This window comes from Strongylocentrotus purpuratus, unplaced genomic scaffold (genome assembly GCF_000002235.5).
Source record: "Strongylocentrotus purpuratus isolate Spur 01 unplaced genomic scaffold, Spur_5.0 spur5_scaffold_11, whole genome shotgun sequence".
Taxonomy (NCBI): domain Eukaryota; kingdom Metazoa; phylum Echinodermata; class Echinoidea; order Camarodonta; family Strongylocentrotidae; genus Strongylocentrotus; species Strongylocentrotus purpuratus.
Window position 1 is genome coordinate 29,032,408 of NW_022145596.1, and position 135,345 is coordinate 29,167,752.

The 135,345-nt window shown below is 37.2% G+C and overlaps 1 protein-coding gene across 1 annotated transcript; it reads left to right on the top strand.

Moving 5' to 3' along the window:
* Positions 1-74,713: 74,713 nt before the first annotated feature.
* Positions 74,714-116,634, top strand: LOC100887864. Its single transcript, XM_030981118.1, has 12 exons — positions 74,714-74,866; positions 75,441-75,625; positions 77,182-77,331; positions 79,265-79,363; positions 90,728-90,864; positions 93,872-93,977; positions 96,257-96,392; positions 96,742-96,958; positions 101,485-101,681; positions 104,509-104,838; positions 111,295-111,385; positions 112,166-116,634. Exons 1-12 carry the CDS (start codon positions 74,746-74,748, stop codon positions 112,713-112,715), a joined length of 2,319 nt encoding a protein of 772 aa, XP_030836978.1. The 5' UTR covers positions 74,714-74,745; the 3' UTR covers positions 112,716-116,634.
* The last annotated feature ends 18,711 nt before the right edge of the window (positions 116,635-135,345 follow it).

The window sequence follows — 135,345 nt, forward strand, 5'->3', positions numbered from 1 at the left end:
CAATTATGTATCCCATATGGGGCCAATATTTAGTAGCCCATATGGGATCTACACTGTCGCTCATATAGTTGGAATATTTTTTTTTTACCCCAATTTACGGAATTATTTGACAACGATTTACTCCTAATAGATCTAGATAATAGTAAACATTCTCAGTTTTTATTGAATAATAATTTGCCAGTGTTTGTTTTGCGTGACTGCTAAAGCATGTGTATGATACTATGCTTATCAACTAGGGGACATACGCCCTTAAGTCATCAATGACAGTAATGAGGATTAATGCCCCACAAAAGGGCACTAATATAGCACATCGACACGGTTTTGAAACTGGGGCCTCACCGTTACGAGGCCATTGCTTGGCCACTAAACCATGACTGTACGCAACGGGGCCAGGGTAGGGGGCAGTTCCCACAAATAAAAAATAAAATAAAATACAATAAATTTTCAATAATTCATTGCATTTTAACCCGGTCCCCAACATACGAAAATCCTCTGTACGACCATGTTTTATGGCTCAAGGCATGGGCACACAGAAGATTTTTTCCTGTTGGGGACCGAGGGGAAATGCAATGTATTATTAACAATTTATTGCATTTTCTTTTTCTTTTTTATTTGTGGGAACTGCCCCCTACCCTAGCCCCCGCTGCGTACATTCATGGTTCAGTGACCAAGCAATGGCCTCGTAACTGTGAGGCCCCAGGATCAAAACCGTGTCGATTTGCTATATTAGTGCCCTTTTGTGGGGCTTTAATCCTCATTACTGTCATATATGGCTTAAGGGCGTAGGTTCCCTAGTTGATAAGCATAGTAACATACACATAGTAGCAAAACAAACACTGGCAAATTATTATTCAATGAAATCTGAAAATATATTCTATTATCTAGTTTTATTAGGAATAAATCATTTTCAAAAAAAATTCCATAAATTGGGGTAAAAAAAAAAATCCAACTATATGAGCGACAGTGTATCTGGGCCAGCGCTTATGGGTCCCAAGTGGAAATGAGCTGGGCGTACACATATGGGTAGAATACGAATATGCCCATATGGGTAACACATGGGGAAATCTGGGTTAACCCACATGGGATATATCTGGGTTAACAATATGGGTACCAGATGAGATTTAGCTGGGCATACCCATTGGGGCCCAGTGGGTCCCATCTGGGTCCCATCTGTTTTAGATGGGTCCCATATGCTTCTTGGGTGCAGATGCCTTAGGGCCCCAGATGGATTTCCATATGAAGCCGTATGAGCGAGAATTCAATTTATTCTTGTCTCATATACGGTTGTCTCATTCCTTTTCTATTTATATATGTTTGTGTTATGAAAATGAGATAGCAAAATGTGTATATTGATGGTCATCTTGCGATTATAATAACCATTAACTACTCTCATCGGGCTCTCATCATTTATTTTTCTCTTCATTTTTTTTATGGTGAATTATTGGGGGGATGATTGTACAGGCCACCCCCCCCCCCCCTCGGATCGACACTCATGGACTGCAATGTCTGTTACCATTCCTTTTGCACAAGATGGTGAACACGTTCCTCGAATACTTTCCTGTGGCAATACTCTCTATACGTATATTATATATATATATATATATATATATATATATATATATACATATATATATATCGTAGAGTTTTACAAAGTCATTGCAAAGTCATGCACATTTCATTTTGGAGATTTCAGGCTCTTTACTTGCTCTCCTCCCTATTTGCAACTCATCTGCCCTGACAATGAAGAAGAAACAAATTAAAAAGTCTTTAGTCTATCGGTAAGATAAATTGAATCTGGTGTCGCCAAAACCATTCACTGGCCCGTTTCCGTGAGCCTAGTGTTCTAAACTAGGTTTGATTCCAGGTGGATACATTTGTCTGTCTATCTGTCTCTCTCTCTTCATCTTTCTCTCTTCCTTTTCTTGTCTCTTTCTGTACATGAGTTTATTGTGGCTGTTACACATGTACAAACAATGTTGGATATATGGTGTACTATTCTCATTGCATATGTCTCTGAAAGGAATTCAATTATAAGTAGGCCTACATTTTGTATTTCTTTTTTCAATTGTTTTAAGTTATTAAAGTAGCCTATATATATTTCTCTTTTTAAAGGATTTTAAGAGCAGATATCTCCGTTTCAAACAAATCAAATAGTTAAATGTACATCTTTATATTTTCCAATTTAATTTTGCATGTTTGAGTAATCTGGTTGGCAAATTCTCGGGAAGTAGAATCCGTTGTTCAACTTGCAAAACATATACACGTACTGCAATTCCAGGACGTATCAACAATGTTCAGAAGCTGGCAAAAAAATGCTTTCTTTGACAAATTGGAAAGTTTAGATGAAGTGCTCCGTGGCTCATCTTTAGCCACAAATCAGGTCAGTTACTACTCATATAAAACAACAAAATTGTTTTCTCTTTTTTAACTAAGCCAGATTAATTACGGTCTCCTTATAACCCTAAAAATTAAGGCCGGGCTATTTGAGGTCTTAGTACGGCCGGGGGGGGCGTATTTTTTATTTACACGGCAGCGAGGGGAATTTCTCGATTAATTCCAATGAAACCGCTCGCGAAGTGTTTAGACTAGACCGAAAATACGCACAAAACGGTCAAATGATTTTATGTTGACAGCCTGTCTGGAATCTCCGCAAAAATGCGAAAATTGGAACAGCGTCGATTTTTTTTCCCTCCTTTTTTCTGCTTCCATTTAAAATTATTAAAAACTTTGAATTCGGCGTGAATATTCATATTTGAATGACACACGCCCTTAAGACTAAAACAACAACAACAACAAAAACAACGGAGTACGAGTACCAATAGCAGTGTAGTGCAGTGTATTATAAAGGGAATTGTACTTAACATGTAGATCTAGAGAAGGAAACGATGAAAGACATCTAAAGGCAAACAAGAAAACAAAATAGATGTCTTATGCAATAAACAGTGACGGCAGTATGATATTAAATGCGACACCGTGGCACAGAGAGCGTGAACATGATACACATGCCCTCGGCCACGTTCTAACAACACAGAGTACATCGACAACACATGTACAAGTCATAATAGGCACTACAGACTAGACTCTACGCGAGCGGTTTCATTGGAATTAATCGAGCTTTTCCCCTCGCTGCCGTGTAAATAAAAAATACGCGGCCGGGGGGGGGGGGGCGGCATTATGGCCCCCCCCCCCCTTAAGATGTCGGCCGCAAAGCGGCCGAACGCCGCAAAAATTTGCACGCATGTCAAGTGAAGTGTATAGAATAATATTATAATTTAGGGTAATTTATGCAAATAAAGTCATAAAAATAACATTTTTACCCATAAATCATATATTATTCATATTTAAGCATTCTTTTTCACTACATATTTTCATTAGACCATTCTGAACAATAATATGACAAAAGAATTGGAAGAGCCAGTTTATTCCATATGTTATCCTTTGTTTTGATAATTTCCTATGTATTTCATTGTTTGTTTAACTTTTGTATTTCATTGTTTTTGTTGTTTTATTTCATTTTTTACTACAATTCAACTATTTTTTACTCCCAAAACAACCACATAAACTTTAAACAAGACCCGGTAACTCATGTTTGATCTGTTTTTAGGAAAAAATTACTTTTCCATATGTTTTGTACACAAATCACGAAAATGAGCGATTTTCGGGCTGACATGCAAAAACAAAAAGTCAAGTGACCTTGTAACCGTAGGTCTGATTTTCAAAAAAAATGCTTTTAAAAGTAGCGCAAATGACTCAAAAGAAAAAAAATCAGCGAGCGGCGGGGCGCCATCCATATGCGTTCCCGAGCAATCAGGAAAATCGTGGAGGGGGGCATAATGCCCCCCGGCCTTATTAGGGTTAAACTGGGCCCGAAAGCCTAAAATCAGTTGGGCTCCGGTGCCCCATCATAACTTTCAACATGTGGGACAACAGCAGAGATTTTGTTCCGATTTTGTATATACCTAACACTTGGCTCGTGCAAGTAAAACAAATTTCTAGAAATTTATCTTGTATACTAGCATTTTGCAATGAAAGGCATTTGAATTATTTCACTTCCCACTAACATTTCTATTTGGATTCTTGTTTTTAAAAGTCTAATTCTTGACTTCGAAAATAGTGAATTTCTCTGAGTTTGTTGGCTCTTAAACCTTTATTACCTGGAGCACCTCAAGCACTTTGGTGAAAATTAGTATCAGTATATTAGGCCAATGTTATTATATTACTGTTGTTGATACAGTTCATGTTATCATTTATTGTTATTATATCATCATGATAAATGAATAAACATAAAAGGTCTCATTATTATTTAATTGTTATAATAATCTCTCTATATATGTTTACGATTATTATGCATAAGTATTTATAGGTATCATGATTGAAAAAAATCTGGCCTCAGGCTGCAATATCTAACAAAGAAACCATTATCTTCTCGGTTAAGCAGGCCTTTTTATTTCAGATATTCAAAAGCATACTCGGACTCAATGAAACCTCCCAAATTCGGATTGTATACGCCATCTACGAATGAATCGATGTATGCCAAAGCGCTTAAAGTATGAGGCGCATTTCAGACCCCCGCGGAACGTTTTTCAAAAAGGGGGAGGGGGGGGGGGTTAAAGTATTGACGATCAGGTACAGCAAAGCTCTGGTGTTTTAGGCACTTGATTACGTAAAAGACGTAAAACATGGTATGAAGCAATATTTATTCATAATGAGTCACTTGCGACATATTTAACTTCTTTGACCCATTGTTTGTATATATAGGTGATAATAAAATTCTGTTTAAGATATACTAATAATAATAATAATAGCTCTATACAAAGCGAATTTATTTTCCATTTCTTTTTCACATATTATAAACAATAACAAACAATAATAAACGTAATGGTATAACAGAAATAAGCATGAAATATCTTTGACATTGTTTTTTAGTCATTTCTAAAGTTTTTGGCAGAATTATTTTGTAGAGCAATATGATATATAGGCAAGGTTCGCGCTCAATTGCGTTTTTGCGTCCCGGACGCGACTTAAAAAAAACTTAGACCAGCCATTCTAGCACTGCATTTGATTTGAGTTTAAAACAGGTAATGTCACTATATGAAGACTTTTTAATAGGCACTTTAGATAATAATTATGAATTCACACCATCGACTATATGCGCATTGATATTAGTGCCTTAAACACGAGGTTTAGGTGTAGAGCAAACTGTATTATTTTGTATTTAACAATTACACAGACAATCTCTTAATTCAAAACCAACAAACTAATAAAATTTAATGCTAATCATGTCTGACTTGTTCACATTTTGCCCTTGCAGTAAATCCCTTACGCCTAGTCTTTTTAACTTTCAGAAGCTTAATTCAATTTATATACTCTGTACATCAAGTCAGTTCACTAAAGCATATCGGTCTTCACCCGGACCACATTTATGGGCATGCATATGATTTGCTCTGAATATGGCCTATGGCCTACTTACCATTTCTTTGGTATGTTTTCAGTTTCCATTATTTTTACAATTTAACCATTACATATATAGCGTCTTTCTTTCTTTCTATCTATTTCTCTTTAACATACTTTTTCCAAAGGGGGGGGGGGCATATGGAAACGTTTGCTTATATTTGTCTCATAAAAGAGGTTGATCACAAACTGACTCCCACTCGGTGTTGAGTGCTCAGGGCTCACAGGCCACTGGCTTTATCAGGCAGGTAGTTCCATTATGTGAATGGGTAAATTAACTATTACAAAATGAGGAGACACATTACATTGTACAATAGGGACACACATTGTTTTTATTGTGCATAACATACTCTTGTGTTGACTTATTGCATGAAACTATAAAACCAAAATGCATTTTGTATTCTAACAATTGGAGTACAAAGAATAATAACAGGTGAATGAAATGCATAAACACCACAAACATCTGGGGAGGAAGCATTCATAAATTTGAATACATATAGTTGATAAACGACTCCGATGAAACTATAAAACCAAAAAGAAATTTGTGTTCTGGCAATTGGAGTACAAAGAATGATAGCGGGTGAATAAAATGCTTCAACAGCAACACAAACACCTGGGAAGCTAGGAAGCATCCATAAATTTGAATAATTTAGTTGATAAACGACTCCGCATGTGGACGTTTGTTGGAGCAGAAAGCAATGGATTCTTAACAACAAGAACCCATTTAACAGAATGTCCGAACGTAAATTAAATTTGGCGCGGTTGGAAAATGCATCTTTTTACCCTGCGACTTTTATGGTACGATCCAGTAAATTAAAACAGTAACATGGCTCTTTTAAAATTACTCATTAAATAAAACCCAAAACTTCAGTGATATCAGAAAAAACATGTTATATCTTACTAATAGTTAAAAAAAAAGATGTATAAACATTGTAAAAGTGTCGCATTTTACGATAACAGACGCCGAGTTAGCGAAGATGACGTCATTAGTGCGCTTGCATCAGGGAATTCAAGGTTAAAAGGTCAATTCAGACACTGATAAGTTATTGGTCGAGCCTTTTTGTTTCCTTTATTCCGACAAAATTATACAATCAATCAAAACAAGTTTAATACCAGAAGAAAGCTAACGATTAGTATTTTCATTAACCACTTGCCCCAAAGTCGCTTGACCACAGTGAAACGAGTGACAGCTTGTGAGAGCGGCCAAAGTGTGATTGAAACTCGCTATTTGCTCTTCTCCAATGCAAAAAGAGACGACATTGTGCTGGATAAATGTATTTTTTCCGACAAAAGTACAGAAAATTTGCATATGGTCTTTTTATATTATACTTTATGAAATGTTACCCGAGTGACTTCTGGGCGCCCCAATGCTGGAAATAAACGCACATTTTTAGAAAACTTCACTATTTCATGGATAAATGCTTATTTGTTCTATGCACGCAAGTCAGACTGAGCGGATGATACAACGTTTCCATATGGGGGTTCGAGCCCCAAGCCCCTGAATTGTATACATTCGCGCGCACGATTGTACGCCATTGTACTTCGCTCCTATACTTATGATTAGCTTGTTTCATTCTCAGAGCACTTTCACAATTTCGGAGGAGCTTCCGCATGGTGAATAATGAAAGACGGGTTGTATATCTGAATTTTACATCATCTTCATTATAACCCTGACTGTGAATCACGTACATCAGATCTGAGAATCATGGCTAATATCTCATTTCGTTTGTTTTTAGGCCTATTGCTTGGGATCCAGTCTTTGTTGTATGCAGAAGGACAAGGCAGAATGATCGAAAAAAGTGCGTTGATTGGCCAGCAAGTAAATCTGACGTGTAATTTAAACTCGACTGAAGATGTTACTTGGTTGTATGATATTGGAGAACACAATTTCGTTAAAATTTATACCTGTACGAATGATCGATGTGAACTTATCGGTGCTGAAACTATTACAAGCATTGTTTCTGGCCATTTTGATCATATTGGAGCTACACAAAGTAATGATATTTCAATTCTTTCACTTACACCATCCAATGAAAAGAAATATGCTTTTAAGTGTGAGCTGGTGAATGACATTCTGCAGGAATATTCGGTACAATCAATTGACCCAATAAATATCGTACCCAACTGCAGTGTTATATTGCCGAGTAGTAATGCAAATGGAGTCGGCAGTATGACTTTATCATGTGAAGTAAACTCGGGTGATCTCGACGTCAGTTTGACATTAGAAGGAATTGGACTAAATTTTCCTGTTGATTCCGCCGGGTCATCTCAAAGTGTCAAAGCTAAAACTCTCTCCTTTGACGATTTCAACAACGATTATAATGCTTCCTGCATGGCACATTTTTCGGATATTGATGTAATGCGACTTTGCACCTACCCTAATATCCTAAAAGCGCAATACATTGTTGAAGGAAATGACATCATTATCGAATGCGACGATGAATCAAATGTCGATCACTGGCGTTTCTACAGTTCAGATGGAAGAGAAGATGATTTTGAGGATCGTGCATGGATTCGAGACGGAGGGCGATCACTGCTGATACTCGATATATCCGAAAAAGATGTCGGGAAGGTCGTGGTGTGTCGAATTGAAGGAGATGACAACCAGACCAACAAAGGTATCATTAGATTCCATGTAATCTCAAAAATTCCCGGAGACAACAATAAACCAAATTCTGAAGATCCAACACTTGTTCCTAGTGCTCAAAATGCTTACTTTGTTTCATCATTGTTTTTTCTCACCCTGTGGTTAATCACGCTAATAGTGTTTGGAGTCTTGTTAGGGTGCACACCAAAAAGGAATAATGCTAGTATTGCATCGGCCTCAGGGAATGCATCAGTATCAAACGGGGGTTCTGGTGAACGTGAGACACCCTTGGTTATTGTTAGGACGAGATCTAGAGGGGATCTAAACACAAACAACAGCGCCCATATCCCTGTCCTTGAGTCCGAGGTAAACAGTAGCCATGAAAACAAACAGAATCGCAAAAGCAACAATGACAGTCATCTGTACTTCACCCTCGAAAAGTCATCACCGTCACCAATGAATTCCTTACCGAGGGCTTCGGCAGCAAGATGGGAACAGCCTGATGCCAATCCAGCATCGGTGAACCATCCCCAGAGCAGTCATTCGCAATGCTATGAAACCGTCGGGGAACCCAACAAGGGCGCTACATGCTCTTATGACCTTGGTGAATATGCCGAGGTTGGCATGCACTTCCAAGGAGAGGGACCTCCTGATATTGGTGAATATACCGAGGTTGGTAAGCACTTCCATGTGAAGGGCTCCCCTGCTCTATCAGGTCGTCCTTCAATCCGTGAAAAGCCTAAAAGAGAAAAGGTGAAGGGTGACATTTCTAGACTTTATAGCAAGGTGAATAAATAGGTACATGACATAGATCCTAAACAAAATGGGATTTCTGGACATCTGTTTACAATTTGTTAATTTATTCATGGATCGACTGAGTGTGCTAAAAGGGAAAAAACAGTATTGGCAGGAATTGCCACTCGAAGGAAATATACCAATTTAGATTTTTTTTTTTTTTGGGGGGGGCGGGGGGGGGGGGTCACATTGGTGTTTGGATTTTGCAGATCGGCTACTTGTTTTTCTTCATGTTTGCCCCTTTCAGCATGCAATGTCTAACTATTAAATGCAAATCCAGAAGCCAAATCTTGCCTATTTTTTCTTCAAAAGTAGTAATTTGAAATAGCTCTTTAGTAAGTGCTTTACGACTGTCTTTTTACCACTTTGACTGAGGCTTAATGGTTTAGAAAGAATATGTGTATCTTTGATAATACAGACAGCTTTTTATGAGCCTTTTAAAACAAATATCCTCAATGGCATTTTCTCTAATGTCTCTACGAAATGTACATAAAAGAGCCTTTTTATTGTCTTTCATTATGACAGTGGAGAGACTAGCAATGTTGTCGTAAGAAAGCCAACGTAAAATAGATATTGATGATGTTGATTATGTTTGTTAATTTCTTCATATGATTAAATATTTCTTTTTGCAGACTATATACACAAAATATAGGAGATTAAAGTAAAATGTACCATTTATAAAAGCAACTGCACGATTAGTATATCGTTGCACCATCATATATAGGAGAACAAGTCTAAATAAATGAATGATTTTGCACTATATAGTCAAACCTATGGTCACCAGTATTGCTTCCCTCTTTGAGAGGAAACCTGTCCAGAAGGCCATACAGTGACAACTGTTTATGCCCATCTTCAGTTGGGTAGCATTTATCATGGAGTTACTAGTAACTCCATGCATTAATGTACAGGTTTGACTACATGTATATAGGCATATGAAAATTAATAATTGCTGTTGTACTTTATTGCTTACATACAAGAACTGTTTGTATTAGTGTCGTGTATCACAGCGTCAATGTTGTGAAATGTTGGATATGGTCTATGTAATAAGGTAATTTGTGTTAAAAGGTACCTTAGCCATTTGTTGCAAACTGTACATTAGTAAAACTACAAGCGCGGGACTATACCTTTTATACATATTTTATACATGCTTTTCCTCTTGACTATTTAACACACACTGAAAGGGCGAATAGAGAATATCTATAACAATGTATATAACTCATTGATGGGGCATATACAAGACAGGGCAGAACACAGCCTAGTAAAGAGTGTTATAATCCTATGCACTTAAAAGCAACGTCAACTTTTGTTTGTGCTTCTTGGGTACAAAGAAGTTCCAATATGATCAGCCATGCACAAAGAAGACGTAAGACTTGATGCATGGCTGATCGTCAACGAAACGGAGTTAAGTCTTTGTCAACTCTGTTTGTTGCTAATGCTATGGTCACATAACCCAAAAGTAGCCTGCTCGGCGGCCGAGCGGCGAGTTTTTAGCCAATTTTGCCCGGCCACCGAGCGGCGGCCGCCCAGGCACCGCTTTAAGGCATCGCTCGGTCGCTGCATAAGTTTTAGCGCGGAGTTAAAATTCGAGCTGCGCCTGCTCATTTTCACTCGCCGCCCAGCCTACGCTCGGTGGCCGGGCGGTCGCCGCCCGGGCGCATCGAGCGTTCACCGTCGAGCGAGTTAGGTTAAAAATCGTCGCCGCTGGGAGATCAGTCGGTCACTGGGCGGCGAAATAGGTCGGCAGGCAGCCTTTGAACTAGCGGCTTCGATTTTTGACCTAAATCGCTAGGCGGCGAACGCTCGATTAGTGAGGTGCCCTGGCGGCGACCGGCCAGCCACCGAGCGTATTTTGGAGCCCCGCCGATCACTGGCCGGTCGCCGTGCAATATCTTTAAAATCAGCCTGTGACGGTGATGGGAGACTGCTCGGGAATCGGTGGGACGCCGGTCGGTCACTGCCGGGACACCGCGCGAAAAAGCTCCGCGATTTCGCCCAGTTTTGACCTAAAGTCGACCGGCGACCGACGGGAAATCGACAGGGCATCGCCCAGGCTCCGCTCCGCCTCTACAGCCTGCTCGACTTCTCCAAAAATGGCTGGGCGGTGCCTAAATTCCAGCAGCGACCAAGCAGGTTACTAATCGGTCGGTCGCCGCACTAATTTGTGACCATACCTTTAGGCAGGCAGCCAGTGAAAACGAATTCATTTAATCAAATTATGGAAATGCAAGCATTAGTTTACACAAACATAACTTTGTTATTCCCGGCTCATTTTTCCTAATTGAGGTGTCATATGAAAGGGCAGAAAATAAATTTTATCGAAATCTTTTTCTTTGAAATTTAGATACCGCCTGCTAAATGAATTTTTGGTACCCTGTCTTTAAATGGTTTCCATTCACTCATGCGTGAAATATCCATCATAGGAGTTACATCAAACGAAAGAGGGGGATCTAAGCTTTACAAATATGTGACATTTAACAAAGCCAAATCTTGGATGCATGGCCCTACATGTTGTATGGTGTAATATTGAAGCCCTAACCAAATTGCGATTCAAAATGATCACGAAGTGTTTCAAAAAGGTAAAAATCATCGAGTGAATGGTTTTACCATACTCATTTTCACCAATTAACTGTAGGTCTAGTATTAAATTTCGAATTCCAATCTAAATTTCTTGATAATCAAACATGCGATTTGCTCGTAAAAGTCATGGGATTCTTTTCTGACATAAAGGTTGATAATTATGATTGCAGCATGAGCTAAATCCAGGATTATGTTTAGAATCAAAGGCAAAGTCACCCAATACCTTTAAGAAAATCACTCGTTTTTCTCTCTATCCTTCTCTCTTATGTTTAATGTGCAATATTCAGACTGTTTTGTATTTTGATATTATTGTCATTATTGTTGTCAACTCAAATGTTAATTATTTGATTATTAATATATCAAAGGATAATATAATACACTCTTTTCATATAAACCAAAAAATAATGTTAGACCCTTCTGTGTATGCACGTTTAAAGGTACTATGCCCCATTTGCAGGCCCAAAAAATGAAAAAGTTAAATTCCAACTGCATTTGAAAGATAACTTATTATACTTATTTAGAACTTCCCTAACAAAGGTGGGGCTTGAAAATGTCTTCAAGTGGAAAATAATGACTATTAGTTGTCAAATCGACTTTAAGGCTATAGAGCCCAAAAGTAATATTCTTGATTTTCAGACAATTGTACCGAATGGTCATACGTTTTATGCTGCGCAAAGATTCAATCAGTTTAATCTTGGCCATCACAACTCTTTTCATGTATGTTATTACCAAAGAAGGAAAAAAGCCAGTCAGTCACTCAATAGTGTCTGACAGTGAAGTCTAGCAAGTAAACGGGTTTCCTTGCATAATTTGAATATGAGGACACTGCTAACGTTTAAATTTCACAGATAGGACATACATGACATATTCATAATTCCTGCAAAGTTCTACAAAATTTGAGGTTGGATGCAAAAGGGACATAGTACCTTTAAAGAAACTTTTGTCAAAAAGGTTTGCAAAATGTGTATCGTGCTAATGAGATTATGATTGTATGAATAATGTATTTAATGTGGAATGTGGTTGATAAAGAAGATATCAGGAGATAAAAAATGTATAATGTCATAATCCGAATATCATCATTCCCTTAAGCAATGTATGCAGACATAGTTTCGTCTTTACAAAGTAGAAATTAGAAATTAATACTCATAAAACACGGTAAGCGTTGCACACAATGGAGTCAGTCGAGATGAATTTGCAACGGCAAGAAAAAGAATGAATGAATGATTAACAGAATAAATACATGAATAAATAAAGAAATTGATTAATAATTAAAAATACGTTAATGATAAAAATTAAAGTTCACTAAAATCAGGAATGAATTATACATATCTAGATAAACCAAGCGTAGTATTTTGTAACATACGTTAAACTATACAGGGTACATAACATTTAATATGTGCAGATGGTTGTAAAGTTGGAAGAAAAAAAGAAGATTTATCTTGTCCACCGTGCATTACCAGACACCCCTCTATTCTTGTATATATTATAACGGCCCACAATGCATCAAGTTCGGGTTTATCTTGGAGTTTAAGTTTATCAAAGCTAGCTTTAAAAAGAACTTTGCATCCTTCAACACTATAATTTTGTGTCAATCAGAGTCTTTGATACGAGTATAAGTTTTGTTTTAATGTCAATTATTAAAACCAAATGTCTCTTATTCTACACCTCGTAATCTTTACCATGTACTTGGGATAAATTGTGCACATCGTGTCATTAGATTTTGGTAATATTGCAATATTTTTGTTTTCGGTGCTAAAAGAATGGTTACATTTCTTCTATTATTATGATTATCACTATTACAATATAAGAATAAAATAATAATGTATATTTTAGTTTTAAAAAATTATTGCGTATATTTTATAAAAATTAATCGCTAGTCATTGTCAATTTCATTTTGGAGATAGCAGGCTCTTCAGTTAAGGCCTCTATTACTTTTTATAACTGTTATTACTTTTGTATTACTTTTGTTATACTTTGTCACTCATCTGCCTCGCAACAAGGGAATGATACAGGGAAGACTGAAGACATCTTCAGTCTATCGGTTGAAGATGAAGATGGCAGTGCCGCATCTAAGCACCGGCCCGTATATGTGGCCTGGTGGTTAAGGCGATGGCGTTCGAAACCAGGTTCGATTCTCGGCGGAGATATTTTTTTTAATTTTTGCAAAATATTTCAAACAGGCACAACATTAGTGGGAAACCGTCAGGGGCGGATCTAGCTTTTAGCTAAGGGGGGGGGGGGTTAACCCAATAACAATAGTGGAGCATCGTCCATGAGCCGCGTGGCGGCGAGGCGATTTTAGGGGTGTGGCTATTTTGAACCCCCGTAAAAGATGCTTTCCTGGCATCTATACTAACATCTACTAATACTGTGTGGGTCTGGACACATGATGGTGTTTTTCTATGCACATCACATTTCCGCTTGGCAGCCCAAAGAGGGGGGGGGGTTAAACCCCTAACCCCCCCCCCCCCCCCATAGATCCGCCCCTGACCGTGATTAAAGCTACGCAACCACTTTTTCTCATTTCCTTTTGAATTTTAGGCCTATTTATTTCAACAAGAACAAGACTGGTTGCCAAAACTTGTGTTTATTTTATATCATATGAAAGTATTGAGTTCTGCTTGGAGTTCAAAAACTTAACGCAAAGAATTTTAAAGCTCCGTAAAAGAAAGATTCATTTAATATTTCTACCTGAATTAGAAGATATGAACTTTATATTTTAATAAATGACTTGCTTGACCTGTTTTGAAATAAATAATTAATTTTTTTTTTTTCTTCGAAATTACGACATGCGGAATAATTAATCCTATTCACCATCGGAATAAAAAAAAAGAGGCTTTATAAACGGTGTGCTTTAGGTTTAACATTTAATTATTTTGTTTAAAAAATAAAAAAAATTAAAAAATTAAAAAAAAAAAAAAAATCTATTTTACTTTGGATAATAAAATAAACACATGACACCGCCCTTAATACAGTAATTGTGTTATCTATCTGCTTTGTTTGCCTCTTTTGATGTCTGATGAACTCAAAATAGTGGAGCATGAGAGAGAGAGAGAGAGAGAGGGAGAGAGAGAGAGGGAGAGAGGGAGAGGGGGAGAGAGAGAGAGAGAGAGAGAGAGAGAGAGGGGGTTGGGGTGTAGGTCTATAGAACATGATGCGGTCGTGTTAAACAGATGATCGAGAAAAAAAGTAGGCCTGAATTGAATACACAGATATACTATGCAGTGCGAGTCAGAAAAATTACAGGCACTCTTTAAATTGAGACTGTTATGAATATTAAATAGGCCTATTGTGACATATAGCATAAGCAGTTGAATCTTTCCTTCCATGTTTTTTTTGTCTTCGTTTTTTCGTGTTTTTTTTTAAAATTAAACTTTCTATTCACGGTTGACTGAACATGGGTTTCAGGGGCTAGGAATGGGGCTTGAGGGTTGTCGCATTCATTTTTTTTTAATTTTAAGAACATACATAATATGCCTCTCTTAAACTCTTTTTGAATCATTTTTTTTTGGGGGGGGGGGGGGGGGAGGGGTGGGGGCCTGAGTGCACCCCAAACCAAGAAAATTCTTCTGGCATATTGAGCGTATTTACATTTCAAAATTAGCTAATAAATCTCGGACCGAGCTGCCGTGTAATTTTTCTTCTTCACCGTATTGATTATAAAGCCTGCGATAACTTATGGTGGTGGTTATTTTACCTGACTGCTAAGAAAGCATAAATGCTTGTAAGTAAGCAACCAGACGGCCGAAGGCTTTAGGGCCTCTCCGAGGGACCTGGTAATGATGATTAATGCCTTACCAAAGGGCACTAGCGCATCGCCTTGGTTTCGAACCCGGGTGACCGGATTACGAGACCACTGCTCTACCGACTGAGCTATCGCGCCTCCTCGTAAGCTAGGCATGCTGTGTTAGATATGAAATCATTAATCATATCGTGTCCTCTACTTAGAGTCAGAAGTGCATTAGATTGAATCCTTTTACGAAGAGTCAATACCCTTCTGACTCTAAAGTTTCACCACCACTCTCACATATTACATGCAGGCCCAGCGGAACGTTTTTATAAGTGGCGTATTAACGACCAGGTAACGCGTAATTGGCGTAGGGTCCAGGTGCTTTGCCCCTGCGGGGGTCAAGGTCTTTGAACGGAATATAACTTGTATGCGATTCAATTGAGGTTTTATTATTGTTATGTATTTTTTGGTTAAAAAATGCAAACCATCTTTACTCCTTACTGCCTTTTTTTTTTGGGGGGGGGGGGCGCGCGGAGTGCGTTTTTGCCCCCCCCCCCCCCCCCAACTTCCTGCGCCTATGTTTACACGAGTCTTGGTGAACACAAATGTTACTCGAATACTGTCAGATGGATATTGTACAGATATATACTCTATCAACGTGAAGAATCTGTGTACAATCATCCCTGGAAAACTCCCCCCCCCCCCCTCTCCAGGACAATAATCCCCCCCGGAAAATAATCCCCAAGGACAACCACCCCCGTCGACAATACCCCCCCCCCCCTATAAGACAATGACCCCCGTGGAAAATTACCCCTAGGACAATTCCGTCATCCCCCCTTTAATAAAGGGAAGGTCTACCCTGATAATAAGTTAGTTTTAATAAAAGCAGAATGTTTTTTTCGGGGGATAATTATCTTCGGGGGGGGGGAGTGGTTGTCCAAGGTGATAACTTCCAGTTTTTTTTTTCCTAGGTGGGGTTCATTATCCCAGGGAGATAATTTTCTTAGGGGGCCATTGTCCTAGGTCCCTGTACAATAACTGCAAAATGTCTTATTCATTTGTGGAAAAGCTAATCAAGGCTCAAAGTCATTTAAATTCTGTAAATTAGATTTATTAACAAAATTAAAGTCTGTCTTCAAATTCAACTCCGCTCCCTCACAGGCCTGAATAAAAGGTCTTCTTTCAATTTTCCAAACGACTTTGGCACGAGCCCTTTTGAGCAGGCAAAACACATCAATGACTTCTTTGCGAATATTTGCCGTGAATTGCCTGTCTTAGATATTTCGTCTTGTCCAGCCTTCCTACCTGCCAGAAGACCACCTCCTAGTATTCAGAGATTCAAGATCTTTGAGATACTGAAAAGACTAAATCTCTCGGGGTTTTCACACCGGGCCTTGCGTAGAGTTGCGCAGGCGCGGAGTAGGATTTCTCAGGGGAGGGAGCCCATTTTTTTTTTTTTTGCAGTGGGGGGGGGGGGGGGTGGGGTAGTGAGCACTATCTTTTTTTTGGCCCCCCCCCCCTCCCCTGGATCCGCCACTGGAGTTGCGTAGTGTTGCGTACCGACTACGCCGAGCGTACGCAACCCTACGCCGGTCTACGTACCTGTACGCGAAGGCACGCAAATGGGTACGCGAGGAGGACGCAACAAAATAAAAACACTCTAGAATTAACACTCTAGTTTATAAAATGCCAATGGCGACACTAGCGGCTCCTACGAGCGTCTATCGCATTTTTAAACGGCGCTTTGAAACCGTAAGCAACCCTACGCCAGGCCTAAACGTACGTAACCCTACGCCAATGGCAAACGCCGTATGTACACGGTTCCTATACGCACAGGGTACGTAACAATACGCCATCGTACGCCAGCCTACGCATAAACTACGCAGGACTACGCCGAAGCATCATTTTTTCGTGAATACGCAGCCTAACTTTGGCGTAGTCGGTACGCAACACTACGCAAATCTACCCAGATCCGGTGTAAAAGGGGCTTAAGGCTGTCTACCCGGAGGACATCCCCATACAACTGATACGAGAATTTGCCTTAGAACTTTCCGCTCCTTTATCTGTCATCTTCAATGTCTTTCTAGATCAGGGTTCCTTTCCGTCTCGTTGGAAGCGTTCTGTCATAACACCGATACCACAGTCCTAACCAAAGACTTGCTGTTCTGACTTGAGACCTTTTTCAATTACACCAGTACTGGCGCGTGTGTTTGAAAGTTTTGTTTCGCAGTTCCTAATTATAGATTTAACTCCTCACCTGGATCCGCGTCAGTTTGGCATTTTAGGTTAAAAATCACGTCATATCAAGGTATCGACTTACGTTCTTCAAACTCTTGACATTTACGTGATTGTGTTAACACGTTTATAGCACTAGTCACATAAAAACACGTACACTAAATTACGCACTTGTCGCTGTAATAATTATCATCATTATATAACGTGATTATCCCTACCTTAGAGACCATGGTTTGTAACCTTATACTCCCTTTTTTGTTTGGCTATGCAATTACATCTTCATAAGCGAAATAATCACATTCTTTAGGAGTTTTAGAATCGCGTCACAGAAACACGTGAGCGTTAGTGATAGTTTGCTGTCATCTCCCTGGTCAAACTAATTGAAATTTACGTCGAAGATGATATATTTTATTGCAACCCACTTTCAACCCAATAATTACGCAAATGTTACACAATAAATGAACCAAATTAATGACGTTCTCATCCCGATCCAGAACATCGTGTTTTGGATCCTTTATAATCACGCCAAGGCCCGCCGGAAGCAGTTGGGATTGGTGGGGGTGGGGTGCAAACACTCCAGAAGGAAAAACTAAATGCAACTGGTTACCCTGGAAATTGGATTGGGCTAACTGATCCAGTTGACCCAGACCAGTTGAATTATTACTGGACCCAGGCGTGTACGCAGGATTTTTTCAAGGGGGGGGGGGGGGGGGGGTTAACATTTATAAATCGGGCCGAAAATTTCGCAACGACTCAGCCAGCCGCTGAATAAGCTGGGGGGGGGGGGGGGGGGGTGGGGGGGGGGGGGGGGGGGGGGGGGTAAGAGGAAACTTTTTTTTTGTTTTTCGGTCTCGAAATTTGAAAAATTGACATTTTGCTCCGTTGGGGGGGGGGGGGGGTAAGGTCAGCTTTTTACGTCAACCATGGGAATATTTTTTTTTAATAAAAAAAAAAAATCCAAAAGGGGGGGGGGTTTAGAGAAATTTAGGGGGGGGGGGGGGTTTACACACAAAAAGTTACCAAAGGGGGGGGTTACCCCCAACCCCCCCCCCCCCCCCCCCCCCCGTGTACGCGCCTGACTGGACCAGTTAGAATTCAACTGGTCAAGCCCAACTGGACCAGTTATACCAGTTGGATTACACTGGTGTAGCTGGACCAGTTGAACCATTTGGTAAGACTTCCAACCAGCTAAACCTCCAGTAGAAACACTTAATTAGTACTTTAGGGCACAAGTATAGCACTTGTATTAATTAATTTTGTCAATGGCAACAACATAGCATCACTGGCTCGTTTGTAATTTCATTGGCAATAAGTAGACTTAGATAATTAAATGTTACAATTTGTTTCCACATACTCGTATTTTATTGAATTATTTTAGTTCATAGTTAATGTTTAATGAAATGTAACTTAAACAAAGTATTGAAATGTCCTAATAATTGGCAATTTATATTTGGTATTTTCGAAATGAATTGCATATAACTAAATCATCAGTAATTAAGAAATATGCTGTAAATTCAAATAAATTGTTTTAAAAAAAAACATAGATATGCACGCACCCCATATTCATTATGCAAATTAGCTGGTTCAACTGGAAATATGCCCACTGACCAGTTTTCAACTGGTGCAACTAGAAATATGCCAACAGTCAGTTATCAACTGGTGCAACTGAAAATGTGCCAGCAGTCAAGGGATAATCACCACGTAACTTAAATGGCAACTTTGACTACAATTTAAAAAGGTGTTTGAAGACACTTATAATTACAATTTTTTCACTCCTAAAAATCACGGATGCCCAGCTTAGATTAATGATCAGTTTGAGCCACGTGATCATCACCAAGAAAGTTCTTGTAACTTTGAAACCATTTAAATAGGTCTTTGAAGACACCTAGGATTACTAATTTTTCACACCTATTAATCACAGATTCACAGCTTAGATTATTAATCAGTTTGAGTCAGGAGATCATCACCAAGGAACTCATTGTCACTTTGACTACCATTAAAAAGGTGTTTTAAGACACCAAAGAATTACTTAGTGTTTCACACCTAAAAAATTACAGATGCCTAGCTTAAATAAGTAATCGGTTCGATGCACGCGATCATCACCAAGAGAGTTATGGTAACTTTGAAACCATTTTAAAAAGGTGTGTAATAAGACACCTCATAACTACTAATTTCATACAACCAGACATTCACGGACAGGACAATAAAACGATTAGCCGGTGTAAGCAACGTGATTATAACCATCAACCTTGGATAACATGTGAAACCAATCAATAAATTTGCTTAAAATACCAAAGAATTATTTATTTATCACCACCATCAGTTAACGGATAAAAAAACTCGTTGCTTTGTCCAGTGGTTATTTGGTCATAAACACTTGATTTACAGAGGTAAGTGGGCCCTGAGTGGAATCACGTAACTCCAGTCGCGTGATAACTTGGTGGTTTTTAGATGAAATGAACACGTGAACAGGAGTACACATTTTTTTCTTCAAATGAAGGCACATTTCAAGAAAGTTTAAATTTAGTTCAAAAGTTCAATGATATTAAGAGGATCCAAAAGCGTAAATTTCGCATCATCCTGAGGGATCAGTAAATCCAGAGGCGGCGGAGCAACTTTCAAAGTGGGGGGGGGGGACAACATAAAAGGGCACTTTCTGGGGGAAAACGGCACCTTCACAGAGAAATCTCAAAGCGAAAATATTAAATTTGAGAGACATTGGTATATACCTCTATATTATTGTGATTTCATTATCAGGGATGATTGCAATATTTGTTTCACTATAAACATCATATAAGATATTAATTAAGCATCATACTTTGCAGATGGGTGTGATAGTCTGAAAATCTATTTGCGAGCGAGCAAAGCGAGTGAGGAAAACATTTAAAGAGTTGTGAGGTCGCAGTGCGAAAAATTACTTCTAATAAAGAGGAAAACCCCAATCCTGATGGGGTTATAAGCACATTCTCATAACAGAAGATTGAAAAGGCCTTTGATAAGTAACATGATTATAACATCTAGAAATGCGAGCGAGCGTACTGAGCGAACGAGCTAATTATCAGAGGTGAAAATGGGTCACTTCTTACACATAAAAAAAGATGCCCTCACCAGGGATGAAGAAGGCATTTATAAGAAGTGAAAAGGGGCATTTATGAAAAAGGGATAGGTTCCTTATTACTGTAGAAAGGAAAAGGGGTACGTATCATGTTAAAAGGGTAATTATCAGAGGTGAAAAGGGGCGCTGACCGTATAGGAAAAGAAGCACTTACGTGAATGAAAAAGGGGCACTAATAATAAAGGGAAATGTGCATGTGTTGACAGAAAACGGGCACCGATCAGATTTTAATAGGGGCATTTATCGGATGTGAAAGGATGCTTTTAGGAGAAGGGGGAAAGTGGCTCTTATTAGAAAGAAAAAGAGGTACATCTTAAAATAAATGGGGCACTTATCAGAGATGAAAAGTGGTAATTATGAGAAGGGGAACGGGTACTCATAAAAAGGAAAAAATGCATTCATTAGGAAGGAAAAGTGGGACGTGACTTTATTAGAGATCAAAAGAGCACTTATCAGGAGGGGAAAGGGCACTTGTCAAAGTAAAACGAGTATCTCTCAGAATTGAATAGGGTCATTTACAAAAGGTGAAAAGGGGCACTTATGAGAAGGAGAAGTGGCTTTTTTAATGGGGCACTTATAAGGAAAAGGGGCATTATTAGAAAGGAAAGGGAACAATCTTTTATAAATACCAGATGCGCTTATCCGAGTTAAAAGGGGGTAGTTATTAAAAGGGGAAGGGGCACTTGTCAAAGCAAAAGGGACACCTCTCATATGTGAATAGGGCAGTTATCAGAGGTGAAGGGGCGCTCCTCGTACCTGAAAATGGGCACTTATGAGAATGAAAAATGGACACTTATTGTAAAGGAAAATAGAAACTTGTCGAAGGAAAAGTGTAAAAATAAAAGGGGGACATATTAGAGTTGGGAAGGGGAAGGGGCACTTTTACAAATTAATAGGGGCACTTGTCAAAGCAAAAGGGGCACTTTTCCTATGTCAAAAAGGGGCATGTTTGGGGTACTTGAAAAAATGGGGCCACTGTGCCCCCCCCCCTTCCCGTGAGCGCCGCCTCTGAGTACATCTCCTATGAACACGTTTTGGAAACACTTGGCATCAATCTCATGTCCGAGCGACACGAGCAGGGCCCGCCCCCGCCCCCCCCCCCCCGGGAGAAAAAAAACGTGTAAAATTTTTACCCCCGCCCCTGGCGCCCAAGGGGGGAGGGGGTGCAAATTTTAAATTGTCGATGAACAACAACAAAAAAATGTGCTCGCTACCCACCCCCCCCCCCCCCCCCCCCCCCCCCACTGAGCGACTTTTCGGCCGGCGCGATTTTCAAATTTCGGGAGCAAAAAAAAAAAAGTTGGGCCCCCTCCCCTAAGAAATCCTGGATCCGCGTCTGCCTCCCGGCGTCTATACGTCTCTACGTTTCAACTTAATATAATGTGCAATATCTATTCGACATTATGTAATGTTGTTATTCAAATATCAATTTTTCTCGTTTGAGATGAATGCTGTCATTACATTTAACAATAGCAATTGTTAAAACTGAAAAAAACATGATTTGTATTTGATTTTTTCTTTAAAAGTTGAATTTAATCATCAACGTTATATTCCTTATAACAAAATCGAAAAACGTCTTTTTTGGGGTAAGTTTACAGTAATTTATCATTGTATCAGGACACAAATCTTGTGCAAATAGAAGCTTATACATGTATCTTTTTTCAGTTAAAATTACAGCAACCCAAAGTTATTGAATTGACTTCCACAAAAACGAAATTATTGCCCAAATGTGTATTAACTGTATTCATAATTATTTGTGTATCAGTGTATTGAGGAAGTGTTTGGTGTGTCTAAATCGAGTTTTATTTAAGTGAAACCCATAATCACCTTGGGATCGGTGTCAAATGATGGATAATTAAAATACCCTCAAGTTGTAATCAATTTCACTGAGTTATGTTGTGTGCAAAATATAAATTTTTAGCTGAAAATGTGCTTTTTGGTTGATAATCCCCCTCCCCAATTTTTGCCAGTATCTCGGAATAATAACTGGACGATAGGGATTGGAAATTTAGTAGTGCAGAAAGTTCAACGGATTAGGGGTGTTGAGTGCATTTGATCCCGTTTGATAAGTACTTCTTCTGTACTCTGTGATGGTTCAGGAAATGTGGGCATGGACAGTTGCCCCCATACCCCCTTCCAGTCCCTTGTTTTAATCTTGCCCATGAACAAGACAAGTTAGTGCATCAACATGAATAAAAGACATGATATATAACCTTGATGCATGTCAGGGTGAGCCTTAACTGACTAGAATGAGGCATAGTCTTTGTGTTGTGCTGTCTTGTGTTGTGTTGTCATGTGTTGTACCGCCTTCTTTACACATCCATTTACTTTATTTATATGATATCATTGTAAATATGATATGTCGTTGAGTTTTATTTTCAATAAAAACGAAAATACAAAAAGACATTGAATGATTTGGTTTGGCTTGGTTTGATAGTTATTTTGCCTGCATAACTATACAAAGAAAACATGTGTATGCTTGTTAGCAACCAAGGGAACAGACGGTCGTAAGTCCTCTCCGAGGAATTTAGGATTAATGCCTTGCCAAAGGGCACTGGCGATATCACCTCCTAAATCCTGAATAAGAAGTGAAGATACTTCATGACTTTGATCCTGTGTTCTATAACGCAGCATCACTATACATTTGGATAGGGGCTGATGCGAACACAGTAATTTGCTGACAAGATATTGGTATTATGGCTGTCCAGAACGCTGCAGCAAAAAGGGATCGAGGCACATGACCTGTATACATAGCTAGATTCTGTATATCTACCTTATCTAGACTTGCCACACCATGTTATAACCTGAAGAGCAAGGATAATCACAGATTAATGGGGATGCTGAGAACATTGTTGTTATTTATTCAGAAAAATGGCGCATTTAAAAAAACTGAAAAAGTTAAAGAAAATTGGAAGAAGATACAGGCCCAGGGGCGTACGCAGGATTTTTTGAAGGGGGGGTTTTAAAATATTTTGCTCCCGAAAATTTGAAAATCGCGCCGGCCGAAAAGTCGCTCAGTCAGTGGGGTGGGGGGGGGGGGGGGGGGGGGGGGGGGGGGGGGGGGGGGGGGTAAGCGGACACATTTTTTTTTTTTTTTTTGGTCTCGAAATTTCATAATTTGACATTTTTGGTCGTTGGGGGGGGGGGGGTAAGGTCACCTTATTTAGGTTAGCCGTGGGTATAATTTTTTTTTTTTTTTTTTTTTTTTTTTTTTAAATAATAAAAAAAAAGACGAGTTTAGATGCACAATATTTTCCCTTTTGAAAAAAATATTGTTGTATATATCAAAAATACATGTTGGGTAAAGAGTTCTTTCCCACACATAACAATTCCGATACTTTAACCACCTTAAAGTGATTATAAGGCAAAGAAGTTCTTAATTTTTAAGAAAATGTTGAATAAATGCAGCATATTATATGCATGTTTTTTTAGGGTGAGGGTAAAAGAAATCTTGGAGTTATTAAGTCCCCAGATTTGCTAAAGTGCACATACTTAAATATCATTATTTTTGTAAGAAATAAAAACGGCACACCCTAGATGATGGGTGAACAACGAGTCCACCACCCCAATTCGAAAGAAAAAATGAGATTAAAAGCTCCCACGATGAGTTTAAATTACAAACTAGTTCTGAATTTTTAAAGAAATAAAGGTATAAGGGATGAAAACACTGTAGGAAGAATGTTTGAGATTTGTGGTATGGTATGATGCACATAATTGTTTTATTTGTTGTTTTAAACAAAAGATTAAAAAACTACATTAATTATGTAAATTAGAAAAATGGTATAGTTATTCAGACAAACAAATCCCTAGACTCGAATTTCCTTAAATTTATTTAAAATTATCTTCGACAAATGCTATGATAAATGTTTATCAAACTTTTGTGTCCACGTGGTGTCAACCCTTCATACCCCTCCCCCCCCTCTCTCTCTCTCTCTCTCAATCGACGCCTGTGCAATTACTTTTTAAAAGGGGTTTCCACTGACAACACCTGTCATTTTTATTTAAAGATACACGTATCCTTAGGAAACTTCCAGGGGCAGATTGGCCATGGGGAGGTTGGGAAACTTTCCCACGAGTCACTCTTTCTTTTTGACCGTGTTACATGTTATTGAGTGGGCTGGTCGCATCAACCTTGTGTCAAAAAATGATGTAGAAAATTATAGAGGCCTGTCTAAATGCTGTGTTGTTGTTACCTGGTTATTTGATCTTTCGACACAGCTGTTGTAGTTTTATTTGCTTTAGGACCTAGTGGATATCCATCATTTTGTTTTCTATCTGATTTTATACCTCTTTGCAAAGGCATCCAAAGACAAAATAAATTGATTGTGATAGTCAACTTGTGCCATGTGATCCGAAGATGTCCACATTTAGAAAGAAAGGCGAGTTGATGCATTTTCATAGTGTGACCACTTTCTGCTTAGGCGAATCAACGGTGAACAAAATGGCCACGACCCCATCCCCCCCCCCCCCTCCCTGAGAGAAACGAAATTCCGTAAGGAAAAATTCAAAAATGAACATGGGAAACTCATTCCCCACGCCCACCCCTTCAGAGCAATACACTAAGCTTTTGGAATTATGAATCGTCTTTCATTTTAAGAGTAATGAACGTTCATAATTAATTTTCCGCAGAAAATGAACCTTTTTAAATACGAATGTCCCAGCTACCACGACCAAACTGGGTTAGCAGTTGACCAGTAAATGGCATTTGTTGTCTTTGAGATGACATGCTGAGTTTGCAATATGAGGGACTTTTATGATTTGGACGTCGACATAGTGGCAGTGGCGGATCCAGGGGAAGGAAAAAAAAAACGTGATTTTTACCTTTTTGGGGGGATCGCCCCCCCCCCCCTGGCGCTCAAGGGGGGTGCAAAATTTTAAATTTTCGAGGGCCACAAAAAAAAAGTGAGGTCACACCCCCCCCCCCCCCCCCCCCCCCCCCCCCCCCCCTACTGAGCGACTTTTCGATTTAGACACGATATGAATCCGTGTTTAAACAGTCATACGAGCAAGAAATGTCGTTTTTGCGGAAGTCAAGTCAAGTCAATAACTTTGGGTTGCTGTAACTTTTCACTAAAAAGAGAAATAAGCCTCTCTTTTCCTGATATATACATGGGAAAAAAAAAAAAAAAAACGCCAGCAAATCGAGAGAGAGAGAGAAAAAAAAGTAGGAAGTAGGAGTAGGAAGAAAAAGGAGCAGTCAAAGAAACATGACAAAGACTGTGTTAAAAATATTCTAAAAGAATCAACAGATATGCATCATATTATTACCCCTTATTTAAAAATGTAAGTGTGATATGAGCTTTGAATTCAGCTTAGCCCAGCGCAGTTCGCCTTTCGTCCAGCTCGACATAACATATCATGCATTCATGCGTACCTACACAATAATATGACTATCGAGCTCTACGGATAAGTCTGTTATAGCCACAGAGGTCCAGACGGATTTTATTTTGAGTAGGGAGGTGATGTGTAAGAATCAGGATCGGCGATCCCGGGGGGGGGGGGGACGGGAGGGGGGGGGGGGACACTCCCCCCTCATTTTTTTGTTTAGGGGGAATCGTCCCCCCCCCCAAAAAAAAAAAAAAAAAAAAAAAATGTATAGCAAATACTGACTAAAGACTGCAACACAGTTTAAGGCCCTGGAGGGCCCAAGAATGTAGCGTTTAGACTAATAAAAATGCAAAAATCTTCTCGCTCGGTTGCTAACTTACCTCCCATAATATCCTTCAAAATGTATAAGCAAATATTGTAGAAAATATGTATTCCGTTTGTATCACGTAAGCACATTTTACACTGTATATTTACGAGATTAAGAGTTATAAAAATAGATCAGTGCTACAAAATGAATATTCCGCTTGCTCTTTTCAGCAAGGAGTACTGCAACATAGTCTATATATTTGCCAGGCTGATATTTGCCATATAAACTCTCATAGCGATATCAATATGACAGGGGGCTATAGAGTGGGAAATGGAAATCCCATCCATGCCCAAGCTCCCTACTTACTAAAGTTTACTTACTAAACTGATATTACAATCATTAATCGGTCTGCACACTAATTACCGGCAAAGTAAAGTGTAAAAAGGTATATAATTGCTTGGTTTTATACTATAGTTTTGCTAAAGAATATAATTTTGTAATCCAACATAACTGTAAGGGGGTAGTTGCTGCCGTTGCTGAATTATACTTTTTATACGTTTATGGAAAATGAAAAATTCCCAAATATAAGGTCATGCTAAAAATATGCTTATTTAAAAGTCTACATGTCAGGGCCCTCGGATCGGCGGGCCTCGGGGGGCTCGAGCCCTCCCCCCGCCCCCTCACTTTTTAAAATAATAATAATAATAATAATAATAATAATAACTAGATTTGTAATACTTGTTTGGTACAAGTATAGGTGGGCTGGTCCAGCTAAAATTTTAGACAAAATAAAGGGCACATTTGAGATAGCTAATTGTCTCAGCTACATCATACTCAAAGTTAGGCGTAAACGAAGCTAAAACGACGGAGATATTGCTCGCGAAAGACGGGAATGTAGAATCCAGTTTTGAGAAAAAGTCATGTCCCATAGAGAATACACGCAAAATGTGAAAAATTGACATGCCTCCTTTAATCGCAAAAATACGCCATGATGCCTATGCCAAAATAAAGGATCGTAGTCACTTTATTTGTAGAGAATTGTCTCAGCTAAAACATATACAAATTTTAAAGAAAATCGATCAATATCTACAGAGAAACAATCAATTTTCCGTAAATATGCTGACGTCATAATATGCAAATTGGAATGTTGAGTTCGGAGGCCTTTATGATGACGTCATGAGTTAATTGAGGGTCAAATGAGACATGAAAAAATATCTCCGAATCATACTCTATCAAAATATGAAAAAAATTGGGGTCACCTTGCATCCTAAAGAGCTACAATGGATTTTGTATGGGCATGTTTTTGCCCATATATGCTATGTATTACAAGAGCTCGCGCGCACGGAAATTTATGTTAAACGGTCGATCATTCCGTTATTAATAGTCATAAAGAGACGAACATGGTATCAATTTGTTCTTAAAAATATGTGGAATATTATGAAAGAAAAAAAAGGAGATTCTATGTTGTGTAATAGTGTAACGCGCGAAAACGCGCGCGTGCGTTGCATGCATGCGCGTGTGCCCGATTTTTTATCAAATGCTTAGAATGGCCTAAAACGTATGCAAAATGATTTTAAGACGATTTTGAGCATTTTAAAATTTTGCGCGCGCATTGACGCGCGGACGTACGCGCACGCGCGCGTTCTTTGACCTGAAATTGACCGGACGGATATTGACCTTGATCATGATAAATATGAATGAGAAATAGCTTTCGGTTATGAAGATATGATCATGAGCTGATTTTCGTAAAATTTTACAAAATGGCGCCTAGATGACGTCATCAGTGAAAGTCAATGTTGAAAACGTTATTGTGCTTTGTACATATGCCTATACATATGTGTGCCAAATTTGAAGTCATTTGATTGAGCCATTTTCATGTTATCTTGTCCACAAAAAAGTGGTTAGAAATAAGTAAAATAAATAATAACTAGACATATAATACTTGTTTGGAACAAGTATAGGTGGGCTGGTCAAACTGAACTTTGAGACAAAATAGAGCAAAAATAAGCGAGATACTGCTAAAAAAAACAATGTCATGTAGATTAAAGATGTACGAAATTCACCTTCAATAGGCATAACACGCTACTTAAGACATTTCTGATATGTGCCCTTTAATCGTAATTTTCACTATGATGACGTCATCAAAATGAAAAATGGTGATGACTAAGCTTGTAGAAAATTGTCTAAGCTACATCATATCGAAATTTGGAAGAAAATCGATAAATATTTCCAGAGATACAATCAATTTTACATAAATATGCTGACTTCATAATATGCAAATTCCTATTTTGAGATCCAAGGCCATTATGATGATGTCACGATACACTTAATGGCCAAATGAGACATGGAATCATATCTTCGACTCATACTCTATCTAAATATGAAAAAAATTGAAGGTCACGGTTCATTCCAAAGAGCTATAATGGATTTTGTATAGGCATGTTTTTGCCCATATATGCTATGTATTAAAAGAGCTCGCGCGCACGGGCATTTTTCTTGAATTGACGCTCATCTTGTTGTTAATGGACATAAAGAGATAAACATGGTATCAAATTCCTCGAAAAAATATGAGAAATATCATGAAAGAAAAAAAAATGGCGATTCTATGTTGTGTAATGGTGTAACGCGCGAAAACGCGCGCGCATGCTCGTGCGCGCGATTTTTTTATAAAATGCTTAAAATGACCTGAAACGTATGCAAAAAAAATTTAAGACGATTTCGAGCATTTAAAATTTTTGCGCGCGTAATGACGCGCGGACGTACGCGCACGCGCGCGTTTTTTGACCTGAATTTGACCGGACTGATATTGACCTTGATCATGATAAATATGAATGAGATATTACTTTTGGTTATGAAGATATGATCATAAGTTGATTTTCAAAATTTTTCACAAAATGGCGCCTAGATGACGTCATCAGTCAAGGTCAAGGTCGAAAAATTTGCTGTGTTTTGTGAATATGCCTATACATATGTGTGTTAAATTTTAAGATATTTGATTGAGCCATTTTCAAATTATCTTGAACACAAAAAAGTGGGTCGAAATAAGAAAAATAAATAATAAATAATAATAATAATAACTAGAATTTAAATCGTCACGAGGACGATTAAGGTGGTCTGTCTTCAAGTCTTATGATAGATTATAATACTTACTATATTGAGAAAGGGAGAAGTTATATAGACATGTAAACAATGATGATCATCATGATGATCATGATGATGATGATCTTGATAGTAATGTAGATGACGATGTTGATGATGATGATGATGATCATGATGATGTTGATGATGATCATCAACAGACCATGATGACATCTGATTGAAAAAAATGAGGGAACATTTAGATAGCATATAGTCTCAGCTACAACATACTCCAAAATCAACAAAAACCAAACGGAAATAACGGCGATATTGCTCGCAAAAGACAGGAATGTAGAATCCAGATTTGAGAAAAAGTCATCTCCCATAGGGACTACACTCAAAAAGTAATGGATCAAGTGATAATAGGGGAATAATAAAGTAAACATGGTTGTTTATAACATTATTTGTGATTCTACGTGTTTTAATAAGCAAAGGAAAAGGTACAGTGAAAGGTCAAAAAGAAAAAAAAAGTGAAGAAAAAAATTGTTGGAGACGCCCGGACTCGAACCAGGGACCTCGAGGTCGGAAGTCAAGTGCGTTACCGATGTACCAAAATATTTCCCATAGAGATTACACGTAAACGGAAAATGGAATTATCAAATCCCACTTTGTAAGTGAAATATGAGCATGATCCCGGCATCTGATCGAAAATTAAAGGGCACACTTACGATAGCATATTGACTCAGCTACAACATACTCAAAGCTCAGCGTAAACGAAGATAAAACGACGGAGATATTGCTCGCGAAAGACAAGAATGTAGAAACCAGTTTCGAGAAAAAGTCATGTCCCATAGAGAATACACGCAAAATGTGAAAAATTGACATGCCTCCTTTAATCGCAAAAATACGCCATGATACCATTGTCAAAATGAAATATCGTGTTGACTACATTTGTAGAGAATATATTCAGGTAGAACATATCAAAATTTGAAAGAAAATTGATCAATATTTACAGAGATACAATCAATTTTCCAAAAATCTGCTGACGTCATAATATGCAAATTGAAATTTTGAGTTCGGAGACCATTATGACGACGTCATGAGTTAATTGAGGGTCAAATGAGACATGAAATCATATCTCCAACTCATAATCTATTTAAATATGAAAGAAATTGGGGGGTATCTATCCATCCTGAAGAGTTACAATGAATTTTGTATAGGCATGTTTTTGCACATGTATGTTATGTATTACAAGAGCTCGCACGCACGGATGCGTATCTTAACGGACGCTCATTCCGTTATTAATGGTCAGAAAAAGGTAAACAAGGTATCAAAACGCTTGAAAAAATGTGCCAAATAAGATGACAGAGAAAATTTGGCGATTCTACGTTGCAAAATGCAAGTACGCGCGAAAACGCGCGCGCATGTGCGTGTGCGCGTTTTTTGGCAAAATGCTTAAAATGGCCTGAAACGTATGCAAAATTAATTTTGAACGAATTTGAGCATTTTAAAATTTTAATGCGCGCGTACGTGCGCGTCGAGGTGCGCGCGCAAAATTTGTTGACATTTTTAGTTGACCTTTGACCTGAAGTTGATGTATACCGAATATGGTTTATTTTTTATTACTCGTTATCGAGATATGATAATGACCTGATTTTTACAAAATGGCGCCTGGATGACGTCACGATGACCCCATGAACTTGAAAAAGGTTTTAGGAACTTGATATCATAGGGCTTGATGACTGACAAAAATTTGAAGGAAATTGACTATGTCGATTTCGAGTAAACGTGTGCACAAAAAAGTGTACGGAAGAAATAAAAATAAAGAAAGAAAGAAAGAAAGAAAGAAAGAAAGAATAAAGAAAATTCTAGCGAAATCAATAGGTGATCTGTCATCGACAGACCACCTAATAAAGGCAATTTTAACAAAATTATAAGGTGGTCTGTATTAGATACAGCCCACCTAATAATAAATAAATAAATAAATAAAGGCAATTCTAACGAAATTATAAGGTGGTCTGTACGTTATACAGCCCACCTGATAATAATAATAATAATAATAATAATAATAATAATAATAATAATAATAATAATAATAATAACTAGACATATAATACTTGTTTGGAACAAGTATAGGTGGGCTGGTCAAACTGAACTTTGAGACAAAATAGAGCAAAAATAAGCGAGATACTGCTAAAAAAACAATGTCATGTAGATTAAAGATGTACGAAATTCACCTTCAATAGGCATAACACGCTACTTAAGACATTTCTCATATGTGCCCTTTAATCGTAATTTTCACTATGATGACGTCATCAAAATGAAAAATGGTGATGACTGAGCTTGTAGAAAATTGTCTAAGCTACATCATATCGAAATTTGGAAGAAAATCGATAAATATTTACAGAGATACAATCAATTTTACATAAATATGCTGACGTCATAATATGCAAATTCGTATTTTGAGATCCAAGGCCATTATGATGATGTCACGATACACTTAATGGCCAAATGAGACATGGAATCATATCTTCGACTCATACTCTATCTAAATATGAAAAAAATTGAAGGTCACGGTTCATTCCAAAGAGCTATAATGGATTTTGTATAGGCATGTTTTTGCCCATATATGCTATGTATTAAAAGAGCTCGCGCGCACGGGCATTTTTCTTGAATTGACGCTCATCTTGTTGTTAATGGACATAAAGAGATAAACATGGTATCAAATTCCTCGAAAAAATATGAGAAATATCATCAAAGAAAAAAAAATGGCGATTCTATGTTTTGTAATGGTGTTACGCGCGAAAACGCGCGCGAATGCGCGTACGTGCGATTTTTTATAAAATGCTTAAAATGACCTAAAACGTATGCAAAAAAAATTTAAGACGATTTTGAGCATTTGACAATTTTGCTCGCGCACTGACGCGCGAACGTACGCGGACGCGCGCGTTTTTTGACCTGAAATTGACCGGACACATATTGACCTTGATCATGATAAATATGAATGAGAAATGAATTACCGTTATGAAAATATGATCATGAGTAAATTTTCAGAAAATTTCACGAAATGGCGCCTAGATGACGTCATCAATCAAGGTCAAGGTTGAAAACTTTGCTGTGCCTTGTTCATATGCCTATACATATGTGTACCAAATTTTAAGATATTCGATTGAGCCATTTTCAAATTATCTTGAACACAAAAAAGTGGGTCGAAATAAGAAAAATAAATAATAAATAATAATAATAATAATAAAGGCAATTTTAACAAAATTATAAGGTGGTCTGTATTAGATACAGCCCACCTAATAATAATAATAATTTGACCCTGGACCCCATGCAAATTTACGCTCTACGTGATCATTAATACTTTAGCTCCACCCACCCCCCCCCCCCACACACACACTTTTAAAAACGTTAGGCTCGGGGCATGTTTGTAACAAACACTGTTGGTCTTAAAGGTGGAATAATTTTTACCCCAATTCATGAAATGATTTTGACAATGATTTATTCCTGATAGATCTAAATAATAGTATACATTCTCTGATTTTATTGAAAAGTAATTTGCCAGTGTTTGTTTTGCGTGACTGCTCAAGCATGTGTATGCTAATCAGCTAGAGGCCTCATAAAAGGGCACTAATATAGGTGATCGACACAGTTTTTTATTCTCGGGCCAGCGGGGGATAGGGTACGGGGCCGCTCCCACAATACAACAACAAAAGATGCAATAAATGATCAATAATTCATTGCATTTTTCCCGGTCCCCAACAGGAAATATTCCCCTGTAAGGCCAAGTATTATGGTTTAAAGCATGCCCACATAGAGGATTTTGTTAATGTTGGGGATCGGGGCAAAATGCCATGAATTATTGATGATTAATTGATGTCACAAGGGGAATGAGATCTGGAGATTTTGGGGGTGGAGCTTAGCAAGTTTGAAAAACAAATATTTCAAAAATATTAAAAAATCTATGAAACAAATTCAGAAGTTTACATATCAAAATATGAGATGTATGCAGGACTGCACACCAACAGGAATACACTTGTATTTCGATGTCATGGGCCCTTTAATTACTTAAAATTGCGATGTTCAGTAATCCCGATTCCGTTGAAATTGGTATCAACTTAAAATGAAGATAATTTAATATTCTTTCATATGACATCAATCTCATAGTGGCTCAATGTTTCCTTAAAATATTATTTTCAATTAAAGTACTTTTTTCGTCCGGCCGCTTTTTGGGGCGCGTCCCCTCCGATTTATGGGTGACCCCGGGGTGACCACTACAAATAAACAATAAAATGCCTCTGAAATGTTGTGTATTATGATAAAAACAGAGGCGGCGGAGCGACCGTAGTGGGGGGGGGGCACCAACAAAAAAGGGCACTTTCTGGAGAAAAAGGGCACCTTCAAAGGGAAATCTCGAAGTGAAAATATACAATTTTTTAGACATTGGTATATAAACCTAATATTTGATTACATTATCAGGAATGATTCAATATTTGTTTCTCTTTATACATCATATAAGATATTGCTTAAGCATCATACTTTGCAGTTGGGCGTGATGGTCTGAAAATTCATTTGAGAGGAAGCGGAGCGAGCAAGGAAATTCTCACAACGGAAGACTGAAAAGACCTTTGATAAGTTACATAATATTATAAAATCTATAACTACGAGCAAGCGTAACGAGTGAGCTTTGTTTGTAATTGCTCTTAGTCGCTTGAAATTAGGGACACGTCTAATGATGAGAGGAAAAGGGGACACTTATCGAAAGGGTTAAGACAATCATTAGAAAAGAAAAGGAGCACGTGTCAAAGTACAATGGCTAATTATCAGAGGTGAAAATGGGGCACTTCTTATACCTACAAAAGAGGCACGCAACAGGGATGAAATGGATTTTTATGAGAATGGGAAATGGGCATTTGTCGACGGAAATGAGGCCACCATCAGATTTTGATAGAGGCATTTATAAGAAGTGAAAAGGGGCATTCATGAAAATGGGATATATTCCTGAAATGGAAAAGGGGCACATATCATTGTTAATTATCAGAGGCGAAAAGGAGCACTTATCGCATCTGATTAGGGGCACTGACCATACATGAAAAGAGGCACTTATGAGAATGAAAAAGGGGCATTAATGATAATGGAAAAAGGAGCATTTGTTGAAAGAAAAAGGGGCACCGATCAGATTTTAATAGGGGCATTTATCGGAGGTGAACGGGGGCTTTTATGAGAAGGGGGAAGTGACTCTTATTAAAAAGAAAAAGAGGCACGTGTTAAAAATAAACGGGGCACTTATCAAAGATGAAAGGGGTCACTTATGAGAAGGGGAATGGGCACTTATAAGAATGAAAATGGGCAATTATTAGGAAGGAAAAGGGGACGTGTCAAAATAAAAGGAGCATTTACAAGAGATGAAAAGAGCACTTACTTTCAGGAGGGGAAGGGGCACTTGTCAAAGTAAAACGAGTATCTCTCAGAATTGAAAAGGGTCATTTTTAAATAGGGGCACTTATCATAAGGAAAAGGGGCACTTGTTAAAAAGGAGAGGAGGCACATAGGAAAATATTAGGTGCGTGTATCCGAGTTAAAAAGGGGTAGTTATTAAAAGGGGAAGGGGCATTTTTTACAAAGGAAAAGAGGAATTTGTCAAAGCAAAATGGGAACCTCTCAGATTTGAATAGGGCAATTATCAGAGGTAAAGGGGGCGCTTATCAAAAGTGAAAAGGGGCGCTTGTCGTACCTGAAAAGAGGAACTTACTAGAGATTAAAAAAGGCACTTTTAAAATGGAAAATGGACACTTATTACTAAGGAAAGTGGGATCCTGTCAAAGGAAAATGACTTTGTGTCAAATAAAAGGGGCACTTATCAAAGCTGGAAATTAGGGGAAGGGCAATTAAAAAAAATAATATGGACACTTTTCCTATATATATGAGGGGCACTTGTTACAAAGTTAATGGGGCACTAAAGGGGCATTTGGGGGTACTTGAAAATGTGGGAGGGCACTGTGCCCTCTTCCCCCCCCCCCCGAGCACCGCCTCTGGGTTTATATATATTAGCAGGAAACTTAAATCCTAAGCATGATGATACATGTATTTGTACCTGACTCGAGCATGCATAATCATATCGTTGCATAAGTTTTAATTGGGCTCTGAAAGGGACTCTACATTTATAGTTTCTACTTAATTTCAATTGCCTTTTGTAAAGAACGTAATAAAGTAGCCTATTTTTTCTTTCTCTTCCTAGAAATTGTAGAGCAGTTATTTTCTTTTCAAATACAAATCAAACCGTTCAATGTATTTCTTTCTTTTTCCAATTTAATTTTGTATTTTAGATTAGACTATTACTAAAGTCTAGTACTATTAGGCCTACTAGCTAGCTGGTTAGTCAGGACGTACAAATGTATCAACAATGTTCAGAAGCTGGCAATTTGTGTTGCCGTCCTTGACATATTGGAAGGTTTAGAAGAAGTGCTCCAGGGCTCACCTTTAGCCACAAATCAGGTCAGTTACTTTTCATATGAAACGTTTTTTCCTATCTATCTTAAGTATACTAGTATGCCAGAATAATAACGGTCTAGGCCTACTTTTAAACCGGGCCCGATTGCCTAAATTCGGTTGGGCTCCGATGCCCCAACATACCTTTTGACATGTGGGACAACAGTATAGGCCTAGATCTAGATTCGTCTTGACTTTTTACATACTTTACATTTTGCTCGTGGAAGTAAAAAAAAAGGTTGCTAAAATCCTACTTTGCATACGAGGTGAAAGGTATTGACACACTTATTAACTCTGCAATAAAATATTTGGATTCTTGTTTTTAGCTACCAAAAATTGAATTTCTCCAAGTGTTTTCCTTCTCAAGTCAAAGTCCAACCTTTATTTATTTTATGTTTAGAGTCTACATGTAGTGTATTCATATGGAGCATCTAGGAATGCATGCACTGTACTTTAGTGGAAATGAGCACGAGCAGTAGTGTTCATATTGATGTTATATTTTATAAATCATTTGTTGTTATTAATATCATATTCATAATAATATAAATGAACAATGAACGAGGCCCAGATCTAGACCTAGATCTAGTAGACTTGTAGACTAATAATATAAATAATTGTCACTAGATCTAGATCTAGAGGTCTAGTAATTCTAACAATCTCTATACATCATGTGTCTTAACTCCCTCTCTAGTCTCTCCTAGCTTTATGTCCGTGATTATTATTATTAACTATTCATATGTATTTTGATTGTAAAAAATTCTGCCCTCGGGCTAGACCTACAATATTTAACAAAGAAATGAAAATCTTTAACAGAGAAAACGGGTGTCGTGGTCGAGTGGATATGTCACTGGACTGTGGATCACAATAAGGTCTGCGGTTCGAGTCCAATCATTACTCCTTAAAATGCAAAGTGCGCTAGGGTCTTTGGAAGCGCATAGGGACGTTATATATAGACCTAATGTGATATGCACTAGTCTATATAAGAGCCGAATATTATTATTATACTTATTATCTAAGGTCAATTTGCATCATTCCTAACTTGATAGATATACATGTATCAGCATTCATGAGTTGAATTGCTCTCTTTTCCTTCATTTTTCTGCATTGATCATTGCTTTGATTTTTGTCCCTTCTCTCTCTCTCTCTCTCTCTCTCTCCTTCCATCTCTCTCCCTCTCTCTTTCCATCTCTCTCCCTCTCTCTCTCTCTCCTCTCTCTCTCCTTAAATCTCTCTCTCCCATTTCTTTCTCTTACATATGTCTGTGATTATAATGTCTAAATATTTTTTTGTAACAAATTCTGCCCTCGGGATAAAATAATTATAACAAAGAAACCATATCAACATCATTTGTGTCTACAGGATCTGTAATAAAGACTTGATTTACCGCTTCTCGGTTGAGCGGGCCTTTTCATTTCAAATATTCAAAGGCATATTCGGACTCCATGAAACCTTCCGAATTTTTAATAACGCCATCTACGAATGGATGTATCTTTACCGAGTGGTCCGTACTCGATTAGTTTACCCTTTGACATCAAGGAGTGGTGTGACATTATATGATCCAATCATCATCCAGAGACTGAGTCATAGCTGTCAAATACTGAAGTCCACCTTAATATTGCAACTTCAGTATAGCCTTTACAGAATCACGTACATCAGATCTGATAATCATGGATAATTTTTCATTTCGTTTGTTTTTAGGCGTATTGTTTGGGATCCAGTCTTTGTTGTATGCAGAAGGACAAGACGGAATGCTTGTGAAATATGCGTTGATTGGCCAGCAAGTAAATTTGACATGTCATTTTAACTCAACGGGAGATGTTACTTGGTTTTATAGTTTAGATGCCACATACAACCTTATATACACCTGCCATGATAATCAGTGTGCACCAACTGGAGCTGGACCTCGTGTGAGAAATACTGATTTTTATTTTCAAGCAACGCGAAGTAATGATATGTCGGTTCTGTCGCTAACAATAGGACAAACTGATGAAAAGGAGCATGATTTTAAGTGCATGTTAGGAAATAATATTCTGCAGCAATATTTGGTTAAAGTAATTGACTTGAGTAAAATTACCCCCAATTGCACTGAAACACCACCGAGTAGTAATGAAAAAGGAGTCGGCAGTATGACTTTATCATGTGAAGTAAACACGGTTGAACTTGACGTCAGATTGACATTGGAAGGAATTGGACTTAATGTTCCTGATGATTCCACTGGGTCATCTCAAAGTATCCGAGTTAAAACTCTCTACTTTGACGATTTCAAAAACGTTCAAAACGCTTCCTGCAAAGCATATTTTCCAAACATTGATGTAACGCGATCTTGCACCTACCCAAATATCATAAAAGTGCAATACATTGTGAAAGGAAATGACATCATTATCGAATGCGACGATGAATCGGATTGGCGTTTCTACAGTTCAGATGGAATAAAAGAAGATATTGAGAATCGTTCATGGTCAAGGAAACGAGGACGATTACTGCTGATACAGAATATATCTGAACAAGATGTCGGGATAGTGGTGATGTGTCGAACCAAAGGAGATGACAACCAGACTAACAAAGGTACCGTAGGTTTCACCGTAATCTCTAAAATGTCAGGAGACAACAATAACTCAAGTTCTGAAGATCCAGCACACACTCCTAGTGCACCCAGTGCTTACTTTGTGTTAACATTTTTATTCCCCTTACTTTGGTTAATCACCACTGCAGTGGGTGGAGTCTGGTTGAGACGTAGAACCAAAAGGAAACAGTCTAGTACTTCCGGTTTTGCATTGACCTCGAGGAATGCATCAGTTACAGTACCAAATGAAGCTCCTGGTGAACGTAACCCACCCTTGTTACAGCGCCCATAACCCAGTCTTCGAGCCTGAGGTAAACAGTGCAGATGAAAATAATCAAAATTGCCAAGGCAACAATGAGAGTCATATGTACTTCACCTTGGAGAAGTCATCACCGTCGCCAGTGAATTCTTTACTGAAGGCTTTGATAGCAAGATGGGAACCGCCTGATGCCAATCCAGCATCACTGAACCATCCCTAGAGCAGTCATTCGCAATGCTATGAAACAGTCAGGGAACCTAACAAGGGCGCTACAAGCTCTTATGGGCTTGGGGAATTTATATGCCGAGGTTGGTTATGGAAAGAGACATCCTGATATTGGGGAATATGCTGAGGTTGGTGGGCACTTCCAAGGAAAGTGGCCCCCTGGGTGATAAAATTTCTAGATTTTATACTTTATAGCAAGGTAAATAAGTAGGTATATTGTAGATCCTATACAAAATAAGATTTCTGCACATATATATACAAATATTCATGGATCGTCTGAAGGTACTAAAAGGGGTGACAGACAAAAATTGCCATCGGAGGGAAATATCATAACCAATTTAGAGTTTTGATTCACATTGGTATTCAGAGTTTTCACTTGAAATGTCTTTAATTTGAGAGGAATGAGAAATAATTCCAAAATATTGCAAATCTTAATTTGAATAATTTAGTTTTGTTTGTATTTCTTTGTGTTCTTGATCCGACTCCATAACATGTGAAGCAGAATATCATTTTGCATGCTATACCTTGCTTTAAGGGGAGTAGATTATCTCAATCACAAGAAAGAAGGAAAAACATGAAATTTGATGTCCAAAAGGCATGGAGAGTTGTCCACAAATGATGTCATCAAATTTAATATCGCCCTCTAGTGACTAATCATTTCAAAAAGCTTTAACTTCCTTATTCCTTGCCCGATTTTGTTCAAATTTTCACTGATTTTATTAAAATATCTTAAACTTTACAATAAAAGTAACTTGGTATGAAGGTTTTGGTTCCAGTAGCTAATTACCATATTCATGAATACCTATTGATTAGCATATGAACAAAATGCCATGTGTTTGGGTGTGTACATGTACACTGTATGCAGTGAGGGTTTTATAAATCTGTTTGTGTGTTTCTACTATGAGTGTTGTGCTGCTAATTATTTCAGAACAATATTTTCAGTTATGAGGCTAAAAACAAGTAAAATTATTAATAAATAGAGAATTAAAATCATATTTCCTGTTTTTTACATATTTACCGGACGCGCAGCTTATTTACCGGACGGTATTTACCGCCCAACCCTGTTCTTATCCCACGCGACACTCATCCGATTTCCACTTAACCAACCCCAAAATTATTATGGCATATAAATCGATGAGACATCATGGTCCAGACATTTGGAATGCTTTACCTGACAATATTAAACACTCTGCAACTCTTTATTCATTCAAAGCATCGATAAAAAAATATTTAATATCTACATATTCAAAAACATTATAAGGGTCTCAGACGTTCTTATAGTTTGTTTATATTAATTAACTTTAGATGACCAGTTCATTAACAATACGAATCAAACACTTACTTCACCTGCACACACCCACTTGCACACACTTGCACAATTTTTTTCTTTCTTTAATTTCTTTTCACTTTTTATTCAGATACTTTCTGAACAATTTTTTTATACATGACACTCTATTCCCCTACATACTCCTATAACAGCGCCATGTACCCCCCCCCCCCCCTTTCCGGCTGCTATCAACTCAAGCATTCTTGCTTATGATAGTTGGCCCCTGCATTTATCTTGATTATTTTTACTTACCTCAATACTTTCAAGCTTTCAATTATGCATTTTCTATTTGTGTGTATTTAAGTTGTCATTCTTTATGTAAATCAATTAAATTATATACTATTATTGTTATTTGAATGTTTTATATTTGATTTATCAATAAATGCAGATACATCTGCTATATAAATAATACTGTAGAATTGGTGAAACATTAGAAATATCATTGACATATATCAAAAATAATAGTGGCCCGAGTTAATACATACAAAACAAAACCATTCAAGATTTATATGTTACAGAATCGTGCAGCTCGTGTAATAAAAAGAAATAGTCATTACTTGTCTCAAAGTTTACCACTATTTATAGAATTGAAAATTAGTCCTGTATATGATTTGATCAAACAAAATACATCCATTTTTATGTTTAAATTTCATAAAAAGCTTTTACCATCTGTTTTTATTAATTTGTTCCAAACAAATTCTTCTATTCACAATTGCCCCACTCATCAAATTAAAAACTTATATCACACACTTTGTTGTTCAACTTTACTGTATAATTCTATATTATTTTAGGGGTACGCAAATGGAACTCATGACCTAAGATCCAGTTCTACAATTAACAGATTTAAATCAATGTACAGAAAAAGGTATTCTTCAAAGAATGATATCCTTCTACTTTTATTGCTTTCTTGCCTATTTTTTGCTCCTTTGTATTCTTTCTGCAAAACCTTCTTCTTTGAGAATGTGTGTGTGTGTTGGTGTGTATGTGTGTGCTTGTATTTCATACAAGTCTCATTCTTTTCATTATTTATTTATGTTCATTATTATTTTATTGTTTGTTACAGGGCCCAAATTTCAAGCAGATTGCTGCTTCTTATACATGTAGGGGTCCTAACCATTATATTGTTGTCATTGTTTTATATTGGTTGAATACAGATTTTAATTGAGGTTTGAACTTGCAATCTATTTCATTTTAATGAGTGACTTGTTTCCTGTCTAGTAATACCCTATTCCTAAATCTTCTGTCACAGATGACCAAGTACCAGGGTTTATAAAAGCTCCATCAAAATCTCATCGGACAAAGTTTGATGTATCAAATGTGGGTCAAACAAAATGCATGTGTTACTACTTACTTTGGTCTTTAAATCTGTTAAAGTTGAATTCTGTGTCATGCTTTGTTGTTTAGAGTGATCCAATGTATCTAAGCTTTCACAGGATCTTGTTTTAATAACTCCTATTCACTTTCGAAATAAAAGAAAGAGACTTTATAAAAAGTCTGCTATAGATTTCACATTAGATTTTATTCCCTGGTGTCTTTTTGACTTGCAGCAGTATAGGCACTATTGGTTTTATTTCTCTGTTATGATCCAAATCGCACTATGTATAATTTGTTTATATTTTTAAATAAGTCTCATGAGGCTTATATTTCATCAATCTCATCATGCTTACAGGACATAGAGGGATCCGGTAACTTTGTCTTAGTTCCTTTAAAAAAATCCTTGATTTAGCTCATGCTGCAACGATAATTGTAAACCTTTAGGTCAGTCAGGAACCCAATGACTTTTACAAGCCGATCGCCTGTCTGATTATCAAGATATTTATGATTGAAAATTGAAATCAAATTTTGCATTTGCCAAACGGTTTTCATAACACTACAGTCTATTGGGGAAAATGAGTATGGTAAAACCGGTCACTCAAAGGTTTTTACTTTTTTGAGGCACTTTCTTTAGGGCTTCATGATGACACCATATCACAGACAATGATTACACATTGTTTTTTTTTATTTTTTATTTTCCAATGATTACACATTGTTAAAGGATCCCTTTAACCCTATTTAGCCCGGGGGGGGGGGGGGGGGGCTTGAGAAGCCCCCCCCCTCGACATTTTTCGCGATAATTTTTTAACGCAAGAAAATCTTGCACTGAAATTTTGTGACTTTTTTCTTTCGAGTCTTGCGCAACTTTTGAAAGAAATTTTTTTAAAATCGGACCTACCATTACAAAGTCACGTGTCCTTTTGTCTTCGCATGTCAGCCCGAAAATCGCTCATTTTTGTGATTTGTGTACAAAACATATGGAAATCTCATTTTTCAAATAAAGAGGTAAAACATTGGTTATTTGGTCTTGTTTAGATTTTAGGTGTTTATTTTGGGGTCAAAATAGTTGAATTATAGTTGGAAATGAAATAAAACAACAAAAACAATAAAATACATAAGTTAAAAAAACAAAGAAATACATAAGAAATTATCAAAACAATAGATAACATAAGGAATAACCCTGGTTTTTCAAATTTTTGTGTTTTATTATTATTCCAAATGGTCTAACAAATATATGTAGTGAGAAAGAATGCTTAAATATGAATAATGTCTGATTTATGGGCAAAAATGTGAATTTAATGACCTTATTTGCATAAATTACCATAAATATGCAAATGAGTGAATTTTTCAAAAAAATTGAAATTACCATAGTATTCTATACACTTCACTTGACATGTATGCAAATTTTCGCGGCGATCGGGCGTTTCACGGCCGAGATCACAGGGGGGGGGGGCCTGAGAAGCCCCCCCCCCTGGGCTATGCAGTTTCAAAATAGCCCGGGCTAAATAGGGTTAAATATAGTGAGGTACACATTTTATACTCCTTTTTTTTTTCTTCTGGAAAAATACTTCTTATCACTTTCTTTAAGTACTATTATTTGTATAACAGATCAAGAATCATACTCCATAGTCCATATTCTAGGCTCAGCTTGTTAATTTCTTGATTTGATGTCAATAAGATTTACATGACATATCGCCTGTTGAGAGCTGGGAGGGGGTGTTGGGTCTAGGCCTACATGTATGGAATGAATTAATGCCCTTCTGTCTCTGAACAGCAATACACGGTACGATATACGATACCATCACTCACAACTCGATTCTGACTCTGTGTAATGTTTCTGACCTGTGCTTTTTTTTTTTAAATCCATTATTTTATTTTTTTTCTATTTTATTATAGACTGCTTGATTTTTTTTACTAACAAACCCTAATTAATTCTGATGTTAATTTATGGATGAGATTCCAGTACCAATTTCAAGATTTCAAGACCATTTTTTTTGTTAAAGTTTTTTTTCTTCTAACCCTTACCCTAAAACCTAAACGGGGTGCAGTCCCCTTAACCTCCGCCAGGGGCATTCTCCCTTGACCCCATTTAGTCTTCCTCCTTTTGGGGAATTTCTCTGTCTCATCCCTGTGTTTTATCATCATTAGATATTGTACTCATGAGCTTACTTTATTTGTTTTATAGTGTGTAATATTTTTATTGTAGCACATTGTCATTCATATACATGTATTTATATATCAGACTTTGTACATTATTTCTACCATTGTTTGTTATTTATCTTTTCGTATTTGTATTTCTTTTTGAAATCCAACCTCCACTTTTGGTTGCAATAAAGAAATAATGATAATACTGGTAATAAAGAGGCTTTATAAAAGTTCTGCTATACATTTTACATTTTATTATTTGTAAAACAATTAATATGTACCTTTGTTTATTTCATTTTGGAAAATAAAATGATTACACGGCACCGCCATAAATTCAGTTATTCGGTATACGTATCTTCTGTATTTGCCTTTTTAATATCTGATTCAGCGGGCCAGCATCACAGAAGTATTATGGTGAAAATGTTATGTGAACTCAAGAAGAGCTGGAGAAAGGGAATTGGAGCATGAGAGAGACAAACAAAGAGAGAGAGAGAGAGAAATAAAGAGAGCAGGAAAAGATGGGGGGGGGGGATGTAGGCCTACATATTAAGATGGGGTTGTGTTAAATAGATTCATGTAATAGAAAAAAAATAGGCCTGAATAGAATACAAACTGTCATATATATATATACTACAAACAGTACAAGTCAAAAAAAGTACACTCACTCTTAAAAATGGAGAGAGAGAGGCAGACAGACAGCAAGAGAGAGGGAGAGGGAGAGAGAGAGAGAGGGGGGGGGGGGGGGTATGGGTACTATTATTTTGAATGAATTGCAACCCACAAAATGCAAGATCCATTTTGTTTACTATATATAATCATATTATTATAATCTATCATCATATATTTCCTACTTTATTTGAAGTTGTTTTTCAATAGCTATTGAAGTGCAATTAAACAGACTGGAGACTGGATCGGGCCCAAGCAGATGGGGGTTGATGGGGGGGGGGGGGGGGGGGGGGGGAGCCGACAAGAAATATTATTAGGCATGGTAATTGTAGACAATATGAAATTCAGGGGCACATGCACATGAATAATTACCCATATTTGTGTACATCGTTTTCTATTGTTAAATTTTGTATTGTATTTTCGACCATTTGTATGCACTGTCAAAAAAGCCATTTAATGCAAAATTTCTATGTAATGTTTGCATGCATGGACCAATAAAATAATCTTGAATCTTGAGAGAGCTGTATAGTAACCAAAATTTGAAGTGAAAATATGGCAATAATTTTAATGCTCAATATGCCTGAGGAATGTTCTTTTTATTTCTTCCTATCTCACTTTCTTACCTTGTTTGGGAGTGTACGTGGGGTACTTTTATAATTAACCACTCCCCCTACCCCCTCCCCTACCCCGCCCCCCTCCCTCAACTAAAAAAGAGATCTTGATTACAAGAGAGACATATGTAAACAAAAATAATACTTTGTTAGAACCCTCGAGCCTCACCACAAGCCCCCGAGACCCATTTTCAGTCAACTATGGATCTACTAGTACTACAAAGTGAGCTAAGATACGACACAAAGCATAGAGAGTCAATGCTAATGCGTATTGACCTTTAGCACTGCTTTACGTGTTAACAGGCAGCATTTGAATACATGAATAGTCAATACACTCATAACACACAAATGTACATAATCATGTCGAGGCGGGTGATCGGCAAATTTGATAGTAGAGTCTAGACATACAATTTGAATTTTTAAATTATTCATTCTAACATCGGTAAGTTAAACAAAATTGTAATTTACTGCTATTTAGGTATCATCAATTGTCAATAAAGTACCGATTTTGAGTGAAATTACTTGATTTTTGTACAGTGGTGTTGAAATTTTGAGAATCTATAGCACAGCTTTTAATACACAGCCAGGATAGTAATGCAGCTATTTGTGGTCACGCCCGACATCGACAACATTCCATAACAATCCACGAATCCCGATCCACTTCGGCTTCCTCCGGCACCTTTCATGTCAGTGAAATTCATGGTTACAGAAATAAGCAGTTAAGGATAACAATCGATGCTACCGGCATTGGGTAATTCTCGAGATTCTATTGTAGGTAAGAAAATTTGACGTTGAAATGTGTATATTTGGACGTGTGTTTGACTTTCAAATTCTATTCAGTTTATGCATAGATCTCTAGGCCTAGATCTAGACGGATGATGTTTGCCCAACACAGAATTAAAGGCATGGGGTTGATTTGAGGGCCTGGGCCTTGCTGCAGAATACTACTAGTCTACTACTATTATCATGATTATAGCTTTAAACAAAAAATATGTGTGGAGGTGAATATTGATCCTAACCAATAACCCTAGGTCTTCAACATATATTTACATTCACCCCATTGGTGGGGTATTCTAAAGTTAAACCTGATGCTGCATATGCAGTGTAGAATTGACCTAGCTAGCTACACTTCAGCAAAACATGGCATGGAGAGTTAAGCTAATGCATTATTGACCTCTAGCACTGCACTGGCAGCATATTATATGCACACATGAATAGTCAATACACTTGTAAACACAAATGTGTGTTTATCCTCCTCGCTTGGTTCCTTACGGAACGTTGAGGAGTATTCCCGAAGAAGAAGAAATGCACACAATCTTGCTGATGTGGCTGATCGGAAAGTTTGACAGTAGGCCTAGACTTGCAATTTGAATTTTTAAATTATTCTTTCTTTATCATCGGCAAGTTGAAAAAAAAATTATATTTTAGTCTAGATCTAGAATCTACTGCTATTTTTAAATTTTATTTAGGTGTCGTCAATTGTCACTATTAAGAACCGATTTTGAGTGAGTCGGGTGAGTTTTGCACAGTGGTGTTTGAAATGGTGGGAATCAATAGCATTATAGCACAGCTTTTAAAGGTAAAGACCAGTATTGGAAACGCCCCAATTTCAAAAAATGAAATGGAAGCTCTTATTACCAATCATGTGAAAGAATATGTTTTGACTTGGGGGAGCCTTCCAAAGTTGCAACTGTGCCCCAACTTTATTTCATACTTACCCCACTCTCTCTGACATTGTTTTCCTCATGCATGTTTTGACACTTTATTTGTTTCCTATTACATTAAATTTGTGTATATTTCCTTTTTATAGCGATGTTATCGCACGTTTCGGTTTTCTTGTTTTGTTTTCTTTAATTTTTGTTGTATCTTGTAAACAGTTCTTTCATATGATCATTATAAATCATCATCAGTCTGTTATTTAAATACATAGGTTCTTTAAATCTTCTTAACATGAGAGAATGTATTTTAAAATCCGTGATGTTGAAAATGATACGTAATCAAGAACGTCGTAGTTTCTCCTTGAATTTAATTTAAAGAGCGTTTTATATGTCTTACAATTTTTTTTATGCAAATGATGTCCGTAGTGTCGGGAACATCATCAATATGTTTCGTTAGAAGAAAGACGCTCATTTTCAGAATGTTGTTTCTTTGCAAAACACTAATGTTACGAACAAAATTAAATACGCTGTACCCGTATCATCTGGGATATTATCAATTGCAAATCAACATAATCAGCATCAGCATGCATTAAAAAAGAAGAGTGTTACCAGGAAATGATGTTTGAAATTTCACCTCGACCAGCTCAATAAGAAATTATTTTATCACTCTGTTCCAAAGAATTTTATCAAATATTTCTTTGCGAAGAAGGGGGGGGGGGGGGTTACAGCTGCGGCCAGTTTTCGATCTAGGTCATTGTTGTGGAGAATTAAAATATGAATATGTTGTGCTGAATTGGGGCCACGTGGTATCGAACGAGCGTAGTGCGTTCTAGAACATGTACACGCCATGGCAATTCGTTGAATTGCTTCTCGTATCATTGTTACATAACTGTCTCGCTGTCTAAATAAGGATCCATCCGGGGATCCATGATGCATGTGTTGGTATCAAGTAGTAGACAGAATTTATAATGATTACGTTATTTTGGGTCATTGATTTTTTTGTTTGGCTAGCCCTTATTCCTCTAGTTCTACTGGGTCATCAAGAAACACAAATAGTGTTTAGCGCCGAGGGTAGAAAAGCCTATAGAAAAGTCAGCTGGACAATAGCAATTTAATGTTGGTCGAACAATCAGGAAGAAATACTGGAGAAACAGGTACACGATATTAGCCCAAGTCTTCAATATAATTAGGGAATCCCGATGTAACTATTTACCGGTATTAAGCACATGCATGCTTACAATATGAATATAAAATCTAGCTATTGTTTGGAGACTCATTGTTACTAGATAACCCCCCCGGAGCGCTTACGGGCGAAGCGCTTGACATTTTGTGAATGGGAGCTTAACCACTTTGAAAAGCTTTCGCGCCCTTTGGCGCCCGTTCCCGCCTGTTTCGACGCATTAGTTATTCATGTAATCCCTGCGTGTCTGTCCGCTCTCGTCTTGAAAGATTTGACTCTAAAAATATTCACTTTGGCTACTGATTTGTTTAATTATCATTTTACGTACATAACATTGACATTGATAGGGAAATCGATATACATGTACTCCCAGAAAGATTATAATTTGCAAATCAACATTGTAAATTATGTTTGAATCGTATGGGACTTTGAATGAACAGAGCATACCGCTTTAACAAGATGTTCGTTATTTTCACCTCGAACAATTCAAAATCGTTTATCTGTTACAAACATGAAATTCGATCGAATATTTCTTCGCGAAGAAACTGTATTGATGGTGGCATTTGTTGTCAATTGCTCGTGGTTTTTTGACGTTTCATATTTGTTAGCTAGCGCTAGTAAAGTCTTTTGTTTTAACGTGCACTGTAGTTATAAGGCCTGAACACATCATGTTAACATTGGGTGTTATATAGCATACGGATAGTATAGTACATGTAACTTTTCCAAGCACTTTGTTATTGCAATACAATGACAAAAGACAGCTCTTTGAGCAGCTAATAGTTGTTGTGCTCATTGTTCCGCTCATAGGCGGCTATTACCAATTACCGGGCATTATTTGTTATTGTATTTTTAGTTAGTTTATTAATCTATTCATGTTTTCTATTGATTTATTTAGTTTTGGGAAGGGGGAGATGTCGTATTACAAATTCATGACCCTTATACATAATGACCATTTTCTCAAATTACGAATAGCGGTCTTCATGAATAGTTGTCGAATGAATAGCGGTCCGTATAACTAGCTAGTGGAGCCCTCCTGATGGGCCTCTGCCATTTTTGTCCGGCCGTTCACTTCGCTGCCCCCCCCCCCCCTCAACTTTTCTTTTGTATTCGCTCCATAGAACTCTACTTTATCAAACAGCGAGGTGAAATTAAAAAAAAGCGTCATCATGAGTACATCTTTTGTTTGATGTTATCCTTCTTCTCCCTAGTTTAAGTCACACCTTCAATTTAGGCCTATCCATAAAAGGTAGCTTCCTGTACCGTTCACTTTTTTTTTTTACCTGACTGCTATATGAAGCATGTGTATGCTCTGAATTAGGCAAACAGGGGACCGGCGGCTTTAAGACCTCTCCGAACGAAATGTAATGTTGAGTTATGTCTTACCAAAGGGCACTAGCATATACAGTTGTATAGACTTGGTTTCTAACCAGGGAGCTAATAGTGTGGTACGGTATGTCACTGAAACAGCTCCCTTAGGATTTTTGTGCCAAAGTTGATTTTTTTTGTTGCAATTTTGGATTCATTAGGGTCCAAGCTATCAGAAATTGATGGGGTTCAAATTTTCCAGAAGACACCAAATTTCCCTATTGTGCGTTATATAAGCCATTTTGGCGCCCAATATGGACCCCTGTGGAAATGAAGGAGGGGTCTGAAAATTTGAACCCCATCATTTTTGGCCAATAGGGACCCTTTTGAAGCAAAAACAGCAACAACAAAAAAAAAAAAAAAATCACCTTTGGCACAAAAAACCTACAGAATTACCACTGGGCTATCACGCCTCCCTTCTTTTAAAAAGATCTTTAAAAATTTGCTGTTTTTTTAAGAATAAGAATCAAAACATGTTTGGTATGTTTTTGTATTTGTGCATTATGATTTCAAAATTTCACTTTCGCTATCTAATTATACAAATCTACAATAAATGATTTGGATGTTAAAGCAGAAATCAATGTTTGTATTTGTGTCCCGGCCCGTTTTTGCGATCATTTAGTACATATAGCGCCAAGTAGAAGTCGAATGATAAATTATCGCCATTGAACTGATTAATGTTTTGTATTGCATTTCCAATTGCTGCTTAACTTTATCACCATCAGGCTACTCTTTTTGTCTCGCCTGCGTAGCAAAAAGCGAGACATACAGTAGGCGCCGCTTTTCCGGTGACGGCGACGGCGTCAACATCAAAAACTTAACCTAAGGTTAAGTTTTTGAATTTTTGATATAATATTGAAAGTATATTAAGTTCTTAGTCAATGAAACCTAGACCATAGGGTTATCAAGTATCCCCAAACATGTAAGTAGAATTTCAGGTCACAAAGTCAAGGTCAAAGGTCATTTCAGGTCAACAGACTTGGGCTATGTTGTGGCATCATCATTGAAAACTTAACCTAAGGTTAAGTTTTTTAATTTTTGATATTATTTTGAAAGTATAAGTTTTTAGTCAATGAAACTTGGACTATAGGGTTATCAAGTATCCCCAATCATATGAGTAGTATTTCAGGTCACTAAGTTAAGGTCAAAGGTCATTTTAGGTCAACAAACTTAGACTGTTGTGGCATCAACATCAAGATTTTGAATTTTTAGCATATTTTCAAAATTGTTCAAATTCCATGAAGGTTGTACCCAAGGGTTATCAAGTATCACAAATCATATGACGCAAATTTCAGGTTACAGGGTCAAAGGTCAGTAGACTTGAATTATGTTTTCACAACTTAATATGAGAATTAATAATTTTATTATTAATTTGTTCATATTTCATTCAAGTTATCGATCGTGGTAAATAATTCTTCTAATGATTCTTAGTCAATACTCACTTCAAAATGTGATTATATTCAGAGGATTTCATTTTTGGGGGCCTGCTAATGGGCCACCCTGCCTATAAATAATGTTCCAACCTCAATTTTTCATCATATTGAATTGCGTAATGCAGGTGAGAGCGTTTCCCTTGTTTTGTTTAACTACATGTACCTTATTTACATTCTTTGTTTAGTCTATGACATATCCTTCCACAACATCTTTGGTTTTCCTCTTATTCTCAATATTGATTTATACTGGTTCATTATTTGCTGGGTCTTTTGGAATCACCAAATTCAAGAGGATTCACCCTTTTCACATGTTTCTTCATGTTTCGGTCCTTGCGCAATCGCCTCTAGCTCCATCAGATATGGGGCGGCAGCGTGCACCCCGGTACTACCGGCGCAGTATAGCCACTCTAGACGTCCGCACTACACTGCGAGCTTCCGTTTGTATCGATAAATACTCATAGAAATATGGAGATGAGAGATATAGCGCCATCTTCCGGCGAAGAAGCGTACATTTGTTTACAATATGGCGGCCTCAACACACCGTAAAATTCGAGCAAGAAATCCTGCACGCTAATCTAACTTCCATAGTTCCATTTCATTGGTTTAAAGAGAAGGTTGAGTTCTGGGAAGAGGTGAAAAATAATTTGTGAGCGTTATCATTCTTATTATGCAAGTGTGGAAGAACATCAGATAAAGGCGTGTTCCCTGAAAAGTATGGCTCTTCAAATGCCTTCATATTCTAAATACCCGTAATTAACGGTGTATAAAGTTAAACCGCCCTCATGTATTAACCGCACCCCTCTTTTTTGCCCTACTTTTTTTTGCCGACTCTGTCGGCAGCAAGCTAGGCCCGTGTTAAAAAACCCACATGGGAAGGCCTTTCATTTAACTGCGAGGTGCAGCTGAATGTGTAAGATCATTAATGTAAATTTAAAAAAACAGTAGAGGACCTAGGATAAAACCTTGTGGTACGCCGTGTAATAGAAGAAAAATTGGAGGAATTATTATTATAAACTACATTTCAAAACAAGATAAAGGACAAATTTGAGTGTTGTTCTAGTTTCCGAGTGGTGAGTCAACATACCGATTACTGAGCTAGGAGACATTGCCAGGCATAGCACCAGGTGGAGGGGAATAAATCGAAACTTTATTTATTTTTATTATTTTTTTTGGTGCATCGTGTATAAACCGCACCCCCCCCCGACTTTGGAATTTTTTCGGCGGCAAAAAAGTGCGTTTTATACACCGTTAATTATGGTATGTCATGTAACATTGTAAAAATCCAGGGTAGGATTTTTACGCCAAGTGTTCGTGTAGTCCCATATACATCTTTATGTGTATAGTGTATGTACATGTAACTTTACCAATTAGACTTAACCAAATTTCTTATCATTTTGATGATTCCAGAACCTTGCAATACACACAAATTCTTATATGCTGGATGATTAACCTTTTCTGGTCTATTCCACACCGTTTCTTTCACAATGCAATCGCATGACCAGAACTCAACTTCATCTTTTAGGTTTGAAAGTTGAAACTCAATATTGTGTGAAAGTTATAAGAGAAAAGATAATCTATACAACTCCACGGGGATGATTTTTAATTTTGCAATTGCCCCCGTGAGCAATCTGACGGAGGGGATTATGTACATGTAGCTCATGGGAGCGTATCGCTTGTCGCCCTGTGTATTTTGAGCCTTGGCTATATGCCACGCTCAAAACTCAATCCCGATCTACAGATGTATATCTCTCTCTTTCTCTCTGTACGTAACACAGTTTTAATGCATGACACGTTTTTCCATCCTTATTTCACAATTGGAGTACCGTATTTGCCGGCGATAAGGCCGCACCGCCGCATAGGCCGCACCCCAACTTTGACATTTCAAAGAGGGAAAAAAAAAAAAAAAAAACGGACAAAACAAAATAATCGTAATTTTCTCTTACAACACTATTTTCTTTTACAAACTGATACCAAATTCATCAATATTCTTATAATTTACCGGAAGTTTAGCTAAAAAAGTGATCGCAGGCATATTTGGTGTCCGATACCCATACCACAATGTACGGTGTAAAGCGAAATGGCATGAAATTGAAAAACAAAATGGCGACTTCGGATGGATGCTTCGCGGCAGGTCCGTTAAACGGTCCCTTCCTTTACCTTTGCAATGCATTGGCACAAACTTAGATCAAGATATATATCGGCAAATGTTGTTTTAGGAAGTTATTTTCGTCTTCATGTCAACAATGCAAGATAAAATTGTCAGTAAGATGTTTGAAAATGTCCTGTACCATAGTGGTATAGTTATTTTACCGCATGTAGTCTCATATGGGCAAATTTGTGCTGGTTTTGACTTACGTTTTTTTTTTTCTTTTACTGTTTCGCCGTAAAGGCCGCTCCCCGACTTTTTGATATTTTCTCTTCCAAAAATACTGCGGCCTTTACGCCGGCAAATACGGTATAGACTGTTATTACAGTCATTTTTACTGAAATATCTTTTTAAAACACTTCTCATACAGTATGTACTCATGCATACATGATTTACTGCACTCTGAGAACAAGCTCAACAGCGTGTCTAGTGCTGTGAGAATAAGGGACTAGGTATGAGACTACGCTACCTGACGCAGCCGCATGTTCTGATTTGCATTTTGTTACTTGTACATATTCATAAGTCTTGGCTTGAAAATGATGTCATCTTTCACAGTTTTCCCTCTCATTTTGAATACCCGGTAATTTGTAAAGGCTGTAGCTATGGGGCTCATACACTGTATACCAACGCAAGATTGACATAAAAATCATCTTCTATATTCTAATGTCCATTTCGTAAAAATTTGGTATTTGAAAAGATATCTTCTTTGTTTATTTTTTCTAGTTGTTAAAAGTGATATTTTACTACATCCGACATGTTAATCGTTATCAAAAATTCTTCGACAAGAATTGAGATCCCATACTTTCAAGGTCTACCTCTTGCTGATGAGAAGGATTGTAGTGACCAACCCACCGCACCCTCTAGTTTTGTCGTCGTCGGTCCTGTGTGCACATCATATTCCTTCTGGTACGATAATTATTTGATCCAGATCTGCAAGATCGTCAACAAATGGTGAAGGACCATGAGGCCTGAAAAGAAATAAGATTTTGTATTGTCCTTTAGGTGCCAAAACATGGGTTGGTCGGTCAGAATTTTTATTTTTTAACTCCCTCTTTGGGCTGATATTTCGCAATTTTGTTTCTGAAAAAAGGGTTAAAAAAAGAAATTGTAGGAAGATGACCATCGATTTCAATTTTTTGGGGGTCCGTCGCAAAGGGCAATACAACATTTTTTTTAAAGGCCTAACAGATCCGTGATTATAGGTATGTTGTAGAGTGTATAATTGTATTTTTGAAATAAATTTAATTCAATAGATATTTTTATTTAGTTATTCTTCTTTTTGTTTAGATCTAGCAGTTTTCAGAATTTGACGACAAGAGCACAAAATTGTAGGCGTAGAACGCTCATGCCCGGGACCCCGCGTACCGGGTACCGGCCTCACTAGTTATCTGTTTTGTGTCAATTTTCTTATCTCTTTTGGAGTTTTTTTCCTAAAACAAAGATATTATTATGTTCATTTTCAGGGAAAACCGCTACACAATACAATTGCATACCGTATATTTCAGCGATGAGGTCCGGGTGCGAGCAAGCGGACATGCATGAAGTTAGGAACCGTAATGATGATCGTTAGCGTCATAATAATGTGAATTACTTACATGAATTTAATGAGGATCTGAGATTACAGTCACTACAACTTCATGTACGTGCGCTGCCTGCACCCCATGGTCGGTACGATACATGCAATTGTATTGTGCAGCGGTTTGCCATGAAACCTGTGAGAAAGTCAATATTATAATGTCTTTGTTTTTATGAAAAATACCCCAAAAGAGATAAGAAAATTGACACAAAACAGGTATGAAACAACAACTTTTAGATGCTGACCATTATTTGAACAATTGATGAAGATTTAGTTGATTTTTGGTATGTTTTTTATAGTAGGGTATCTCCACGCTGGAGTTACGGGTCAAAGTCTGGATACGATTCTGAACTAGCGCCGAAATAAGAAATGGTATAAACAGACGTTGTATGTGAAGACAGCTATTTGAAGAAGTTAACGAGCTATATTTCATAAATCGTCTAAGACAAATATTAGTGATGGTCAGTGCTATTTGATGAAAATTTTCCACTATATCCGAAGGCAAAAAAAGAAGACTTAATTTTTGTAAGTGTTTTTCTTGAATTTTTATACACATACTGAATATGTACAGGGACGGATCCAGGAATTCCTTCACGGGGGAAAGAGTACATATATATTTTTGTTTTAGTCCCCCAAAATATTGCAACGACTCAGCCAGCCGCTGAATAAGCGGGGGGGACACTTTTTTTTTTTTTTTTTTGGGGGGGGGGGGGGGGGGGGGTCACGAAATGTGTAAATTTGACATTTTGCTCCGTTGTGGGGGGGGGGGGGTAAGGTCGTCTTTTTAGGTCAGCCATTTGTATATATATATATATATATATATATTTTTTTTTTTAAAGGAACAGGGGGGGCACATCCCTTTTTTTGTCAGTACATTTTGGCGAATTGAGGGCTAATTTTAAAATGTTTTGGGGCGGTTGGGGGGGGGGGAGGGGCAAATGCCCCCTGTGCCCCCCCCTGGATCCGTCCCTGATGTATTTTCAGCCTCAAAATGATGTAACAAACAATTGTAGTGAAATTACTTAATCTGTAGCTTTTGTTTTATGCCTGCCTGACTTGCATGCCTGGTTAGGCAAAACAATTTTTTTTTTTCATGTTTCATGCTCCCGGCCACCCGCTTCCTGTTTTGAGGCAGCATAGATTTTTTTCTTCTTTTTCTTCTAAAAATTAACAAAATGAATAAAAAACTAGACATATAATACTTGTTTGGATCAAGTATAGGTGGGCTGGTCAACTAAAATTTGAGACAAAATAGAGCAAAAATAAGCGAGATACTGCTTAAAAATTCTTAAAAAACAATATCATGTAGTTTCATGACGTGAACAAAAGTCACCTTCTATAGGGATAACACGCAAATTAAGAAATTTCTGACATGAGGCCTTTAATCGAAATTTTCATTATGATGAAGTCGTCCAATGAAAATGGTGACAACTGAGCTTGTAGAGAAATGTCTTAGCTACAACATATCAAAATTTGGAAGAAAAATTGATAAATATATACAGAGATACAATTGATTTTTGATAAATATGCTGACTTCATATTTTTAGTTCCAAGGCCATTATAATGATGTCACGATTCACTTAATGGCCAAATGAGACATAAAATCATATTTCCGACTCATACTCTATTCAAATATGAAAATTAAAATTAGGGTCTAGGTGCATTCCAAAGAGCTATAATGGATTATGTATAGGCATGTTTTTGCCCATATATGCTATGTATAACATAGGCTCGCGCACATGGACATTTATGTTAAACGGACATTCATTCCATTATTAATAATAGTCAAAAAGAGATAAACATGGAATCAATTTGTTTGTAAAAAAATTTGGAATATCATGAAAGAAAAAAAAAAGGCGATTCTATGTTGTGTTATAGTTTTACGTGGGCATGCGCGTGTGTGCGATTTTTTTATGAAATGCTTAAAATGGCCTAAAACATATGCAAAATAATTTTGAGACTATTTTGAGCATTTTGAAATTTTGTGCGCGCATTGACGCGCGGACGTACGCGCAACCGCACGTTTTTTGACCTGATATTGAACTGAAATTGACCAGACGGATAACGACCTTGATCATGTTAAATATGAATGAGAATTGACTTTTGGTTATGAAGATATGATCAAGAGTTGATTTTTAGAAAACTTCACAAAATGGCGCCTAGATGACGTCAACAGTCAAGGTCAAGGTTGAAAAAATTTCTGTGTTTTGTTCCAATGCCTATACATATTAGTGCCAAATTTCAAGGCATTTGATTGAACCATTTTCAAATTATCTTGCTCACAAAAAAGTGGGTTGAAATAAGAAAAATAAACTAGATTTGTAATACTTGTTTGGAACAAGTATAGGTGGGCTGATCCAAGAAAAAATTGAGACAAAATGAAGGGTACATTTGAGATAGCTTTTTGTCTCAGCTACAACATACTCAAAGTTCAGCGTAAATGAGGCTAAAACGACGTAGATATTGCTCGCGAAAAAACGGGAATGTAGAATCAAGCTTTGAGAAAAAGTCATGTCCCATAGAGAATACACGCAAAATGTGAAAAATTGACATGCCTCCTTTAATCGCAAAAATACGCCATGATGCCTTTGTCAAAATGAAAAAAAAAGCAACTATATTCGTAGAAAATTGTCTCAGCTAGAACATATCAAAATTTGGAAGGAAATCGATCAATATTTACAGAGATACAATCAATTTTACATAAATATGCTGACATCATAATATGCAAATTAAAAATTTGAGTTCGGAGGCCATTATGATGACGTCTTGAGTTAATTGAGGGTCAAATGAGACATGAAATCATATCTCCAATTCATACTCAAAATATGAAAACAAAATTGGGTTCATCTTGCATCCTAAAGCGCTACAATAGATTTTGTATCGGCATGTTTTTGCCCATGTATGCTATGTATTACAAGAGCTCGCACGCACGGACATCATCTTAAACGGACGCTCATTCCTTTATTAATGGGCAGAAAAAGGTGAACAAGGTATCAAAATGCTTGGAAAAATGTGCCAAATATGATGCCATAAAAACTTTGGCGATTTTATGTTGCAAAATGCCATTACGCGCAAAAAGGCGCGCGCATGCGCGTGTGCGAAATGCTTAAAATGGCCTGAAACGTATGCAAAAAAAATTTGAGACGATTTTGAGCATTTTTATTTTTTTGGCGCGCGCTGACGCCCGCACGTACGCATGCGCGCACGTTTTTTGACCTGAAATTGACCGGACGGATATTGACCTTAGTCATGGTAAATATGAATAAGAAATGCTTTTCCGTTATGAAGATGATGATCATGAGTTGAAAGTACCAAAAAAAACACAAAATGGCGCCTGGATGACGTCACGATGACTTGATGACCTTGAAAATGTTCCTGTCACGTCTCATGACAATGACCTATGACTGTGTCAAAATTGAATCAAATTGACTAAACCGAACTTGAGTTATATCCTAGGCACAAAAAAGTGTAGGAAATAAATAAAAATAAAGAATAAATAAATAATAATTAATAAAGAAAGAAAATTCTGACGAAAACAAAAGGTGATCTGTCGAAAACGACAGACCACCTAATAATAAATAATAAAGGCAATTCTAACGAAATTATAAGGTGGTCTGTACAGTATACAGCCCACCTGATAATAAATAAATAATGAATAATAATAAAGGCAATTTTAACAAAATTATAAGGAGGTCTGTATTAGATACACCCCACCTAATAAAAAAGGCAATTTTAACAAAATTATAAGGTGGTCTGTATTAGATACAGCCCACCTGATAAGGCAATTTTAACAAAATTATAAGGTGGTCTGTATTAGATACAGCCCACCTTATTACAACAAATCGTCGGACAATATATGTGCATGAATCTGATGAAGGGCACGAAAGTGTTACAGAGGTGAATTTTAAAAGTCAATTATAGACTGTGGCAACATTATTTTTGTAATCTGCAAACTCAGATTATAGTCGGACGGGGGTGTGTGGCTGAGACCTCCGAACCCATACTCACATCCAAGGGTTCTTTTGCTGAAAAAGTACCCATGTCTAAGGATTTTTTGTGAAAAATAGACCCATGTCTAAGGATTTCAAACTTCAAATATTACATTTTTTAAGCTGTAATAATACACTCCAGCAAAGCATATAGAGAGTCAACGCTAATGCGTATTGACCTCTAGCACTGCACTACACGTTAATAGGCAGCTTTTAAATACATGAATAGTCAATACACTCATAACACACAGATGCACACAATCATGCCGATGCGGCTCATCGGCAAGTTTGACAGTGGACTCACAATTTGATTTTTTTAATTATTCTTTCTAACATCGGAAAGTTGAAAAAATGTATTTTATTGCTATTTAGGTGTCATCAATTGTCACTAAAGTATCGATTTTGAGTGAAATCGGTTGAGTTTTGTACAGTGGTGTTTGAAATGTTGAGAATCAATAGCACAGCTTTTAATACACAGTCAGGATAGTAATGCACCTATGTGTGTAATAATACAATGGCCAATCATTTTGCAGTTTCTTGATAAAATTCTTTATTAGTAAACTGTAACATACTACATGTAGTTTACAAGTAGTTTACACACATAAAGATGAAAACACCATGCAACATAATTATACTGTGCTAGCACCTCTAGCATCCGTTTTAATTGAAGGTCTTTTCCTGTTTTAATTAACGTACCCGTACTAGCTCACTGTGCTGCTTGAGTCCTGCTGCTGCCCGGCCGGCTGCTGGGCAGAGGGTACGCAGGGTAATAATAATAATAATAATAATAGCCCAATAGTCCACTCCAAATTTTATTAAACCGAAACGGAAATTCTTTTTGCCCAATTGATCGTGAGCCCGGCAGCCACTGAGCAGCGCCAGATCGACGTTGCTCTATCCCTTACTGTTGAACGCCTAACAAGGTAGCAACAACTCCCATCTTTTAACGTCTTTTAGTATGAATGGGCCAGGGTTCGAACCCACGACCTCCCGGTTGTGCGGCTGACGCTCTACTGACTGAGCCAACACTCCGGTACGTAGTGGTATAGCTGCTGATCATATCATTTTCAGCGTGCGAAGCGCTACAAGTTCCCGGGGGGTACAACCCCTATACGGGCGAATACCATACCTAGGGCGCATTATGCCATATGAGTACCCGATATAGGGCCCATGGGGTCCTGATATATGTGGTACCCCGGGGTCTAGTTGAGTTTACGAGCTACGTACACCCACTGACCTGGAGGTAAGTGCATACACCTCATACACGTACACTGGAAATGCAATCACCGAAGGATTCCCCAATATATATTATGCCCCAGATTTATTTAGAGATGGGAGAGATTTAGGCATTAACAATGTAGGCTCGAGTAGTGAGAAGCAAATCCCAAAATCCCGGAGAAAATGAGGGAGAAAAGAGGGGAAAGGAATAAATGAAAAAAGGGACCCATGTCTAAGGATTTTTTTTATGAAAAGGGGACCCATGTTTAAGGATCTTTCCTGAAAAAGTCACCCAATATATGTGAGTCTCTTTTAGTACTGACGGGGGCTCTTTTTTTTTAATACAAATTTCCATTGAATTGGTGGTACCCATGAAACTCCTAAATTATTTGCTATTTCATCATTATTAATAGTCGGCATTATTTCCCTCTTACAACTTATAACATGCAGCTAATGGTCAGATCTCTTCCCTTTGTACGAAATTTCTGGTCCAAGCCCGTATACATTCGCCTCCTTGCCAACAGGTTTCCTTTGACTAATTTTAGCTTTCAGTTGATTTACTGGTCGAGGTTTATTATTTGCTGGTCTTTTGGAATCAGATTTCAGAGGATGCACGATTTTCACAACGAAAAACTTCTCCACGTTTCAGTCCTCTAGCCTCTAGCTCCAGCAGATATGGGGCGGCAGCGTGCACACCAGTATACTACCGGCGCAGCTAGTATATCCTCTCCTGACGGCCGCAGTGCACTGCGAGCTTCCGTTGTTTGTATCCGTAATACCCATAGAGATGTGGAGATACAGTGTATGAGAGAAATTCGAGCGAGAAATCCTGCACGCTATTGAGATATACATTGTAACTTCCATAGTTCCATTTCATTGGTTTAAGGTTTGAAAGTTGAAACTCAATATTGTGTGAAAGTTGTAACAGAAAGAATAATCTTTATTTTATGATTTATTTATATATTACAAGGGGCGATTTTTAATTTTGCAATCGCCCCCCTGAGCACTCTGACGGAGGCGATTGTGTAGCTCACAGAGGCGAATCGCCCATCGCCCCCGTGTATTTTGAGCGCTGACTCTTTCACATGATTGGTAATAAGAGCTTCCATTTCATTTATTGAAATTGGGGCGTTTCCAATACTGGTCTTTATCTTTAAAGCTACACACATGCCAAAGGTTTTTCTTCTTTTTTTGTTTTTGTTGCTCTTATTAGTATTACTATCAACTGCATTCCATCTCGGCATACTGTATGTATACTAGGTTCACAATCAGGGAATTTGACCTATCAAACTGTTGTACTTAGGGACTGAGAGGGTCGAAGGGAAGGTTTGGGGACAGGGGGAAGGGGGAGCTCTTGGAATATAAAACTGTGCAAATGCTCACAGCATGGCAACTTTTGTTGTGGTGTGTGATAAGATGTTTTTGGGGGCGTGTGTTTCGTATGCTTGTGTGTATGAATGTGGTGTGTGCGTTTGTATGAGGGAGGGGGATCTGGGAGAACCAGTAAAATAACCTCCAGTTTTTATTAGGTGGTCTGTCGATGACAGATCACCTATTGATTTCGTTAGAATTTTCTTTCTTTATTCTTTATTCTTTCTTTATTTATTTTTATTTCTTCCGTACACTTTTTTTGTGTATACGTTTACTCGAAATCGACTTGGTCAATTTCCTTCAAATTTCTGATAGTCATTAGGCCCTATAATATCAAGTTCCCGAAACCTTTTTCAAGTTCATGGGGTCATCGTGACGTCATCCAGGCGCCATTTTGTAAAAATCAAGTCATTATCATATCTCGATAACGAGTCTTCAAAAATAAACCATATTTGGTATACATCAACTTCAGGTCAAAGTTCAACTAAAAATGTCAACAAAATTTGCGCGCGCACCTCGACGCGCACGTACGCGCGCATTAAAATTTTAAAATGCTCAAATTCGTTCCAAATTTTTTTTGCACACGTTTCAGGCCATTGTAAGCATTTTCAAGATTTTGCGCGAGAGCACTTTTTTGCGCGCGTTTCCGCGCGTAAGTGCGCGTACTGACATTTTACAACATGGAAACGCCAAATTTTCTCTATCATATCAACCACATTTTTCCAAGCATTTTGATACCTTGTTCACCTTTTTCTGACCAGTGATAACGCAATGAGCGTCCGTCAAAGTTTACAGCACACGCGGATCTGCATTATCCCTATCCACATTACATGTGCAAAAACAAGCCTATACAAAATTCATTTTAACTCTTCAGAATGGATAGATACCCCCAATTTTTTTCATATTTAGATAGATCATGAGTCGGAGATATGATTTCATGTCTCATTTGACCCTCAATTAACTCATGACGTCATCATAATGGCCTCCGAACTTAAATTTTCAATTTGCATATTATGACGTTAGCATATTTTTGGAAAATTGATTGTATCTCTGTAAATATTGATCAATTTTCTATCAAATTTTGATATGTTTTAGCTGAGAATATTCTCTACGAATGTATTCTACACGATATTTCATTTGAACAATGGCATCATGGCGTATTTTTGCGATTAAAGGAGGCATGTCAATTTTTCACATTTTGCGTGTATTCTCTATGGGACATGACTTTTTCTCAAAACTGGTTTCTACATTCTTGTCTTTTGCGAGCAATATCTCCGTCGTTTTATCTTCGTTTACGCTGAGCTTTGAGTATGTTGTAGCTGAGTCAATATGCTATCGTAAGTGTGCCCTTTAATTTTCGATCAGATGCCGGGATCATGCTCATATTTCACTTACAAAGTGGGATTTGATAATTCCATTTTCCGTTTACGTGTAATCTCTATAGGAAATATTTTGGTACATCGGTAACGCACTTGACTTCCGACCTCGAGGTCCCTGGTTCGAGTCCGGGCGTCTCCAACAATTTTTTTCTTCACTTTTTTTTTCTTTTTGACCTTTCACTGTACCTTTTCCTTTGCTTATTAAAACACGTAGAATCACAAATAATGTTATAAACAACCATGTTTACTTTATTATTCCCCTATTATCACTTGATCCATTACTTTTTGAGTGTAGTCCCTATGGGAGATGACTTTTTCTCAAATCTGGATTCTACATTCCTGTCTTTTGCGAGCAATATCGCCGTTATTTCCGTTTGGTTTTTGTTGATTTTGGAGTATGTTGTAGCTGAGACTATATGCTATCTAAATGTTCCCTCATTTTTTTCAATCAGATGTCATCATGTTCTGTTGATGATCAACATCAACATCATCATGATCATCATCATCATCATCAACATCGTCATCACCATTACTATCAAGATCATCATCATCATGATCATCATGATGATCATCATTGTTTACATGTCTATATAACTTCTCCCTTTCTCAATATAGTAAGTATTATAATCTATCATAAGACTTGAAGACAGACCACCTTAATCGTCCTCGTGACGATTTAAATTCTAGTTCTTTTTAATTTTGTTATTTTGTTATTATAAGTGAATAATCTGTACATTTGACTTATAACTTATGTTTATGTACTTTAAGTTTACTTTCAATTTTAGCCCAGTTATATATACTGCATATGAGTTGTTGTTGCAATGCAACCTTCGTCATTGCCTTGTTTTCGTTCACATTCTGCCCCGTTAATATTCTCCTTTTCCTTGTTTTCCTTATCGTCAGGAAATCGCATTCGTTTTGCATATAGTGCTTGTAATTCCTAGTTAGGTGCTTTCCTCATGTCCTTTTCTTTTCAAATTTCATAGGCATAGTCTCTAACATCTTATTAAGGTCACTACATTCTTCGTTATTTGAAATCACTCTTGCGTAACCGTCCAGGCACCATTTTGTCTGTTTCTGGTCCATTTTATGGCCTTTCTATCTTCCTTCCTATCTCCACTATCATAGATCCTACAAACTTCTAACAAATTCCTCTAGATAGTCTAAGAGATGTTCTTCAATATGCGACCTATAACCTGACCTTCAAAATGCCATCTTCGTACTCAAAGTTCAAATCTTAAACCGACTCCGTCAAATATCTTTAAAATTCTTGAAAAATTGACCCCTAAAAATCTAAAACTGCCATAACTTTCTCATATAAATTCTGTTTTGTATTTAAGTCTCACAGTATCTTTATCTCATAATTGCACATAGCCATGCCAAATTTCACGCTCCAATGGCTTTGCAAAACATAAATAGCGCCCTCTAAAGTTCTGGAAATTGGCTTTCTTTCTGTGGCCGTATCTCCATTATGGCTTGGCAGACCTGTACCCTTTTTCGTATTTAGATACTTAAAGATATGCCCTTTCCAGCCATATACAAAATTATATACCCTATCACTGACCAAATTTGTGAAAATTCCGAAACAACTTCAACTCGTCTAAAATGGCGATCTTTTTACCTACATCAATGACACTTGACAGACACATGTATCCATATACGTGACAACTGTCTGCCAAGTTTAGTAAATTTAAATGCCCTCGTCGCAAAGTTATCGTCAGAAATGATGAATTGACTATGCATTACGTGATAGCACGTTTGATGCGTGCCGCACGTTGCGCGCAGATGACAATGGTGTCAAACTGACCGCAATGAATTGCTCTTTCAAATGATACCAAGTATGGTATATGTTCACCCAGAAAATTTTGAATAAATCGCATTTGAACAAGGGTCACTATACAAATTCCGCCGAGTTTCCGCCCGATTATGACTTATCGGGCATGACGTCATTTTTTTAAGACTGCTTTTCACCCCCTAAACATCCATTTTTTTCCTTAAAAAATTTGCAGTGACATTTCGAGTTGCAATACGCAGGGCACCATGAAGCCGGATTTTTAAAATTGGTCAAGGGGGCCATTTAAGACACCATTTTGTCCTATAAATCTATTTATCATCACATGTTTCGATAGGATTATTATAGAAAAAAGGAGAGTAGTTTAAAATAACAACCATGAAATTCTCTTTCTAATGATACCAAATACGGCCCATAAAGAGACATAAAGAGAAAAAACAATTTAACTCCTGTCATAATACAGATCCTGTACGTTTTCCGCCCATGCATTACACGCATTGTCTATGGGGCATATCGGGTTCACGCTTTTGGCCCCCAGAACGATCTTTATTGTAATGACGAACATGCACCAAATCCCATTGGTTTTTGCACGCAGTGCTTGCGAGCCCTTTCTAGGTTCTTTCCCATATCCCAATTTCTTTCCAACTTCGTAGGCATATAGTCACTACCATCCCATCAAGGTCACAGTTGGGGCCTTTCTTTCGCCCTATCTATCTCCAATATCACAGAAGTTACAGACTTCGTACAAATTGCTCTGGATAGTCCGAGAGAAGCTCTTTCGTTTGAAACGTAGAAACATGGCGTCATTGCACGCACATCGTTGTGACACGATTGCATTTCTAGTTTAATTATATTTTTGTTTATGTTATTTTATTGGATGTTTGTATTACACTTGGAGGAATAAAAAAAAATTTAAAAAAAAAAGTGTGTGTGTGCGTGTGTGTATGTGTGTGTGTGTGCCTGTGCGCGCAGGCGTGCGTGTTGGTATGTGTAGCGAATAAAGAATGTGCACGTAACTCTCTGTTGGATGGTTGAGTGGAAACAAAATGTAGCCTTTTCAATAAAGGAAACCAAGAATACGAAATAGAATACAAAATTTGCAAACATGAGTTGCAATTAATGTGACCAATATGTGAGATATGTATGATAATTGCCTACTGCATGTTGAAATCAATTATGTAGGTACTTCGATATAAGAGATTTTTTAAGAGATGCTTTCAAAGAATAGAGAGATGAACAATGCCTTATTGAATTTGGTAAGGAGTTCCAAACATCTGGTCAATGATGTCTTACTGACTTTTGGGCTAAAATTATTTTAGGATTTTCTAAGTGATAATTTGTTGAGCAACGGGTGGGATATGTGTGGATGTTTGAGTTTAAACTGTAAATGTTGCGAAATAAGGTTCTGTAGTTGATTATGGGAATATTTATACATGAAAATGCTTGTCTGAAAAATGTGAATATCTTGTATTTTAATGTTTTTAAACGATGAAATAAAGCTTCCGTGTGTGATATATAACTTGAGTTAGTAATTATGTGAATCGCTCTCTTTTGAAGCAAAAATAGGGAATTAATTCTTGTTACAATATAACACATGTGATAAGATTAGAGAATTGTATAATATAATCATAGATCTTTCAGAAAGAACTTTTCGTACAGTGTATATGTTCATTAAAATTAAGAAGAGAGTCAATAGTGACTCCTAAAAATTTTACAGATTGTTTTTCAATGAGAGGTAAGCCGTCAATTTCGATATTACAATTCCTTACATCATGTACGTTAGTCTTTTTAAAATAAATGAAATTTGTTTTACTAAGATTTAATGATAACTTATTAGATTTAAACCACCTAGAAATTGTTATTAATTCACAATTTAACTGTGTTATGAGCGTATCAAAGTTTTTATGGGAGTAAGAAATGGTTGTATCATCAGCAAAAATGATAAAATTTAAGAGTGAAGAGGTTTCAATAATATCATTTATATAAATAACTAGACATGTAATACTTGTTTGGAACAAGTATAGGTGGGCTGGTCAACTAAATTTGAAGACAAAATAGATCAAAAATAAGCGAGGTATTGCTTAAAAATTGTTATACAACAATATCATGTAGATTCATAACGTGAACTAAATTCACCTTCTATAGGCATAACACGCAAATTATGAAATGTTTGACATGAGGCCTTTAATCGAGATTTTCACTATGATGACATCATCAAAATGAAAAATGGTGATTACTAAGCTTGTAGAGAAATGTCTTAGCTACAACATATCGAAATCTGGAAGAAAATCAATATTTACAGAGATACAATCAATTTTCCATAAAAATGATGACGTCATAATATACAAATTCACATTTCCCATAGCGATTACACGTAAACGAAAAATGGAATTCTCAAATACCACTTTGCAAGTGAAGTAGGAGCATGATTCCGGTATCTGACTGAAAAATGAAGGGCACACTGGTAATAGCTTTTTGTCTCAGCTACAACATACTCAAAGCTCAGCGAAAACGAAACTAAAATGATGGAGATATTGCTCGCAAAAGACGATAATGTAGAATCCAGTTTTGAGAAAAAGACATGTCTCATAGAGAATACACGCAAAATGTGAAAAATTGACATGCCTCCTTTAATCGCAAAAAAACGCCATGATGCCTTTGTCAAAATAAAAAATTGTGCACACTGTATTTACATAAAATTGTCTCAGCTAGATCATATCAAAATTTGAAAGAAAATTGATCAATATTTACAGAGATACATTCAATTTCCCATAAATATGCAGACGTCAGAATATGCAAATTCGTATCTTGAGTTCCAAGGCCATTAAAGTAGATATTCATTGATTTTAAATCTAGCTTTATTTTCATTATTGCAAAGTTGAAACTTTGATTCGACAAGGTTATCAAAATTCAATGCTTGGAAACATTCAAAGTAATGATTATTATAAATTACAAAACGCTTAAATACAGCCCCGGCATAGCACCTGAATAGCTCTCCGAATGCTGCTGAGATGTGTGAGATCACAGCAGGGACATGATTTGCACAAGCAGACGATGTCCCATGACATCTCACACATTTTCAGTGCCTGTGTTTTCATCTTCTCTTGAGTTCTTTCTCTTACCTCGTCAGGCTAAATGTATAATCTATTGCCTCACTCTAAACCCCGCGCATGGTTTTATTTTGATGACAAATGCAGCGATACAAAAATAAAGAAATCTGTCGCTTGTAAACAAAATAAGACGCCATTGTATATTCAGCTGCTGACACCGCGGTATGTTCGGCGTTTTAAGAGGGAACAAATGCCGTCCTTAATATCAATCCGGGGGCTTTTCAATTTGAAAGTCTGGTTTCTTTGATTGTTAATTAACCCCTATCCTGTGTATTTACAAGCAAAAGATTTTAGTTATCAGAATCGGGTCATGTCCCCTTTTGATCGGTTTGACATGCCAGTACATTTATATACACTAAACTCATTATAATTTGACAAATAATAGCTTTGCAATTATGTTCATTCTTTATGGGATGTCGTCTGCTTGGGCAGTATTGGTCCCTGTTGTGACGTCATTAAAACATTGTTATTCTTCTGGCGAATCTCTCGTATATCCCAGCTGCTATGGAGGTGGTTGTATTTTTATTTTTATAAATCACCCGATATGTAGCTGACCTCAAACTTGTACGATGGCCATCTGTTAGCTTACCAGTTTCTAGTAATACATTAGTTGACATATCGTCGCCGTTTTCACGAACCGGCACAAGCCACCGAAATCCCTTCAAAATGTAGTTTTTATTTTTTTTGCATTTTTAGCATAAGTTATCAACAATCTTTCATCTCACCAAATTTCAGCATCCAAAACGCTTTAGTTTTTGAGATATCCATGGTTACACAAATGACAAAAACGACACACGAGCCAAAAAGCACGATTCATATTTCACGAACCGGCACGCGCCGTTATAAGTCAATGGGCTGTGCCGGTTCGTGAAAATATCTTTGCGCTTACAAGACCTAGACGACGCGACACAGGCGGTTGTGCCGGTTTGTGAAAATAAAATACGCGCTAAGACAGCGCGAGCGCTTTTGTCTTGCGCGTAAAGTTACATAGGAAAAACGACACAGTGGCTTGTGCCGGTTCGTGAAAATATTTTTGCTACGTAAACAGCAAAATAATATTTTCACGAACTGGCACGAGAGTCCAAAGCTTCGTAATATTAATAGTAATTGTCATTATGCTTAACAAATGGAATGTATAGAAAATAAAGAATATTTTCCTTTCATTGATATGTATTTTGTGATATAAAATTTGACATAAGGCATGTTTCTGGCGAATTCAAAACGGGCTAAACGTAAAACGCGTTTTTCTCAGAATATACTTATTTCGTTGCGCGTTGGGCTGTGCCGGTTCGTGAAAACGGCGACGATATTTGGGATTTTCTTTGAATTTCACCTTTAAGACGACGTCATGATATTTATAATGGCCAAATGAGACATGATTTCATTTTTCCGACTCATACTCTATCCAAATATGAAAAAAAAATTGAGGGTCCCGGTTTATCCAAAAGAGCTATAATTGATTTTGTATAGGCAAGTTTTTGCCATGTATAACAAGAGCTCGCATGGACATTTATCTTGAATTGAGGCTTATCTTAATATTAATGTTCATAAAGTGATGAACATGGTATCAAATTGTTTGAAAAAAATAGGAATTATCATGTAAGAAAAAAAAATGTGATTCTATGTTGTGTAATGGTGTTACGCGCGAAAACACGCGCGCATGCGCGAGTTTCTATGAAATGCTTAAAATGCCGCAGACTGTTCCTGTGGCATACTAGTATGCGGCAAGTCTGCAGCAAAATTTCATCCTGCCGCAGATCTGCCGCAGACTGTTCCTGTGGCATACTAGTATGCGGCAAGTCTGCAGCAAAATTTCATCCTGCCGCAGATCTGCCGCAGACTGTTCCAGTGGCATACTGGTATGCGGCAAGTCTGCAGCAAAGTTTCATCCTGCCGCAGATCTGCCGCAGACTGGTCCTGTGGCATACTAGTATGCGGCAAGTCTGGAGCAAAGTTTCATCCTGCCGCAGATCTGCCGCAGACTGTTCCTGTGGCATACTAGTATGCGGCAAGTCTGCAGCAAAATTTCATCCTGCCGCAGATCTGCCGCAGACTGTTCCAGTGGCATACTGGTATGCGGCAAGTCTGCAGCAAAATTTCTTTCTGCCGCATACTTCGGCATACTCTTTGCCGCAGACTAAAAGTCTGCGGCAGGTCTGCGGCAGATCTGCGGCAGGTCTGCGGCAGATCTGCGGCAGGTCTGCGGCAGGTCTGCGGCATACTTTTCACTTTCCTATGGGTGAGGCGTTGCTAAATTTTCGGCGCGATTTTCAAATTTTAAAACGCCCCCCCTTGAGAAAATCCTTCATACGCCACTGGCGTTGAGCAAAACAAAAATTTGCATACGACCTCCCTCGAAGCCGTTCCCCAAAGTTGACAGCCCTGCATTATCATTTTGAAAGAATACAATAAGTTATTGTATAGATTTTGTTGCACTGGTATTTACATAACTGCAGGGCACCAAACATTTTTCATTTACAGAAATCTAAATATTTTTAAAACCATGACCCAGAATGAAATCATCTGATTGGAAATCAAAGGTTAAGTGAAACTACCGGTAAACATTATAATAATAATAATAATAATACATAACATTTATTAGGCGCTTAATACTGATGTTTCTAAGCGCACAGTGTTCTGATTAAGAGAAGACTATAACCCGTAGAATTAAATTAGAAGAAAAAGCAAAAATACAAAAGTAACATAGATAAGGTAAGAAAAACAGTGGCAATCAACTAAATAAAGACAAATATGGTGCGCACCTCCATTGACCGACGCACAACTGCAATTTACAATTTGAAAAGATAGGTTTTGAGTAGAGATTTGAATTGAGATACAGAGGGGGCGCAGTGAATAAAGGCGGGCAGTTTGTTCCAGAGAGCGGGGGCAATAACTGAAAAGGCGCGGTCACCATACCGGGTGTTAGTGCGGGGTCCAGGTGTTAACAGTAATGTGGAAGATGAACGAAGTGTTCGTGACGACGTACGGGAACGTAAGGATATGAGATCGGAAAGGTAAGAGGGGGCTAAGCCATTGATAGCTTTGTAGCACAGGAGAAGAATTTTGAAGGATATGCGGTGGTGAATTTTAAGCCAATGTAGTGAGTTCAATATTGGAGTTATGTGCTCTGATTTACGCGAGAGAGTCACAAGCCGAGCAGCGCTATTCTGTACCCTTTGAAGTGGGACTAGATGTGACTGAGGGAGGCCAGAAAGAGAAGAATTACAGTAATCGATATGGGTCGAGACAAAAGCATGGACTAATTTTGAAGTTGTGGGTCGGTCAAGTAGCCTCCTGATTCTACTGATCTTATATATACCAAAGGAAGCAGACTTACAAATATTACTAATGTGTTGTTTGAAAGTAAGATTGCTGTCAATATTTAAACCAAGGTCACGCACAGAAGCACAACAACTGAGAGAGCCATCACTCATAACAAGATCAGGAAAGGGGTCTGAGTTCCGAAATTATAACATTGCAAGCTTGTAAATAAATCAAATATTTATACACCATTCTTCAGTTAGTAAGGTTTGAAATTTGCAGGACACCAAAGTTATGTAAATATCACAAAATTTGTATCACATGTAAATGGAATGAGAAATTAGATTAATATGAATTAACTTAACAGAAATGTTAATTATTACATAGATTCTACATCAAGATTAAAAAAAAAATCATAAGTTTTGCATCCCATTAGTATCAGGAGTAGCCTCCTGATTCTACTGATCTTATATATACCAAAGGAAGCAGACTTACAAATATTACTAATGTGTTGTTTGAAAGTAAGATTGCTGTCAATATTTAAACCAAGGTCACGCACAGAAGCACAACAACTGAGAGAGCCATCACTCATAACAAGATCAGGAAAGGGGTCTGAGTTCCGAAATTATAACATTGCAAGCTTGTAAATAAATCAAATATTTATACACCATTCTTCAGTTAGTAAGGTTTGAAATTTGCAGGACACCAAAGTTATGTAAATATCACAAAATTTGTATCACATGTAAATGGAATGAGAAATTAGATTAATATGAATTAACTTAACAGAAATGTTAATTATTACATAGATTCTACATCAAGATTAAAAAAAAAATCATAAGTTTTGCATCCCATTAGTATAAATCGGGTAACCAATTAGTGCATGTTTTGAATGTATCATTAAAAGTGCTGAAATAGGCCTTTTTTATCATAAAATTGCTCTAAAATCTTTAATACAAATTCAATGAAGCTGAAACTTTGTTTGGAGCTTCCCCTAATGGTATTTTCTAATATAAAATTGCTAATTTGTGTCTGGGTCTCGTGGTTTTGCATAATTGAACGATTTCCCAGTGTTCAATCTAAGTGTACCCTTGATCTGAGCCATGCACATATACTTTGCAGATTCGTAGTTTTCTATATCATAGACTCTCTCAGATACTTTCTAGTTTCTACATTGATAGCTACCATACTATCACTAAATATGTCTTTGCATGAGTCTATTTACCTGCCTTGGCCTGGACTAAATGCATTTTGATCTTGCCATTACCAACTACCACGGCGAAAGCGTCTATAAAATTAAAGCTGCAAGTTGTCCCTTGTGTTATTGATCATGGTTTGTGAATGTGATCGTGAATATATTTTTACATACATGTAGTCATTTTAGCCGTAATATTCATCACACTGCCATTAAAAGTTGACTTAGGTAGCTAAATGCGACCCATATGAGATGCTACAAAACCTTAATTTTGTGGGTACGTATTGTGTAAATATTTTCACTGTAAATCAGCTGTTTTCTGTCACAGATTTAAAGAGATTTGTTACATGTAGGCCTACCTTCAAGTGTAAAAGTGTAAAAGCGTAAAAGTGTAAAACATGGTGCTAACACTATCAAAACAATGTAAATGTTCAGTTCTTGTGTGGCTATCATTGTCTCTTGTATTTGTAACATTTTATTTAAAGCGAACACACTAGGGATTTCTGGAAATCTCTTATGGCTGCCATCTTGAAAAATAAAAAATAAGAAATAAAAAGCCCTGCTTCCTCCTTTTTTTAAAAACCCGGATGTAAAACTTTTTTTTGTTGGCCTTACCTGACTTGGCAACCAGGGACCCATTTTGCTAAACCGTCATAAGTCTAACTAGTCGACTAAATCAGCATTTAATAGTAAGCCACTCGTCCACAACTTGTGTTTCACAACTCCCTCTTTGCCAACATCAAGGGCTGACTAAGTAGTTATGACACCTAACACTGAGATATCTCTGTCATAACTTTTTAGTTGATGGGCAGCGCCATGACATGTCATTTATTTGGTAGACTTATACTCTTTTCACACTGGTTTTGCTTAACCCCGTACTTTGCTTAGCCCCGTACTATCCTTAACCCCGGACTATTTTGTTTGGCTTTTCACATACGCTGTTTTTAGTACCGTATTAGCACCTATCCAGGAATAAGAAAATCCACGCTGTTCTCACTGCAATTCGTTAGCCCCGGGTATCCTGAATGTTTGGACAGTGGGCTCCTTACTTTGCATCTGGCCAGCTGCGATACGCTCCATTGCGTAGTACCGGATTATTTTTCGTTTCTGTTCTCATTCATTTGCTTGGCACCACAATTGCGGGGTTAGCAGGAGTTAACACCACAATTGCGGGGTTAGCCCAGAGATGCCAAGTTCAAAGATCAGCAATGCGTGACATTTGCATGATTCGGCGAGCAAATGCGCGCGCGAGGGTATAACACAGGTATAAGGTATAGCGTTTTTTTCGAAATCTAGCGCGCGCGTCGTGTTTGAGAGCATTTCCAGACCTCGAAATGCGTGATGTCACGCCTAATGCGTGACACTTAGTAGCTCTGTTAGCCCTGCTATTTTGCAGGGTTATAGTTAACCCTGTACTATAGGTGGGCTAGCCCACTTTGGTAAATACGAGTCTGAACAGAAAGTGGAATAGGCTTGACCCCGGGCTATAAGTGGGGCTAAGACCCCCCCCCCCCTTTAACCCCACCTTTTGCCAGTGTGAAAACAGTTTATGGCTGCTTGGCAAAAAAAGGACACAAAACTCTCGATCCAGCTATGATTTTTCTACACATTCACTTAAAGACGGAAAATATATTTGATCAATTGTTCCAAAAGCTCTGAAATCGCACAAATTATTTCATGACTAAAATTTTATGTGCTTTATTTCTAAAACTGAGAAGTTGACTGAACGAAGCCCAAACTCTTTGCATGGCATATATAGTGAAGTGCCCGTCTACCAATTAGCTGTTATGCAACTGAAGGATATAATTTCCATAAATATTTCTTTACATTGGACTTTGGAGAGAGGGAAATAGTTCAAAAATATGTTGTATTTTTATTTACATGTACATTGAATAAAGGAGTGTTCAATATGGCTGAGATGTATTCTACATATTTTCTTTTTTTTACCTATCTGTATTTTTATGCCTCCGTCACGAAGTAGCTGGAGGCATTATGTTTTCGTGATCGCATTATCTCAAGAACTGATTGATGGATTCCTGCCAAACTTGGGTCATATATGTATCTTGCAGAGCCAATAAACTGATAAGATTTTAGGGTCACAAGGTCAAAGGTCACAGGGTTCATTATGTATGCAAAAATAGCTCATGATCACGGTATCTCAAGAACCATTGATGGATTCCTGCCAAACTTAGGTCATGTATGTATCTTGCAGAGTCAATGAACTGATTAGATTTTGGGATCACGAGGTCAAAGGTCACAGGGCTCATGTATGCACAAATAGCTTGTGATCACATTATCATAAGAACTGATGGACAGATTACCATCAAACTCAGGTCATGTATCTTGTCGAGTCAATGACCTGATTAGATTTTGGGGTCAAAGGTCACAGGGCTCATGTATGCAAAAATAGCTTGTTATCACATTTTCATTAAAACCGATCAACAGATTACCATCGGGTCTGAATCTTGCAGAGAGAGTGAACTGAGTAGATTTTGGGGTCATAAGGTCAAAGGTCATGGGGCTCATGTATGAAGAAAAAAAACTTGTGAACGCATTCTCATCAGAAATGATGTCCAGATTACTATCAAACTCAAGACATATATATATATATATATATGTATCTCGCAGAGCCAATGAACTGATTAGATTTTTATAGGGTCATGAGATCAAAGATCAAAGGGCACATGTAAATGTACATTGTACATGTATATGAAAAATATCTTGAAATCACAATATTCTGAGAACGTGTTAATTGATTACAATCAAACTTCAATTGCTTCTGTTTTGGTTTGTAGAATCGCTCTATGGCGGAGGCATCATTTTCGACTGCCCGCAGTCGAGGGTCCATCCAATTTCATAGGACTACGGGTTTGCTGTGTGCAAGAATTGTACATCCATTAATGGTGTTTCCACCAAGTCTGGTGTCTGTGAATTTTGACCTACTGCACATGGAAACTGACGACCATCGATGTACCTTTCACATATGAACGTATTGGATTCAAAGCCTGGGATACGCATGCTGGGGTGTGTGTAAAATGTGTGTTATACAAAAATATAATTGTTAATCATACATGTATTGTGTCCTCTGCTTATAGAGCCAGGTCTAGAAGTGCATTAAGTTCAATTCTTGTACAAAGAGTTGATGCCCTTCTAAAGTAGAAACAGACTATATAATGTTATTGTGACACCCAATATTTTAAATGTGTCCTTGTATTTCTTGACATTTACAGTAATTAGATCTGTGAATATGATCCTGTAACGCATCATTCAATGGATTCCCTGTCCTTGGATGACCAACGAGGGCGACAGTGTAATGTTTGTTACCATTCCTTCGCACGAGATGGTGAACACGTTCCTCGAATACTGTCCTGTGGCCATACCTACTGTACAGGTATGTACTCTATCAACTTGAAGAATCTGTGTACCATAACCACATTTCTTATTCATTTGTGAAGAAACTAATCAAGGGTGAAAAATATAAATTCAATAAATATGTAAGGAACAGATAAAAATCTGTTTTCAATTTCTAATTTGAATCCTTTCTTCCTCTTTTCTTATTCTCCCACATTCTACATCCTTCTCTTTCTCTCTCAACATTCTCTCTTCCATCTCTCTATCCATCTTCAATTACACATCCAGTATATCCTCTTTCATAAAGAACCCCTTTCCTCTCTCTCCCTCAAGGGGGGGGGGGGGGGGGGGGGGTTCTCTTTCTGTACATTCAAGTTTCTTTTATAATGTTGGATACGTTGTGTACTATAATCATTTTGTTATGTTTTTTTAAAGGGAATTTAATTTTACTACACTTGTAGTTCTATTTTCAATTGTCTTTGGTATTTGGAAAGAATTAGGTATTAAAGTAGCCTTTATTTCTCAAAAGGAATGTAAGAGCAGTTACATGCATCTCCATTTCAAACACATCAACATATTCAATGTATTTCTTTATTTTTCTAATTTAATTTCAGTATGTTTAAGTAAGCTAGTTGGAAAATTCTCACGAGGTAAAATCTGTTGCCCGACTTGCAAAACAGATACATCAATTCCAGGACTTGTCAACAATGTTCAGAAGCTTGCCAAAAACTTTGCTGTCCTTGACATATTGGAAGGTTTAGAAGAAGTGCTACGTGGCTCATCTTTAGCCACAAATCAGGTCAGTTACTACTCATATGAAACAAACTTTGGATCCTCTCTTTCCCTCTCTCATCCCCATTCCATCTCTCTCTCTCTTTCTCTCTCTATCCCATTTCCCTCTCTCACATGTATACCGGTATGTCTGATTATTATGTGTAAATACTCATATGCTTTTTAATTTAATCCCAGCCCAGCAGTAACGTCTTTTGGCAAGGAATGAGGAACTACATGCAGTTGTTATTGTTGTTGTTATTATTATCATTATCATCATCATTATTATCCCCTCGCCGACGAATTATCCCCTCGCTGAGTCGCCGACGAAGTCGGAGAGGATATAGTAACGCTGCCGTCCGTCCTTCCGTGCGTGCGTGCGTCCTTCCGTGACTAATGACATTTAATATGAAGGTAAATGATATCAAAATACAGGCTAAGTTCGATTTTGAGATACGTAGGTCAAAGGTCAAACGTCATAGCTCATTAAATATGCGAAAAAATACACATCTGGTTTCCGATCGATAACTTTAGTAATGCTTGACGGATTGAAATTTGATATGAAGGTACATGATATCAAATACAGGCTAAGTTCAATTTTGGAGTACGTAGGTCAAAGGTCAAAGGTCATAGCTCATTAAATATATGAGAATCTGGTTTCCGATCCATAACTTTAGTATTGTTTGACGGATTTTAATGAAATTTGATATGAAGGTTCATGGTACAAAAACACAGCTTAAAGATAAACTTGAGTTCTGGTAATGCGATTGCATTGTGAAAGAAAAGGTGTGGAATGGATCAGAAAAGTTGATCATATAGCATGTAAGTAATGGTGTGTAATGCAAGGTTATGGAGTCATCATAATCATCATAAATTTGGCAGAGTCTTGGTAAAGTAACAATCACTTACACAGAAAGATGTATATGGGACAACACACATGGTGTCGGGGCTAGTACTACCCTGATTTCCTTATCTTTCTATGCTCATTACTCAGCCAGTATACATTTTCTTCCAAAATTGTTTGGCACATGACATTTATTTGTAATCTTGAACATTCAGTGTAAGTTTCGTTAGATTCTGTGAGAATTCATTGTGGGAACTCAAGTTTATCTTTAAGTTCAATTTCAGAGTATGTAGGTCAAAGGTCATAGCTCATTAAATATGCGAATCTGGTTTCCATTCATAACTTGAGTAATGTTTGACGAATTTTAATGAAATTTAATATGAAGGTACATGGTATCAAACTACATATACAGCCTAAGTTCGATTTCTGAGTATGTAGGTCAAAGGTGAAAGGTCATAGCTCATTAAATATGCAAAAACACCTACCGGTAATTATATATGTGAAAATGTGAACTTCCTTGCCTAGTAATATAATAGTATAGTCCAATGGAGGTAACTCGTTCTGACGTATATAGGCCATTTGTACCCTGTGAGGGGATGCTACGCTTTGCGTTGACTTGTTGTTATTATTATTATTATTATTATTACCATCATCATGATCATCATTATTATCATCATCTTTATTAATATTATTATTACTATTATTACTATTAATCATTATTATTATTCTTTTTGTCATAGATGCTGTTATGCAATGAACATGACAATGAGCCCAAGAAGGTGTACTGTTTAACAGATAGCATGGTAATCTGCATATACTGCCAGGTGTATGGACCTCATAAAGGACATGATTGTCAGCTCGTGAGCCAGGTTGCTTCAAGCAACAGAGAGGTAAGTGTAATAACCCTTTTCTTTCTTTCAATTGAAGCAAATTTTGAGTTCTGGTAGCTTGAGTCCATTTCGAGGAAGACCGTCTCCACCCCTGTATTTAGATTGTGAGCGGGGCAGAGGGGTGGGGGGAAGTAATATTTTGACTAGCAAACTATTAACAAACTCATAAAAACTTGGTGGAAAAGCTTAGCTCTCTTTTGCGCATATGATTGATAAATACTTAACCAAGTCAAGCCTTACTGTACTTGGGGGGGGGGGGGGGGCCTGGGAGGCCCCCCTCGACATTTTCGGAGATTGCACCGCAACCGCTTGGAATTTTGAATTGTTGTTTCAAGACTTTTTTCTCTCAAGTCTTACGCACATTTTGATACCATTTCCGTCGAAATCGGATATACCTGTAAGTGTTACATAACAAATGGTATGCGCATGTCATCAAAAATATGCTATAATTGCATATATTCATGTACAAGCAGAAATGTGAATACAGGTTTAGATGTATTTCTTCCTAAGTGGGAGATATGAATTGATATCAAATTGCTTTTATATGTTTCTCAAAGTAACTTGATGTATTCCAGAACAAAAGAATACATTAGAAATAAAACAATAGATATAATAAGAAATAAAAAACAATAAAATACAAAAGAAAATAAATACTTGAAAATCGCATCAAATTTGCATAAATTATCATTATTAATTACATCAAAATATTTATTTTGTGTTAGATAAAAAGTATCATATGAATGATGAGTTTCAATTAACATTCAAAAAGTGGAGTCTGACAATTCTAGTTCCTTGTATATTTCCAGATTTGATATTCATGAATGCGTATTCATAATTTATGCAAATTAACCTTTGCATTTTCAAATATCATAAAAATAATGAAACCTCATGAATTTGAGATGAAGGAAACATTTATTCAATACATTTTCAACATTCTTCATAAGTCTACAGACTTGTAGAGTTTTCTGTAAAATACATAAAATTAGCATTTTGCATAATTAATTAGGCTATAACGACAAAAATTTGCATATTAGGAAAAAAACTAATTATACCATCTTGTTACTTATGTAAATATCTACTAACATGCAAATTTTTGTGTTCATCAGACTTTCGACGGCCGAGATCATAGGGGGGGGGGGCCTCACAGCCCCCCCCCCCCCCCCCCAGTCACGAGGTGCTCAAAATAGCCCAGTACAGTAAGGGTTAAATGAAGAAAAAAATAGTTTGTTCACATGTATACCTGTAGAAACAATGTCACTGAAATCTATGTGTGTAATGTATTATTAAAGTTAAAGTATGTTAAAACAGTGGTATAGTGCTACGCGTATCATAGTATGCACAGCAGGGATCAGAGGATATACCTAATTCAAATCGGCATTGTTTCATGGAGATTTGGGATTCCCCACAAAGTGAGCTCTTCCTGTGTTCAAAGGGTGCATCCTGTGTTGTGTTGTCCATTTAAAGGAAGAATACCATAAATCTCAGTGTATAAGACGCACCTGTGTATAAGACGCACCCCTATTCTTCTCTTCGTTCTTCATCTTTTTGTTTTCTTTCTATTTTTCTTTTTTATCTTCTTTATATTCATGTCTTCCCTCTCGTTTTCCTTCTCCTTCTCCTTTCCTTATTTTCACAATTCCAATTCTTTTTTCTTTGGCATGGATGCAATAGTAGTATGGACATTACAACGTGATATAGCAGTCCTGTCATACTCTGTAAATGCATTTTTCTGTAGAGCTGTAGATCTTGTTGACTTTTTGTTAATGATTCAAGGAACTGAAACTTCTTTATGATGTCAGGTTCAAATAGAACTTCCAATATATACATGTAATACCACAATCATTATTTTCTTTATATGAGACAATGAAACTAAAAGTTAAAGGCAAAATTAAGAGACATGACCTGTGTATGGGCATTGTTATATTGTTTTCAGATACTTGCTCAAATGCAAGAGGACTTGGCAGCTCAGAAGAAGATATTGCTTCCTGCCTGGAGGCAAATCCAAGATGTCTCAAATACTGTGCAACTTACGGTAAGTAAACTATGTCGACACCCCTAAACCCTGCTCCCCAATATCCTCCCCTCCCATCCACCTCCCCCCTCGTCCTCTCCCTCTTCCTCCTCTCCCCTCCCCGTATCCCCTCCCCCCTCCCCCTCCTCCCCCTTCTCCCACTTCCTCTCCCCCTCCCTCCTCCCCTTCCTCCTCCCCTTCCTCCTCCCCCTTCCTCCTCCCCCATCCTCCCCCTTCTCCTCCTCCTCCTCCTCCCCCTTCCTCCTCTTCCTTCTCCTTTTCCTTCTCCCCTTCCTTCTCCCCCTTCCTCCTCCTCCACCTCCAACTCCTACTCCTCCTCTTCCCCTCCTCCCCTCCCCCTCCTCCCCCTCCTCTCCCTTCTCTCCCTTCTCCCACTTCCTCTCCCCCTCCCATTCCTTCCTCCTCCCCCCTTCCTCCTCCCCTTCCTCCCCTTCCTCCTCCCTCTTCCTCCTCCTTTTCCTTCTCCCCCTTCCTCCTCCTCCACCTCCAACTCCTCCTCTTTCCCTCCTCCTTCTCCTCCTCCCCTTCCTCCCCTTCCTCCTCCCCCTCCTCCTCCCCCTTCCCCTTCCTCCTTCCCCTTCCTCCTCCCCCTTCCTCCTCCCCCTTCCTCCTCCCCTTCCCCCTCTCCCCCTCCTCTCCCCTCCTCCTCTTCCCCCTCCTCTTCCCCCTCTTCCTCTTCCCCCTCCTCCTCTTCCCCTCCTCCTCCCGTCCTCCCCTTCCCTCTCATCCTCCCCTTCCCTCTCCCCTCCTCCCCTCCTCTTTCTCTTCCTCCCCTCCTTCTCTTCCTCTCCTTCTCCCCCTTTTCCTCCTCTACCCTCCCCTTCTTCTTTTCCCTTCCCTTTTCCACTTATCTTTCTCTCCTGCATGTACCCTGACCTCCCCTCTCTCAGCATCCTGGTCTTAGCCCTGAATACAATGTCAAGTAGATCACCGCAGCTAAGCCTAATATACCTACAATTTGATGTCATGATTTATGATAAGTCCACCCTGATATCAAGTTGGTTTCACTTATTAAGGTAAAGACCAGTATTGGAAACGCCCCAATTCCAAAATTGAAATGGAAGCTCTAAATACCAATCATGTGAAAGAATATGTTTTGACTAATACATGATGATAAAAATTTTGCCGGGAAACCGCCTACTAATTGATATATTTGGTCAATTAGTTTATCTACATGGTCTGTGAGAGATAAACGCACGTGTCGCGCACGTGTGCATATAGTCCCATATACATCTTTCTGTGTACAGTGCTTGTAACTTTACGAAGACTGGGCCTAATTTCTTATCACTTTGATGATTCCAGGGTAACCCGACACATGTTCCGCCGACGATTGCTCCGCCGACATTTACTCCGCAAAACGCGACAATTGCTCCGCGACATTTGCTCCGCGACATTTGCTCCGCCGACAATTGCTCCGCCGACAATTGCTCCGCCGACAATTGCTCCGCCGACAATTGCTCCGCCGACAATTGTCCGGTTACATTTGCTCCGCCAACAGTTGCTCCGCCGACATTTGCTCCGCCTGAAGCGACACTTGCTCCGGTGACATTTGCTCCGCCGACAATTGTTCCACCCAAAAAGTGTCCCATAAAATACAAATGCTTCGCCGACAATATTTTTTTTTCACGGGTTATTTTTGTTTCTTTTTTTTTCTTCATTTTCTGAATGCATTTCATGAAATAATGTAGATGAAATGAAATGAATGAATGTTGATGGCAATAATAATAACTAGATTTGTAATACTTGTTTTGAACAAGTATAGGTGGGCTGATCTATTTAAAATTTGAGACAAAATAAAGGGCAAATTTAAGATTGCTTATTGTCTCAGCTACAACATACTTGAATTTCAGCGTAAACGAAGCTAAAACGACAGAGATATTGCTCGCGAAAGACAGGAATGTAGAATCCAGTTTTGAAAAAAAGTCATGTCCCATAGAGAATACACGCAAAAAGTGAAAAATTGATATTCCTCCTTTAATCGCAAAAATACGCCATGATGCTTTTGTCGAAATGAAAAATCATGTTCAATGCATTTGTAGTGAATTATCTCAGCTAGAATTTTTTTTTAAAGTTGGAAGAAAATCAATCAATATTTACAGAGATACAATCTATTTTCCAAAAATATGCTGATGTCATAATATGCAAATTGGAATTTTGAGTTCGGAGGCCATTATGATGACGTCATGAGTTAATTGAGGGTCAAATGAGACAAGAAATCATATTTCCAATTCATACTCTACGAAATATGAAACAAAATTTGGGGTAACCTTACATCCTAAAGAGCTACAATGGATTTTGTATAGGCATGTTTTTGCCCATATATGCTATGTATTACAAGAGCTCGCACGCACGGACGTGTATCTTAAACGGACGCTCACTCCGTTATTAATGGTCAGAAATATGTTAACAAGGTATCAAAATGCTTGGGAAAATGTGCCAAATATGATGACAAAGAAAAATTGGCGATTCTTTGTTGCAAAATGCCAGAACGCGCGAAAACGCGCGCGCATGCGCGTGTGCGAGATTTTTTATAAAAAGCTTAAAATGGCCTAAAACGTATGTAAAATTATTTTGAGACTATTTTGCGCACGCGCACGTTTTTTGACCTGAAATTGACCGGACGAATATTGACCTTAATCATGATAAATATGAATTAAAAATGGCTTTTGGTTATGAAGATATGATCATGAGTTGATTTTCAGAAAAAATTACAAAATGGCGCCTAGATGACGTCATCAGTGAAGGTCATAGTTGAAAACATTATTGTGTTTTGTAATCGTGCTTACAAAAAAGTGGTTTGAAATAAGTAAAATAAATAATAAAGGCAATTCTAACGAAATTATAAGGTGGTCTGTACGATATACAGCCCATCTGATAATAAAGGCAATTTTAACAAAATTATGAGGGGGTTTGTATTAGATACAGCCCACTTAATAATAAAGGCAATTTTAACAAAATCATAAGGTGGTCTGTATTAGATACAGCCCACCTGATAAATAAATAAAGGCAATTCTAACGAAATTATAAGGTGGTCTGTACGATATACAGCCAACCTGATAAATAAATAAAGGTAATTCTAACGAAATTATAAGGTGGTCTGTACGATATACAGCCCACCTGACAATAAAGAATAATAAAGGCGAATTTAACAAAATTATAAGGTGGTCTGTATAAGATACAGCCAACCTGATAATAAAGGCAAATCTAACGAAATTATAAGGTGGTCTGTACGATATACAGCCCACCTGATAATAAATAAATACATAAACAAAGGCAATTCTAACGAAATTATAAGGTGGTCTGTACGATATACAGCCCACCTGATAATTACAAAAATAACATTAGTAACACCACCAACGATAATAATAATTGTTGTCATTATTATTGTGATACTGCTTCTAGTACTACTCCTACTACATGTACTAGGAAGAAGGAGGGGAAGAGAAAGAATCTTATTGTTTATTTTTTGTATTATCGAGGCATACAAATGCACAGGGAGGTAAGAGAGGGAAAAGTAAGGCGACGAAGAGGGAGAGAGAGGGAGAGAGAAAGAGAGGGGGTAGCCTATGGCCCGGGTTCAAATTCAGTTCTCTTTAATTTATTTGACCCAGTACTGATGATCACCATGTGATTGCCATGTGTACGCCACACCGAATAGCACTAGCTCACATTTTGTTAATGTTGTCAAGAACTTATTGGCATGCAGCCAGTAGATTTTCATCATGTGTTTGATCTTGTATTGAAAAAAAGATCAAACACATCATCATAATCTACAGAGTGCAACCAAAATATTCTTAACAACAATTGAAATTTCTTTCAGGAAGCCAAACACTAAAAGCTGTTTTTGATTCAAAGAGCATCGTAGAGACGATGAACAAATAAGAATAATAATACATTTACTAATACATTTTCAATAATACATTTTCCCCGCCAAATAATCCGAACAAAAGAATCAACCGAGGGTAATCAACTGTTAAACGAATGTATCATGAGTCCTTGAAAAATTAATTAATACTGCTTGTCAAATATTATTGAAGAACAGCAAAGGCGAACGCGATTGTCGCTACAATTCAGAAATCATTGCTTGCATTGCTTTTCTCTCAAAATTACAGTGAGATATCAAGCTACATAGAACTATGATCGACACAAAAGATATTGTCTTAAAAACAGTCAGAAACATTAGAACTTGAATGACTAAAACATAATGCAAATGAATAAGAATAGAATGAATAGGACACAAGTTATTTTTACAATTTAAATCATCCAGTACCAAAAACCTGAGCAAAATTTGAAACAGATGCATTTAATGGTAAGCTTAAAGACAATGATTCATGACAATTGTCAATTGTCATGAGTTTATCGTCTAGACGTATTGCAAAAGATAATCAGAATAATAATGATCAGAATGATACCTCTACTATTAGGTCTACTTCTTCATGTACTATACTACACTACTGCCATTGTAGATTATGATGATAATACAGATGATAATAATGATATGATAACAATTATATACTTATACTAATCGTCATCAAAATCATCATGTTCATATTCATCATAATGATAACAATAATAATGATTATAATAATTACAATAATAATTTATATTAACGATAATAATCATGATAAGGATAATAATCACAATAACAAACATAATAATTACAAAAAATAACATTAGTAACACCACCAACCATAATAATCATTGTTTTCATTATTATTGTGATACTGCTTCTAGTACTACTCCTACTACATGTACTAGAAAGAAGGAGGGGAAGAGGAAGAATCTTATTGTTTATTTTTTGTATTATCGAGGCATTCAAATGCACAGGGAGGTAAGAGAGGGAAAAGTAAGGCGACGAAGAGGGAGAGAGAGGGAGAGAGAAAGAGAGGGGGTAGCCTATGGCCCGGGTTCAAATTCAGTTCTCTTTAATTTATTTGACCCAGTACTGATGATTATAATGTGATTGCCATGTGTACGCCACACCGAATAGCACTAGCTCACATTTTGTTATTGTTGTCAAGAACTTATTGGCATGCAGCCAGTAGATTTTCATCATGTGTTTGATCTTGTATTGAAAAAAAGATCAAACACATCATCATAATCTACAGAGTGCAACCAAAATATTCTTAACAACAATTGAAATTTCTTTCAGGAAGCCAAACACTAAAAGCTGTTTTTGATTCAAAGAGCATCGTAGAGACAATGAACAAATAAGAATAATAATACATTTACTAATACATTTTCAATAATACATTTTCCCCGCCAAATAATCCGAACAAAAGAATCAACCGAGGGTAATCAACTGTTAAACGAATGTATCATGAGTCCTTGAAAAATTAATTAATACTGCTTGTCAAATATTATTGAAGAACAGCAAAGGCGAACGCGATTGTCGCTACAATTCAGAAATCTTTGCTTGCATTGCTTTTCTCTCAAAATTACAGTGAGATATCAAGCTACATAGAACTATGATCGACACAAAAGATATTGTCTTAAAAACAGTCAGAAACATTAGAACTTGAATGACTAAAACATAATGCAAATGAATAAGAATAGAATGAATAGGACACAAGTTATTTTTACAATTTAAATCATCCAGTACCAAAAACCTGAGCAAAATTTGAAACAGATGCATTTAATGGTAAGCTTAAAGACAATGATTCATGACAATTGTCAATTGTCATGAGTTTATCGTCTAGACGTATTGCAAAAGATAATCAGAATAATAATGATCAGAATGATACCTCTACTATTAGGTCTACTTCTTCATGTACTATACTACACTACTGCCATTGTAGATTATGATGATAATACAGATGATAATAATGATATGATAACAATTATATACTTATACTAATCGTCATCAAAATCATCATGTTCATATTCATCATAATGATAACAATAATAATGATTATAATAATTACAATAATAATTTATATTAACGATAATAATCATGATAAGGATAATAATCACAATAACAAACATAATAATTACAAAAAATAACATTAGTAACACCACCAACCATAATAATCATTGTTTTCATTATTATTGTGATACTGCTTCTAGTACTACTCCTACTACATGTACTAGAAAGAAGGAGGGGAAGAGGAAGAATCTTATTGTTTATTTTTTGTATTATCGAGGCATTCAAATGCACAGGGAGGTAAGAGAGGGAAAAGTAAGGCGACGAAGAGGGAGAGAGAGGGAGAGAGAAAGAGAGGGGGTAGCCTATGGCCCGGGTTCAAATTCAGTTCTCTTTAATTTATTTGACCCAGTACTGATGATTATAATGTGATTGCCATGTGTACGCCACACCGAATAGCACTAGCTCACATTTTGTTATTGTTGTCAAGAACTTATTGGCATGCAGCCAGTAGATTTTCATCATGTGTTTGATCTTGTATTGAAAAAAAGATCAAACACATCATCATAATCTACAGAGTGCAACCAAAATATTCTTAACAACAATTGAAATTTCTTTCAGGAAGCCAAACACTAAAAGCTGTTTTTGATTCAAAGAGCATCGTAGAGACAATGAACAAATAAGAATAATAATACATTTACTAATACATTTTCAATAATACATGTACATTTTCCCCGCCAAATAATCCGAACAAAAGAATCAACCGAGGGTAATCAACTGTTAAACGAATGTATCATGAGTCCTTGAAAAATTAATTAATACTGCTTGTCAAATATTATTGAAGAACAGCAAAGGCGAACGCGATTGTCGCTACAATTCAGAAATCATTGCTTGCATTGCTTTTCTCTCAAAATTACCGTGAGATATCAAGCTACATAGAACTTGGATCGACACAAAAGATATTGTCTTGAAAACAGTCAGAAACATTAGAACTTGAATGAATAAAACATAATGCAAATGAATAAGACTAGAATGAATAGGACACAAGTTCATTTCTACCATTTAAATCATCACGTACCAAATACCTAAAGCAAAATTTGAACCAGATGCATTTAATGGTAAGCTTAAAGACAATGATTCATGACAATTGTCAATTGTCATGAGTTTATCGTCTAGACGTATTGCAAAAGATAATCAGAATAATAATGATCAGAATGATACCTCTACTATTAGGTCTACTTCTTCATGTACTATACTACACTACTGCCATTGTAGATTATGATGATAATACAGATGATAATAATGATATGATAACAATTATATACTTATACTAATCGTCATCAAAATCATCATGTTCATATTCATCATAATGATAACAATAATAATGATTATAATAATTACAATAATAATTTATATTAACGATAATAATCATGATAAGGATAATAATCACAATAACAAACATAATAATTACAAAAAATAACATTAGTAACACCACCAACCATAATAATCATTGTTTTCATTATTATTGTGATACTGCTTCTAGTACTACTCCTACTACATGTACTAGAAAGAAGGAGGGGAAGAGGAAGAATCTTATTGTTTATTTTTTGTATTATCGAGGCATTCAAATGCACAGGGAGGTAAGAGAGGGAAAAGTAAGGCGACGAAGAGGGAGAGAGAGGGAGAGAGAAAGAGAGGGGGTAGCCTATGGCCCGGGTTCAAATTCAGTTCTCTTTAATTTATTTGACCCAGTACTGATGATTATAATGTGATTGCCATGTGTACGCCACACCGAATAGCACTAGCTCACATTTTGTTATTGTTGTCAAGAACTTATTGGCATGCAGCCAGTAGATTTTCATCATGTGTTTGATCTTGTATTGAAAAAAAGATCAAACACATCATCATAATCTACAGAGTGCAACCAAAATATTCTTAACAACAATTGAAATTTCTTTCAGGAAGCCAAACACTAAAAGCTGTTTTTGATTCAAAGAGCATCGTAGAGACAATGAACAAATAAGAATAATAATACATTTACTAATACATTTTCAATAATACATTTTCCCCGCCAAATAATCCGAACAAAAGAATCAACCGAGGGTAATCAACTGTTAAACGAATGTATCATGAGTCCTTGAAAAATTAATTAATACTGCTTGTCAAATATTATTGAAGAACAGCAAAGGCGAACGCGATTGTCGCTACAATTCAGAAATCATTGCTTGCATTGCTTTTCTCTCAAAATTACCGTGAGATATCAAGCTACATAGAACTTGGATCGACACAAAAGATATTGTCTTGAAAACAGTCAGAAACATTAGAACTTGAATGAATAAAACATAATGCAAATGAATAAGACTAGAATGAATAGGACACAAGTTCATTTCTACCATTTAAATCATCACGTACCAAATACCTAAGCAAAATTTGAACCAGATGCATTTAATGGTAAGCTTAAAGACAATGATTCATGACAATTGTAAATTGTCGTGAGTTTATCATCTATATAGACGTATTGCAAAAGATAATCAGGATAATAAGGATCAGAATGATACCTCTACTACTAGGCCTACTTCTACATGACTATACTATACTACTGCCATTGTAGAATATGCTGATAATACAGATGATAATAATGATATGATTAACAAATATAACTAGACTTTAATTCGTCACTTTGACGAATTAGGTGATACGTATGCTATTTTTGTATCATGAAAGTGTGTCGATGATGTGTCGGCGGAGCAACTGTCGGCGGAGCAACTGTCGTTCGAGGAGCAAATGTCACCGGAGCAAGTGTCGCTTCAGGCGGAGCAAATGTCGGCGGAGCAATTGTCAGCGGAGCAAATGTCACCGTAGCAATTGTCGCGTTTTGCGGAGCAAATGTCGGCGGAGCAATTGTCGGCGGAGCAAATGTCGGCGGAGCAATTGTCGGCGGTGCACATGTCGGCGGAGCAAATGTCGGCGGAGCAACTGTCGCGGAGCAACTGTCGCGGAGCAACTGTCGCGGAGCAATTGTCGCGTTTTGCGGAGTAAATGTCGGAGGAGCAATCGTCGGCAGAGCATGTGTCATGGAACCGATTCCAGAACCTTGCAGTACACACTTATACTTATACTTATACATACTTATATGCTATATGATCAACCTTTTCTGATCGATTCCACAACGTTTCTTTCACAATGCAATCGCATGACCATAACTGGTCTTTACCTTTAAAGCAGAAAATGAGAGAAAGAAATTAGTGAAAGTTTGAGCATTATCCGATCAAACATAGGAAAGTTATGAACACTGTGATCTCTCCAATTTGCTCTGTACAGAATTTTTTTTTTTTTTTAGGTATTTAATTGTTATCATACAGGGGTTATATACAAACATATTTTGCAATAATTGTTTTTAGGATGAATGTCTCATTGAAAATTTAAATTAAAATAAACATTTTTGAGTACAGTGCAAATGAAAGGGAACCTCAAAAGAAACATCACAGAGATACCAATTAGTGTGTGATTGATCACTTTATATGAACTTAATGAACTCAATATAATAAGTGTGGACTTTCTCCTTTAAGTACATGTTACTTTTGATGAAAGCTTATGAAAATTATGAATGTGAATGCCTTATTCCAAGTTTTGGCATCCTAATCTTACTACACCATGCTACTAAATTGAAACACATGTGGCTGATTTTATGTGCATCGCCTTGAACATGCTGGTTTCTCTTTAGTGAATATCCAGGAATCTGGGGGCAGAAGGTCGAGCTCTCGCTTTTTGTTCTGAATTTTTGTTTCGTTATGAACCAACTTGAACATCACCCCAGGGACATTAGGCCCAGTAAAATGAATTCTTAGTTTCTTGTCACCTCCTCCCTTTTTTGGCCTGCCTCACTTTTTCCCACTGTGATTTTATATTTTTTGTTATGAAATAAACCATAAAATAATACCATACACTAATTCCTAAAAGTACATCTAAACAGTGAGATAACAACAATCATTAATACATTGCAATTTTACATTGTTTTGAGCTTCTGAAGGGCAAACATGTACAAAGGAAATTTGATTAAGAAAATTTGTATTAAAATTGACCCAATAGCATTTTAATGTACGGGAATAATATTAATCTTTAAATTAAAGGACCCTGCCTCCCCCCTCATTTTAAAAGATTCAGGACTAGAAACTCGAAATCAATTTTATAAGGCCTTAGGGATACTTGTATAAAAAATAAATGTACTAGCTATAAATAAAACCTAATCTGTTCACCATACTTCCTTTATAGATGAATCTTATCCTTACATGTAGGTCGATAGTGATTTATTGTAAGCAAAAATGAATTACAGGACATTTTCCAACAAACAAGTTGCAAGAGTATTGTGCACAAGAACAGATTAAAAAAAAAACAAGACAAAAAAGGAAGATGTACCCTGCCATTCATTCATACAGGGTATACACTTTTTGTGTACGACATCGCCACTTAAATTAAACTGAAATTTTAATAAATTTACGTAATTTGACATATTAAAAAACAATTGTAACTTCTTCTTGATTTGATTCTTGAATCTTCCTGTGAATAACGATTTCAAATGATTTAATCTGTAAATAATCATGTTCGATACAAGAAAATATCCATTGCCCAATGAAATTTGTCAGTATAATTGTGGTTCAAATTGATAGATGTACTTGTAAAGAGATCATTTATCACTGTACATGTAGTTTCACTTTCCATTCTTTTATGTGTAAATAATAAAATTCTCCCAGGCCTTCTTCCTGTATCTTTGAATTTCGTATCCTTGTTTGGATCCCCCCCCCCCCAAACATAATGGCGGGAAAAAAGTAACTATGCTTGAGGAAATCAATCCCTTATTTCATTTCCTTCCCTGTACTTTTGAAAAAACATAATTGGACATGAATTCATATTAAAGTGAAATAAACATGTACAAGGGTTAAAGGGGAATCCAAGTTAATAGCAGATTGCAATAAAAGAGAGCAGAAGAACCAGAGAATGAGACTGATGAAAGTTTTAATGAAATTAGACAAACACTTGAAAATGTATACATTTTTCAAAGTTGTATTCACTATATAGGAATTTCAATTTGGCCAAAGGGGTAATCTCATTTGATGTAGCGCTGGACAACTCATTACCATGCAAACAAATTTAAATTGTTGTCAATGTTTTAGTCTGGAAGATATTTTTTTTTTTTTTTTGGGGGGGGGGGGGGAGAGGATCTATGATAGTATGCTATCTATAACATATCCTGAGGAATGCATTAAAGGAGAAGGCAGTTTGGAGGAAAACAGGATTATATTTTTTAGATTATGACAAACAGGAGAGTTGACCATGAAAATATAAGAACAGAAGTCCTTGAATGAGTGATATTGGATTACCACAAAGCCCTCTGTACTTTGTTTCACATTTGACCGCCACTAAAGCCAATGTATAATGAGATTAATAGGTCACTATTTGAAAGTATTCAATTTAAAAAAAATTGTATTCAACTATTTATGTAGGAGGAGAAAATGATGCGAGAAGTTCGTCAACATTTTGACATTCTGAGGAGGAAATTATGTCGGAGAGAAAAAGAGGTCACAGGTCATCTGAAGTCACTCACATCTGGGAAAGTGGTGGTTCTCCACAAACAATGTCGGTATGTAATATGTGTACTATTGAACTTTGAACTTAAAAAACAAAAAATGCAGGTACAGGTTTATCATGTAATGGAACTTTTAACTTTTAACTTAAATTTAAATCCTACTGATGTTAGGCCTACATAAACAGATAATCTTTAAAGGTAATACAAAGTTTTGGGAAATTTTGAAAATTGGGTGGATAAGGATTCTTTACAATTTTGATATATTTGGATGCCCCTGTGGATGTATTATAAGCACTAGAAAATTTAGCCCCTAAACACTTCTGCTTTTGAGAAAAATTGAATATAAAAATTTACCGGTGCTCCCGGTAAATCTTGATAAATTTCAAATAGCGCCTACGGCCGCACAATGGTAACTGCGACCATGAAAATTTCAGAATGTGTAGTTGTGATATATATTATCCAAACAGGAAAAGGTAATTGGTCGATTTAGTCCAGAAACATTTTTTGTATATCTTAATTGATATCTTGACCTTGAGAGGGGGCTATACAACATAAAGTGTTATTATTTTCAATTTCATAACTTTAGACTCGATTTCAACCGCGACGACGATCACTGAATATTGTTGGATCGTATATGCTTACAATATGTTCATTTGAACCAAATTCATGACCCCATACCAAAACTTTGTAATACCTTTAACTTTAGGACAATGCTTTTCTGCAAGCTGCAAATTGGATGCATCCCATTGAAATTATTTTTCAAACTTTTACCTCATTATGGAAACTTCCTGTCTCCTGTTAGAGATAATGATTCTCATGAATCATGAGCAACATGACTTTACATTACCCTGGGTTAGATGGGGTGGGGTGGAGCTTGAGGGGGGAGGGGAGGAACAATGATTGTTGGGACATACATAAGTCATTTCCAATTTCAGCACACAGAGATGCGTGATGGAAAGAGTTAAAGTGAAAGGGTTTTTGTTTTAATGGAGATAAAATGCGATACGAATCTGAATGCTACTTATATTATAAATGATATAGTGATTCTCAAACAATGGGAGAACTTATTCTTGATGGCTGAAGTATCAAGCCATTTTCTATGAATCTTTTAATTGTCAATTGTGTATGCTCTTAATAACCAAACTGTCTTTAATCTCATAAATATGGGGGCGATTATTCATCTTTAAAAAAGTTCTAAGTTGTTTCACTTTCGGTGGGGAAAACCTAACCTAGAACAAATGGCTAACTTAAGAATATGTTTGACAGCAGTTTCTGCTTTTCTGAATCAATGCCAACCTTCTAAAATCTTGTGAAATTTCCTGCCATTTAAAGTTATGCAAAGTCTCTTTGCTAAAAAAAAGTCTTTTGGTAAATTTCAAAGCAGTAGATTTATCCCTCTTTAATGAAAACCACAGTATGCAACACATGCTTGAAGTTGACACCAACACAAAATTTATCATGATGAGGTTTTACTGCGGAAGTTAGGACTCCCAAAAAATATTACCATCATAACCTTGCGGTATCATACCCTTGAGCTGGTGCTTCAGATGAGAAATTCAAACCGATTCTGCAGGTACCCCAAAAGGATGTAAACTAGCAATTTGATAGGATTGCCATATTGTGGGATACAATGATATATCAAAGAACATGAAGAAGAAGGGGTAGCAGGGCATATAACAGAGTAGTCCACAACAAAATTCAAACATGTAAAATTGCAACTTGGAAAGTATCCAAACTGGTGGGTAAAGTGAAATCCTGTTGGCTATGGTCCATGGCCAGGGGGAGCCTGGGAGGGGTAAGATGGGCTCTTTGGTGCAAACCTGTCACTTCAAATTTCAAACCTGAAGATACATGTCCATTGTTGTAGACTTGCAATTTTTTGAGATCAAAAGTCTTTTGCAAAAGAGATACAATGTTCATTCATTGTGTAAAGTAACACTACAAGCATAGAGAAGGTTAATTAAAGTTTTATTGTTAAAAGCTCCCACACATTAAATTGATAGTACCTGTACATGAACACTTTAGGCAATGTACAAAATACCTCTCTGTTCACGAGAGCTCTTTTAGGACTTTCTAACATATAAGTATTATATTTATTTTTTACCACAACCCTTCTTCAGTTCACAAGAGCTCTTTTTCTATTCACCAGAGGTAGATCGCTCACTGCTCCCATGTATTTCATTCACTGACTCTGAGCCTGTATTATTTATAACTGTCGTTACTGTAATTGACTCTGGAAATTCATTAAATGCATAGAGCGTCCAACCTGCAAAATACTGCAGAAAGAACCACTAGACATCATCAGAGTTTTTAATATTTTTGCAGGCTGTTAATATTTGTGTATTTAACTGAGTGCCTCTTCCTGGCGTGGTTCTACAAGTGTTAACACAGGAAATCCTGATGAAATTCTACAGAGTAAAGTGGTATCAGGAGGGACATTAAAACAATCATGGTTCTCTGATATAGCACACATAACATTGTGATGCAATATCCCAAAGTCTCCCAAAGGTCTCCCAAAGTAATTTTGAGAGATCAGCTGCGCTTGGCTGCCCAAATAAGAAATAACATAATGCCAGCCTAAGTTATAAGTCGGTTTATAAGGCTATGATGAATAAATGGTATGATATGGTTTTTTTTCTTCCAAATCACAATATAAAAATCAATACAAACAAAAAAGAAAAATACTTATACAAATCAAGAATATTGTGAATGACTGGATAGCCCACTCAAAATTGTTAACATCACAAAACTGTTCTTCCTTGGGGTCCAGATAGTATAATGAAAAGTAAACTTACAATTAAAAAAAAAATTACAGCCATTTTACTTAAGTCGTAAAATTGAAGAGTTCCAAACAACACAAAACATGTACATTTAGCAAACAGAGGTGGCAGTAACATCTCGCCTCCATGAGGAGTTCGTTCCCTTTGTTCCATTTATATTGTTTGAATTTACCTTCTGGCATTTCATTCAGCTATTGAAGTGCAAGATAAAAAGCTTCAAAATATCTTTAAAGCTATTTTTCAATAAATGAAATATGAATTTATTTCTGTGTCATTCATAGGAGAATTGGAGAACTGATGGACAGGGTTGAGCAGCTCAAAATGGCTTGCCAATCCTTCGTCTCGGGTCCTGATTACGAGGTGGTGCTCAAGATGGATTCTCTAAAGGTATTGAGGCAAATAAAAGATTTTTTTCTGAGATAAGCGTGTCTGTCAGACAAAATTTGTACACAAAGCTTTGGAATTTAATAATAATGGTGATACCAGTATTAATCTCGGGACACGTCATTGCAGGCCAGGGAATGCTCTAGGTGCCTACGTAGTATTATGCCATTACCTTGGCTTTAGCCAAACTCATAGCTAGTTGAGAGAAATAGTTGCATCACCCAAAGTTTCTCCTAATTGATCAGTTATTGTATTGGACTCCAAATAGTTCCCCCATAGAGTTTTTCAGGGGAGGAAACCATTCAGAGCTCTTTAGTTTGACCTTTGACCGTGCTTGCCTTCACTGTCTCTCTCAATATGCTATGGCCAAAATGTCTAAAGTCATCAATTGGCATTTCTTCCTGAGCCCCAAATGCAGATGTCTGGTCAAACAACGTTAGTGGCATGGTTGGGACATGATTTGCGAACCATTTGATCAACAGTCTGATGGCGTATCCACTAGACCATGACTCAACAAAATGCTAACTTGAGAATGTTTGATGCAGGATTAATGTGAACGTTAAACAACACCTGGAAAAGTGATTAAACAAAATTTAAAATGTGCCATTGTTATAATTGCTTAAACCACGTTTCTGATATGGGTGATATTACACGTAAATTCATCAGGACAATACCGCCAGTAAGCGATGGTGAGCTGAAAAAGTATAATGCAGACGAAACTCTACTGCATTATGTTCTAAATATGAAATTTCAGTACAGGGAAATTCACAAATGTCTCTGTGTTATCAAACTGTACAAAGAAAAATGGCAACGAAAAAGAGAGAGCGTATCAATAAGTTTTATGTATGAAGTTATTATTCTAAAATAGGAATGTAGGAATATAAGATAGCTAGTGATAAACTTATGTTGGCATTGAGATATTGATATTTGATATGACTGAAGATATAACGGTAGTATAATATTTCTGCAGGTACTTCGGTTTAGTTCCACAGGCCAAAAGAAGACTAGTATTTATGAGTCCACTTGGTATACAGATTCTAATTCCATTTTTTGCATGCAAGTAGATGTGTTTTTTCTAAGACCTGTGTTATATTAATATTTTGAGAATTAGCCATCGATGAAATTGATGTTGAATAATGTTATCTTAAACCTCAATATCAATGTTTAACTAGGTAACAACACAAACCTGGAAAGTATTTTAGACATACTTTGAGGACAAGGTGGAATTATGCAAACATTTGGTCAAAGTATGCATTTTATTCAACCAAATATGATAAAAGAGAAACAAAACAAAAAAAGAAGAAGAACGATATTCCAGGTCAGAATTTGTGTCCTTTGCAATTTTCTGTTTCTTTTTCTCTAGTTTAATACACTTGCAATTCATTACTTGTTGTATCTTGCTATTCTGTGCTACTTATTTATGAAAAATCATATGGATTGGAAAAGTAGACCTTCAGGTGACTCATTTTATATCTGACTGTTGTTTTGTAGATACTGTTTCTTGATTTTGTCTTTGCCAAATAAGTGATAATAATGATAAATATTAATGTTGGCTTCTTATCAAACTTTTCTGTTGGAACATTTATTTGATAACACATAATCAAAATTCCTTCTCTGATGTTTCTTATAGTTCGTAAAACTTGGTATACTCATATACATATATCCTCCAAAAGGCACTTGATTGTAGAAAGCTAATTAGCCCAAAGTTTTTTTCATGTGACTCTGCCTATAACTGTAGGCTAGCAGATAAGCCAACACAAAAGGGGGAGGGGGGGGGGGGGGACACCCAATCACCAGGACGTACACTCTTTTTTTGTGTTGGTCCTTATTTGTAGATATATTGAATAATGCTGTTATCAGACTCAGAATTATACATGTATATATTGTTGACCTACCTCGTATGGCACATTTAAGCATCAAGTATTAAAGTCACTTCCAATGTTTCATTCACAATGGGGCACATCAAAGTAAAGTACAGTTGGTTGCTGCCAAAACAGATCACAGAAAGTGTTGTGATATACTTGGCCATGTCTCTGTACTACCCAGGTTTGATTTAAAGGCCCTCTGTACTTGCTTGGCTAGGAGGGATGAGACCACCAAGGGCAATCACTGACAGGTGGCTATTTCATCAACTCAGCTTTCAATTAACAAAAGAAAAAGAGGATCATGGGGGACCAATGGTCACCGATTAGGCATTGTTTTTCTATATTTTTTATAGAGTGAGCAAGTAGCTACAAGTATTACAGTGGGACTTAAAGTATTGTTTCTTCCCCATCATGTAGTGTGATATAGAGACGTTCATAGCAGAGCTACCCAAGCATGACTTCAGTCCTTGTGCAAGGAACAATCTTGTTTGTGACCTACCTCAGGAGTTGCAAAAGGCCATAGCTACACATGGAGCTGTCATGGAATGCCAAGGTAGGAAGAAAAAGGAGGAGGAGGAGAAAGAGAACTATGAAAAGAGGAGGAAGAGGAGAAGGAGAAGAAAGAGGAGGAGGAGGTGGCGGAGGAGGGAGGGGAAGGAAAGGGAAGGGAAGGGAAGGGAAAGAGAGGGGGAGGGAGGAGGAGGAGGAGGAGGAGGAGGAAGAGGAGGAGGAGGAGAAATAGAACAATGAACAAGTAATGAGAAATAGGTAAGGATAGGCAACACATTTTGCTTTGTTTTTAATAGCATCACCAAACATTTTACAAAATTGCGGAAACAGACTCATTGGTGGGCCAATCAATATTCACATATTCCTTCTAATTTCCAATTTGTCAACAACAGATCCTGAACGATTAGAAAATGCTTCTCACAAGCCCAGTGAACCTTGTGGGGGTGGCCTACAGGACCAGGACCACCAGCAGCAAGACCAGTCTCTACCTGCCACTGAGACCAGCTACTCTGGACCTAGTGGTGAGGAGGTAGAAGCGGCCGATATCCGACGGCACAACCCCGAGATGACCGCTGCTTCTGGTCAACATAGCAGACATTCCTCAGCTAGGTAAATGCATTGAATGATGTGAGCTGTTTTAGAGTCGTAAGGAAACCAATGTATGGTATTTTGAATAATAAGGATGATGATGATAATTATGATGATGAGGATAATTATTATGAAAATTATGACGATGATGATGGTGATGATACTGATAATTATGATGATGATGATGATGATGAATTTAAGGAATGCTATGGGCTATTTGAGAGTCATTGGAAGCCAATGCATGGTGTGGTTAGTAATGATGCTGCTGGCAAGAGGTCAGGATAACAATAATGACAATGAGAATGATGATTTTCATAATGATTAGTGATGATGTTATTGATGATAATGATAATAAAAGACAACAAATTTTCACAATTAATTTTGTGTGCCATTTTCATGAACAGCTTTACTTTGGCATCAATGTGCCGTGGGGGGCTCCTGATGTCATGAAGTGAAATAGTTTCACAACATGGCACAAATTACATTGCTGACCGAGCTGCATGCCACAAAATGGCACGACTTTGCACGCACAATACAGGACATTGCACAACCAAAATTTGTGCTGTAGAAGTAAAAAACAAATTCCCAATATCCTGTGCTGGCTAGTACTTTGATAGTGCTGAATTCTGACTAAGTGAAAAAGAGGTACTCGTAATGAACTACATGAAAAATTGTACAATGATTCTTTTCTCCCAAATTTGTAAAGGCCCTGCTTGAAAACAAACCTGTTTTTTTCAGGAAGTATGACAATGGAATTTGAACCCATCTGTAATTAATTTAAATAGAATTTGTAGATCAAATTCATTTCCCTGTGATCTTTGCTCCCACTCACTCTCCCTTTCCAATACAGCAATACATGTAAGTCTAGCTTAGCAAAACTTCCTAAAGTATTTTAAGTGCTACAAGAGGAATTATATTCTGTAAATCAATGTTACTATTAAAGGAAGTCACACCATCGATATCATCTTGCACATTGACACCTAAGCCCTCCATCTATCTGTATAATCGTTCACATGTGTGAAAATGTAAGATGCAGTTTATATACTACATACAGAATATGGTATTTCCTTGTATCATACCTTGCTGTAAATGACATCAGCGCTCTGAATTTCTACATTGGTTTGGGTACAACCAGTTTACATACTTAAAGGTAAAGACCAGTTATGGTCATGCGATTGCATTGTGAAAGAAACGTTATGAAATCGATCAGAAAAGGTTGATCATCTAGCATCTAGCATCTGCAAGGTTCTGGAATCATCAAAATGATAAGAAATTTGGCCCATTCTTCGTAAAGTTACAAGCACTATACACAGAAAGATGTATATGGGACTACCCTATATCTCTCACAGACCATGAGAGAAACAAATTTACCAAATATATGAATTAGTAGGCGGTTTCCCGGCAAATTTTTTATCATCATGTATTAGTCAAAACATATTCTTTCACATGATTGGTAATGAGAGCTTCCATTTCATTTTTTGAAATTGGGGCGTTTCCAATACTGGTCTTTACCTTTAAGCTAAATGTTAAAGTGTATGAAATGTTAAAGTCTTAAACATTGGAGATTACCGCTGCACACAGCTTTAAAATCTTTAAATGAGGAAATGAAGTTTAGTGTGCATGGTTAAACACATCTATGGGAAAAAGATCTGGACTTCCCTCTCTCTCCTGTTGGGCGTGCACACAACCTTCAAAAAACTCATTGAATCATTATCGGATCAATTAATCAGCTACCACTTCAGTTAATTAAGAATCACTTTCACTTTCAAATATTAAAATATATTTGTCAGACCTCTAAATCAAAAGGAAAAATGAAATTAATGAAGATTACCAAGTACAACCAAATTGTAAACAACCTTTGATAGAATAAATTAAATGTAGTCTCATCCTGGGTTTGACTAAAAGTTATATTGGGTTACTGCAAATCATTATCCTTTGTTTTGTTTACTGCTTTATTTACATGATGAAAAGGCACTTTACTCTTAAAGGGGAAACATACATCATGCATGTACTAAAACCATTCAAGGATATGATGTGCAATTTTTTAACTTCTTGTTCCGTCTTCCTTCATGCCCAAAACTCTGCTGGCAATGGGACAGATATATATACGAGCCACATGATCTAAAAATCACATGACACTTACTTTCCAACGTCATATAAACATCAATATCAGGTCATGAGATATTGTGTTCAGCTTATACACAATGAACTTATGAAGATATTTTCCAAACTAATTCACACTTAGTAATATCCTGTTTATCATTGGTAATCGTTTCATTATTAGCACTAACAGTGCAAGTCTATTTCACTTTATTTTCTTTTATAATTTCTTTTTAAATGAAAGAGGTTTTTCTTTACGACGGGAAAAGATTTTTTTTAAGAAGAAAAAAAAAAGGAAAACAAAGAATATATGTTTAACCTTGAAAGGTTACTATAATGTCTAAAGGAAATTTGTATTGTAAAAGGTATACGCAGAAACTTTTTTTGTCTTACTCTTATACCACAAAGTGATGAAACAAACAAAACACTGACTTTTTTTTCTCAAATTCTTGAAAGTTATCTGCCCTTAATATGGTAAGTGTTTCCACTAATAGCATACAGTATGTTGTCACATGTCGATGTGTTGCTTTCTAGTTAAAATGTAGTTTTCTTGCTCGAAATTAATTCATAGGATTCCAGAATAATAACATTTTATTGAGGTTTTTTTCTTGTTACCCTGTATAAAGGAATTGTTGGACTCATGTGAGCCAGTTCTTACTAGGAAGACATTTTTTTAATGCTTTGACCGTTTTGGTAAGACCATTGGCCTTGGGCCAAGGAATTGAAGAAAAAATATTATTTTGTATTTGTTGGCAAAGGGTAAAGAGATATATATTATTGAACCCATTTTCCAGGGGATATACATAAACAACATGAACTTTAATTAACCACACACATACATGTATGTCAAATCAGGGGTCTAACTTGGACATTTTTAATATTATATTCCAATGACTATCTCACCCTTATTTTCATGACCATCTTTGCTAACAACTATAACTTGTTTTGGATTCATTGTATTTGGTAGTGAATGATATGTAAACTAACTTTCCGACGCTATGATATAGATACAGTGCAATTTAAGCTTTGAATAGTAACATGATACTGTTGCAAGTTCGCCAATCAGACAGGAAAGAAAGATATTTAATTTGCAATTCCAGGGCCGTTACTTTCCTGTTAGGAAAAAAAGTATTGCTTTCTGTTTTGATTTTTAACTAGTATCGACAATAATAACCCTTGAAAACTAGTTCAGTTCCTTTATCATAATTTCGTAATTTTTGCGGTGGTCGCGTGACTAGATTTACAGTTATTGATGACTTTGGTTTCACATTTCAACTCCCTGGCTCTTTATGTCTGAAAGATGAGTGGTATCGCTATCAATCTTACTGCATTTGTTATCTAATGAACTTAGAAAAGTGAAAGAGGAGAATTTGTATTTTTGGAAAAGTTTTAAACAGTTTGTGTAGCAAGAAATTAATCATCACAAAATGTCACAATCTTGCTGTATAATGCAAATGCAGATCTGTATACCGGTATCTACATAATATAATAGTATGACATAGCGATCCTTCAAACCCCGACCCCAAAAGTACCTCTTGACTGAAAATTTTATGGCTGTTAATGTGTAAGATATTTTCAGTGAAATCTGATAAAAAATATCGAGTACATCATTACATTAAAACAAAAATTAAATAAAAAAAACATCATATTAGACTCATAATCTTATATAAAGTAAGTCATTCCTAAACGTAAATATTTGAAGAGAGAGAAGGGTTTACAATATATTAGCAAGACTGGATATTAACATAAAGTTGTGGTTGCCCTTTGTTGGCCCAGATAAAGTTTCTGCGTCTCGCTCTAACAAGGAATATTCAATGACAATGTTTCTCATTTTGTATTTGTGTGTGTTTCTTTTTAGCTTACAAATCATGTGAAAAGGAAACTATTGTAAGACTTTCACTCTAAATTGACTTGGTAACATTGTTGAAGGTTGATGAAAAATATGTAATTTTTGTATGAAATGTTACTTATTATATTCCTTCTACTGTACTTACCCTCTAACAGTAAAAAAATCCTGAGAAAATTCTCAAACCACAAACTCCCTCTAACAGTGATTCACAGTAAATTCTGCTGACCATTTTTGAATTTTCCCAACCGTTTTTCATTGAAAATAAGACATAAAACAGGCTATAAAAAATCTGTCAACACTTAAATATCTGTAATGGAATGTAGAGCCATTTTGATGCTTTGTGACGATTTACATTCACCTAAAATGTAAATAAATTCTAATAATATAATTGGGAGAATTAAGGAATCGATCAGATCATTTTTTCCCAATTTCTATAATTTCACTAAGACTGTCAGATTATCTTTAATTGTACATTTAACATTGAAGTCACTATCTTAGCACCATTTTCTCTCATCTGAACAATGTTACCAAGTCCCTTTAATGCATTACAAACAATTAAATATTTTGAGAATATTCTTTTTAATTTGATATTCAGTAGACCTAGGCAGAGACTGCAGAGACCAGATGTGATCATCTTTGACAGTGTGGGAGACCTAGATGAGATCGACCCATCCGTGTGTCAAGTGCTCCCTCTATGTCAATGCCATGGTGACGGCACCCGCGGAAGGTGTGACCTGTATGTACACAGTGGAAGACGCAGGCCCGGAGAGAGAGACACAAGCCAAAATGAAGAAGGTTGGTTCTTTTAAAGCCCCCCTGCACTACTTATAGCTGCTTGCACCCTCTATATAGCAAACAATGCCTAATCGGTGACCGTTGGTCCCCCATGGTTCCCTTTTTCTTACGTTAATTGAGAGCTGATTTGATGAGATAATCACCTGTCATATCATGCAGGGAGGTCTAATCCCTTTTGTTGAATCTAGTGCAGATAGGCTTTAACTGTGTGATCTATAGAATAGAAGAAAACACTTTTCTAGTCGAATGATCATGGAGATTTAAAAGAGAAAGTAAAATTGATAGAATTTAATTCAATTCAATTCATGCACAAAATAACGTGGCATAAAAGTCACCTTCCAGCTGTTGCTGCAAATATATATAACATTAATTAGGCGAGGCGTCAAAAATATCGATACCAGCAGGCTGCCGCCTCACGTATTGGCGCATCGAGGCTGCAATTACGGCCGAAGCCTGGCTGGGGCAATTATTTTTCACTTATTAGCCCAGCCGGCTTGCGCCAGGCTGGGATCTGAGGCTCGGTTTCCATTCGAAAGGCGGCAGCCGGCGCATGCTTTTGTTCGGAGACCATTATGATGACATCATGAGTTAATTGAGGGTCCTACCGCCAGCGGTAGCCGGCTGAGCTAATTTAAAAAATGCAGCCAGGACGCACAAGTGCAGTTAGCTGCCGCTGGCTGGTATATTTATTTTTGACGCCTCGCCTTAACATGCAATCAATTTATACAAAATCAGGAATAAATACAACACACAATTTAAAATGAGTATGTATAGGCCTAACCAGGCGCGTACACAGGGGGGGGGGGGGGGGGGGGGAAGGTTTGGGGGGTTAAACCCCCCTTTGGTAATTTTTTGTGTGTAAATTTTCAGCCCGATTTATAAATGTTAAACCCCCCCCCCCCCCCTTGAAAAAATCCTGCGTACGCGCCTGGGCCTAACATAAACATACATGTGGATGAGTGCACCCAGAGTAATTACCTCCTGAACCTGTCATTGTACAATGTCATGGCTCGTATGAGAAATGACCCCCTAAATCTATTTGTTTTGACATTCAGTAGCCGGACACGCCTTGATTTGTTGAAAACAATATGCATATATGTAGAGGATGAGTTTCATCCTCAGTGATGTGATTAAACTTTTCCCTGATTCAGCTATCTCTTCGAGTTGTTTAACCGATAAGCCAATTTAGTTACCTTACTTGTAGTTTTCATTACCCTCATCAGTTGCATTTTATTTTGAGAGGTGAGACCATAGAAGATCATAGAAGAAGAGAAGAGTCTCCTTTCTGATATTGAATTTTTTAAATTTCCTTCGGAGATAGAATGCTTTGTACGTTCACTATTTAAATTCAAACGGTGTGAATCAGCTATAATCAGATCTAGATCTAGGCTCTGTAAAACAAAGCTTAGCAGTTGATTTATTTTGGTGATTGATTGCATTATTCACTATGGGCAATCAATCACTAAAATCAATTGTACGATCAATAGCTGAGCTTTGTGTTTCGTGGCCCTAGTCTTCTAGACAAAGATAGAGCTAATATTAGAAACTGGTATTTTCTTTGATACGTAGATCAAGCAAGATGTATGTCCTTTGTCAAATGTTGTTGTTTTATTTCTTTGAAGATGTAAAACACTTACTGTATACATTATCTTTATTCAAGAGACAAGTTAATTCTATGGGGTTTCTGTGACCGCAAAAGTCCTACTTGAGTCACCTCAACCCGGTAGATTAAGAGTCTCACAGGCAGGATACATTTGTACATTATAAAAGGGAATGTGTAAAAATGTGTGTCCTACATGTATATCAAAGGCACAGCTACATGTGTGATGATACATTTTCTTTGGACAACAATTGAAATTTCTGAAATGTTTACTACACAAAAGGGGAAGCATGATTACAAGAGAAATCACAGAGATTTTCCTCAATTTTCACTGATTTGACTCTCATCTATCCACTATTAAAAACTTTGATACAGGATGGACCTGCCTTTTAAACAACATCCGGGGTTGGTTAATTTTATTACAATGTGAAACTTCTTGAATATATTATGATTTATTTCAAGGATCTTACACTCTCTATCGCTTAACCACATTATTGATATACCGTAGTGGTTTGGATTTCATTTGCAAAAAATATTTATCACAGTTCTTCCAAATCCTGTATTTATATTCTTCCTTTTGTTTTGTATGAAGTAGTGGAATCTTCAAGACTTTTATGCACTAATTTTAAGAAACTAATATATGATCTCTTTGATAGTCATAGAATCCAAGAGAACTCAATTTCTACAAGAATTTTTTTGTTTGTTTAAAGAAACAAAACAAAACACAAAACGACCCAGCACAACACAATACAACAGAACATAACACAATACAAAACAAAACAAAGCAATATGAAACAATAAAACAGCATAATTTGTCCCAAGTTCTTCACTTTTACTTTGTAAACAACAAAAAAAGGTGTTATATTTTATGTGAATCATCTACTATACACCCTGCTCTTGTTAAGCTTTCATATCAATACCCAAAGTTAGCAGGATTATTACTTTTTTATTACCTAATATCTGACTTTCATGACTGTTATATAAATTGTGACTTTATTAGTAAAATGGTACGGTGCTGCTATGAATGGAAAACACTGCGCTGAGACAGCTCTCAGGATGAGAAAAGGCAGTTTGCTGAAATTTCAGACCATGGATAAGTTCATCATTTGACAGAATAATGCTTTTTTGTAAAAGGATGAATCTTTCAAGCTGTTATAAGTAAGCAACATTGTAGAGTGTTCCAACATCAAGATATTAGTGTATGCATCTTTTTTGTATTGTCTACAGACGCCTTTCAAGACGTGAGTGATGCAAGCAGCGACACCTCTTCCTCCTCTGCTGCCAGCCCTGACTTCAGCGATGTCAGTGACCTCGAACTTGACCTTCCTCTGAGGTCCGCTTGGTCCAATCGTGGAGGCTGGTCGTCGCCAAACGCCAACCCCTCCCCATCATGCCAGGAAGGAAGAAGAGATTCCGGCGTGCACGAAGCGGGAGAGACGTCCGTCAGGGTGTCTGTTCGAGAGGTTGTCGCCGAGATGGAGAGAGGACAGGGTTCAGGAGATGCTGCCGAGGATGGTGCTGTTGGAGGAGAGATCCAGGAAGCCCCCTCGTCTTCTGGTGGGTAGACTTTCATCACATATTCATTGATAATCTCTCTATGTCATACAATGGCTCAATGGTTCATTTCATTCTTCTCAATCAATTAACAAAAAACAATGACAATGTTATAGTTTAATTATACAAATGCACATGTTCATGTTCGTGTATAATAATAATGGTGGCTTCTTATATAGCGCACATGTCGTTTTGTGACGCTCCTGGCGCTGCTTGATTATTACCCTGGCTTTAGCAAGGCGGCCATTACGGCGCTCTAGCATTTCAAGGAATTAATTCCTACCAGGTACCCATTTCCATCACCTGGGTTGAGTGTGGCAAATTTAGATCAATGTCATGACAAAGGACATTAGTGCCATGGCGGGACTCGAACCACGGACCTTGTGATCGACAGTCAAGTGACATATTCACTCGACCACGACACCTCTACGATAAAAGGAAAATGATATATGATAAAAGAAAAATACTTCATGAGATCGAGAGCCCAAACAGGCTGCTCTCTTTTCAGCTCTCTGAATTTTGCATTATTTACCTATGTTCTTGACCTTCTTATGTTAACTTGAAGTTATCATTGTACTAATCAAGCAACCTGGACTGTTTTGGCAAAGTTTTGAACGGATTCTTGCTGCAGTTTTCTTTCAGTTAGAGAGAGAGAAATTTCACCCAGTTTGTATTGAAGTGTGCATGAGCTTGCTACGGTCAGCCATGATAAGAGCCTCTGCTGTGGCTACTTATTCATCATGGTCAGTCAGCCTTTGAACTTGTTCTATTGACTGTGTGTCCTACATTTCTATGGGACAATGGAGCTACTTAAGCTGTTATCTATTCATCTTATTGTACTGGTATGTAGCCACTCTCTACCAAACTTTCAACTGTCATGTATTACACATACATACATGTACAAGGATCTCCAGACATTTTCAAACTATCCCACTTTATTGAGGAAGTTTTCTGGACTCCCAATCCCATACTACGCTAACGCATCATCATCTTTTCATCTCCAGCTTATGAAATGTGGGGATGTGTGTCCAAATCCTGGCCCAAATGAACATGATGGATCTGTGGATGAGAACATATCTACTAGCACACCTACCCGTTCAAACGTTATTCATCACTATGACCCTGGGTACATGAAGTCTATTAACCAGACATCATGGATCATGACACATGCCACGCTTCCTACAAATGTCAGAAGCCTCATACAAGAACTTGGAATCTCGCAACACGATGAGGGAAGGTCATTGAAACGGAAGAGAACTCGTCGTAAAAGACGGGGAGGTAAGCCTCGTCAGAACTTGAACTCATCCTTGATCATGCCTCAATCTGCTCATGTAGCAAGGCCCCATGAAATTAACATTCCTGTGGTCATCACGTCCAGGGCACCACGTGCATCTGCCCCCCTGAGCAAACACCCATCACAGCACCTCAGGAAAATCCCAGCAGCCACTAGTCTCCAGGGGAACAAGATTTCTCTAACAAGAGTGGGACTTTGGAACGCTCGATCCCTGATGAATAAAGAAACTGAAGTTTGTGACTTTATCATCTCGGAATGTCTTGACGTCCTAGCTGTCACAGAGTCTTGGCTCAGAGGCGATGGCAGGGACGGTCCTACAATTGCAGACATACAGAATACACTTCAGGACTTCAAACTCCTAAAACTACCCCGAAAAGGAAAGAGAGGTGGTGGTCTCTGTGTAATTTTGCGAAATTCCTTCTCTCCAAAAATGAAGCCACATGTGTTTGACACATTTGAATGCCTTGAGGTAACTCTACGCTCTGGCCAGTCCAATGATCAAAGAAGCCTTTCACTCTTTGTAATCTATAGACCTCCATCATGCTCGCGGGGCCAGTCATTTGGACGTTTCCTGGTGGAGTTCTCAGAACTGCTAGAATCGGTCAACTTGCTCATAAATCAGGTGGTTATTTTAGGGGATTTCAACATTCACGTTGACAATAAAACAAATGCAGATGCAAATAACTTTAAAGATCTACTGGAGTCGGCTGGTTTGAGTCAACTCATATCCCAGCCTACTCATATTAAAGGACACACTCTTGACCTGGTCATCATGAGAGAAACTGATCAGTCAATCAGGGACATTGTGGTAACTCAGACTTTGCCATCTGATCACTCGGCGATCATCTTTTCACTCCCCTTCATGAGACCACCAATAACGACTAAAATCGTTCATGCTCATAAGTTACGTGAACTCGATATTGATCAATTCAAGTTAGATATTACCCAGTCCTTTGAAGCAGTTACTAAACTGGAAGAAATGGACATTGACCAGAAGGTAGATGTTTTCAATAACTCTCTTGCGTCAAATCTTGATCGTCACGCACCAATCAAGCAAAGGAAAGTGAAACTGCGTCCCTATGCTCCTTGGTACAACCATGAAATCCGGAAGGCTAAACAAGCTCTTCGTGCAAGGGAAAGGCGTTGGAAAAAGACCAGGTGCTCATCTACAACAGTAGTATCTGATGATCTGAAGAAAGCAACGAGAGAATATAACCAGCTAGTCAATAGCTTTAGGAGTCAGCATCTCCACGAACTCATATCCACTAGCAACAGCAAACAACTGTTTAATGTGATTGACAGGATGACAGCTGAAAAGCCTTCTAAATCACTGCCCTCATATCAGTCCAGTGCTGAAATCACTCAGAAGTTCTCAAAGTTTTTTGACAATAAATTCATCTATTGAGATCTTCATTTACTTCGTCTTCCAACATCGCTGAAGTGGAAGTCAGTGACCATCATCTTGATAAGTTTGCGCCAGTTTCCCAAGCAGATGTACTGAAGATCATCAAGTCACATAAAATGAAATCATGTGACTTAGATCCCCTACCAGCACCCATTCTTAGCCAATGTATAGAGCTTCTGGTTCCGGCCATCACGGACATAACCAACGACTCGCTAGAATGTGGAGTTTTCCCTTCAGCACTCAAGTCTGCTTTGATTCATCCCACCCTAAAACGACCATCTTTGGATGCAGAAAATTTGAGAAACTTTAGACCAATCTCAAATTTGCCATTTTTGGGCAAGGTAGTAGAACGAGTAGTCTCAAATCAATTTACTGAATACCTTACTGCAAATTCCCTTCTCGCATCCCGACAGTCTGCCTATCGTAAAAATCACAGCGTGGAAACTGCGTTACTTCGAGTCCAAGACGATATACTTCGTGCTTTGGATACTGGAGATGATGCGATTCTCATACTGTTAGACTTAACATCAGCTTTCGACACTGTCGATCACCGTGTTCTTATATCCAGGTTGGAAACACGTTTTGGCGTCTCTGGAACTGCTACCAAGTGGTTTAAATCTTACATCACTGGACGATACCAACAAGTGATCATCGATGGCTCACGATCCGATCCTACTCTGCTTAGGTGGGGGGTGCCACAAGGCTCCGTCGTCGGCCCTGTACTTTTTACATGTTATTCGACACCCTTAGAGGACATCATTCATTCCCACGGTTTCTCCTCGATGATATATGCCGACGACACCCAACTATATATTACTGTTAAGTCTGGACAAATTCTTCAAATGTTGCAGAAACTGGAAGATTGTCTACATGCCATTTGCTCCTGGTTGACTGAAAACTTTCTTCTCTTGAACGACAACAAGATGGAAGTGCTCCACCTGTTTTCTCACCGAAGAAGAAATACAATAGAAGTCCCTCCGATTCAAATAACAAATGGTTCTGTAAATTCCTCCAAAACAGTTGTTAACTTAGGTGTCACATTTGACCAAAACCTTTCAATGCGCCCCCATGTAAATAGTATCTGTCGTAAAGCATCCTTCGCCCTGAGAAAAATTGGTAAAATTCGTAAATTCCTTTCCAAGTCATCCACTGAAATCCTCGTCCACGCATTTATCAGTTCACTCCTTGACAGTTGTAATAGCTTGCTCCATGGAATTCCGGAAAAAGATATGGCCAAGCTGCAAAGAATCCAGAACTCTGCAGCACGTCTAGTGTCTCTCACCAAAAAACATGACCATATTACACCAACCCTTAAACAATTGCATTGGCTCCCCATTCAATTTCGCATCCAGTTCAAAGTTCTTCTTTTAACCTTCAAGTCTCTTCATGGTCATGCCCCAAATTATCTTTCTGAACTGATTCAATTATACACACCCAATAGGCCCCTTCGTTCTGCAAATCAAACTCTCTTGACCGTTAAAAAAGCAAAAACAAAATACTTTGGTGATAGGTCCTTTTCATGCTCTGCTCCACGTCTGTGGAATTCTCTCCCAGCCTCCATTCGTTCCATCTCTGATATTACTTTGTTTCGATCCAAATTAAAAACCTACCTAATGGAAAATGCATATTCTACCTAGCTTTTAAATTGTTACCTAGTTCTTAAATTGTTACCTAGTTCTTATATTGTTACCTTACCTTGTTATCTTATGTTTCATAATTTCACTTTCATTCATTTGTTTTCTTGTCATTACTCTGTTAAGTTTTAATTGTATCAATATCGTAAAGCGCTTTGATATAAATGTTTTATGAAAAGCGCTATATAAGTAAAAGTTATTATTATTATTATTACTAAAAAACTATGTTAAAACCTTGTGGGCCGTAACTCTCGAAGTAAATACAATACAAAATGTCAAATACATCTTGCAATAAAAAAAAACATAATCTCATGACCACACTTCTGTATTGTTTATACATTTGTACCTGGGTCCAAGTTATTAGGAAATTTGAGTCCCAAAAATGTTTGTTACCAATTATAATGGAATTATGAACATCATGAATATAAAAAGTGAAATAATCTTTGAAACTTTTATTGTATCTAAGTAATATTATGGCTCTTAACTTGATATCAGACATATGAAAATTGTTAATGTAGTTCTTATTCATGGGACAAAATTTGTTAGACTTACCTTTAGTTTATGGAGAGTTTTATTGGGGCTACCAAATTGCATTGATACAATTATCAGATATATATGAAAGCCAGTGATGTAGTCAACTTGCCCACTTAATAGCAAAATAACATTCTTCTTTTATGTGTTTATAAAGTTAGTCTCAATGATGTTCAAATTTCATTTCAATATATTTAGTGATGACTTTTAATTTCTTTTGGCGGAGTTCCAATATTTTAAGAAAAAAATTGAAAACAAAAAGCTGGTAAATAAATGTGTGCATGATTGATTTTGCTAATCATAATTAATTTTTTGCTCATCATGATATATTTTATTTGTCATCATTATTTTGCTGAACATGATTTATTTTTTCACTTTCCATCACCCATCCACTTATAGTACACCCATGGTATAAAAACTGAAAGATAATTCCTCATTGTTGAAAAGCTTTCAAGGATATATTATTTCAGGAATCCAGGACATCACACTTATGTCTAGTTTCCTTATTTATGTTGCTTGAAGAAACATTCAATGGGAGGCTTCTAAAAATAGGCTTGAATCTCATGCGATTTCGCACAGTACTTAAAGGCTAAGTCCACTCCAACAATAATTTGCTGTTAATAGATGCAGAAATACAAGAGAAACAGAGGATTAAAGATTTAGTCATCTGCTTGGAGCCAGAAGGGTGTTATCGCGTATCCTTTCACAGAGAGTTAGAGGCCTTCTGGCTCCAAACAGATGTAATAGTCTCTTGAAGTGGGTGGGTCAGCAGTTTCCATGCGCAGAAGTTAAAGTTCGCCGAAGTCAGACTTAGTGGAAATACCATTAATTGGTATACAAGTCTGCACACAGCAAACTCGTAGTCCACTCAATAAATACCCCCTCGTCTCTCGGAGAGTGGTACACATGTCAGATAAGGACTTTACCCGAAGGGGAAATAACAGAGCATTACATATATAAAAGCTTGTTGGTCATAAAATCTGAATGCTAATCCCAGTGATTGACAACACCTGTTATTATGTTAACACCCGAACAGTGTCAAATTCCCCACGAGGCTCCACTTTTATATGTCTTTAATAAGGAACTCTTTCGTGCTGTACTGGTGTCATACATGTGTCACAAGTATTTAGCCTATGGGTATTTATAGAATTTAAATGAGTAGAAACACCTAAGAGTGTAACAGACTTAATATTTATTAGTATGTCATCTTTTATCACACAAGGAGATGACCTGAGAAATATAAATACTCTTTGTTTATACTCTAAATTGTTCTTTCAAATGAAACAGAACGAACTTCAGTGATGAAACAACTAGAATTGCTTTTAACCCCAAAAAAGACTATTTTGAAGAAGCTTTTACAAGTATCAACTGACAATTACTGAATTCTGTGATTCCCATAGACTTGATACAGAGACCAAACTGATCCCATCAGCAATCGGTTAAGAACTTGGTAGTGGTTGAGAAGACCACACAAAATGGCACTTATGATATTACTTTTCTACTGCAATAAACCTGTACTGCGACAGGAAAAAAAGTTGTGTAAAAAATTCCTTCTTCCTCGTTTTGATGAAGAATTTTATGTTTCCTTGTTTCAGATGAAGTTACAACAAGGAATCCAGACGAAAGCCAAGAAAATACAGCGGAGACAGGATGCATACTGCCCCCTACTGGTCACATTCATCCGAGGTAGGGACATATTTAGAATATTACACCTAGCTTGTGGTTGCAGTATATGCTGTTTTCAAAATGGACTCTTCTAATACTTAGTGCAGAGTTGTTTTACTCGTCATTGATAATGATAAACTTTACTCCCAACCATGTGATTTGTAGTCTTCAATCATCTGTTGCTCACCACTAGGAATTCATTTAATTTTCAGTTGTGATTATAAAGTAATAGAAATGACTTTCATCCCATTCTTTGTTATGTTAGCAAACTTTAGTCGATTACGTGTTGTAGTTTGTCTCGGGGAAAATAATTTTGAAACTCTGCGTGTTCACAACGTCACTCATGAGATTTGATAGCAACAGTTGAAAACATTTTCGAAAACATCAAATATTCCTGTCAGGGGGTTGGAAATACATGTAGGTACTATTATAATCCCCCCCCCCCCTTAAGTACAGTTGCAGTTTTTACAGTAAGTTTCATTCACTTAATGAATGTAAAAAGAAAAGGAAAAAAAAGGACAGTGATAAAAAAGTGATGTTGTGAACAAAAAGATTGACATTTCTCTATCAACCGTAGGGTTGAAGGTTGTCGTTTCATTTTTAAAAAAAATTAGAAGTGATTTATTGACTTCTCAACTACAGGCAAAAGCTTATCAAAATTCCCTCTGTTTTGTTCTGCTACATGTAATATTTAGGTATTTCCTTAGTTAAGTATTTTTCTCAAATTCTCTCTGACATTTTCATGTTTGTCAAATGATGATTTTTAAAGAAAAAAAACTTTTAAAACCTTTTTCTCATCAGATCAAACTTGGAAGCGAAATGTTCAGTGTTCAACTGCTCATCTCTGGCGGCCAGTGCTGTTTACGTCCGTTGTAAGCACTGCACCCGAGTGTTCTGTCAGAGCTGCGTCCATCACTCATCAAGCGCTCGTCGCTGCTACAAACGCCCTCGTGGTCACAGCTTCGTCCTCTTCGCACATTCCTCGTCTCAAACTAACACTTCCTCCAACAACAACAACAACTCTATTACCCATTCAGCTGCTGTTTCTCAGGAAAGTCATCGACACCGCAGGCATCACCATGGTTACCATCATCATCATCATCAATCTGGTAGTAGGCATCAGCACAACTCCTCGTCTCGGCGCCACCATCATCATCAGCATCCTTCGCATCACCATGACAACCAGGAGTTCTCCCAGCATCAGCACCAGCGGAGGGACTACCGTCGCAGCAGGAGCAGGGGTCAACACAGGTCGGGTGGTCAGGAGTTCGACGAAGGTCATGTTAGGGTCCAAAGGGAAGGGCATCATTCGCGAGTGATGGAAAGATTCTTTGAAGATCTCATTATCTAGTCGTATTCTAGGTCAGGAGAAAACTTCTGTTAACATGATGACTATGACTACTGAATTCTTATTCTCCTCATTGATCTAAAACAGGAACCTTCCAATAATAGTATGCAATGGGTTCATCTGGTAGTAACGATGTGATTTGAGTATCAGATGCATTTTAAATAGACTTCAGTCCAAGCTGTCACATGCTTAACCCATAACCTACTGGAACCCGGTGGTCCTTTGTATTAAGCCTATGGCAATCAATGAATGCAGTAGTTAACTCTTAAGCTGCCACCCATACAATGCACCCAGTGCCACAGTGCTAATCTCTATTGTGCCAGCAACAAAGCCCCTGCGTGCCAAGTTAATTTTAGGGTTGGTTCAAGTGCGTGTTTTTAAAATCTTTACTATGTTTGATCCACTATAACTTCTCATTCGTATGTTGTATAAACAAACATTGTACATGAGAGTTGTAGGAAATTTCACCCTTTTTCCATTGATACCAATATCATTTCATGAATTTGTAATTTTGCTGAAGTAAATAAGCACTATCAGTGAGCTTTCGAACCAATCCAATGCGATGGGGAGGCATAATGATGATATATGATATCAAAAACAAATCTCTAAATTACTCGAGAAAATCCAATCTGACTGTTGTATACAAAGACGCGTAATCCAAAGCCGATAATCTGATGCACGCGACGGTACTTTCAATAGCGCTGCAAAAGCACTCAACACGGTGCAATGGGCATGAACAATAACTGTTATTACATCTGCGCGCTAGCGCGCACAAAGCACCGTAGCGGTGGCTCGCTAGCATGAACGTGGCTTTCAATCGATAGCACGCTCGCGTGCACATGGCACTATAACAATAGCGCGCTAGCAGTCTCATGGCAGTGTAAGAGTTAACAGGTTGAACAGATGAAGCATTAGCAATATTGTTGGACTATTTTTAAACTACATTAGATCCTTGTTATAATGGACTCTGAGGGACCCAGGTAGCTAATATACTGAAACCTTGTTATATCAGGGCTTAAGAACAGTAGATTATGATAACGTTAACTGAGGGCCCTGCAATCACTCCGGCTTTGGCACAGCTTTCATGATAAGGCGCACAAGCCTTTAAGAAATTTCATCCTACCGGGTGCCCATTTATTCACCTGGGTGGAGAGTGACTAATGTAGATTCATGTCTTGTAACTTCTAAGAAGTGGATCGGCAATGATACTTTGTTATAAAGAGAGTTTGTTTTGAAAGTGTACTTTATAACTAGGTTCCACGACATTAATCGTATTCGAATTCCCCCCTATGAAGAGAAATGATTTTAGAATTTCTCTCACATAGGTAAATTCCTTTTTTTGCTGAAATAGGACCAAAGTTCTTCCCTGTAGTTTCCTTTGTCAAAAACATAACCTGAAATATGGCTGGAATATGGCTGAAAATCTAAGCATTGCTGTAAGGCAGCAATTGAAGAAAATATTTATCTAGGTCTTAATCATGTATTTGGTGAAAACAACTAATAGTATTCTTTAGTGTAATTTCATTGATTCCTATAGATGGGATTAAGTGAAGTCTTGGAGTCATTTATTACTCTATTCAAAGCTAGTTAAGAGAGGTGTTAGCTCTGTACATGCATTCAAAAGTCGAAGATGAAATCATTTTGATGCAAGAACTGAAAAATGCATCACACTTTGAAAGATAAAAGAATGTAAATACATGTAATTGTAATATTGTAATTTAGACATTATAAATTATAGTTATTTCTATTTAAATGTTGCTATAAGTATGAAAAAGATGCAAGCTGCTGCAATATGAGCAGATGTTCTTACAGTAATCTTTAATATGTCACTGCAGCTGTACAGATTAATACTACCTTGAGATAACAAAAATATAAGCTACATTGTCTGACAATGATTGAGTAAGTTCAATAATAGATGTATTTATTCATGGTATGTTCTTCTGTGTTAAGTTCTTAAGTTATAGGGAGTGTCTGTTTATGCATGAATATGTTTTTTTCCCTCATTTTTTCACATGATCGAAATTGTATTTGATGTAATTGAAAAACCTGAACTGCCTTTATAAATCTGTTTACTGGTACTGAATGTCTTTGGGAATATTAATAATTTAGAAATAGTAGGATTAATTTTTGAGTGTAAATTTAAGCTTATTTTCTTTAGAAATGAGGACAGGGTTAACCTAAACATTTTCTTTCCACTGGATGGACTTTAAACTATTTATTCATTGCTCTAAGTTTTTGTCAATATCTTGTTGGGACAAAATAATGCCTTGTGATCTTGTGTGTGAACTTAAAAAAATATGGACATTTCATTTTTTTTCTTTCTTATTAACTGTTGACACATAAGATTAAGAAATAGTGCATGCAATATATACAAATGTAAGTAGCTTATGTTGTGTATATTTTTGGTAAAAGTTACAAATGTAGATATATTGTAATTAGGGGAGTTTGCTCAGTCGGTAAAGTGTCTGCCTGTCGTAATTAGAGATCATGGGTTCGAATTCAACCCAGGCAGATGACTGAAGCCTGCTTTGTGTGTTAACGTGCCCCCCCCCCTTTTCTTAGATGCAGGCTATATTACAGTGGAAAAAACACTGCGTCCCTCAGATAGGACGTTATGAATTGTACTTTGTCATAATAGAATAAGTTTGTACGTTACCATTGATTGTAAAGCTATGATAGATTGAAGGATATATGATTGATTTAATTCGTTGAGGAAGATTTCATTGTGCTTTAAAGACTGTCTGCACTAGTTTGGCCAAGAGGGATTAGACCACCCTTCTGGTCACTGACAGGTGGTCATCTCATCAACTCAGCACTCAAATTACATAAGAAAAAGAGGATCATGGGGGACCAACTGGCACCACTTAGGCATTGTTTTCTATATAGAGGGAGTAAGTAGCAATGAGTAGTACAGTGGGGCTTTAAAACTCATTTCATGTTTGTCCAGATTCTGTCCCTTGATAGATATATTTATTTCTTCAGTCATCTTTGTTCCCCTCCCTTACACTCATCCCACACAGAGCACCCCAACTAAGCGCACAATCCCCGAAGAAAAATGAAAGGAATGCCTCCTTTTCAGTGTTGAGGGTATTTTATTTTCTCAGGGGATTGGGCACACAACACAGAAACAGTTCAGGCAGTGGACTAATTTCTTGTAGACTCCAGCATAAGTATACTCTGAAACCATCCTCAATTTCCAAGAGATGCAACCAATTGTAGCTCTATGTTTAATACAGGGTCTCTATCTGAGTGATAAACATCTGTAAAAACTCAATAATGCAAATATTGGCTGAGTATTCTAAAGCAACCACTTTCAAAATGTGTTTCACTATAATATCATGGGCCGTACCGGGATTGCTTAATTTAGCAGTCTGCTACGGGTAATTAAGGGTTTATGGTGTGCCCAGCAGCAGAGTACAAATGGTTATTGGGATGCACATCCAATATTGGTAGACAAATTTGACCATTCCTAGACTACAATCTACTCAAACATTGCAGGCTGAACAATGTCCAAATATTTTGACAGGGATAGTTCAGTACTTCAACGAAGGACATACAATTTATTTCCATGCTTTGCGCTTCAAATGTGTATCTTTTTTATATGCAATACTGCAACGAAACGTCTTAATATGTACAGTAGATATTGTGTTTGGACTGGTAAAGGAGGGAGTATTGAATAAGGTAGATGTTCATATTTTTATGCAACAATGCGTTTCTTTCAATATAACCAAAGTAATTATTTTTCTTTACTTCATTCTTTCGAAACGAAATCATGTCGTCGTGACCAAAGTGCCCATCAATAATATATATATGCATCTCTTGTTGTATCAGTAATTGCAGATTATCATAACGTATTCTTTCTATCTTTAGTATTCCTTCTTTCTGAGATTGATATTAAAAAACGCTGAAAATTAAACAAACATTTATTCTCTTGATGCTGATTGTGTTTTGTATTTAATTATTTTTTAAATTTCACTGACAATAGGAGCATGCTTGTTATCAGTGGTGTCAAAAGGGGGCACTTGTGCCGGGAGGGGGCTCGGCCGGGTGAGGATGGGGTTCTGCTGTTAAGATGTGGATACAAAGTACTAAGAGAACAAGACCAATGAATATCGATGGCTTTTTTTTCTTTTCATTTTGCCACCCCCCCCCCCCCCCCTCCATCTTCTCCCTTTCACTATTTCTCTCTTTACTCCTTTTCCCCTTCAATTCAATGGCTGGGGGGGGGGGGCTGGCTTTTCCTTTATGTCCGCTCTGTTCTCTTTAACCTCTTTCTTTCTTTCCTTCTCGTAAAATCCTGCTCAGCCCCTTTTCTTTCTTTTTGCTCTTTCTATCTCGGATTTTCTTTCTCCGCACAGATTCTTTTGATTATTTTCCATTTCAAAATGTTTGCCTTCCTTTCTTTCATTCTTATTTTACTGTCTCTCATTCTGCCATTATCTCCCTCTCTCTCTTTTTTTCTTTGTCAATCCAACGTTATTATACTCACAATTTCTCTATCTTTTTTGTTGTGTTGCTTTAGTTCCCCCCCCCCCCCTTACCCGGTGAAACAAACAAACGATTACAATTACAGGGGTGGCTCTTATTGTTCTTTCTAGCTCAGATTTTCGTTGTATCGCCCATTGTTGTAAATTGTTTTCAATTTCTCCTCTTTACCTCTTCTTCATTCCGTCATTCTTGTCTTTCTGATATTCTCTCCCCTCCCCCCCCCCTCTCTCTCTCTCCCTCTCTCTCTTTCTCTCTCTCTCTCTCTCTCCCTCTCTCTATCTCTCGCAATCTAACGTATCACTCACAATCCCCCCCTCCTGATTAAAAAAAAAAGAAGATTCAGCATAACAAATCTATAAGGAATTACAGTGTATAAATATTTCGATGAATCAAAAAAAGGATGAGTTTCGAGTTCAGTGTAGCAAACAAACCCACACCATGATTATGGTATTGGGTTTAAGTCCGTTAGCTTCAGTCTCAAGCGATACGGCTCACCCCCACTACGCCACTGCTCACCCCGACAAAACCCACCTTATTTCATATTTTCACTATTTATCACCCCCCAAAATATTGCACTACCATCATTATTCAGTACTTTGCCAGAGAGGGCGATAAACACATACAAGTAAGAATTCGATGGCAAAAATACAAGTAACACTAAAGCAGTCTAACCACCATTATTATCATAGATCGTATACTGTTTTAATTGTTCTCTTGTTTGTTTGTTTGTTGTTGTTGTTATTTTTTTTTTTTTTTGGGGGGGGGTAGTTTTGACAATAGGGAAAATGCATTGGGGAAGGGTGAGGCTTATTCAGTAAAGCATGAACGGAGAAGTGTCATGGTTCACACCTGGCAATAAGAAACATTTTATCAAAAGGATCATAAGTTCCCACCCTCTTTATAAACTGTATTCAACATCATGTTTCTTTGTTTTTTGTTGTTCATGGGGGGGGGGGCGGTGGGGGCTCATTATTATTATTCTTTCTGTCTAGGAAATATTCTTCAGTAAATGACATGTCTCTATTTATTACAGACTGTGAACTATTTCACCATCAAAATCAGTGAACTAAAGCGTTCAGGGATAGAATATGACTCATAATAATTATTGTATTCATCGCCAGTGAGGGAGACACACAACATAAAAGAAAGTAAACAGTCGGTAGGAAAAAAAGAAGAAAGAATTTTTTTAAAACACCGATATATAGATACAGTTGTACTATCATTCTTTTTTTTCTTCATGGGGGGGGGGGGGGTTCATTCTTCCTTCTTGTTCTGTCTAGCTCAGTTTTTTCAGAGACCTGTAAATGGCTCTGCTTTTTTTTCTTTTTCTGTCGCCCACCCTTTGTCACCTTTTTACCCCTTTTTTCGTTTTATCTTTCCTTCTCTCTTCTCGTATAATAACTGCTCCTCGGCCCAATTATACCTTCTCTCTATATCCCTCTCTCCCTCTCTTTATATCTCTCACTCCCTCTCTCTATCTCTCCCTAATCCCCTCTCCCTCTTTCTCTCTCTACTTAGCTGTCGTTTTATCTATCATTATCTCGTCATCTCTCCCCCTCTCTTTCTCCCTCTCTACCTATCTCTCTCTCTCTATCTCTCTCTCTCTTTCTCGGCTCTCTCCCCCTCTCTTTGTCTCTCTTTGTCTCAATCCTTCCCCATAGAGATATATACTACTAACAAAGTATACATCTCTATGCCTTCCCCACTTCCATTTCCTTAGCAAGACTATCTTCCCCAAATTATTAACGACTCAGCATACACGAATTATTGTTTGATATTGAATCTTACAAAAATTATCCTTTTGACTACGTTCCTTTCTCTAAAGAATCTTCATAAAATATTATGAGATATTCCAATGAAACAAATATTAAGAAATAAAATAAAATAACCCCAAAAGGATGAGTGTCGAATTGAGTGTAACAGGCAACCCGCAGACCATTATCTGGAACGGGGTTCTATCGCGTACGGTTGCTGTCCTCGCCTTTTGAGCGAGATCCTCTACACCACGGCTCACCCCGACGAAAGACAAATTATTTTCACTATTTATCACAGACTGTAAACTATTGCACCATCAAAATCAGTGAACGAAAGCGTTTCGTTTCGCCAGTGAGGGCGACACACAATTATATATAGAAAGTCGGTGGAAAAAAAGGAATAAGAATTGAAAAAAAAAATAGATAAATAGATATATTATATCTATTTGTCGATTTATTTTTTTATTATTAAGTGACATGAGACAGTTTTTCAAAAATTATCATCATATTTCTTATATTGATTTCAAGTTTCTCTTTGTGTGTGTGTGTGTGTGTGTGTGTGTGCATGTTAGTAGTGAAAAAAATAGAAGTGGGGAAGAAGATGGTAGGGGTAGGGGGGGGGGGGCTAGATCATCGATCGAAACGAAGATGATGCTCCAAAGTTTTCAATTAAATATGGTACCTCTCGCTCTCGCTCTCTCTCTCTCTCTCTCGTGCTATATATTCACTGTTTTTTTTTCCTTTTCTTCATGGGGGGGGGGGGGGGGGGGCTCATACTTGATAGATAAATATATATATATATATATATATATATATATATATATATATATATATATAATCAAAAGCCTTAAAAAGCATTCATTAGAAGTCTTGACTCTATATCCAAAAACTCTCTAAAAGACCTAATTAAAAAAAACACATTAATCTCTATGTCAAAATAACATCTTTACAGAAATACTGCTCTCTTACAAAACCCAAGTATTAAACCAAGGTCCCCAGTCTAGATAAATTGCTAGTCAAGACTACCTGTAAATATGAGATATTCCAATGAAACAAATAAACAAAACAGACACACAAACAAGGGAAACGCTCTCGGCGGTCTCGCCTGCATTACGCAATTCGGTACGATAAAAAATTGAGGCTGGAACATTATTTATAGGCAGGGTGGCCCATTAGCAGGCCCCCCCCCCTCCAAAATGAAATCCTCTGAATATAATTAACATTTTAAAGTGAATATTGACTAAGAATCATGAACAAATAACAAAAATATATTTATTTATTTATTTACTCTCATATTAAGTTGTGAAAACATAATCCAAGTCTACTGACCTTTGATCTTGTGACCTGGAATTTGTGTAATATGATTTGTGATACTTAATAACCCTTGGGTACAAGTTTCATGGAATTTGAATAATCAATTTTGAAAATATGCTAAAAATTAAAAATCTTGATTTTGATGCCACAACAAAGTCTAAGTTTGTTGACCTGAAATGACCTTTGACCTTGACCTTGTGACCTGAAATTCTACTCAAATGATTGGGGATACTTGATAACCCTATAGTCCAAGTTTTATTGACTAAGAACTTATACTTTCAAAATTATATCAAAAATTCAAAAACTTAACCTTAGGTTAAGTTTTTGATGTTGACGCCGTCGCCGTCACCGTCGCCGCCGTCACCGGAAAAGCGGCGCCTATGTCTCGCTTTTTTGCTACGCAGGCGAGACAAAACCCAAAAGGATGAGTATCGAGTTCAGTATAGCAGACAACCCACACCACGATCATGGCTTTGGGTTTAAGTCCGTTAGCTTCAGTCTCTAAAAATATCCACTACGTACGGCTCACCCCGAAAAAGTTATTTTTACTATTTAACACAGACTGTGAACTATTGCACATCAAAATCAGTGACCTGAAGCGTTCAGTAATAGAATATGACTCACAATAATAAATTCTATTCATCGCCAGTGAGGGCGACACACAATATAAAAGAGAGTAAACAGTCGGTGGAAGAAAAAAAGGAAGAAAAGTAAAAAGAAATCGATATGTGAAAGGAGACAGTTTCACTATCATTGTTATATTTCCTATAGTTATGTAAAGTTTATCTGTTATTATGGATTTAATATTAGGTAAACAAATAAATTACCTCTTAAGTGGGGGTTTGGGGAGGGGTGCTAAATCAATCATACATGAAGGAAGAATCATTATGCTTAAAAGTTTTATATGAAATATGGTACCCCCCCTCTCTCTCTCTCTCTTTCTCTTTCTCTCCCTTTCTCTTCCCCTCTCTCTTTCTCTCTCTCTCTCTATCTCTATGATTATGAAAATCTCTCTTACAAAAGATTTTCTATGATGAACAATGAATATTTCAAAGAAGAAAAAAAAGGTCAAAAAGGTTGAGTGCCGAGTATCGACTTTATATTATATCGTTTGAGACTGAAGCTATATTACGGCGACAGGGATGACTTGTCCAGGGTGAAGTACAGTTGACTGTTGCTTTGGCGATTCCCTTTGTTTTCATCTGCACTCTTTACCTCGGGCTCGAAGACGACCCGGGGGTGAAATTTTTAAAATTAGCGACCCGGGGTAGTGGGCGCTGTTGTTTGTGTTTGATCATGGAGTTATAGTAACTCCATGATGTGCCATGATCCCCTCTACAGTCCCCGTCCTATCGTTAACCAAGGGTGTCTCACATTCATCACTCTGAACCCCCATTTGGTCGATGCAATAACGAAATTATACACAGCTTCCTGCTCATTCCTTTTGGGCGTGCACCCCAACCAGACTCCACCCACTGAATTGGTGATTAACCACACTGAGAGAAATAACAACGTTAACACAAAATAAGGATTATGGGCACTAGGAATAGGTGCTGGATCTTTAGTAGTTACCTTGAAAATTCGATGGTATATAGCATTTATCGGAATGGTTCTTATTTCATAATTTCTTCTTTCCTTTGCGCTTGTATAACCGTTAACTACAAAGTGCATTATTGTTGCATACTCCACTCTAATACAAAATTACGTCCCAAAGCAGACAGGAATGAACTATTACTGCACCAGAAAGGGGAATGAGAGGTGGGAAGGGGGGGGGGGGGGGAGAGAATTTAAAAAGGAGCGCCGGGAGTGGAGAAGGGGGCCAATACCTGCCGCTCCGGCTTTCATGAGCTTTATGTAACGAGCGATCGCTGCAATGTTTAGTTAACATTACGCAATCCAATTAATATCTTAAACTTATAGAAAAGAACTGTCAATAAAACTGCGTAAATGTTGACTATATCAAATACAATAGGTCTATACAAACTCATAATAAATTTGATGAATATTTAAAATATAATAGCAATATAAAAAAGTAACAACAAAAAATGCCCATATCACCTTTTTTTCAAGAACACACAGATGTGGAATCTCTTGCCAGAGGAAATCAAAGAAAGCCCAAGTATGTTTACGTCTAGAAAAAGAAACAAGTCTTCTCATATTCAAATAAATATTTTTAAAACAGTATTTGCCTGGATGTACACTGTTTGTTTTAAATGTTAGTAACGTGTTTTTGTTTGCTTTTTTAGTGACCTTTTTTTGGTTCCATGACACATGCTCCGCCGACGATTGCTCCGCCGACATTTACTACGCAAACCGCGACAATTGCTCCGCGACATTTGCTCCGCCGACATTTGCTCCGCCGTCAATTGCTCCGCAAAACGCGACAATTGCTCCGGTGACAAATGCTCCTCGAACGACAGTTGCTCCGCCGACAATTGCTCCGCCGACAATTGCTCCTCAAAACGCGACAATTGCTCCGGTGACATTTGCTCCGGCGACAATTGCTCCGCCGACATTTGCTCCGCCTGAAGCGACACTTGCTCCGGTGACATTTGCTCCGCCGACAATTGCTCCGCCGACATTTGCTCCGCTAAAAAAGTGCCCTGTAGAATACAAAGGCTACTACGACCATAATTGTTGGTCCTCCCCAAAAGTACCCCGCAAAAGACAATGCTCCGCCGACAAATAAATTGACCCTCTGATTAAATTGATCTCTCTGATCCAAAAGTGCGGCCTCGTGGAAGACATGAATGCTCCTCTGGCAATTAGTACAATAAATGCTCAGCCGTTTTTTGCTATTCCCCATAATGTTTGATTTAAAAAAAACATCAAGTGTTAACTCCTTATGCAAGTTCTCCGGCGAAAGATAATTACTCCGCTCAAAATCTGTTTTATTTATTACCCATTAGCCGATCCAAAGCTCAAGGCTATCTCTCTCTCTCTCTCTCTCTCTCTCTTGCTCTTCCTTTTCCTTTTTACACCTTTTCTTGTCTTCTTAGCTCTTTTCTTTCCTCTCATGCTATTAGTCTTCTTTCATTTTCATCACTTCTTCTTTTCTTCCCCTCTCGAGTTCTAGTTCTCTCGTGAAATTGTAACGTAATGTAGTACATGTAGTACATTCTTGTTTAGAATAGTATTTTCAATAATATCCAGTCCGTTTTCTATAGGTTTCTTTCCTTCAGTTAAGTGTATTTAGCTTTACTATATATATATTAGTGTGTAAAACACCCCGTCTCATTCAAGTACTTAGTTTTCACTGAATTTAAGGGACTCACAGAACCACCGGATCGAAGAAGAGCAATTGGCTTATCGTGAAGAACTGACATCAAACTGCAACAAAATGATTTGTATAAGTGGGAATAAGCAGAAAGGCTGCCATCTAATTTTCCCGTCTGAATGGGTTCTCTTCTTTAACGTATAAGTGCCCTTCAAAGCTTATTTTGATCCCTCCCCTGTTGCTTTCTAGAACTTCCACAATTACTTAATACATTGTATCAGGGGGCGTCGCTAGACCTTTTTCAGTGGGGGGGGGGGGGGGGGGGGGGGGTAGTCCAGGCTAGGCCCCATAGGAAAGGACCCGAACCTTGCTTTTTTATATATACAATGTTTTTTGATGGTTTCTTGTCAATTCGAGGGTGCTGATTCCAAATCCGATGAGTGCCAGACGCGTAACCTTGAGCATTTCTCGTAAACGGCGAAAATTCAAAATGGCCGCCAAAATGGCCGCCAAATCATGAAAAGGCTTATTCTTTGCAAATGTTTGGCCATTTAACAGGTTATTTTATGTTTTCTTGTCAATTTGAGGGTGCTGAATCCAAATCCGATGAGTGCCAGACGCGAAACCTTATGCATTTCTCGTAAACTGCGAAAATTCAAAATGGCCGCCAAAATGGCCGCCAGATCATGAAAAGGCTTATTCTTTGCGAATGTCTGGCCTTTTAACAGGTTATTTTATGTTTTCTTGTCAATATGAGGGTGCTGAATCCAAATCCGATGAGTGCCAGATGCGAAACCTTGAGCATTTCTCCTAAACGGCGAAAATTCAAAATGGCCGCCAAATCATTAAAACGTTTATTCTAAGGACATTTATCATGTTGCTTGATGTTTTGGGGCAAATTGAGGGCACCGATTCCAAAACCAAAGATTGCCAGATGCGAACCAAATGTGAATCTCACTACTCCACTTATTATTACGCAGTTTTTTAATTCTTATCATCATAGTGTACAAATTGTTCACCGTAAGCTCATATAGCTGCAAACAAATAAACTTTCCTTTCTTAGGTTGATTTTCTCCTGTCCAATTATAATGAAAATGGCCGAAAAACCCAACATGTGCAATGATGTATGCCAACTGTATACCGAGTGTGTGCTTTATCTAGATGTTACTCACATAAGTTTAGATGCAATGCTATTGATTCCCAATGTTAGTCTTAATATAGGTAGCTTTACCATTGTGAGCAACTGAGCATCGGATGGTTTATTATTCATGGGTCAACAATTTTGATTTAGCTAAAGACAAAAATCCAGTGCTTCAACTACAGTATACTGGAATACGCGAGTGATAATAACAGCAAATTGCATCTATCCGCGTGGTCCAATAAGTTGTGCTGCTCTAACACCTGCATTTTCGCAGTGGATACCGTTACAGTGAACTCAACAGGCTAGCTAGCTAGAAAACAACAAAGTATACGTTGTGCAATGGGAAGGTTATATATGAATAAAATAATGAAAACATGAATATACGATACAGATATTCATTGTTGGTGTAGAGGCCAACGATTACCGACAAAACTAGCCACCAATTACCGACAAAACTAAGTGTCTCAATATCTACAAATAACCCTATAAACCCGGGGCCGAAGGCTAAATTGTTTTTCCTATGGACTATCTATAGTACTTGCTATGCGCAAATGATCAATTTCCTCGACGAAATAAATATACGAATTATTTCGTCAACTTATTCAACATCAAAGCTATATATTTTAATGCAGGCGCGGAGCAAGGATCTTATTTTAGGGAGGGGCGGTAGTAAGCAAGCGAAGCGCGCTCGTTAGGGGGTGTCGGTGTTAGGCCTCCCGCGCGAAGCGCGGAAGCTTAGACGTTTCCCTAAATTATTAGGAAAAGAAGACGATTTATTGTACCGTTCTCGACTCGTCTAAATGAAGTTTTCCCCTCCCGCTCGAAGCGCGGAAATTTTGGCGTTTCATCAAAATATAGAGAAAGGAAGACGATTCGCCGTACCGTTGTTGACTCTTAATCCTTGTTTGAATTTAGTTTCCCTGAAAATGTTAAATCGCTGATTTCTTTAGCTGATATTATAGGAAAGTGAAACTTCGAGAAAATACAAGTATTGTAGTTGTAGTCACTCTCGAAGTCGTCACAGCGGATACAAAGCCACAGTTCGTAGGGAAAAAAACTTGTCGGCCGACCGACAATATACATCTCACCGACTTCAAACTTCTGCATTGATATAGTACACGAGGATCGAGCAAAAAAACCCGACACAGCTGACCCGACGCAGCAACATATTTACCCGTGTCTTTTTTGCTTCCTTGACGAGACGACTCCACCCAACGACCCCCCTTTCTTTGACCCCACTCCTGCTTTCTCAGGCTCTTACCTCCCCCTCCTCTCTTTCACACCCCCCGTTTCTTTTGTTTCCCTTTTCTCTTTTTTCCTTTTTTATTCCTTTTCTTTCTTTTCTTTCTTTTTCCTTTCTTTCCTCTCCTCCCTCTTCTTTTTTTCTTCTCTTTCTTTCTTCTCATTTCTTTTCTTTCTTTTCCTTTCTTTCCTTTCTTTTCCTTACTTTCTTTTCTCTTTCTTTTCTTTTTTCTTATCTTTCCCTTTCCCTCTCTTTTTTCTCTCCCCCTTTTCTCTTTTTTTGTTAGCACGACAACTTGAAAATGGCTCAATCAACACATAATTATGTATAGGCATGAGGAAAGAGCACAATAAGGTTTTCAACCTTGACCTTGATTAATAACGTCATCCAGGCGACATTTTGTGAAAATCAAAATATAACGAAAAGACATTTCTCATTCATATTTACCAGGATCAAGGTCAATTTCACGTCAAAAAACGCGCGTACGCCATATGATTATTAGTAAAAGCATTTCATAAAGAATCGCGCGCGCGTTTTCGTTTGTCACGGCCGAACGCAAAATGATTCATCCTGGATTTTTGTGACACAGTATTCCTCATGTTTTCCCAAACAATTTGATACCATGTTTATCTTTTTATGACCTTTAATAAGGGAATGAGCGTCCGTTCAAGATAAATACATAGCATATATGGGCAACAACATGCCTACACAAAACCCTTATGACTCTTTTGGATGGACGGGAACCCTCAATTTCTTTTTCATATTCGGATAGAGTATGAGTCGGAGATGTGATTTCATGTCTCATTTGGCCATTAAGTATATCGTGTCATCATCATATTGACCTTGGAACTCAAAATACGAATTTGCATATTATGACGTCAGCATATTTATGGAAAATTGATTGTATCTCTGTAAATATTGATTGATTCTCTTCTTAATGTTGATATCTTGTAGTTGAGGCAATTGTCTACAAGTTAACGACATATTATTTTTCATTTTGATGACATCATCAAAGTGAAAATTGCGATTAAAAGTAACTTGACAGATTTTCTTAATTTGCGTGTTAAACCTGTGGAAGGTGCCAATTTAGTTCAAATCATGGATCTACATGACATTAATCTTTGAGCACTATCTAGCTTATTTGTGCTCTATGTTTTCCCAAATTTTGGTATGTTATAGCTGAGACTATGGGCTATAAAATTTCAGCTTTTAGTTTTTGGATCAGATGGTGGGATCATGTCGAAATTTTCAATTGAAATTTAAATTCGCAAATTGTGTAGAACATTGTAGGAATTATGCATATGTCACGTTTGTCCTATTTGTGAAATATAAACGTTAGCAGTTTTCTAGTATTCAAATTAAACAAGGAAACCCCTTTACTTTCTATACTCTACTGTCAGACACTATTGAGTGACTGACCAATTTTTTTCCTCTGGTAATAAAATACATTATATGAGCTTAAAGGGTACATGAGCATTTGTCCACATCAATAACCCACTTCTTGTGATGGCCCAAAATAATGCGATTGAATCTATGCGCAGCACAATCTAGGTAAACATGACGGGTAGAGCATTTCATGGAAGAAGATGAAATTGTGAAAATGCATTCTTCGTTATGTCAATTAGGGTCAAAGGTGTAACTGCTTATTGTATGGGGTCAATTGTCATATATCGTCTCAATCTATCTTCCATAGATCCATAATGGTCAATATACTACACAGTTGAAACTTTTCATATGGATAGACCTTAAAGGTAAAGACCAGTTATGGTCATGCGATTGCATTGTGAAAGAAACGTTGTGGAATCGATCAGAAAAGGTTGATCATCTAGCATATAAGTATTGGTGTGTACTGCAAGGTTTTGGAATCATCAAAATGATAAGAAATTTGGCCCAGTCTTCGTAAAGTTACAAGCACTGTACACAGAAAGATGTTTATGGGACTATACGCACACGTGCGCGACACGTGCGTTTATCTCTCACAGATCATATAAACTAATTTACCAAACATATCAATTAGTAGGCGGTTTCCCGGCAAAATTGTTATCATCATGTATAAGTCAAAACATATTCTTTCACATGATTGGTAATAAGAGCTTCCATTTCATTTTTTGAAATTGGGGCGTTTCCAATACTGGTTTTTACCTTTAATAGGAAGAGCATTTTAGTAGATAATATAAAATCGTGAAAATACATTCTTCATTATTTAAAACATTAGCATACGTATAACCTAAATTGAAAAAGTGACAAATTCAAGTTATTATTATTCCCATTCATTATTCTGCCATTAATTTGTTCGCAGGATATCTCATGAATGAATAAAGCCATTATCATGAAACTTGCCATGATGATTAATATTAGCATAACTTAGAATTGTGACACTTTTCAGTAACTCAAAATCATCGTGACGTCACCCAGGCGCTATTTTGTGGAAATCAATTTTTAATCATATCTTCATAACGAGTCATCAAAACTGAACCGTATTTAAAACACATGAACTTCAGGTCAAGGTTCGACATAACATCTCATCAAAATCCGCGCGCGTCTGAATTTTAAAATGCTCAAATTCACTTTTTAATCAAAACAGAGTTTGTTCTAGGCCATTTAAAGAATTTCGAAAATTATGCACGCGCGTGTTTGTGTGTAACGCCATTACACAACAAAGAAACGCAATTTTTCATAACGGAATGCGCGTCCGTTTAAGATAAATTGCCGTGCGCACGAGCACATGTAATACATAGCATATATAGGCAAAAACATGATTACACAAAATCCATCACAGCTCTTTGGGATGCACCTAGACCCCCAATTATTCTTTTATTTTGATTATATGAGTTGAAGATATGGTTTCATTTCTCATTTGGCCATTAAGTACATTTTAACGTCATCATAATGGCCTTGGAAGTCAAAATACGAATTTGCATATTATGACGTCAACATATTTAGAGAAAATGATTGTATCTCTGCAAATATTGATCAATTTTCTTATAAATTTTGATACGTTGTAGCTGAGACAATTCTTCACAATATTAATACCAATATTTATTCATTTTGATGACGTCATTAGATTGTTTGCTTAATATGCGTCTTATGCCAATGGGAGGTGAATGATACTACATTCCAGGCTAGACTTGTTCATTATGTTGCGTATGTAGTGCGTCGAAATATCAGTTCAATGATTGGTAGGCTCTGCAATCAGGCGAAAATTTGAGCTTGTTTAGTAAATTAATAGTTTATATCCCCTTCACATACACGGATTTTTCTTACAAGTCCTTACGGATCGCACAAATTCACGGATGTATCACGGATCTTTACGATTTGGCCACTTTTACGACCGATTTAAGAGTTGTTACGAGATATTACGACCTATTTACGGTTTATTACGGATTATTACGAGTTACTACGATAATACGGCAGAATTCCACGATTTGTTACGAGTAGTCACGGATAACTACGAGCAACTTACGTGTTAGTAACGACCTATCAACCTGTTGTTACGAAGAGTTACGAGTTAGTTACGAGTATTTAAGAGTCCTTACGATTTTTAACCGAAAAATAGCAACTAAAAATGAAATGTTCAAATTTGCAGCTTTTATACCTTTTCCCCAAAACGTAAACGATACGTAAGAATACTTAAAGTATACGTATCTATTTGTAAAGTACTCGTAACTACACGTAAAGTGCTCGCAATAACTCGTAATAATCCGTAAAGCCATAATTGTAACACGACCTGAATGAAATCGTAAACAACACGTAAGCACTTGTAATAATCGGTAAATAATCCGTAAGTAATCCCTAAATAATCCGTAAACAAATCGTAAACCAACCGTAACAAATCGTTAAAGAAATCTTTACGAGTCATTTACGGAGTCTTGCGAGTAGTTTACGGATTGTAAATTGTTGATGCGAGCGGTTTACGATCTTAACGGATTGTTACGACCTATTTACGAGTTATTTACGGACAAATAAATCCGTGGACAATCGTAATAAGAAAAATGTCAAAAAAATTACCTTTCACGGATCCCTACGAGTGTCTGCGAGGTGTTGCGAGTTGTGACGAGCTATTTACGGAAACCAGCGAGTTATTTATCGGATGCTTGCGATTGACTACGAGTTGGCGATCCGTAAGGACTCGTAAGGAAAATCCGTGTATGTGAAGGGGGTATTAATCATATAACAATTATCTATCGAATACCTGAAGGGGGCGCAATACCACTTGTAATCATTGTCATCGTCATTTAAAACAAAAAAAATCATCATCATCAATATCTTTATTATCGTATTTATGAAAATTATCATTAGATCATCATCGGCACACTTTCATGATACAAAAATAGCATACGTATCACCTAATTCGTCAAAGTGACGAATTAAAGGCTAGTTATACTTGTTAATCATATCATTATTATCATCTGTATTATCAGCATATTCTACAATCGCAGTAGTATAGTATAGTCATGTAAAAGTAGGCCTAGTAGTAGAGGTATCATTCTGATCCTTATTGTCCTGATTATCTTTTGCAATACGTCTATATATAGACGATAAACTCACGATAATTTACAATTGTCATAAATCATTGTCTTTAAGCTTACCATTAAATGCATCTGGTTCGAATTTTGCTTAGGTATTTGGTACGTGATGATTTAAATGGTAGAAATGAACTTGTGTCCTATTCATTCTAGTCTTAGTCATTTGCATTATGTTTTCTGGATTGTAGCGACAATCGCGTTCGCCTTTGCTGTTCTTCAATAATATTTGACAAGCAGTATTAATAAATTTTCCAAGGACTCATGATACATTCGTTTAACAGTTGATTACCCTCGGTTGATTCTTTTGTTCGTATCATTTGGCGGGGAAAATAGAAGTGAATGTATTATTATTCTTATTTGTTCATCGGCTCTACGCTGCTCTTTGAATAAAAAAGAGCTTTGATTGTTAGGCTTCCTGAAAGAAATTTCAATTGTTGTTAAGACATTTTTGGTTGCACTCTGTAGATTATGATGATGTGTTTGATTTTTTTTTCAATACAAGATCAAACACATGATGAAAATCTACTGGCTGCATGCCAATAAGTTCTTGACAACAATAACAAAATGTGAGCTAGTGCTATTCGGTGTGGCGTATACATGGCAATCACATGGTGGATAAAATTATGATCATCAGTACTGGGTCAAATAAATTAAAGAGAACTGAATTTGAACCCGGGCCATAGGCTACCCCCTCTCGTTTTCTCTCCCTCTCTCTCCCTCTTCGTCGCCTTACTTTTCCCTCTCTTACCTCCCCGTGCATTTGTATGCCTCGATAATACAAAAGATAAACAAAAAGATTCTTATTCTTCCCCTCCCTCTTTCTAGTACATGTAGTAGGAGTAGTATTAGAAGCAGTATCACAATAATAATGACAACAATTATTATTATGGTTGGTGGTGTTACTAATGTTATTTTTGTAATTATTATGTTTGTTATTGTAATTATTATCCTTATCATGATTATTATCGTTAATATAAATTATTATCGTAATTATTATAATCAATATTATTGTTATCATTATGATGAATATGAACATGATGATTTTGATGACGATTAGTATAAGTATATAGTATTATTATAATTGTTATCATATCATTATTATCATCTGTATTATCAGCATAATCTATAATGGCTGTAGTGTAGTATAGTATGTGTAGAAGTAGGCCTAATAGTAGAGGTATCATTCTGATCATTATTATTGTGATTATCTTTTGCAATACGTCTAGACGACAAACTCATGACAATTTACATTGTCATTAAGCTTACCATTAAATGCATCTGGTTCGAATTTTGTTCAGGTATTTGGTACTGCATGATTTAAATAGTAAAAATGAAATTGTGTCCTATTTATTTTGGTCTTATTCATTTGCATTATGTTTTATTCATTCAAGTTCTAATGTTCTGACTGTTTTCAAGACAATATCTTTTGTGTCGATCATAGTTCTATGTAGCTTGATATCTCACGGTAATGTTGAGAGAAAAGCAATGCAAGCAATGATTTCTGGATTGTAGCGACAATCGCGTTCGCCTTTGCTGTTCTTCAATAATATTTTACAAGCAGTATTAATAAATTTTTCAAGGACTCATGATACATTCGTTTAACAGTTGATTACCCTCGGTTGATTCTTTTGTTCGGATTATTTAGTGGGAAAATAGAAGTGAATGTATTATTAGTCCTATTTGTTCATCGTCTCTACGATGGTCTTTGAATCAAAAAGAGCTTTGATTGTTAGGCTTCCTGAAAGAAATTTCAATTGTTGTTAAGACATTTTTGGTTGCACTCTGTACATAATGATGATGTGTTTGATTTTTTTTCAATACAAGATTAAACACATGATGAAAATCTACTGGCTGCATGCCAATAAGTTCTTGACAACAATAAAAAAAAAATGTGAGCTAGTGCTATTCGGTGTGGCGTACACATGGCAATCACACGGTAGATAAAAGTATGATCATCAGTACTGGGTCAAATAAATTAAAGAGAACTGAATTTGAACCCGGGCCATAGGCTACCCCCTCTCGTTCTCTCTTCCTCTCTCTCCCTCTTCGTCGCCTTACTTTTCCCTCTCTTACCACCCTGTGCATTTGTATGCCTCGATAATACAAAAAACTAGAATTTAATTCGTCACAAGGACGATTAAGGTGGTCTGTCTTCAAGTCTTATGATAGATTATAATATTTACTGTATTGAGAAAGGGAGAAGTTATATAGACATGTAGACAATCATGATCATGATGATGATCATGAGGATGATGATCTTGATAGTAATAGTGATGACGGTGATGATGATGATGATGATGTTGATGATCATCATCAACAGACCATGATGACATGTGATTGAAAAAAATAAGGGGAACTTTAGATAGCATATAGTCTCAGCTTACAACATACTCCAAAATCAACAAAAACCAAGCGGAATTAACGGCGATATTGCTTGCAAAAGACCAAAAAGTAGAATCCAGATTTGAGAAAAAGTCATCTCCCGTAGGGACTACACGCAAAAAGTAATGGATCAAGTGATAATAAGGTAATAATAAAGTAAATATAGTTGTTTAGTACATTATTTGCGATACTACGTGTTTTAATATTCAAAGGAGATGGTATAGTGAAAGGTCTAAAAGAAAAAAAAGTGAAGAAAAAAAATTGTTGGAGACGCCCGGACTCGAACCAGTGACCTCGAGGCCGGAAGTCAAGTGCGTTACCGATATACCAAAACATTTCCCATAGAGATTACACGTAAACGGAAAATGGAATTATCAAAAACCACTTTGGAAGTGAGATATGAGCATGATTCCGGCATCTGATCGAAAAATAAAGGGTACATTTGAGATAGCTTTTTGTCTCAGCTACAACATACTCGAAGTTCAGCGTAAACGAAGCTACAACAACGTAGATATTGCTCGCAAAAGACGGGAATGTAGAATCAAGTTTTGAGAAAAAGTCATGTCCCTTAGAGAATACACGCAAAATGTGAAAAATTGACATGCCTCCTTTAATCGCAAAAATACGCCATGATGCATTTGTCAAAATGAAAATTCGTGGCAACTAGAGTCGTATAGAATTGTCTCAGCTAGAACATATCAAAATTTTGAAGAAAATCGATCAATTTTTACAAAGATACAATCATTTTTCCAAAAATATGCTGACGTCATAATATGCAAATTGAAATTTTGAGTTCGGAGGCCATTATGATGACGTCATGAGTTAATTGAAGGTCAAATGAGACATGAAATCATATCTCCGATTCATACTCCATCAAAATATGAAACAAAATTGGGTACACCTTGCATCCTAAAGCGCTACAATGGATTTTGTATAGGCATGTTTTTGCCCATGTATGCTATGTATTACTAGAGCTCGCACGCACGGAAATTATCTTAAACGGACGCTCATTCCGTTATTAATGGTCAGAAAAAGTTGAACAAGGTATCAAAATGCTTGAAAAAATGTGCCAAATATGATGACAGAGAAAAATTGGCGATTCTTTGTTGTGAAATACCCGTACGCGCGAAAACGCGCGCGCATGCGCGTGTGCGCGTTTTTTTTGCAAAATGCTTTAAATGGACTGAAACGTATGCAAAATTAATTTGATATGATTTTGAGCATTTTTAAATTTTGCGCGCGGGCTGACGCGCGGACGTACGCATGCGCGCGCGGTTTTGACCTGAAATTGACCGGACAGATATTGACCTTAATCATGATAAATATGAATGAGAAATGTTTTTCCGTTTTTGCGCGTAAAAATGCATAGCATTTATGGGAAAAAATCATGCCCATACACAATTCATTGTAGCTCTTTAAAATGTAAGGTGACCGTTATTTTTTTCATATGTTGATAGAGTATGAATCGGAGATATGATTTCATGTCTCATTTGACCCTCAATTAACTCACGACGTCATCATAATGGCCTCCGAACTCATAATTTCAAGTTGCATATTATGACGTCAGCATATTTTTTGAAAATTGATTGTATCTCTGTAAATAAAGATCGATTTTCTTCCAAATTTTGATATGTTCTAGCTTGGACAATTTTCTACGAGTACATTCTTCACAATTTTTCATTTTGACAAAAGCATCATGGCGTATTTTTGCGTGTATTCTCTACAGGACATGACTTTTTTCAAAACTGGATTCTACATTCCCGTCTTTCGCGAGCAATATCTCCGTCGTTTTAGCTTCGTTTACGCTGAACTTCGAGTATGTTGTAGCTGAGACAATAAGCTATCTTAAATTTGCCCTTTATTTTGTCTCAAATTTTAGTTAGACCAGCCCAACTATACTTGTTCAAAACAAGTTTTACAAATCTAATTATTATTATTATCATCAACATTCATTCATTTAATTTCATCTACATTATTTCATGAAATGCATTTAGAAAATGAAGGGAAAAAAAAAACGAAAATAACCCGTGAAAAAAAAGTATTGTCGGCGAAGCATTTGTCGTAGTACTAGAAGCATTTGTATTTTATGGGACACTTTTTGGGCGGAGCAATTGTCGGCGGAGCAAATGTTACCGAAGCAAGTGTCGCTTCAGGCGGAGCAAATGTCGGCGGAGCAACTGTCGGCGGAGCAATTTTCGGCGGAGCAAATGTCACCGGAGCAATTGTCGCGTTTTGCGGAGCAATTGTCGGCGAAGCAACTGTCGTTCGAGGAGCATTTGTCACCGGAGCAATTGTCGCGTTTTGCGGAGCGAATTTCAGCGGAGCAATTGTCGGCGGAGCAGTTGCCGGCGGAGCAATTGTCGGCGGAGCAAATGTCGGCGGAGCAATTGTCGGCGGAGCAATTGTCGGCGGAGCAAATGTCGGCGGAGCAAGTGTCGGCGGAGCATGTGTCGGCGGAGCAAGTGTCGGCGGAGCAATTGTCGGCGGAGCTAATGTCGCGGAGCAAATGTCGCGGAGCAGTTGTCGGCAGAGCATGTGTCGGGTTACCCTTTTTTTCCCTCTCAGTCA

What these genes read in the sequence shown, in the direction of transcription:
- LOC100887864 (XM_030981118.1), top strand. Translation starts at nt 74,746, where the DNA reads ATGGATTCCCTGTCCTTGGATGACCAACGAGGGCGACAGTGTAATGTT. An exon ending in CATCTTTAGCCACAAATCAG is followed by an intron (nt 75,626 to 77,181) that starts GTCAGTTACTAC and finishes TTTTTGTCATAG; the next exon opens with ATGCTGTTATGCAATGAACA. An exon ending in AGCTGTCATGGAATGCCAAG is followed by an intron (nt 96,393 to 96,741) that starts GTAGGAAGAAAA and finishes TGTCAACAACAG; the next exon opens with ATCCTGAACGATTAGAAAAT.